The following is a 144179-nucleotide window of genomic DNA, read 5'->3' on the forward strand; positions in this document are numbered from 1 at the left end:
AAAGGACTATTGTATATGTCAGTTTAAAGGAATATTCCAGTCAAATGCACATAGATTAATTACATCTTTGAACAGAAACATATTTGCAATATGCATGCATTAGCAAAAATGCTTCTAGTAAAAGTTATCACTGTTGTAGTGTTAACATTTTTATCTGCACGTGCATGTGAAACATAGTTAGATATTCTCAGTGCACCAGCATTATAAATAATGCAGCTGTTCATAGCACCAGTGGGGCTTGTATTATGTCTGCAATTAAGAAATTGAGTCATTACCAGTTGGTACAAACACTTAGGCTCTCTAAGCAAGTGTTGTGTTTAAAATACTGGTGCACGGTACATACTTAAATACACTTTTGAAACAGCTATAGCTTTTATTATAAGCATTTTTGCTAATACAGTACATGTATATTACAGAAATGCTTCTATAGAAAACTGAAATGCATCCATGTGGATTACAATTTTGGCTGGAATGTCCCTATAACACATGAAAGGGCCTTTTTGAGAACTTTTCTAGTGAAAACATATTTGCGGATATGGGCTTTTAGTGCACGCCACAGACACATTTGCATTGTGATAACTCGAAGAACATGCAGACCAATTCAGCTGGAAAGCAAATAGCCATGTTGGAAGGGAATAGTCAATAGATTGTGATTGATCCCATTATGTTAACTCATTCCTTTACTAGATTACAATTACCTCCAAATCAGCAACTATGATATTTAGAGGTAAGAACATTTGGAGATGGAATATAGAGTGAATATTAAAAAAAAGAGCTTTCTTAACCCGCGCTATGTAAAAGAGCACCACACTTAACCTAAGCCTTTAAGGTTTAATTTTGTAATAAGGCAATGGGAAATAACTTATGGTAGTATGATGCCTCTTAATAAATTATTGTAAATAGAAAACATGCCACAATAGGGATATCTTAAGTAAACCAAAAGGATGGACTGTTTGGAAATTCAAGATATTATAGATATGGGATTCAAACTTATGAATATCAAGTAAACCCTTCAATATTATAGTAGAGATTTGCATTTGGGTTGCTGATTTGTCAAAACTTTTGATACATGAACAGACAAATACATTATTTGATGAAATGGGCGGAAAACAAATGATTGCTTGACAAAATTGATTTGTTTATTTATTCATGCCACTTTGCACCAAAAAAGGGCAGGAAAGGTAGGAGTTATATTGTCTGGTTAATCAGCTCCTTTGTTTGTAATGATGTAAGGGGGTCTGACCATTCATTGTGCATCATTCCCTGTCCAATCCTGCTATAATATTACTAATGACTGAACTTAGGGACAGCAAGTCAGGCAATAAATGTTAGATTTTAATCTTACTGGATTGTAATTATTGACTACTATTTAATCAGAGAGTTGTATGTTCAATTAACACTGAAAGATGGGTTCTTTTAATTGTTTGAATCCTATAGTGTAATATTTTTGTTAATATTAGTTGTCTATATTTGTTGTTCACATTGAAATTAACAGCAACAAATCTAAATATAATATTCATCCTAAATGAATGCCCACATGGACAAACTTCGGTCGATCTGAATGTTGGAAAAAATCCAAAACAAATCTTTTGAGCAAAACAAACTTGCACAGGTTTATATTAAAGTAAAACTACATTAAATAACATAGTATAACAAACAGACTGAGTAAATAGTGAGTTAATCCGCTACAACTTAATTTCTTTATAAAGCTCCTCACTAACTAGCGCACTCCTAAAAAGAAACAACAATAGTATAAAACCATATACCAGCACCTAATGAGACTGAAATACTATATGACAATAGGTGCCGTTTTTATAAAATCAACTGTTAGATAACGTGTAATACAATATTTCAAATACCATATACTAATTCACTGACTAAAATTGTAAATGCCTGTAGTCACAAAGTTCAAAATCTTTTTGTTAAAAATCAGTTGAAAATGCGGCTTACATTTGGTGAGCAAAAAGTCTCATAAATCACACAAATTGCTGATAGTTCTCAGTATTATCTGATCAGTTCCAGATAAAATATTCCAGAGCCCAGCTGCTCTTATGCTGCCTGACGGCCAAATCAGGTAGATGAATCTGAAGAAATACAAAAGAAAAAAAGAGCGCACAACGGAACTCTAAGGGGGGTAGTTATCAACGTGTCTATTTTACCTGTCTTCGCCGGGCCAATACGCCCGCCTAAGCTCGCCTCACATCGCCGCCGCGGACCTGCAAAAATTCGCCTAAGTTATCAAAAAAGCTGTCAAAAAGCCGCGCACCAAGTACGGGGCGATGAGCAGCGGACTGTGATAGTTATCACTCATCCGATCTCGCTGCTCTTTGGCTTTTTTACAGCTTTCTTGCTAGCCTGTCACTAAGCACTCACACTAAACTACACTGTTCTACCCCCTATACCGGCGCCCCCGGAGCCCCCGCAACTAAATAAAGTTACTAACCCCTAAACCGCCACTACTAGACCCCGCCGCAACTCTTATAAATGTATTAACCCCTAAACCGCCGCTCCTAGACCCCGCCGCAACTCTTATAAATGTATTAACCCCTAAACCGCCGCTCCCGGACACCGCTGCCACCTACATTATACCTAGTAACCCCTATCTTGCCCCCCCTATCCCGTCGCCCTCTATAATAAAGTTATTAACCCCTATCCTGCTGATCCCGCACCTCGCCGCAACTAAATAAATAGTTTAACCCCTAAACCGCCGCTCCCTGACCCCGCCACAACCTATATTGAATTTATTAACCCCTATCCTGCCCCCCACTACACCGCTGCCACTGTAATAAAATTATTAACCCCTAAACCTAAGTCTAACACTAACCCTAACACCCCCCTAACTTAAATATTAATTAAATAAATCTAAATAATATTTCTATTATGAACTAAATTAATCCTATTTAAAACTAAATACTTACCTTTAAAATAAACCCTAATATAGCTACAATATAAATAATAATTATATTGTAGCTATCTTAGGATTTATTTTTATTTTACAGGCATCTTTCAATTTATTTTAACTAGGTACAATAGCTATTAAATAGTTATTAACTATTTAATAGCTTACCTAGCTAAAATAAAGAGAAATTTACTTGTAAAATAAAAACTAACCTAAGTTACAATTACACCTAACACTACACTATACTTTAATAAATTATTCCTATTTAAAATGAAATACCTGTAAAATAAACCCTAAGATAGCTACAATGTAATTAATAATTACATTGTAGCTATTTTAGGAATTATATTTATTTTACAGGTAACTTTGTATTTATTTTAGCTAGTTAGAATAGTTATTAAATAGTTATTAACTATTTAATAACTACCTAGCTAAAAGAAATACAAAATTACCTGTAAAATAAATCCTAACCTAAGTTACAATTAAACCTAACACTACACTATCATTAAATAAATTAAATAAATTAACTACAAATAACTACAATTAAATACAATTACATAAACTAGCTAAAGTACAAAAAAAAAGCTAAGTTACAAAAAATAAAAAAAATAGGTTACAAACATTTAAAAAATATTACAACAATTTTAAGATACTTACACCTAATCTAAGCCCCTAATAAAATAACGAACCCCCCCAAAATAAAAAAATGCCCTACCCTATTCTAAATTAAAAAAGTTCAAAGCTCTTTTACCTTATCAGCCCTTAAAAGGGCCTTTTGCGGGGCATGCCCCAAAGAATTCAGCTCTTTTGCCTGTAAAAGAAAAATACAACCCCCCAACATTAAAACCCACCACCCACATACCCCTAATCTAACCCAAACCCCCCTTAAAATAACCTAACACTAATCCCCTGAAGATCATCCTACTTTGAGTCGTCTTCACTCAGCCGAGCAGCGATGGAACCGAAGAGGAGACCCGGAGCGACAGAAGTTATCCTCCAAGCGGCGCTGAAGAAATCTTCCATCCGATGAAGTGATCCTCCAGTCGGCGCTGAAGAAGTCTTCCATCCGGGCGATGTCATCTTCCAAGAGGCGCTGAAGAAGTCTTCTATCCGGGCGATGTCATCTTCCAAGCGGGGTCTTCAATCTTCATCCCGCCGACGCGGAACATCCTTCTTTACCGACGGACTACCGATGAATGAAGGCTCCTTTAAGGGACGTCATCCAAGATGGTGTCCCTTCAATTCCTATTGGCTGATAGGATTCTATCAGCCAATCGGAATTAAGGTAGGAAAAATCTGATTGGCTGATTGAATCAGCCAATCAGATTCAAGTTCAATCCGATTGGCTGATCCAATCAGCCAATCAGATTGAGCTTGCATTCTATTGGCTGTTCCGATCCGATCTTTCGTCTCTCACGATTCTCACCGGTAAGTTGGTCCCAGACAAACACACACTCTAGGTCTCCGTAACCACACAGCAGTGTCAATGACGTAAAGGGGGGCATGCCTGATGCATTTCAAGGAAGTAACTATGCTGCATCATAGGCTATCCACACCTCACGCTTCATGCAATATTTGTATTATATACACAGTGGTAAGTCCGCCTACCCTTCACGTCATTGTATCAGAAAGAATGCCTCTCTCTCTAATTGCATTAAACCACTTCTGTTTACATAGACATATTTCAATACAACAATTCACATAACAATTAATTTCAATAAATTATTCTGTTAAAACTCACTCCTAAAATTACTTAGTAAAAAATCATCATTTGTTATAAATACTCATATTAATAGATAAAAACATAATTTTCTGATAGGTAAAAACACACAATTTGAATTGAAAAAAGGAGAAAATAAATTCCTGCTTACTTGTCGTGATATTTAAAATTACACATTAAATAACATACACCTAAATTACGAGTTTTAATTGCTATAGGGAAAGTAAAGAATGCCACAAAAGTTGTGTTATTTAATTCCCTATAGCGCTGCCATTACAAGTTAAAAAAACCCGGCTTCTGCAGGCGATATGGCTGCGTTGAGCTCCATACCGCACACAAAAGCAGCAGTGTTTTAATGTGCTCGTGCACGCTTTCCCCATAGACATTAATGGGGAGAGCCGGCAAAAAAAAAGTCTAACACCTGCGATCGCGGAAACAAAAGCTCCGTAACACAGTTCCATTGATGTCTATGGGGAAAAAGAAAATACAGTTTAAACCTAACACCCTAACATAAACCCTACGTCTAAACACCACTAATCTACAGCCCCTGACATCTCTGACGCCTGCCTACAGTTATTAATGCCTAATCTGCCACTCCCAATATCGACGTCACCTAAATAAAATTATTAACCCCTAATCTGCCGCTCCCGATATCGCCGCCACTATATTAAAGTTATTAACCCCTATTTCGCCGCTCCTGACATCGCCGCTACCTAAATAAACCTATTAACCCCCAAACCGCCAGCCCCCCACATCGCAACAACCTACATTAAACTATTAACCCCTAACCCTAACATAACCCTAACACCCCCTAACTTTAAAATAATTAAAATAGATCTAAATTAAATTTACAATTATTAACTAAATAATACCTAGTTAAAACTAAATACTTACCTTACTAACTACCTAGCTAAAATAAATACAAACTTACCTGTTAAATAAAACCTAACCTGCCTTACACTAAAACCTAACATTACAAAAATTAAAAAACTACCATTACAAAAAATAAAAAAACTTACCATTACAAAAAAAACACTAAATTATCAAAAAAAAAAAAAGATTATTCCTATTCTAATACCCTTAAAAAAAGCTGCCCAAAATAAAAAATCCAAATCTAGAATAAACTGGCAAGGGCCCTTAAAAGAACCTTTGGGGGGGTGGGGGGGCTTAAAATGGTCTTTTGTAGGGCATTGCCCTGAGTTAAACAGCTCTTTTGCTCCAAAAAAAAATACAAACACCCCCTAACACTATACAAACCCCCACCCCCAAAGTACCAAGAGCCCTTAAAATGGCCTTTTAGGGGACCCTTAAAAGGGCCTTTTGTAGGGCATTGCCCTGAGTTAAACGGCTCTTTTTCCCAAAAAATACAAGCACCCCCTAACACTATACAAACCCCCACTCCCCAAACTACCAAGGGCCCTTAAAATGGCATTTTGGGGAGCCCTTAAAAGGGCCTTTTGTAGGGCATTGCCCTAAGTTAAACAGCTCTTTTGCTACAAAAAAATAAAAACACCCCCTAAAAATATACATTACACAAAATAAAAAATGAAATCCTCCAAAATAAAAAAGAATTACAACTAATCTAACAGCCCTATCAAAATAAAAAGCCCAGCCAAATTAAAAACCCTAGCCTACAATAAACTACCAATGGCCCTTAAAAAGGCTTTTTGTGGGGCATTGCCCCAAAGACATCAGCTCTTTTACCAGTAAAAAAAAACAAAGACCCCCCAACAGTAAAACCCACCATTCAGAGGGGGCAGAGCTAACTAGCAGAGAGAGCAGACGTGTGTGTCTGCAGCTCTGCTACCAAAGTTTAGTATCTTATACTTCTACTGATACAAATATTTTTTTTTTTTTTTTTTTTTTTTTAATTATTGTTTTTTCATCAGCAATACCCAAGGGAATATAAGGTATACCCTTAAATTGCGATATCTTGGGGGCCATTCATTATTCTCCATCCCTGCAAAGCAGACCATATCTAGGAGCTGTGAGTTTTCTTGGAGCAATAACTGGAACAGCTCAGCATTGAGAATAAGGAAAATCTCTCCTCGGCAGATTTTTTCAGCTGCGCTCAGCAATAAGGTAATCAGAGGTGATTGACAGCCTGTTACGCCTGAATCCGGCCATAAGTTACACAAAGACCACTGGAATCTAAAGAAGAATAAGGTACCTTTCTCAGTATATACCCTGAGCGCTCCCTTCAACATACCAGTTGTCCATTACACCTTCAGCCCATCCGGATGGTCAAGCTCCGATTTCACACTTAGCAGGGGGAATCCATATTGAATCCCTTGCCTGCAGGAAAGAATTTTACTTTTGGCGCGAGTCGCCATTTTGCCCAGTATTGAAAGTGCGCAACTCCTCTGGCTCAAGTTAGTATAGCACCTGTACTTGAACTTTATTGGGCTTATTACACAATACAGCATAGGGGTGAGTTGAGAGGGCTACGATCCTCAGTGGAGTAATTAGAGAGAGGGAATCCCAGAGGCGTAAGTAGCGATCATTTTGCCTGCATCCTACCTACTTGATAGTGGTGAGTGTTTATACACAATCATAGGAATTCTGTATACCTCACTCCTGTGCAGAATGCTCAGAACACACTATAGACATCAGTCTCTAGCTCCCATTTATAATACCACTCATTATCTCAGTAACGTCATCACATATAGTCCTGCACACCAGAATAATTGACACTGTGAATACAGCCTAGCATGCATTAACCCTTTCTACCTAAGAGACGCTTAATTTAAGATATGCCCTAAAAGATACACTTGTAAGGAGCAGTCAACACTGAGATCTCTTATCCCAATACCACCCCTAGCTGGGAACTTATATTCATTGTGCTTGCAATAAAGGACTACAAGTGAAGCTAGCACAACTAAGCTGATACTTCCTTTCTACAGTTAAGGACCCCAAAGACGCCCTGAGTGTACTTAAGATATAACAGTTTTATTAGAAGTGAACTAGTATCATTACTACAGGAGACCTGGACTGAGCTATAGAAAAAGGGGGGGGGGGGATAAAGATCAGCACTTTCTGTGGTTCTGTGCTAAGAAGCCTGCATTCATTACTCTCAGAATTTAACCTATACATATGTAAAGCACCCCTGCATAATTTTACACTACCCGCCTGATTCAGCTCCTGAAATAACTGAGACAAATAAGGAGGTTTACGCACACCACTATCATCGGCTTTTGCAATAAAATGTATATTTAAAGCAACAGTTATTTATTTTTAATAAGAGGACACTTTCTTCATCTCCTCGTAGGTTGCAATGAACTACAAACTTCTCCTTTTCTTTTCTATTTTTGCCCTCACCCCAAAATGAGGGGGTAAACTGTAAAGCTAGGAGTAGGAAAGCACCCCAACTCAAGCATTCTATAGAAGCACAAGATAACAGGTTCTTTATATTACCACCCTGCCTGCTGTGGAAGTTATAAGCTGCAGAAATGTCTCATTCTAATAGGAAAAAAAATATCAATAAGCATTTGGAAGGCCCAAAAAGGACCGTAGCAGACCATTTTCACAGTAAATTTTTACCTGAGAGAGACCTATCTGATGAAGATTCTAGAGACTCTCCTTCTGGACAGGGTGAATATATAGTACATACCTTATGTAAACACACCCTTGATAACTCTGAAGATACTACCCTTAAAGCACTCATTAACTCTCGCTCTGCTAAAATGGACTCTCACCACTCATCCTTAAAACAGGAAATCAAAACCTCAGTTGCAGAACTGAAAATAGATATCTCTTCCCTTGGAGAAAGGACGGATAATCTTGAACGTAACATGAAGATCTAGCAACGGACTATTCTAATCTCCTGTCATACACCCAATCACTAGCAGAGATGATCTCAGACCTAGAGACGAAGCTAGCTGACCTAGAAGATAGGTTGAGGCGCACCTATGTACATATACGGGGCATACCTGAAAGTATCTCTTCTACTGAGCTCCTTACATACCTTACTGAGCTATTTGTAGTTCTACTTGACTCTCCACAGAATTCTGAGTCTAAGATTGACAGACCTTACAGAGCACTCAGAGCTAGAAACTCCAATCAAGCACAACCAAAATATGTCATTATAAGACTCCATTACTACACTTACAAGGAAAAAATTCTGAAAGCTGCCTTCCTGAATAAAAGCTTACCGGATCCCTATAAGGAGATAAAGTTTTTTCCTGACCTGTCGTCTCATACTCTATCAAAATGGAGATCCTTTCATCCAGTAACCCAGTGTCTTCATAGACACTCGATCAGATACAGATGGGGGTTCCCTGTGAAGATATTTTTTTCAGCATAATGGACTCTCTCACACCATAACTAACCTAAAGCAAGGAATGGATATTCTGAACAACCTGAATTTGCTTCAGAGCCCCCTAACTATCCCCCCAACACAATGGGAGCCTCTCCCTCTGCAGCAGGAAGCCTTTGTCCATGATCCCCCACAGCTGAACTCTTCTCTTCTTTGTGCAGCAGCTTCTGAATGGGGTCCCAAGCCAAGGCGGACGTCTCCAGCATCCAAGAGACGGAACACCACTCAGCAAGAACTTTAATGCAACACTACATGGGAAGAACTTCTCTATCCTTCGTAACTCATTTACAGGACTGGTTGTCTAAGAGCTGTTTCAGCAGTAGCAGGACCTACATATCCTTTTCTGTGATCTTTGTTTATGTTTTGCGATCTTTATTCTATTCCTTATACAGGTTAAAAACTGATCCGCAGACCCTTAAGCTAATTTGGATGTGACTAACACTTATTATTTGATTCTAGATAAGCTTAAATCAATGTGACCATTGTTACTATTAATCAGAGACTATTGTCAGCTGGGGACCAACTCACCTGACTCTCAAATCACTACAATCCACACACCCGCATTTGGACTGCTCTCAATATTGTCTTTAAATATCAAACAATTGAGCTTATCTACTTAAGGGAACAGACGATAAGATAGATTATAAATATCATTCTATTAGACAAATTAGTCTATAATTGTAACCCCTAGGCATAACTATGGCCAACAAGCATAATAATAGACCCAATCTCTGTACTACCTACAACTTTCCTATAGTTATCAAATACCCGAAAGGCTAATTAAATATTTACCCTATAACTGGTTGCACTAGGATGTCATAACACAAAAATAACGTGCTAGTTAGCAGCAAGACCCTTATGTAAGTCTAGCAATAACCATATAGCTTCTCATTACAAGTAGAAGCGCATCCATATAGAAACATCATCTATCCTCTCATCTGCTGCTAGTATATGAGCTATATATATGTCCTTAAAGCCGATCCCAACTCCTAAAAATTTAAGCTTGGTGACCCTGGAAAATAGCTACATTTAATTTAGTAGGAGTAATTATTTTCCAATAATATACAAGGCATTAGTCTGCACTTAGCAATATGCCTAATTAGGTGAGGGATCAAAGAGGAAGAATAAGGTGACTGAAAATAAAGTAGCAAAGGTTGCTGACCTTAGGCAATTTTCTGTATGTATATATTAAATGTTTCTCTTTTTTTTACATGTTAGTCATACAGTTAAATGTTACCAGGCTGTAGGTTCTAGAACAGCTTCTTTATGGTTTTATTAACGTTATTCATTTCGGAATTGGGGATAATCCTGTCTCCTGCTTATTTATCGTAAGGTTATTTTTGCTTACAATCTTGTTTAATTGTACTATTGTGTTCTTATTTCCCCTTCTACCTCTGTCCACACCCCCTCCCACTAATATTTTTAACTATCGTCCCTCTTTATATTTATAATTTTTTCTCTCTCTTTTTCTCTTCTTCTCTTTTTTTTACTTATTGGTTATCCGCCCCCCATACGACGACCAATACTTTATCCTTTGATCTTATATTATAAATATTTAATAAACCCACACTCTTAGCGGTGCTTACCCGCTGAATAACCCCCCTATTCCCCCTTTTACTACTTTGTTATTCTTAAACTACATTATATATCTATATCGCACGCAATAAGTTTTCAGACCCACCAAAAGTCCTAGGCTTTCAGATACCTAGATTACTCATCTGGATCACACGCCCAGTATAATTGTCACTTATACTTTACTGGCCTCCTCCCTCTTTTACTCCCCCCCCCTTTTTTTTCTCCTCCTCCAACGATGGACCTACGAGTAATCACTCATAATGTTCAGGGCCTTAAATCTCCAACCAAAAGGAGCCTCCTTGCTTCTAGTCTTAGACGCTCCAAAGCTAACGTTGTCTTTTTGCAGGAGACCCATTGGGCTAGGGCCTCAGGCATCCCTTACTTGCTTTTCCACCAAATTGGAAGCCTCCCATTCTTCTAAATCAAAGGGTGTTGCCATTCTAATTAAAGATGAACTCAAAGTAGAGATCTTACATGTTGAATCAGACCCAGAAGCCAGATATGTTATAACTATATGTAAATTAAATGAATGTAAATATACGCTAGCAAATTTATATGCCCCAAACACCCGCCAATTACCCTTTCTAAAGAAAACACTCACACTTATAGCTAAGATCAAACAGGGAACTTTGATTATAGGAGGTGACTTTAACCTTGTTTGGGACCCCCTCGTAGATAAAAAAAGGAGTTAAAAAATCCAGCTCTGATCGCTCAACCAGCTCCCTAGCATATGCTTTTAGATCTCTGATGTCTCAGTACGGATTGTATGATGTATGGAGAGCAATGCACACCTCAGATAGTGACTTTACATTTTATTTGAATACACATAAAATATTCTCAAGGATTGGTTATGTATTTGTAGAGTCCTGGACATTGAATGAAATTCATTGTTCTAAGATAGAATTAATACCTTGGTCTGCTCATGACCCCGTAGTTGTCTCCTTTCTACCCCCCAGTTAACTCCTAAAGGTAAATGGAGATATGATGACTGGATTCGGACAAATCATAGCACTTTATGGGAACTTAAAATTGAACAACTGGAGTTTATACAGTTTAATGAGAAAGAGCAAACTGATGTACAGTATGTATGGGCCTTTCTTAAAGCATACATCATAGGCTTCTTAATTAAGAAAACTGCTCACATTAAAAGTAAACAAGGCAACAAAACAGTTAGAGACCATCAAAACTGAACTAAATAGACTTGAACTAGTTAAAGTCCAAAAAACCCTTAGCAAATTTAAGCAAATCTTCTATCACCATAGCAATAAGGCTAATACCCTATTAGCATCTAAGCTCAGACTTCAGCAGGCACAGCGTACCATATCCTCAATCTTATACTAGAATAAAGTAGCAATTTCACCTGGAGATATAGGTGAGTCATTTAGGACTTTTTATACTAAGCTTTATAGTTTGAGCGAAGAAGATCCTGCTAATATTTCCTCTGTTGAGGAGATACTGGGTCTCCTGGAAATAGATGAAGGAGCAGTAGAATTATTACGTTCACAAATTTCTATGACAGAACTAAAGGAAGCTATTGCTCAACTAAAGAGTAATAAAGCCCCAGGCCCTGGTGGGTATACAGGACAATTCTATAAAACCTTTAGTGAGATTTTGTGCCCCATATTGCTAAGAACTTTTAACACCTTTATGAATACTGGATACTGTCTCAGAGAATTCCTCGAGGCATATATTACCACCAAATAGAAACCTGGTAAAGACCCTCATCTATGCCAGAGTTATAGGCCCATCTCGCTAATTTATTTAGATATAAAATTATATTCCAAAATCCTAGCTAATCGACTTTCTGTAGTCTTAAATAAAATCATCCATCCCGATCAAATCGGGTTTATTCTAGGTAGAGAAGTACCTGACAACAGACGCAGACTCTTCTCTATTTTATATGAGGCAAATAGGAAGAAGATCCCCCTCCTGGCCCTTTCCTTAGATGCTGAGAAGGCGTTCGACAGGGTCAGGTGGGACTATCTTTGGAAAGTTCTGGAGATATTTGGTATCCCCCCAATTTATTAGAGCAACTAAGGCCTTGTATTCAAGCCCCTCAGCAAGAGTTAGTGGAGTTGGTTTCAAGTCGACACCCTTTGACAACTTAAATGGCACCAGACAGGGCTGCCCCTGTCCCCGCTGCTCTTTGCAATGTCTATTGAGCCTCTGGCTCAACTAATTAGACTTGATCCCGACATTTTAGGTATAAATCTTGATGGTTCACATCAAAAGATCGCCTTATTCGCTAACGATGTGACACTACTACTTACATTACCTACTAGCTCTATGCCAGCGTTTTTTAAATGCTTAGATCTGTTTGCATGTTGTAGTTTCTATAAGTTAAACTACAGAAAAACGGAAGTACTACATATGAATATCCCAACACATGACCTACAAATATTGCAAAGAAAATATAATTTCCATTGGTCTCCTACTTCTATTAAGCATTTGGGCATTCACCTGAGCCCAGACTCTAACTTAATGATTATGAGAAACTTTTCTGACCATATTCCAGAGTTCAAAAAGCTCCTGGAGAGCTGGAAATTTAGAGAATTCTCATGGACAGGCAGAATTGCTGCTTCCAAAACTCACGTATCTTTTCAGATGCATAACCCTTTCAGTCCCAAGACCGATATTAAATAAACTTCAAAGCATTATATCAAGGTATATTTGGAAGGGTAAGAGACCTATGATTGCTACTACGGTAATCCAACAGCCCATACATCGTGGTGGACTGGCATACCCAAGTATTTTACTTTACCATGATGCGGCTAGGTTAGCCCATATTATGGGGTGGAGTATGAAAGACTCAAGATTTCATTGGCAAGACGTAGAGCAGTCATTTCTCCCCAAAGGTATATTTCTCTCCGATCTACCTTGGATACCTATACATGTACATAAGACCCTAAAAATAGAGCACCCGTTTATTATGGATGCATTGAGACACTGGGATAGCAAAAAGCATATAGAGACAATCTCTCCTCACCCCTCACCTCTCTACAAAATTTGTAATGTATTAGTTTCAATGTGTGAAACGCATGTAGGTACTTGGTCAGTCGCTGCCAATCTGCCTATATCTTCCCTTTACAATGATGGTTCTCTTCTTTGAAGAAGTAAGAAACAAACTTTCTCTGCCTCCCTCACTTCGCTTTGAATTTATTCGGCTAGCCAGTATCCTTAAATCCTGGGGACTAGCAGGGCAATCTACATGATCACCCACTAAATGCGAACAAAGATGGGATGCAGGTAAATCACTCAAAGGCTCTCTTTCATTCCACTGCAATCTAATGATCCCCCCCCCTCATCCAGCTAAACATAGTCAATATAGAGCTTGGGAGAGGGATCTTAATGTAGACTCTGAGATATCGACATGGCTCGGGGAGCTGACTAGAGCTAAAAAAATACTGCATAGCGCAACCCTATGGGAATTATATTATAAAATAACAACTCGTTTGCATTTTGTACCGATCACTCTACACAAATTCTATCAAACAGCTTTCCCCTTGTGCTGGCAAGATTGTGGTGGTCTGGGAACGCATGTACATATATGGTGGGAGTGTCCCAAGATCAAGGGTCTCTGGAGATCTATCTTTAGAATTTTGAGCATGTTAGGCATTCCAGTGCAGCTCTGCCCGGCATTGGGTCTCCTGCATCATGACTTTCCAGAAATGACTGAGGTGGAGAGAACTCTTGCCTCCTACATACTTATGGCCACTAAATTAGCAATTGCTAGAGACTGGAGGCAGTCTTCCCCCCATCTCTTAAAAAAAAATAAATATTATTGAATATATAAGAACCATGGAGGAATATTCCTTCTGAAGCTTAAACAAACTTGAGTTGTATCACAAGATCTGGTCTAAGTGGAGTGAGTTTAATACACCATTTAAATTAGGGTTGACTTGTACTTATGTTATAAAATAGGAACCAATTTAAAGTCTTCTCCCCTGAAATGTTTTTTTTTTCCTCTTTCTCTTCTTCCCTTATTGTATTCCCCCCCCCCCCCCTTAGAGGCCTGAAGTTTCTTACTATTACTTGTAAATTTGAATTAATGTAATCCCGTTCTGAGAATATTTAGTGAGAGCTGAATATGTATTATAGTCTACATGCTATGGGCCGCTTTGTAGCCACAGAGTTTTCTCTAAAAGTTCATCTGATCTGTTCCGATCATCCTAATAGCTACTTATATTTAACTATATAAATAACTTAAAAAATGAGGACTTCATACAGCTGAGTGTTACTATGTCTAAAGTAACAATGTTTTTTTTTTTCTTTCTTTTTCTCAATTTTTTTTTTCTTTTTTTCTTCATTGTCAACTGTGTCACTATAATGTGACGTAATGTCATTGTGGTTTGTTATATTTGCATATGGTTACTTTGCAATTTTGACATGAAACTCCTTGTATTTGTTATATTTCTAACTTTCCTCAATAAAATATAAAAAAAAAAACCCACAGCATTCAACCAACCCCCCCAAATATAAAAACCTAAGCTAACCATTGCCCTGAAAAGGGCATTTGTATGGGCTTTGCCCCTTAAAAGGGCATTTAGCTCTTTTACATTGCCCAAACCCGAATCTAAAGAAAACCCACCCTAAAAACCCTTAAAAAAACCTAACACTAACCACCGACGATCCACTTACAGTTGTTGAAGTCCCGCTTGAAGGATCCATCTAGCCGGTGAAGTCCTCATCCATGCAGCAAGAAATCTTCATCCAGGCGGCGAAGTCCTCATCCATGCGGCAAGAAGTATTTATCCAGGCGGCCTCTTCGGTCTTCAGCTGGTGCGGAGTGGGTCCATCTTGAAGACATCCGGCACGGAGCATCCTCTTCATACGGTCGCCGCCGTATACTGATTCTTCAATGCAAGTGATGCAATCCATGATGGCGTCCCTTGCATTCCTATTGGCTGAAAGATTTCAAACAGCCAACAGGAATTAGAGCTGCTAAAATCCTATTGGCTGTTCCAATCAGCCAATAGGATTGAGCTCTCATTCTATTGGCTGATTGGAACAGCCAATAGAATGAGAGCTCAATCCTATTGGCTGATTGGAACAGCCAATAGAATGAGAGCTCAAACCTATTGGTTGATTGGAACAGCCAATAGAATGAGAGCTCAATCCTATTGGCTGATTGGAACAGCCAATAGAACGAGAGCTCAATCCTATTGGCTAATTGGAACAGCCAATAGGATTTTAGAAACTCTAATTCCTATTGGCTGATTGAAATCTTTCAGCCAATAGGAATGCAAGGAAAGCCATCTTGGATTGCATCACTTGCATTAAAGAATCAGTATACGGTGGCGACCATATGTCTTCAGGATGGACCCGCTTTGCGCCGGCTGGATGAAGATCGAAGAGGCTGCCTGGATGAAGACTTCTTGCCACATGGATGATGACTTCGCTGGCTGGATGGATGCTTCAAGCGGGACTTTAACAACTGTAAGTGGATCGTTGGGGGTTAGTGTTGTTTTTTTTAAGGGTTTTTTGGGTGTTTTTTTTTTTTACATTATGGTTTGGGCAATGTAAAATAGCTAAATGCCCTTTAGGGCAATGGCCATACAAATGCCCTATAACAATGGTTAGCTTAGGTTATTTTAGATATTTTTTTTATTTGGGGGGTTGGTTGGGTGGTGGGTTTTACTGTTGGGGTGGTGTTTGTATTTTTTTTACAGGGAAAAGAGCTGATATCTTTGGGGCAATGCCCCACAAAAGGCCCTTTTAAGGGCAATTGGTAGTTTATTGTAGGGTAGGTTTTTTTTATTGGGGAGGGCTATTTTATTTTGATAGCTCTAGATTAGGTGTAATTCTTTTTTATTTTTAATATTTTTTTTATTTTTCGTAATTTAGTGTTTGTTTTTTGTAATTTAGTTATTTTTCGTGATTAGATACTTTTTGTATTTTTTAGAGTAGTGTTATGATTTTTTAATGTGTAGTTTAATTTTATTTAATTGGTAGCTAGTTTAATTTTAGTTTAATAATTATAATAGTTTGTTAGTTTAAAATTAATTTTTTAAATTTCACAGGTAAGTTTTAATTTAATATAGGGAAATTGTAATTTTAATATAAAGTTAGGGGGTCATTAGGTTTAAGGGTTAATAGCTTATTTTAGTTTATTTTGTTGTGGGGGTCTTGTGGTTTAGGAGTTAATAGGTTTATTATAGTGGTGGTGTTGGCGGACGGCACATTAGGGGTTAATAATATTTAAATAGTGTTTGCGATGCAAGAGGGTGGTGGTTTAGGAGTTAATAGGTTTATAATAGTGGTGATGATGTCTGGGAGTGGCGGAATAGGGGTTAATACATTCTATTAGTGGTAGCGATGTCAGGAGCAGCAGATTAGGGTTTAATGAGTTTATTATAGTGTTTGCGATGCGGGAGGGCCTCAGTTTAGGGGTTAATAGGTAGTTTTTGGGTGTTAGTGTACTTTTTAACACTTTAGTTCGAAGTTTTATGCTACAGCTTTGTAGTGTAAAACTCATAACTGCTGACTTTAGATGGCGGTATGGATCTTGTCGTTATAGGGTGTAACACTCACTTTTTAGACTCAAGTCAAAACTCAAAATACCAGCGCTATGGGAGTCCAATGAAAAAACATAATTTTTACGAGTGCGGTACAGATGTTGCATTACAGGCTAAAAGGTGTGCGGTACACCTATACCGACAAGACTTGTAATGGCTGCGGTGCTGTTTTAATGCTATAAATGCCATATTTTCAGTGTTAACAGCCGCAACACAAAACTCTTAGGCCTAGATTTGGAGTTCGGCGGTAGCCGTCAAAACCAGCGTTAGAGGCTCCTAACGCTGGTTTTGGCCGCCCGCTGGTATTTGGAGTCAGTGATTAAAGGGTCTAACGCTCACTTTTCAGCCGCGACTTTTCCATACCGCAGATCCCCCTACGCCATTTGCGTAGCCTATATTTTCAATGGGATCTTTCTAACGCTGGTATTTAGAGTCGTTTCTGAAGTGAGCGTTAGAGCTCTAACGACAAGATTCCAGCCGCCTGAAAATAGCAGGAGTTAAGAGCTTTCTGGCTAACGCCGGTTTATAAAGCTCTTAACTACTGTACCCTAAAGTACACTAACACCCATAAACTACCTATGTACCCCTAAACCGAGGTCCCCCCACACCGCCGCCACTCGATTAAAATTTTTAACCCCTAATCTGCCGACCGCCACCTACGTTATATTTATGTACCCCTAATCTGCTGCCCCTAACCCCGCCGACCCCTGTATTACATTTATTAACCCCTAACTTGCCCCCCACAACGTCGCCGCCAGCTACTTAAAATAATTAACCCCTAATCTTCCGACCGCAAATCGCCGCCACCTACGTTATCCCTATGTACCCCTAATCTGCTGCCCTAACATCGCCGACCCCTATATTATATTTATTAACCCCTAATCTGCCCCCCTCAACGTCGCCAACACCTGCCTACACTTATTAACCCCTAATCTGCCGAGCGGACCTGAGCGCTACTATAATAAATGTATTAACCCCTAATCCGCCTCACTAACCCTATCATAAATAGTATTAACCCCTAATCTGCCCTCCCTAACATCGCCGACACCTAACTTCAATTATTAACCCCTAATCTGCTGACCGGAGCTCACCGCTATTCTAATAAATGTATTAACCCCTAAAGCTAAGTCTAACCCTAACACTAACACCCCCCTAAGTTAAATATAATTTTTATCTAACAAAATAAATTAACTCTTATTAAATAAATTATTCCTATTTAAAGCTAAATACTTACCTGTAAAATAAATCATAATATAGCTACAATATAAATTATAATTATATTATAGCTATTTTAGGATTAATATTTATTTTACAGGCAACTTTGTAATTATTTTAACCAGGTACAATAGCTATTAAATAGTTAAGAACTATTTAATAGTTACCTAGTTAAAATAATAACAAATTTACCTGTAAAATAAATCCTAACCTAAGTTATAATTAAACCTAACACTACCCTATCAATAAAATAATTAAATAAACTACCTACAATTACCTACAATTAACCTAACACTACACTATCAATAAATTAATTAAACACAATTCCTACAAATAAATACAATTAAATAAACTAGCTAAAGTACAAAAAATAAAAAAGAACTAAGTTACAGAAAATAAAAAAATATTTACAAACATAAGAAAAATATTACAACAATTTTAAACTAATTACACCTACTCTAAGCCCCCTAATAAAATAACAAAGCCCCCCAAAATAAAAAATTCCCTACCCTATTCTAAATTAAAAAAGTTACAAGCTCGTTTACCTTACCAGCCCTGAACAGGGCCCTTTGCGGGGCATGCCCCAAGAATTTCAGCTCTTTTGCCTGTAAAAAAAAACATACAATACCCCCCCCCCAACATTACAACCCACCACCCACATACCCCTAATCTAACCCAAACCCCCCTTAAATAAACCTAACACTTAGCCCCTGAAGATCTTCCTACCTTGTCTTCACCATCCAGGTATCACCGATCCGTCCTGGCTCCAAGATCTTCATCCAACCCAAGCGGGGGTTGGCGATCCATAATCCGGTCCAGAAGAGGCTCCAAAGTCTTCCTCCTATCCGGCAAGAAGAGGACATCCGGACCGGCAAACATCTTCTCCAAGCGGCATCTTCGATCTTCTTCCATCCGGAGCGAAGCGGCAGGATCCTGAAGACCTCCAGCGCGGAACATCCATCCGGACCGACGACTGAATGACGAATGACTGTTCCTTTAAGGGACGTCATCCAAGATGGCGTCCCTCGAATTCCGATTGGCTGATAGGATTCTATCAGCCAATCGGAATTAAGGTATGAATTTTCTGATTGGCTGATGGAATCAGCCAATCAGAATCTAGTTCAATCCGATTGGCCGATCCAATCAGCCAATCAGATTGAGCTCGCATTCTATTGGCTGATCGGAACAGCCAATAGACTGCGAGCTCAATCTGATTGGCTGATTGGATCAGCCAATCGGATTGAACTTGATTCTGATTGGCTGATTCCATCAGCCAATCAGAAAATTCCTACCTTAATTCCGATTGGCTGATAGAATCCTATCAGCCAATCGGAATTCGAGGGACGCCATCTTGGATGACGTCCCTTAAAGGAACAGTCATTCGTCGTTCAGTCGTCGGTCCGGATGGATGTTCCGCGCTGGAGGTCTTCAGGATCCTGCCGCTTCGCTCCGGATGGAAGAAGATCGAAGATGCCGCTTGGAGAAGATGTTTGCCGGTCCGGATGTCCTCTTCTTGCCGGATAGGAGGAAGACTTTGGAGCCTCTTCTAGACCGGATTATGGATCGCCAACCCATGCTTGGGTTGGATGAAGATCTTGGAGCCAGGACGGATCGGTGATACCTGGATGGTGAAGACAAGGTAGGAAGATCTTCAGGGGCTTAGTGTTAGCTTTATTTAAGGGGGGTTTGGGTTAGATTAGGGGTATGTGGGTGGTGGGTTGTAATGTTGGGGGGGGGTATTGTATGTTTTTTTTTACAGGCAAAAGAGCTGAAATTCTTGGGGCATGCCCCGCAAAGGGCCCTGTTCAGGGCTGGTAAGGTAAAAGAGCTTGTAACTTTTTTAATTTAGAATAGGGTAGGGAATTTTTTATTTTGGGGGGCTTTGTTATTTTATTAGGGGGCTTAGAGTAGGTGTAATTAGTTTAAAATTGTTGTAATATTTTTCTTATGTTTGTAAATATTTTTTTATTTTCTGTAACTTAGTTCTTTTTTATTTTTTGTACTTTAGCTAGTTTATTTAATTGTATTTATTTGTAGGAATTGTGTTTAATTAATTTATTGATAGTGTAGTGTTAGGTTAATTGTAGGTAATTGTAGGTAGTTTATTTAATTATTTTATTGATAGGGTAGTGTTAGGTTTAATTATAACTTAGGTTAGGATTTATTTTACAGGTAAATTTGTTATTATTTTAACTAGGTAACTATTAAATAGTTCTTAACTATTTAATAGCTATTGTACCTGGTTAAAATAATTACAAAGTTGCCTGTAAAATAAATATTAATCCTAAAATAGCTATAATATAATTATAATTTATATTGTAGCTATATTAGGATTTATTTTACAGGTAAGTATTTAGCTTTAAATAGGAATAAGTTATTTAATAAGAGTTAATTTATTTCGTTAGATAAATATTATATTTAACTTAGGGGGGTGTTAGTGTTAGGGTTAGACTTAGCTTTAGGGGTTAATCCATTTATTAGAATAGCGGTGAGCTCCGATCGGAAGATTAGGGGTTAATAATTGAAGTTAGGTGTCGGCGATGTTAGGGAGGGCAGATTAGGGGTTAATACTATTTATGATAGGGTTAGTGAGGCGGATTAGGGGTTAATAACTTTATTATAGTAGCGCTCAGGTCCGCTCGGCAGATTAGGGGTTAATAAGTGTAGGCAGGTGTCGGCGACGTTGTGGGGGGCCGGTTAGGGGTTAATAAATATAATATAGGGGTCGGCGGTGTTAGGGGTAGCAGATTAGGGGTACATAGGGATAACGTAGGTGGCGTCGGTTTACGGAGCGGCAGATTAGGGGTTTAAAAAAATATGCAGGGGTCAGCGATAGCGGGGGCGGCAGATTAGGGGTTAATAAATGTAAGGCTAGGGGTGTTTAGACTCGGGGTACATGTTAGAGTGTTAGGTGCAGACGTAGGAAGTGTTTCCCCATAGCAAACAATGGGGCTGCGTTAGGAGCTGAACGCTGCTTTTTTGCAGGTGTTAGGTTTTTTTTCAGCTCAAACAGCCCCATTGTTTCCTATGGGGGAATCGTGCACGAGCACGTTTTTGAGGCCGGCCGCGTCCGTAAGCAACTCTGGTATCGAGAGTTGCTTTTGCGGTAAAAATGCTCTACGCTCCTTTTTTGGAGCCTAACGCAGCATTTGTTTGAACTCTCGATACCAGAGTTAATTTTATGGTGCGGCAAGAAAAAAGCCCGCGGAGCGTTAACAGCCCTTTTACCGCCGAACTCCAAATCTAGGCCTTAATCTAGGTGATAATGCAGTGTTAAAGCTTTGTACATAAATTATATTTTATAACAGGAAATGTGAAGAGCGCCAGAACACTCCACTATAGTAATAAAGATAGGAATTTCCAGCAGTGTATATTGATCAGCTGATTTAATGGTACTCAGAGTTTTTGGAGAGTATGTTTGTTGTACACTTCCGGTATACTAGATCTCAGAAGGAAATCTGCAGATGCGACTACTCTGAGTAGTGTCGGTACCTCTGCTCCATGCAGTGACGATCTCCTATATTGGGGTGGGCATGTGCTCTGTCAAACCGGCTCCGGAAAGGCTTCCATATATCACAAGATGAGGTGCTCTTTTTAGCACCAAAAATGTAACAAATTAAGTAGAAAGCTCAAATAAGTCTTGCAGTTGGAAAAATATATTTATTGAACAAAGCCAACAATATACATGTGAGGTTAACAAACATTCTGCTAGATTACGAGTTCTGCATTAGCCTTAAAAAGCAGCGTTAAGGGGTCCTAACACTGCTTTTTAACGCCCGCTGGTATTATGAGTATGGCAGGTACAGGTGTACCGCTCACTTTTCTTCCGCGACTTTTCCATACCGCAAATCCCCTTACGTCAATTGCGTATCCTATATTTTTAATGGGATTTGCCTAACGCTGGTATTACAAGTCATGGAGAAAGTGAGCGATACAGCCTCAGTAGTCAATTCTATTGGCTGATCCAATCAGCCAATCGGATTGAACTTCAATCCGATTGGCTGATTAAATCAGCCAATCGGATTTTTCCTACCTTAATTCCGATTGGCTGATAGAATCCTATCAGCCAATTGGAATTTGAGGGATGCCATCTTGATGTCATTTAAAAGAACCTTCATTCGTCGTTAGTCCATCGGCCGAGGAGGATGTTCCGCATCGGAGGTCTTGAAGATGGAGCCGCGGATGGATGAAGACTTCTGCCGGATAGAGGACCTCTTCTGCCCCGCTTGGATGAAGACTTCTGCTGGATGGAGGGCCACATCTGCTGGATTGGATGAAGAATTTGGCCCGGCTGCGTGAACACGGCTCAAGGTAGGGTGATCTTCAGGGGGTTAGTGTTAGGTTTTTTTAAGGGGGGATCGGTTGGGTTTTAGAGTAGGGGTGTGTGGGTGGTGGGTTTTAATGTTGGGGGCGTCTTGTATTTTATTTTTACAGGTAAAAGAGCTTATTACTTTGGGGCAATGCAACGCAAAACGCCCTTTTAAGGGCTGGTAAAAGAGCTGATTACTTTTGTAATTTAGTATAGGGTAGGGAATTTTATTATTTTGGGTTTTTTTTTATTTTATTAGGGGGCTTAGATTAGGTGTAATTAGATTAAAATTCTTGTAATATTTTTTTATTTTTTTAAATTTAGTGTTTGGTTTTTTTATACTATAGTTTAGTTTATTTAATTGTATTTTAGTTTAGATAATTGTAGTTAATTTATTTAATTAATTTATTGATAGTGTAGTGTTAGGTGTATTTGTAACTTAGGTTAGGATTTATTTTACAGGTAATTTTGTAATTATTTTAACTAGGTAGCTATTAAATAGTTATTAACTATTTAATAGTTATTGTACCTAGTTAAAATAAATCCAAAGTTGCCTGTAAAATAAATATAAATCCTAAAATAGCTACAATGTAACTATTAGTTGTATTGTAGCTATATTAGAGTTTATTTTATAGGTAAATATTTAGTTTTAAATAGGATTAATTTATTTAATTATAGTAATTTTATTTTGTTCTATTTAAATTATATTTAAGTTAGGGGGGTGATAGGGTTAGGGTTAGACTTAGGTTTAGGGGTTAATAAATTTATTATAGTAGCGGCGACGTTGGGGGCGGGAGATTAGGGGTTAATAATTGTAGGTAGGTGGCGGCGACGTTGGGGGGGCAGATTAGGGGTTAATAAATTTATTATAGTGTTTGCGAGGCTGGTATACGGCGGTTTAGGGGTTAATACATTATTATAGTGGCGGCGATGTCCGGTCGGCAGATTAGGGGTTAATAAGTGTAGGTAGGTGGCGGCGACGTTGGGGGCGGAAGATTAGGGGTTAATAAATATAATATAGGTGTCGGTGATGTTAGGGGCAGCAGATTAGGGGTTCATAGGTATAATGTAGGTGGCGGTGGTGTCCGGAGTGGCAGATTAGGGGTTAATAATATAATGCAGGTGGCAACGATGTTGGGGGCGGCAGATTAGAGGTTAATAAGTGTAAGGTTACTGGTGTTTAGACTCGGGGTTCATGTTAGGGTGTTAGGTGTAGACTTAGAAAGTGTTTCCCCATAGGAAACAATGGGGCTGCGTTAGGAGCTGAACGCTGCTTTTTTGCAGGTGTTAGGTTTTTTTCAGCCAGCTAAGCCCCATTGTATCCTATGGGGAAATCATGCACGAGCAAGTTTTAGCCAGCTTAATGAGGCTAACACAGCCATTCAGAAAACTTGTAATACCAGCATTGTTTAAAGTAAGCGCTGGAAAAAAAAGGCTTGTTAGCCCCACAAGTTTTTACAGACAAAACTTGTAATCTAGGCGAGAGTAACCTGACGTATTGCACACACACACATTCAGTTCATCAGTGGTTAATGATTCAAATGATCATAGAGAAATTTAAATACCAAACAGGCCAATACAAACATTTAGATCTTAGCCAATAGATAGTACATGCTTGCAATTAAAACGACAATCCATTTAAACTTGACTACAGCACATCAACATTATTTGCAATTGCAAAAAAATTAGGGCATGAATTAATGCATCTAAATACATACATTATATTAAAGGAACATGTTATTTTTATGCTGAATCTCTTAAAATGAATGCTCATATATGTAAAAGCAGAATAAAGAACATCAGATGAACATTTCTATGTAAACTAGGAAGATATCTTACTTTGAAATGTGCCCTGTAACCAATCTCCACTGTAGGAGGATTTAAAGAATCCAAATTGCATGCATGTTCTGGGAATAGCAAGGGAGCATGCTACTGGCATAGTCACTTTAATTTCCAATGAAGAGTAAGCAATTTTAATTTAAAATATTGAGAAATTGTGGTTAAATTAAATTAAAAGAGATTATTGTGAAATCCCATAAAATTAAAGCAATGCTATGTGTTAGCTGATCTTAATAAGTAAATCTCTGGCATACATATGATAAACACAAGTATACTTTTTTTCTCAAAATTGCAACATGGATAACAGAGTATGGGGGGTAGTTATCAAGCCGTCAACCTCAAATACGCTGGAATTCCGCAGCGTATTTGTGGCGAGGCTGATTCGCCTTAGTTATCAAAGGCTACAGACCGGCAAAAGTAGAATTTTGTGACGTAAAATTCGATCCGCCGGACTCCGTCTGACACAGATCGATTCTTACGTCACTGCAGATGTTCCGCACACAAGTACGGCACAATCTGACTACTTTTGCTAGTTATCAAAAAACTAGCAGGTACGCTCGGCACTTTTACGGCCCAGCGTACCTGGTTTTCAAACCACCACCATGGACGCGGCGGATCCCATAGGAATCAATGGGAGTCTGACCATAGCGAAAGTACAAGTTCGCTGCTGCCAGACATCCCATTGATTTCTATGGGAGCTGTCTACACCTAACACCCTAACATGTACCCCGAGTCTAAACACCACTAATCTGCACCCCTACACCGCCGCAACTAAATAAAGTTATTACCCCCTAAACCACCGCTCCCGGAGCCCATCGCAAGCTACTCTATACCTATTAACCCCTAAACCACCGCTCCAAGACCCTGCCGCAACCTATATTAAATTTATTAACCCCTATCCTGCCCCCCACTACACCGCCGCCACTGTAATAAAATTAACCCCTAAACCTAAGTCTAACACTAACCCTAACACCCCCCTAACTTAAACATTAATAAATAAATCTAAATAATATTTCTATTATTAACTAAGTTAATCCTATTTAAAACTAAATACTTACCTATAAAATAAACCCTAATGTAGCTACAATATAAATAATAATTATATTGTAGCTATCTTAGGATTTATTTTTATTTTACAGGCACCTTTCAATTTATTTTAACTAGGTACAATAGCTATTAAATAGTTATTAACTATTTAATAGCTACCTAGCTAAAATAAAGAGAAATTTACCTGTAAAATAAAAACTAACTAAAGTTACAATTACACCTAACACTACACTACACTTAAATAAATTATTCCTATTTAAAACTAAATACTTACCTGTAAAATAAACCCTAAGATAGCTACAGTATAATTAATAATTACATTGTAGATATCCTAGGAATTATATTTATTTTACAGGTAACTTTGTATTTATTTTAGCTAGTTAGAATAGCTATTAAATAGTTATTAACTATTTAATAACTACCTAGCTAAAAGAAATACAAAATTACCCGTAAAATAAATCCTAACCTAAGTTACAATTAAACCTAACACTACACTATCATTACATTAATTAAATAAATTAAATACAAATAACTACAATTAAATACAATTACATAAACTAACTAAAGTACAAAAAATAAAAAAAGCTAAGTTACAAAAAATAAAAAAAATAAGTTACAAACATTTAAAAAAAATATTACAACAATTTTAAGCTACTTACACCTAATCTAAGCCCCCTAATAAAATAACCCCCCCCAAAATAAAAAAATGCCCTACCCTATTCTACATTAATAAAGTTCAAAGCTCTTTTTACCTTACCAGCCCTTAAAAGGGCCTTTTGTGGGGGCATGCCCCAAAGAGTTCAGCTCTTGTGCCTGTAAAAGAACAATACAACCCCCCCAGCATTAAAACCCACCACCCACATACCCCTAATCTAACCCAAACCCCCTTAAAATAACCTAACACTAATCCCCTGAAGATCATCCTACCTTTAGTTGTCTTCACTCAGCCGAGCCACCGATGGAACTGAAGAGGACATCCGGACCGGCAGAAGTGATAAATCAAGGGGCGCTAAAGAAATCTTCCATCCAATGAAGTGATCCTCCAAGCGGCACTGAAGAAATCTTCCATCCGGGCGAGGTCATCTTCCAAGAGGCGCTGAAGAAGTCTTCTATCCGGGCGAGGTCATCTTCGAAGCCGGGTCTTGAATCTTCATCCCGCCGACGCGGAACATCCTTCTTTCCCGACGGACTACCGACGAATGAAGGCTCCTTTAAGGGACGTCATCCAAGATGGCGTCCCTTCAATTCCGATTGGCTGATAGGATTCTATCAGCCAATCGGAATTAAGGTAGGAAAAATCCAATCAGCCAATCAGATTGAGTTCGCATTCTATTGGCTGTTCCGATCAGGGTTTGTATTTTTCTTTTACAGGCAAAAGAGCTGAACTCTTTGGGGCATGCCCCCACAAAAGGCCCTTTTAAGGGCTGGTAAGGTAAAAGAGCTTTGAACTTTTTTAATGCAGAATAGGGTAGGGCATTTTTTTTATTTTGGGGGGGTTTGTTATTTTATTAGGGGGCTTAGATTAGGTGTAAGTAGCTTAAAATTGTTGTAATATTTTTTTAAATGTTTGTAACTTATTTTTTTTATTTTTTGTAAATTAGCTTTTTTATTTTTTGTACTTTACTTAGTTTATGTAATTGTATTTAATTGTAGTTATTTGTAGGTAGTTTATTTAATTTATTTAATGATAGTGTAGTGTTAGGTTTAATTGTAACTTAGGTTAGGATTTATTTTACAGGTAATTTTGTATTTCTTTTAGCTAGGTAGTTATTAAATAGTTAATAACTATTTAATAACTATTCTAACTAGCTAAAATAAATACAAAGTTACCTGTAAAATAAATATAAATGAGAATAGTGTATCCAGGCGCCAACAAATGGAGGCTAAGGTTAAGGTTTATCAATATTTATTCAAGATAATTCTTCTCTTATATACAGTTTAGTAGTTAAAAACTTGTAAAGACAATTTAAAACAATAATATGGTGATTAAAATCTATCAGAGACGCATGGATCCACGCTAAAAGAATTAAATTAAAAAACAATAATCTATAATCTTAAACTTAAACTTTAAGCAGGGTATAGATTTTAACAATGTGTGTTATTTAAACAATGTGTGTTATTTAAACAATTAGGTGTGATGGTGTGTGTGAGCATCTGCTCTACACTGTGATTGTGATGCGAAGTCAATTAGTGAACATTGTGTCTTAAAAGACAATAACAAAAAATAAATAACAAAAAATCAATAACAAAAAATCAATCTTGTGAAAAAAACAATCAGCAAACAGTCCTGTGAGCAAAAAATAGTCCTGTGAACAAAAAATAATAATAGTAGTATATGGGCAGTCCTGTGAGCAAAAGAATAATAATAATCCTGTGCAGTTGTAAAAATAAAAATGGAAATCAATTCAGTTGAAAACAAAAACTCGCTCCTGTGCGAGAGAAAAAAACACTTCTGTGTGGCAAATATCCAAAAAAACGTGATGTGTGTATCAAAAGAAAAATGTTGGAAAAACGATGCAAGGAATGAAATGATAAAAAACAGTGCTCTGTGGAGACTGAGCTCCAAGTTCAAAGTAAAAACAATTTGCTAGAAGTAACAAACAAATATGCCGATCGATAAAAACCTGTGGGGAAAAAAATAGATACAATGTGTAGATAATTTTTCAATCGTACCCTCCTAGTGGAATATAGCTTACCAGGTCTACGCGTTTCGGCCTTGTCTAGGCCTTTATCAAGACTAATGGTAAGCTGGTAGTTTGGGCCTTATATAGAGAACTCCAATCCGTGACCGGAAGTGCCAATTATCTGTGACTTCCGGTTTTTCGTTGTGATAGTTGTCTCTATATATATATATACTTATTTTATGTAAGTGATGTCTTATATATCTAGTGGTATATCATCTTATATAATGCCACAAGGGGTTTGTTTGGGGCACCTTTGGGGTGTTTTATTATTTCTTAACCTCCGTTTGTTTGATTACGTCACTTCCGGTTGGGGATAACTGGCCAAATCGTGCCTAAATTTCACTGTTAGAGACCAAAATTCTGGTCGAACCTTTATTATTATTTGTAATTATTTTGTTATATAATCATGATTGATCAGGATCCATTTATTTCGATCTCTAATATCTATTAGTTTTAGTTCCGATTTCCGGAAGACCCCATTGGATGTGACGTCACCACTGGCATACATTGATGATTGGTTTAACTAGTATGGCCCTATCAGCAAAGAGTGTAGTTTGTGTAAGAAGAGGGGAAGTTCAACTGGTATCTCTAATTCTGCCTATTGGGAATAGATACTTGCTGACATTATTCCTAACAGATTACGATAACTGGCGGAGATTGAAATTCTAAAATTGTATAAGTTACGAAAGTTAATAGAACACTTTTTACGTTTTCGTATACGTTTCTCATAAATTTCAGAGTGGGGTTAGATATTGTCAGTATTACCTTGTATTCATCAAATAAAGACCTTATATAATTTGCCTATGTCTGCGTAATTTTTTCTTTCTATTGTGTATGTGAAATTTCTCCTATAGTGAATCGTTAGTTAATTTAACAATATAGTCTATATTGATGTGTTCCTTTATGTTGTATATGTGAACATTCATCCATAGCTAATTGCTATTATGATAGTTCAACGGTTTTAATCCACTTGTTCTATAAGTATGCCTTTTTGGGTTAAAAACTATGAAAGATATTCTTTACCTACATATTGCGTTACTATAGTTGCTATTCATAGTTGCTCCAATTGTTAAGTGGATACACGCTAAGATTAAAAGGTCGTGTCTTAACTTGTGTGCTTTAACTTTTAGATATGTGTGCTTTAATTTTTAAATAGATGGGTGAATGGGGGTTTGTAGTCATGAGAGAAAAATGATGTTTATATAATATCTGGACGAGTTTTGACCATAATTATTTTATCAATTAATAGATTTGATAATGTGTTTGTACAGTGTGAATTCGAAAGTTGGTCTAAAACTTTCCCTTGATATTTAGACTCTAAATTAGGAGTTGATACATTTTAATTCTTTTTGGGGTTGAGGGTAACTACGAAGTAGGGATGAGATGGTTGTCTATTTTTACTTTGCTTTTGAAGCTTAGACTGCAAAGAGACTGCGATTTCTAGAGGATATTCTAGAGGAATTTTTGAATTTTTATTAAGTTTTTAGAGGGACGGCTAGAGTATCCTTGGCTGAAATGTATCTTTAGATACATAAATGTGAAACTGCCGTAATTTATTAAACTCAGGAAGGGGAAATGGGAAGGAGTCACGTACATATAGATCGAGTATGTTAAAGGAACCGTCCTATATATGTTCTAGATCTTTTTGCTAGCCTCTAATTCTTTTATATAGAGGCTGCTTGCTCTTATAGATGTAATTTATTTCATCAATGCTTACTGATGTATTTCTTCAATAAAGACTTATACCCAGAGGGGAGATAATCATAATTTTGATTTTAATCTTAATTTTCATTGGGCCCAATTAGAGGAGAGGGAAATACATACATATATATATATATATATATATATATTCATATATATTCTCGGTATGAACTTAATTAGATCAGATGAGACAAGTCTTCCTTATTGTTCAATCCTTTTGGGTGGAGACAGTCTAGATTAAAGATCCACTTTGATTCTGCGGATAACAGTTTTTTTGTGTAGTTTCCACCTCTCCAATCTTTTCCAATTTTCTGGATGCCCATATAGGTTAATTCTTTGATGTTTCCCTTATGTTTGATTGAAAAATGTCTGTACAGGGCTGTGTCCATATTCAACTTCTCTATTAGTAGTATGTGTTCGCGTATCCGGTCTTTTAGGATTCTTGACGTCTGGCCCACGTATTGAAGACCACATGAACACTGTAGCATGTATATCACTCCACTGTCTTGACATCTAATTAACTCTTTCACTTTGTGTTCTTCTTTAGTTGTGAAGCTGAAAAACGTGTTGGATTTCTTGCCACATTTGCAAGCCTTACATAGTAGACATGGAAAGAATCCTTTCACTTCTTTTCCAAATATGTCCGTTACCCCTTTCTTCTTCTTCTTCTCTATGGTTGGGGCTAGTCGACTCTTCAAATTCTTGGTTTTTCGGTATACGAACTTTGGTTTCTGTGGTAGTTTGTCACCAATTAGATCATCATCTCTTAGGAGTGACCAATGCTTCTGGAATATTTTTTCGATAATGTCCTTATTTTCGCTGTATTCCATGATCATGGCTACATTGATACAGTCATTTTCCACCGGAGATGTTCTCCTTTTGTATTTCAAAAGTTCCTTCCTTTCTGTATTATCGATTTCTTGAATTTTTTGGTCCAGCATACTCTCATCATATCCCCTTTCCAGAAATTTTCTTTTGATGACTTTGGCCTGCTCTTCCCATTTATCTTCTGTAGAACAGTTCTTCTTAATCCTTACCAATTGACCCTTGGGGATGTTGTTTTTCCAGCTCTTGTGGTGGCAACTCATACTATGTATATAGTTGTTACTATCGACATTTTTAAAATGTGTAGATGTTTCAATTTTACCCTCTTTTATTTCGATTTTAAGATCCAGGAAGATGAGTTCAGTGGTACTCCAGGTGTGAGTAAACCTTAGATTGTCTGTGCTGTTATTCATAACTTTAATGGTGTAGTCCAAATCTTCCTGAGTGCCTCTCCAGATGATGATGATGTCATCTATGTAGCGACGGTATAGGACCAGGTCCGCGTCCGCTGGGCATGACTCCCAGAAGATGTTTTCCCACTTGCCCATGTACAAGTTCGCATAGCTGGGCGCGAACCTGGTCCCCATGGCCGTGCCACAAATTTGTTGGTAGTATTTTCCTTCGTCATGGAAGTAGTTATGAGTCAATATATATTGGATTCCATCTAAGATAAATGTTTTTTGGTCATCCGGGATTTCAGGATCTTTATCCAGAAAGAATTTAACTGCTTCCAGCCCATCCTTGTGTGGGATGCATGTATATAATGACATCACATCACATGTCGCTAGGATATAGCCGTCCTCCCATGGTGTTTCTTCCAAAAGGTTCAGAACCTGAGTTGAGTCCTTGAGATATGAGGGTAACTGTTTTACATATCTCTGGAGGTTGAGATCTATGTATTCAGAAAGATTACTACTCAGGGAACCAATTCCCGAAATAATCGGTCTTCCTGGTGGCTTCTGTAGAGATTTATGAATCTTAGGTAGATGATAGATGACCGGTGTTATTGGATGATCTATATTGATGTAGTCGTATTCTTTTTTGTTTAGTATTCCCTGTTCTTTAGCTTTGTCCAAAATCAGTAGTAATTCCTTCTTATAAGCCCCTATCGGATTCGAGGGCAGCTGGCGATAAGTTCCTTGGTCGCTTAGTATCCTAGCGCATTCAAGCCTGTAGTCAGTTCGATCCATCACGACAATTCCTCCCCCTTTGTCTGCTGGTTTGATAATTAATTCATGGTTATCTTCCAGTGTTTTGATCGTCTTTATTTGTTGACGGGATAGATTCTGTGTCCTCAGTTTTAATTTTTTAGCTTGTAGCTCCTTAATTTCTTTGCAGACTATAGTTTCAAATGCCTCTATAGAGGCCCCCTTACTGCTTAAGGGAAAGAAGGATGATTTCGGTCTCAGACTTGTATGTCTATAGTCATCATTATGTTCCTGTGGTGTCCATGTTGTCCTTTCCAATGCTGATTTGACAAAAAACCTTTTCAATGTCAGTTTCCGAATAAATTCTTTCGTGTTAATGAAAGTTTGAAATTTGTTCAGGCTCCTAGTAGGAGCAAATGAGAGGCCGTATTTGAGCACGGAGTTTTCTTCTTTTGTCAAAGTGTGCGAACTTAGATTGAATATACCTTCGGTGTTATCCGTGGTTAATCCTTCATCTTTTTTATTGATGTTTTTGTTTACTTTGGCCCCTCCTCTCCTTCCTCGGTGTGTCTTCTTCTTGAAGAAGTTGTTGGTCTGTCCGGGCCTGTCTCTCTCTGAGGCCTCAGGGGTCTGTTTTTCTCCCTGTTTATATTTGTAAACAGGGAGAAAAACAGACCCCTGAGGCCTCAGAGAGAGACAGGCCCGGACAGACCAACAACTTCTTCAAGAAGAAGACACACCGAGGAAGGAGAGGAGGGGCCAAAGTAAACAAAAACATCAATAAAAAAGATAAAGGATTAACCACGGATAACACCGAAGGTATATTCAATCTAAGTTCGCACACTTTGACAAAAGAAGAAAACTCCGTGCTCAAATACGGCCTCTCATTTGCTCCTACTAGGAGCCTGAACAAATTTCAAACTTTCATTAACACGAAAGAATTTATTCGGAAACTGACATTGAAAAGGTTTTTTGTCAAATCAGCATTGGAAAGGACAACATGGACACCACAGGAACATAATGATGACTATAGACATACAAGTCTGAGACCGAAATCATCCTTCTTTCCCTTAAGCAGTAAGGGGGCCTCTATAGAGGCATTTGAAACTATAGTCTGCAAAGAAATTAAGGAGCTACAAGCTAAAAAATTAAAACTGAGGACACAGAATCTATCCCGTCAACAAATAAAGACGATCAAAACACTGGAAGATAACCATGAATTAATTATCAAACCAGCAGACAAAGGGGGAGGAATTGTCGTGATGGATTGAACTGACTACAGGCTTGAATGCGCTAGGATACTAAGCGACCAAGGAACTTATCGCCAGCTGCCCTCGAATCCGATAGGGGCTTATAAGAAGGAATTACTACTGATTTTGGACAAAGCTAAAGAACAGGGAATACTAAACAAAAAAGAATACGACTACATCAATATAGATCATCCAATAACACCGGTCATCTATCATCTACCTAAGATTCATAAATCTCTACAGAAGCCACCAGGAAGACCGATTATTTCGGGAATTGGTTCCCTGAGTAGTAATCTTTCTGAATACATAGATCTCAACCTCCAGAGATATGTAAAACAGTTACCCTCATATCTCAAGGACTCAACTCAGGTTCTGAACCTTTTGGAAGAAACACCATGGGAGGACGGCTATATCCTAGCGACATGTGATGTGATGTCATTATATACATGCATCCCACACAAGGATGGGCTGGAAGCAGTTAAATTCTTTCTGGATAAAGATCCTGAAATCCCGGATGACCAAAAAACATTTATCTTAGATGGAATCCAATATATATTGACTCATAACTACTTCCATGACGAAGGAAAATACTACCAACAAATTTGTGGCACGGCCATGGGGACCAGGTTCGCGCCCAGCTATGCGAACTTGTACATGGGCAAGTGGGAAAACATCTTCTGGGAGTCATGCCCAGCGGACGCGGACCTGGTCCTATACCGTCGCTACATAGATGACATCATCATCATCTGGAGAGGCACTCAGGAAGATTTGGACTACACCATTAAAGTTATGAATAACAGCACAGACAATCTAAGGTTTACTCACACCTGGAGTACCACTGAACTCATCTTCCTGGATCTTAAAATCGAAATAAAAGAGGGTAAAATTGAAACATCTACACATTTTAAAAATGTCGATAGTAACAACTATATACATAGTATGAGTTGCCACCACAAGAGCTGGAAAAACAACATCCCCAAGGGTCAATTGGTAAGGATTAAGAAGAACTGTTCTACAGAAGATAAATGGGAAGAGCAGGCCAAAGTCATCAAAAGAAAATTTCTGGAAAGGGGATATGATGAGAGTATGCTGGACCAAAAAATTCAAGAAATCGATAATACAGAAAGGAAGGAACTTTTGAAATACAAAAGGAGAACATCTCCGGTGGAAAATGACTGTATCAATGTAGCCATGATCACGGAATACAGCGAAAATAAGGACATTATCGAAAAAATATTCCAGAAGCATTGGTCACTCCTAAGAGATGATGATCTAATTGGTGACAAACTACCACAGAAACCAAAGTTCGTATACCGAAAAACCAAGAATTTGAAGAGTCGACTAGCCCCAACCATAGAGAAGAAGAAGAAGAAAGGGGTAACGGACATATTTGGAAAAGAAGTGAAAGGATTCTTTCCATGTCTACTATGTAAGGCTTGCAAATGTGGCAAGAAATCCAACACGTTTTTCAGCTTCACAACTAAAGAAGAACACAAAGTGAAAGAGTTAATTAGATGTCAAGACAGTGGAGTGATATACATGCTACAGTGTTCATGTGGTCTTCAATACGTGGGCCAGACGTCAAGAATCCTAAAAGACCGGATACGCGAACACATACTACTAATAGAGAAGTTGAATATGGACACAGCCCTGTACAGACATTTTTCAATCAAACATAAGGGAAACATCAAAGAATTAACCTATATGGGCATCCAGAAAATTGGAAAAGATTGGAGAGGTGGAAACTACACAAAAAAACTGTTATCCGCAGAATCAAAGTGGATCTTTAATCTAGACTGTCTCCACCCAAAAGGATTGAACAATAAGGAAGACTTGTCTCATCTGATCTAATTAAGTTCATACCGAGAATATATATGAATATATATATATATATATATATATATGTATGAATTTCCCTCTCCTCTAATTGGGCCCAATGAAAATTAAGATTAAAATCAAAATTATGATTATCTCCCCTCTGGGTATAAGTCTTTATTGAAGAAATACATCAGTAAGCATTGATGAAATAAATTACATCTATTAGAGCAAGCAGCCTCTATATAAAAGAATTAGAGGCTAGCAAAAAGATCTAGAACATATATAGGACGGTTCCTTTAACATACTCGATCTATATGTACGTGACTCCTTCCCATTTCCCCTTCCTGAGTTTAATAAATTACGGCAGTTTCACATTTATGTATCTAAAGATACATTTCAGCCAAGGATACTCTAGCCGTCCCTCTAAAAACTTAATAAAAATTCAAAAATTCCTCTAGAATATCCTCTAGAAATCGCAGTCTCTTTGCAGTCTAAGCTTCAAAAGCAAAGTAAAAATAGACAACCATCTCATCCCTACTTCGTAGTTACCCTCAACCCCAAAAAGAATTAAAATGTATCAACTCCTAATTTAGAGTCTAAATATCAAGGGAAAGTTTTAGACCAACTTTCGAATTCACACTGTACAAACACATTATCAAATCTATTAATTGATAAAATAATTATGGTCAAAACTCGTCCAGATATTATATAAACATCATTTTTCTCTCATGACTACAAACCCCCATTCACCCATCTATTTAAAAATTAAAGCACACATATCTAAAAGTTAAAGCACACAAGTTAAGACACGACCTTTTAATCTTAGCGTGTATCCACTTAACAATTGGAGCAACTATGAATAGCAACTATAGTAACGCAATATGTAGGTAAAGAATATCTTTCATAGTTTTTAACCCAAAAAGGCATACTTATAGAACAAGTGGATTAAAACCGTTGAACTATCATAATAGCAATTAGCTATGGATGAATGTTCACATATACAACATAAAGGAACACATCAATATAGACTATATTGTTAAATTAACTAACGATTCACTATAGGAGAAATTTCACATACACAATAGAAAGAAAAAATTACGCAGACATAGGCAAATTATATAAGGTCTTTATTTGATGAATACAAGGTAATACTGACAATATCTAACCCCACTCTGAAATTTATGAGAAACGTATACGAAAACGTAAAAAGTGTTCTATTAACTTTCGTAACTTATACAATTTTAGAATTTCAATCTCCGCCAGTTATCGTAATCTGTTAGGAATAATGTCAGCAAGTATCTATTCCCAATAGGCAGAATTAGAGATACCAGTTGAACTTCCCCTCTTCTTACACAAACTACATTCTTTGCTGATAGGGCCATACTAGTTAAACCAATCATCAATGTATACCAGTGGTGACGTCACATCCAATGGGGTCTTCCGGAAATCGGAACTAAAACTAATAGATGTCAGCCGCTCAGGAATCAATCCGGGATGTAACCCAACTGCTAGCGTGAATTGAAAGCACACGCTAGCACACTGAGAAATATCCAGGACGTGACCCACTCAGGAAGCAGATTAGAAGATAACAAAAATGAATATTGTTCCAGAATGCAGGAAAGCCACAAAGGATAAAACGTCCCTTTAAGTAGTTCAAAGAACAAAAAGGAAATGCTCTTACTTGAAGCTTCTGAAAAAGGTCCTCTTTAGCAGGCTTGTAAAACAAAGGAAAAGTTCTCTTTTGCAGCTTGTAAAAGTATAATGTCCCTTTAAGCAGGTTTATAACAAACAGAAAGGCAAAGTTCTCTTTTGCAGCTTGTAAAAGTAAATGTCCCTTTTAAGCAGGTGTATAACAAACAGAAAGGCAAAATTCTCTTTTGCAGCTTGTAAAAGTAAATGTCCCTTTTAAGCAGGTGTATAACAAACAGAAAGGCAAAGTTCTCTTTTGCAGCTTGTAAAAGTAAATGTCCCTTTTAAGCAGGTGTATAACAAACAGAAAGGCAAAGTTCTCTTTTGCAGCTTGTAAAAGTAAATGTCCCTTTAAGCAGGTGTATAACAAACAGAAAGGCAAAGTTCTCTTTTGCAGCTTGTAAAAGTAAATGTCCCTTTTAAGCAGGTGTATAAAAAACAGAAAGGCAAAGTTCTCTTTTGCAGCTTGTAAAAGTAAATGTCCCTTTTAAGCAGGTGTTGTTTAACAAAGAATAGGTTTAAAGGTAAAGGCCAAAGCAAGGTCAGGCAGGCAGAAGTCGGCATCCAAATATCAGCAAAAGGTATTGGCAAAAGACAGGGTCAGGCAAGCAGAAGTCGGCATCAAAGTATCAGCAAAAGGGTAATAGCTACAGGCAAGGTCAGGCAGGCAGAAGTCAATGTCCAAATATCAGCAAGTAGGGATTAGGCAAGAGGCTTGGTCAGGCAGGCAGAAGTCGGTACACAGAAGAACAAAACTGATATGGTACTCACAATCCAGGGAAACAACAAACGGGCCCAGATTCAGATCTCCCGCCGAGATTTAAAGGGCAGAGCGTAACCGTCATCAGAGGGGTGTGAGAGAAAGCGTCATGTTGCTAAGCAACATGACGTCAGAGACACAGAGGAGTTCCGGGAGCCGCGGCGACACGGCGATGAACGGAAGCGCTCATGACAGCACCCCCTCCTCAAGGACCCCTCCGGGGGACAGGACCAGGTCTATCAGGATGAGTCTTGTGGAAGGACTTGACCAATATAGGAGCATTTACTTGATGAGCAGGTTCCCAAGAACGTTCCGTGACTGGATAACCCTTCCAATGAATGAGATAATACAATTTCTTGCCCCGCAATTTGGAATCTAAAATATGGCTGATCTCAAACTCAGGATGTCCATGCACCAATAACGGTGGAGGTTTAGAAAAAGGCTTAGAATACCTGTTAAACATCACAGGTTTTAAAAGAGAAACATGAAATACTGGATGGACTTTGAGAGACTTGGGTAAAGCTACCCGATAAGCAGTGGAACATACCTGACCCAGTATTCGGAAAGGACCCACATATCGTGGTCCCAATTTGTTAGAAGGTTGTTTCAGGCGAAGAAATCGAGAGGAAATCCAAACTTTATCAACAGGGCGATATTTGAGAGACTTTTTCCGTCGAAGATCCGAAAAGAACTTGTAACGTCTAGAAGTTACAGAAAGAATACGATGTATCTTCTGCCAATGTCGAGTTAATCTTCGGGCTGTAAGATCAGAAGCAGGATTCACTGTGGAGGAAGTATGCAAAGGGAATGTCCTAGGCTGATATCCGTAAGCTGCATGAAAAGGAGAAGTCTGAAGGGAGGAATTGTACCGGGCATTATGGGCCAATTCAGCCAAAGGAAGGTAAGAAGTCCAGTTTGAATGATAATGATCCACATAATGTCTAAGATAAGTTTCAAGACACTGGTTTACTCTTTCAGTCTGACCATTCGATTGTGGGTGGTGAGAAGTAGAGAGAGATATAGTAGTACCAAAATGTTTACAAAGTGACCTCCAAAATCGAGAAACGAATTGTACCCCTCTATCTGAAACAATATCTAGAGGAAATCCATGGATTCTTACAATATGTAGAATAAAAAGTTCAGAGAGTCTTTTGGCAGATGGTAATCCTGGCAAGGGTACAAAATGAGCCATCTTAGTGAACCTGTCGACCACCACCCAGATAGTATTGTTCCCAGTGGACAAGGGAAGATCGGTAATAAAGTCCATGGATACATGAGTCCAAGGCTGGTGAGGTATAGGCAATGGTTGGAGTAATCCTGAAGGAAGTTGGCGTGGAGTTTTGTTCATGGCACATTGTGTGCATACTGAGACGTAATCCTTCACATCTTGAGAGAGTGTAGGCCACCAGACATGTTGTTTGAGGTTTCGAGTGGTAATACTGATGCCAGGATGTCCAGAAAGGGGACTATCATGAGCCCAAAATAAAATCTTGGAACGAAGGCGTTCAGGAACAAAGAGTAAACCATTGGGAGGTTTACAGGACAAAGGAAGATGCTCTTGAGCGGACTGTAATTCTTGTAACCAAGAAGTTGTTAACTGGGCAATGACTTCATGAGGTTGGAGAATGGTACCAGACTCAGGAACTGGGGTATCTTGAAATTGTCTGGAAAGTGCGTCTGCTTTAATATTTTTTGATCCAGGTATGTAAGACAAATTATAGTGAAACCGAGAGAAGAATAAGGACCAGCGTGCTTGCCTGGAATTTAGTCGTTTGGCTGTTTGGAGATACAGAAGGTTCTTATGATCAGTAAGTATAGTAAACGGCAAAGAAGTACCTTCCAGCCAATGTCTCCATTCATCCAATGCCATCTTGATGGCAAGCAACTCTTTATTCCCTACGTCATAGTTAAATTCGGAAGGAGTGAATTTTTTAGAGAAAAAAGCAACAGGATGAATCCTTCCAGTCTCTGGTATTCTTTGAGACAGAACCGCTCCAGCAGCAACAGAGGAAGCATCCACCTCCAGAATAAATTGAAACTCAGGATTTGGATGACGAAGGATAGGAGCTGAGGAAAAAGCTTCTTTGAGAGATTCAAAAGCTTCTATAGCCTCAGACGGCCATACTTTACAGTTTTGTCCTTTTCTTGTGAGAGAAGTAAGAGGAGAAGTAATAGTAGCAAAATTCTTGATGAACTTTCTGTAATAATTGGCGAAGCCTAGGAAACGTTGTAAAGCCTTCAAAGAATCAGGTCTAGGCCAATCCAAAATGGCAGAAAGTTTAGTAGGGTCCATTTCGAATCCAGATGCCGATATTACATAACCCAGAAAGGGTATGGATTTTTGATGGAAAGAACATTTCTCCAGTTTAGCAAACAGATGGAATTCTCTTAGACGTTGAAGTACTTTCTTGACGTGGTGCACATGATCTTGGTGGTTCTGAGAAAAAATTAAGATGTCGTCCAGATATATGATAACAAAAATATTCAAAAAATCACGAAAGATCTCATTTACAAAATGCTGGAAAACCGCCGGAGCATTGCATAGCCCGAAGGGCATGACCAGATATTCATAATGCCCAAATCGAGTGTTAAAGGCAGTCTTCCACTCATCTCCTTTGCGTATACGGATCAAGTTGTATGCACCACGTAGGTCGAGTTTGGTGAAAATGGTGGCTCCCTGAAGATAAGTAAAAAGTTCAGGAATAAGGGGCAGAGGATAACTGTTCTTGATGGTAATCTGATTCAATCCACGATAATCAATACAGGGTCTTAATCCGCCATCCTTTTTTCCCACAAAAAAGAAACCAGCCCCTACAGGGGAAGAGGAGGGTCGAATAAATCATCTAGCCAGATTGTCTTTTATATATTCTTCCAGAGCCATGTTTTCTGGTTTAGAAAGTGGATATGTCTTGCCTCGAGGATAGGCAGCCCCAGGAAGGAGGTCAATGGGACAATCAAAAGGGCGATGAGGAGGAAGACATTCCGCTTCTTTTTTGGAGAAGACATCCACAAAGTCATGGTAATGCATAGGTAAGGATTCCGGAGTTTCAACTGTGAGAGCAATAGTGAGTGGTAACTTAGTAATCTTTTGAAGACATTTAGTCTGGCATGTAGATCCCCAGGAAGTGAGTTCACCGAAAGTCCAAGAAAAAATGGGATTGTGAATCTGGAGCCAGGGTAGTCCCAAGATAATGGGAATTGCGGAGTGGGAATGACATCGAAACAAATTGTCTCAGAATGAAGTATTCCTACGGTGAGGATTAAGGGTTGAGTAGAAAACTGAATGTATCCAGAACCCAAAGGATCTCCACTGACCGTAGAGACTGAAATGGAATACTCCTTCTTTAGTAAGGGTATAGAATGAGTAGAAACAAATGTAGAGTCAATGAACACACCTCCAGCACCAGAATCAATTAGAGCTTGGGTATAGATCTTCTTATGTCCAATTAGAAGAGTTACTGGAACAAAGAGTTTCTTGTATAGGGAATGACCACTATTTTGGCTTAACTCAGTTCCCTGGACTAGAGTTAAGCCCTGGCTTTTACTGGCCTAGTAGGACAATCCCTTAATAAATGTCCTTTAAGGCCACAGTACAGACATAAGCCAAGAGTCCGTCTTCTTAAGCGTTCAGTCTCAGTTAATTTTATACTTCCTACTTCCATGGGTTCAGCCTGATCAGTAGTAGGAGAGGCTGGAGTGACTGGATTAGAAAAACGAGGAGCTAAACGAAAAGGAGTTCGAGTGGAAGTCCTCTGTGTTCTATCCTTTTCTTGTTGGCGTTCACGAAACCTGGCGTCGAGACTGATACAGAGATTTATTAAGGCTTCTAAGGACTCTGGAAGTTCACGATACACCAATTCATCCTTGAGACGCTCAGAAAGTCCTTTACGGAAAGCGGCTCTGAGTGCTCCCTGATTCCAAGTGGTTTCAGAAGCAAGGGTGCGGAACTCAATTGCATATTGAGAGACTGGTTGATTTCCTTGACGTAAATCCAGGAGAGTTGCTTCAGCAGCGGATGACCTTCCAGGTTTATCGAATACGTTTGAGAATGTAGATAGAAATGTATCAACATCCAACAGTATAGGATCATTCTTTTCTAGCAAAGGTGACACCCAAGCCAAGGCTTTTCCTTTCATTAAGGAAATAAGAAACGTGATTCTAGAAGAGGCAGTAGCAAAGAGAGTAGGGCTATTTCGGAAATGAAGACGGCATTGATTCAAAAAGCCTCTACATTCTTCAGGATTCCCATCATATTTATCCGGAAGAGGAATCCTGGGACTTAGTTGTACCTGAGACTGATTGTTAGGAATCGGAGGAGGTAATGCCTCAATCGGATTTGGATTGGGATTAGGATTGGGAGGTGCGGTAGCAACCAAATTTTGTAATAGAGCAGTAATTTGATCAAGTTTAGTGTCCAGAGACTGCAAGTGAGTGGCATGAGAACCCAAGAGCTGTCCCTGGTGAGCCACGGCCATAGATAATTCAGTGGGGTCCATTTTTATGGCCCGTTTGTAATGTCAGCCGCTCAGGAATCAATCCGGGATGTAACCCAACTGCTAGCGTGAATTGAAAGCACACGCTAGCACACTGAGAAATATCCAGGACGTGACCCACTCAGGAAGCAGATTAGAAGATAACAAAAATGAATATTGTTCCAGAATGCAGGAAAGCACAAAGGATAAAACGTCCCTTTAAGTAGTTCAAAGAACAAAAAGGAAATGCTCTTACTTGAAGCTTCTGAAAAAGGTCCTCTTTAGCAGGCTTGTAAAACAAAGGAAAAGTTCTCTTTTGCAGCTTGTAAAAGTATAATGTCCCTTTAAGCAGGTTTATAACAAACAGAAAGGCAAAGTTCTCTTTTGCAGCTTGTAAAAGTAAATGTCCCTTTTAAGCAGGTGTATAACAAACAGAAAGGCAAAATTCTCTTTTGCAGCTTGTAAAAGTAAATGTCCCTTTTAAGCAGGTGTATAACAAACAGAAAGGCAAAGTTCTCTTTTGCAGCTTGTAAAAGTAAATGTCCCTTTTAAGCAGGTGTATAACAAACAGAAAGGCAAAGTTCTCTTTTGCAGCTTGTAAAAGTAAATGTCCCTTTAAGCAGGTGTATAACAAACAGAAAGGCAAAGTTCTCTTTTGCAGCTTGTAAAAGTAAATGTCCCTTTTAAGCAGGTGTATAAAAAACAGAAAGGCAAAGTTCTCTTTTGCAGCTTGTAAAAGTAAATGTCCCTTTTAAGCAGGTGTTGTTTAACAAAGAATAGGTTTAAAGGTAAAGGCCAAAGCAAGGTCAGGCAGGCAGAAGTCGGCATCCAAATATCAGCAAAAGGTATTGGCAAAAGACAGGGTCAGGCAAGCAGAAGTCGGCATCAAAGTATCAGCAAAAGGGTAATAGCTACAGGCAAGGTCAGGCAGGCAGAAGTCAATGTCCAAATATCAGCAAGTAGGGATTAGGCAAGAGGCTTGGTCAGGCAGGCAGAAGTCGGTACACAGAAGAACAAAACTGATATGGTACTCACAATCCAGGGAAACAACAAACGGGCCCAGATTCAGATCTCCCGCCGAGATTTAAAGGGCAGAGCGTAACCGTCATCAGAGGGGTGTGAGAGAAAGCGTCATGTTGCTAAGCAACATGACGTCAGAGACACAGAGGAGTTCCGGGAGCCGCGGCGACACGGCGATGAACGGAAGCGCTCATGACAATAGATATTAGAGATCGAAATAAATGGATCCTGATCAATCATGATTATATAACAAAATAATTACAAATAATAATAAAGGTTCGACCAGAATTTTGGTCTCTAACAGTGAAATTTAGGCACGATTTGGCCAGTTATCCCCAACCGGAAGTGACGTAATCAAACAAACGGAGGTTAAGAAATAATAAAACACCCCAAAGGTGCCCCAAACAAACCCCTTGTGGCATTATATAAGATGATATACCACTAGATATATAAGACATTACTTACATAAAATAAGTATATATATATATATAGAGACAACTATCACAACGAAAAACCGGAAGTCACAGATAATTGGCACTTCCGGTCACGGATTGGAGTTCTCTATATAAGGCCCAAACTACCAGCTTACCATTAGTCTTGATAAAGGCCTAGACAAGGCCGAAACGCGTAGACCTGGTAAGCTATATTCCACTAGGAGGGTACGATTGAAAAATTATCTACACATTGTATCTATTTTTTTCCCCACAGGTTTTTATCGATCGGCATATTTGTTTGTTACTTCTAGCAAATTGTTTTTACTTTAAACTTGGAGCTCAGTCTCCACAGAGCACTGTTTTTTATCATTTCATTCCTTGCATCGTTTTTCCAACATTTTTCTTTTGATACACACATCACGTTTTTTTGGATATTTGCCACACAGAAGTGTTTTTTTCTCTCGCACAGGAGCGAGTTTTTGTTTTCAACTGAATTGATTTCCATTTTTATTTTTACAACTGCACAGGATTATTATTATTCTTTTGCTCACAGGACTGCCCATATACTACTATTATTATTTTTTGTTCACAGGACTATTTTTTGCTCACAGGACTGTTTGCTGATTGTTTTTTTCACAAGATTGATTTTTTGTTATTGATTTTTTGTTATTTATTTTTTGTTATTGTCTTTTAAGACACAATGTTCACTAATTGACTTCGCATCACAATCACAGTGTAGAGCAGATGCTCACACACACCATCACACCTAATTGTTTAAATAACACACATTGTTTAAATAACACACATTGTTAAAATCTATACCCTGCTTAAAGTTTAAGTTTAAGATTATAGATTATTGTTTTTTAATTTAATTCTTTTAGCGTGGATCCATGCGTCTCTGATAGATTTTAATCACCATATTATTGTTTTAAATTGTCTTTAACTACTAAACTGTATATAAGAGAAGAATTATCTTGAATAAATATTGATAAACCTTAACCTTAGCCTCCATTTGTTGGTGCCTGGATACACTATTCTCATTTGATTATATCTAGGTGGCAGCTAGGTACCACCATCATCCGGGCACACAAGGTATAGTTGGCGCTGAGATATACGTACACTTAAATAAATATAAATCCTAGGATAGCTACAATGTAATTATTATTTATATTGTAGCTATCTTAGGGTTTATTTTACAGGTAAGTATTTTGTTTTAAATAGGAATAATTTATTAAAGTATAGTGTAGTGTTAGGTGTAATTGTAACTTAGGTTAGTTTTTATTTTACAGGTAAATTTCTCTTTATTTTAGCTAGGTAGCTATTAAATAGTTAATAACTATTTAATAGCTATTGTACCTAGTTAAAAAAAATTGAAAGGTGCCTGTAAAATAAAAATAAATCCTAAGATAGCTACAATATAATTATTATTTATATTGTAGCTATATTAGGGTTTATTTTAAAGGTAAGTATTTAGTTTTAAATAGGATTAATTTAGTTAATAAGAGAAATATTATTTAGATTTATTTAATTAATGTTTAAGTTAGGGGGGTGTTAGGGTTAGTGTTAGACTTAGGTTTAGGGGTTAATAATTTTATTACAGTGGCGGCGGTGTAGTGGGGGGCAGGATAGGGGTTAATAAATTTATTATAGGTGGCGACGGTGTAGAGGGGGCAGGATAGGGGTTAATAAATTTAATATAGGTTGCAGCGGGGTCAGGGAGCGGCGGTTTAGGGGTTAAACTATTTATTTAGTTGCGGCGAGGTGCGGGATCAGCAGGATAGGGGTTAATAACTTTATTATAGAGGGCGACGGTGTAGGGGGGGCAGGATAGGGGTTACTAGGTATAATGTAGGTGGCAGCGGTGTCCGGGAGCGGCGGTTTAGGGGTTAATACATTTATAAGACTTGCGGCGGGGTCTAGGAGCGGCAGTTTAGGGGTTAATACATTTATAAGACTTGCGGCAGGGTCTAGGAGCGGCGGTTTAGGGGTTAGTAACTTTATTTCGTTGCGGGGGGCTCCGGGGGCGCTGGTATAGGGGGTAGAACAGTGTAGTTTAGTGTGAGTGCTTAGTGACAGGCTAGCAAGAAAGCTGTCAAACAGCCGAAGAGCAGCGAGATTGGATGAGTGATAACTCTCACAGTCCGCTGCTCATTGCCCCGCAGCTTTTTGAGAGCTTTATTTGATAACTTAGGCGTATTTTTTCAGGTCCGCGGCGGCGAAGGTAGGCGAGCTTAGGCGGGCGTATTGGGCCAGCGAAGGCAGGAAAGTTGACACGTTGATAACTACCCCCATTGTATGCAGAATAACATGTCATTTTAAACATAATGAAAAAAAATCAAGAACTGCAAATTCAATCCAAAGAGTATATTCTAATATTTCTGACAATAAGTTTATCTTTTAAAAATATTACATTCTATAAATATGACCTTTTGAAATGACTACATATTTTAAAATCTGATTGGCTGATTCAATCAGCCAATCAGATTTTTCTACCTTAATTCCGATTGGCTGATAGAATCCTATCAGCCAATCGGAATTCGATGGACACCATCTTGGATGACGTCATTTAAAGGAACATCATTCGTCGTTCAGTCGTCGTGCCGGATGGATGCTCCGCAGCGGAGGAGCGAAGAAAGAAGATTGAAGATGCCGCTTTGCTTGAAGACATCACCGGATGGAAGAAGACTCTCTGCCGCTTGCTTGAAGACATCGCCGGATGGAAGAAGACTCTCTGCCGCTTGCTTGAAGACATCACCCGGATGGAAGAAGACTTCTTTGCCGCTTGATTGAAGACATCGCCCGGATCGGATGAAGAGTTCTGCCCGGCTGGGTGAATACAAGGTAGGGAGATCTTCAGGGGGTAGTGTTAGGTTTATTTAAGGGGGTTTGGGTTAGAGTAGGGGTATGTGGGTGGTGGGTTGTAATGTTGTGGGGTGGTATTGTGTTTTTTTTTCAGGCAAAAGAGCAGTTTTCTTTGGGGCATGCCCCTCAAAAGGCCCTTTTAAGGGCTGGTAAGGTAAAAGAGCTAACTTTTTTAAATTAGAATATTGTAGGAATTTTTTTTTATTTTGGGGGGCTTTATTATTTTATTAGGGGGCTTAGAATAGGTGTAATTAGCTTAAAAATCTTGTAATCTTTTTTTATTTTTTGTAATTTAGTGTTTTTTTTTTTTGTAATTTAGTTTAGTTTATTTAATTGTATTTTAGTTTAGATATTTGTATTTATTGACAGTTTAGGTGTATTTGTAACTTAGGTTAGGATTTATTTTACAGGTAATTGGTAATTATTTTAACTAGGTAGCTATTAACTATTTAATAGCTATTGTACCTAGTTAAAATAAATACCAAGTTACCTGTAAAATAAATATAAACCCTAAAATAGCTACAATGTAATTATTAATTATATTGTAGCTATCTTAGGGTTTATTTTATAGGTAAGTATTTAGATTTAAATAGGAATATTTTAATTAATAATATTAATATTAGATTTATTTTAATAAGAGTTTAGTTAGGGATGTTAGAGTTAGATAGGGTTATTATACTTAATATATATATAATATAATAACAATATTAACTATATTAACTCTAATATAATTAGGGTTAATATAGTTAATATATATAATATAATAACTATATTAACTATATTAACCCTAATATAATTAGGGTTAATATAGTTAATATAGCTGGCGGCGGTGTAGGGGGATTAGATTAGGGGTTAATGTGTTTTATATAGGTGGCGGCGGTGTAGGGGGATTAGATTAGGGGTTAATGTGTTTAATATAGGTGGCGGCGGTGCAGGGGGATTAGATTATGGGTTAATAAATTTATTATAGGTGGCGGCGGGGTAGGGGGATTTAGATTCGATGCAAAAGAGCTGTTTACTTTGTGACAAAGCCCCACCAAAAGCCCTTTTAAGGGCTGGTAAAAGAGCTGAATTCTTTGGGGCATGCCCCGCAAAAAGCCCTTTTAAGGGCTGGCAATAGAGCAGTTTACTTTGGGGTAATGCCACGCAAAAAGCCCTTTTCAGAGCTATTTGTAGGGTTATACTTAGGTTTAGTGGTAGGGATAGTTTAGTATTTTAGGGGTTAAATAGTTTATTATAGCTGGCGGCGGGGTAGGGGGATTAGATTAGGGGTTAATAAATTTAATATAGGTGGCGGTGGGGTAGGGGGATTAGATTAGGTCTTAAATAATTTAATATAGGTGGCGGCGGGGTAGGGGGATTAAATTAGGGGTTAATTAATTTAATATAGGTGGTGGCGGGGTAGGGGGATTAGATTAGGGGTTAAATAATTTAATATAGGTTGCGGCGGGGTAGGGGGATTAGATTAGGTGTTAAATAATTTAATATATGTGGCGGCGGTGTAGGGGGATTAAATTAGGGGTTAATAATTTAAAAATAGATGGCGGCGGGGTAGGGGCTCACTTTAGGGGGTAGGTAAGGTAGATGGCGGCGGGGTAGGGGCTCACATTAGGGGGTTATATATTTAATATAGCTGGCGGCGGGGTCCGGCAGCAGCGGTTTAGGGGTTAATAACTTTATTAGGTGGCGGCGGGGTCCAGGAGCGGCGGTTTAGGGGTTAATACATTTTTTATTGTTAGGATAGTGAGGGAGGGATAGCGGATAGAGGGTAAGACGTGTCGGGGTATGTTAGGGAGGCGTGTTAGACAGTATGGGAGATTTATTAATTTAGTAAGGTTTTGTAGGCGCCGGCAGTTTCTAAAGTGCTGTAAGTCACTGGCGACTCCAGAAATTTGTACTTACGCAGATTTCTGGACATCGCTGGTTTGTGAGACTTACGGCACTTTAGCATCTGACGGCGCCGTATATAGGATAGCTCGAGTTGCGAGCTGAAACTGTGGGCGGTGAGGGTTCCCTCGCTTGCGCCGCAAACTACGCTGCATATTGGATCGTGCCCCAGAAGTTTTTACTCTAGAACTGTTTTCTTTAAGAATAAAATCCAGCCAAGGTTTTTTCATGGCACCAGATTTATGAACAGATGAGAAGGATAATGACAAGAATAAGTGCAGCAACTAAATAACGCCTAGATTACGAGTTTTGTCGGTAAGGCTGTGCGGTGCTAACGAGCAGTTTCCCTCACTGCTCACCTACAGACAACGCTGGTATTACAGGTTTTTACAAACCCGGCGTTAGCCTCAAAAAAGTGAGCGTAGAGCAAAATTTAGCTCCACATCTCACCTCAATACCTTACGTTAGCAGTGAGCTGGCAAAACTTGCTCATGCACGATTTCCCCATAGGAATCAATGGGGCATAGCCGGCTGAAAAAAAACCTAACACCTGCAAAAAAGCAGCGTAAAGCTCCTAACGCAGCCCCATTGATTCCTATGGGGAAATAATTTTTATATCTACACCTAACACCCTAACATGAACCCAGAGTCTAAACACCCCTAATCTTACACTTATTAACCCATAATCCGCTGCCCCCAACATCTCCGACACCTGCATAATATTATTAACCCCTAATCTGCCGCTCAGGACACCGCCGCCACCTACATTATAGTTATGAACCCCTAATCTGCTGCCCCCAACATCGCCAAATCTACATTATATTTATTAACCTCTAATCTGCCGCCCCCAATGTCGCCGCAACCTACCTACACTTATTAACCCCTAATCTGCTGCCCCAATTTCACCACCACTATATTAAAGTTATTAACCCCTAAACCTAAAGTCTAACCCTAACCCTAACTTACATATAATTTTATTAAATCTAAATAAAATAACTATCATTAACTAAATTATTCCTGTTTAAAACGAAATACTTACCTATAAAATAAACCCTAAGCTAGCTACAATATAACTAATAGTTAAATTGTAGCTAGCTTAGGGTTTATTTTTAATTTACAGGCAACTTTGTACTTATTTTAACTAGGTACAATAGTTATTAAATAGTTATTAACTATTTAATAGCTACCTAGTTAAAATAAATTCAAATTTACCTGTAAAATAAATTCTAACCTAAGTTACAATTACACCTAACACTACACTATAATTAAATTAATTACCTAAACTAAATACAATTAAATACAATTGAACAAAATTATCTAAAGTACGGAAACCCCCCCCCACTAAATTACAGAAAATAATAAAATAATTACGTTTTTTAAACTAATTACACCTAATCTAACCCCCCTAATAAAATAAAAAAGTCCCCCAAAATAATAAAAAGCCCTACCCTACACTAAATTACAAATAGCCCTTAAAAGGGCCTTTTTTGCGGGGCATTGCCCCAAAGTAATCAGCTCTATTACCTGTAAAAAAAGTACAATACCCCCCAACATTAAAACCCACCACCCACACAACTAACCCTACTCTAAAAACCACCCAATCCCCCCTTAATAAAACCTAACACTAACCCCTTGAAGATCACCCTACCTTGAGAAGTCTTCACCCAGCCGGGCCAAAGTCCTCAAAGAAGCCGGGCGAAGTGGTCCTCCAGACATGCAGAAGTCTTTATTGAAGCCGGGAAGAAGAGGTCCTCCAGACGGGCAGAATTCTTCATCCAGGCGGCATCTTCTATCTTCATCCATCTGGAGTGGAGCGGCTCCATCTTTAAGACATCCGATGCGGAGCATCCTCTTCCAACGAAGTCCAACTGAAGAATGAAGTTTCCTTTAAATTACGTCATCCAAGATGGCGTCCCTTGAATTCCGATTGGCTGATAGAATTCTATCAGCCAATCGGAATTAAGGTAGAAAAATTCCTATTGGCTGATGCAATCAGCCAATAGGATTGAGCTCGCATTCTATTGACTGATCCAATCAGCCAATAATGCCAGCTCAATCCTATTGGCTGATTGGATCAGCCAATAGGATTGAACTTCAATTCTATTGGCTGATTGCATCAGCCAATAGGATTTTTTCTACCTTAATTCCGATTGGCTGATAGAATTCTATCAGCCAATCGGAATTCAAGGGACGCCATCTTGGATGATGTCATTTAAAGGAACCTTTATTCTTCAGTTGGACTTAGTTGGAAGAGGATGCTCTGCGTTGGATGTCTTGAAGATGGAGCCGCTACGCGTCGGATGGATGAAGATAGAAGATGCTGCCTGGATGAAGACTTCTGCCCGTCTGGAGGACCTCTTCTTCCTGGCTTCAATGAAGACTTCTGCCCGTCTGGAGGACGACTTAGCCTGGCTTCGTTGAGGACTTCGGCCTGGCTCTTCAGTGGTAGCAAAATCTGTTTCATATGTCTCACTTTCTTTTATTTCATTCTCTGAATCATTAAAGGTAACTTTCTTGCTTTTATTTTTATTCTTATTTTTATTATCTTTACCTTTATGTTTCCATCTCTGTTTTTTTTTTTTTTTCAACTTAGACATTTTAATACTAGTCAGGTGTAATATATCTATATCCTAACATGATTAATATCTATAGTAAAGCCTATTAAATAATGTCTTTTTATCTCCCACTCTGTTAAGCAATCTGTAATAGATATCTAAAAATACAGAGTAGATATTCTCCTCCTCCTATTTGTGTTATAATAATATATGTTAACACATACAGCCTAAAAAATGATTAATATTTGATGTAGTAGCTAAAAAAGCTATTGTGTAAATGTCTTAAAATGGAAACCTAAGCTGCACAATGTGACTAACTAAAATTTCTTCTTACTAGGTTTATATAATTTCTCTAATAAGGTTTACAATAGAGTACAATATATGGTAAGTAAATATGTACTAAATGTATATCAACTGTAAGAAGTATTGATAGGTGAAAATATCTGAGTAAAAGGAAAGCAAGAGGGAGGGCATAAGCATGTTGTTATAAGCTTCAGGTGTATGAGGTTCAGGTATGGTCTATGATTAAGGCATAAGTTTACCGCCAAAACGCGTAAGACCGAACCTGCATACACCATTGGATTGTGTGTGTTCTCCTTATTTTAAGAACTATTGAATAATAAAGTCTACAACAGATTTTATCTACTGGACCAGATATATGTTTTCTTGATCTTTTTAAAATACCTTTATTTTCTAAGGCAGGGTCCATAAAAGTATGACAAACAAAATTTCAAACCTGCAATAAGTTCTTAGTCATGTCATGATGACATGACTAAGAACCTATTGCAGGTTTGAAACGTTGATTATTTGTTATACTCATGGACCCTGCCTAAGAAAATAAAGGTCTTTTAAAAAAGATACTCGGTGGATGGAAATTGTGATTGTTTGCAGTTCAGTGGAGACCTGGCTAGTCTCTTTCCTTGTCCCACTCTGGAGAGTGTGCTGTCTTCCCCCAGTGGATAAAGATTAATTTAGGGCAATGCCTTACAAAAGGCCCTTTTAAGGGCTATTGGTAGATTGTTGTTAGATTAGGGGGTGTTTTTATTTTGGGGTGTTTTTTTATAGGGGTATTAGATTAGCTTAAATTTTTATTATTTTGGATCATTTTGTTTAGCAATTCAGGTTAGATAGCAATAGTGTAACATCATCTGTTCACATCTCTTAAGTGAACATTTAAAAGTTAGACATTAACAATTGGGCAAAATAATTACCCAAGATTTATACTCAATTCTCGCCACACTGTAGCTTATTAGCTAACGTACTGCCTATTGACATCTGCTAAGGAAAGCTAAGCTAACCTACTCTCTCTCTTCTGCTTTCAGGTATGTGAATTGTGTTCCTGCATCCATCTGCTGCCAAAATCTCTGTTTTCTGTGTTAATTGTACTCAAAGTCTCTCTTTGGTATGTGAATTGTGTCCCTGCATTTATCTGCTGCCAAAATCTATGTTTTCTGTGTTAATTCTACTAAAAGTCTCTCTTTGGTAAGTGAATTGTGTCCCTGCATTTATCTGCTGCCAAAAATCTATGTTTTCTGTGTTAATTGTACTCAAAGTCTCTCTTTGGTATGTGAATTGTGTCCCTGCATTTATCTGCTGCTAAAATCTTTGTTTTCTGTGTTAATTGTTCTCAAAGTCTCTCTTTGGTATGTGATTTGTTTTTCCTGCATTCATCTGCTTCCAAAATCTCTGTTTTCTGTGTTAATTGTACTCAAAGTCTCTCTTTTGGTTTGTGTCTGTAGTCTGTGTAATATGTTATGAATTTATTCTGCTGATATCTTGTCTTTATCTATGTGACATTCAAACCTTGTCAATACTTGTAATTTTTATTATTTTGGATCATTTTGTTTAGCAATTCAGGTTAGATAGCAATAGTGTAACATCATCTGTTCACATCTCTTAAGTGAGACATTAACAATTGGGCAAAAAAATTACACAAGATTTACACTCAATACTCACCACACTGTAGCTTATTAGCTAATGTACTGCCTATTGACATCTGCTAAGGAAAGTTAAGCTAACCTACTCTCTCTCTTCTGCTTTCAGGTATATAAATTGTGTCCCTGCATTCATCTGCTGCCAAAATCTCTGTTTTCTGTGTTTATTGTACTCAAAGTCTCTCTTTGGTATGTGAATTGTGTACCTGCATTCATCAGCTGCCAAAATCTCTGTTTTCTATGTTAATTATACTCAAAGTCTCTCTTTGGTATGTGGATTGTGTCCCTGCATTTATCTGCTGCCAAACTCTATGTTTTCTGTGTTAATTGTACTCAAAGTCTCTCTTTGGTATGTGAATTGTGTCCCTGCATTCATCTGCTGCCAAAATTTTTGTTTTCTGTGTTAATTGTTCTCAGAGTCTCTCTTTGGTATGTGATTTGTGTCCCTGCATTCATCTGCTGCCAACATCTCTGTTTTCTGTGTTAATTGTACTCAAAGTTTCTCTTTTGTATGTGAATTGTGTCCCTGCATTCATCTGCTTCCAAAATCTCTGTTTTCTGTGTTAATTGTTCTCAAAGTCTCTCTTTTAGTTTGTGTCTGTAGTCTGTGTAATATGTTATGAATTTATTCTGCTGCTATCTCGTCTTTATCTATGTGATGTTCAAACCTTGTCAATAGTTGTTATAATTCCTCAATTTGTTATTTCACTAATGGTATAACCCCAGCTTCCCCCAAATTATATTGTCTGCTTCTTTTCTTATCTCACCCTGAATCAAGCCTTCCCAATTGGCCTTTTGACTGTCATTACCTACTTTATTGCAATCAGCTGAATGTTGTGGCCTATAAATTTAACACCGCTATGTGGATAGCAATGCAAGGGGTTAGCAGTGCAGAAAAGAGTACGAGGAGCACAGGCTAGGGTGTACTGCAAGTAAAAATATATATTTATTTAGTAACAAGTCGCGCCTAGACGCGAATGAGTGAAAATACACACAAAGTTAGTCCAGTGACTAACCAAAACAAACGCAGTGTGAGGGGGGAAAATACAACCACCCCGGGGTTAGAACTGTACAAAAAATCTACCTTGGCAGACTGTGGACAAACAGGTATACGCGTTTCAGCAGATTGCCTTACTCATTACCTGATTAAAACATCTGTGAGTGCTCTTTAAAAACTGACAGCCTGCGTTCCCATAGGTTTACAGGGACCCACCCCTTTGAAAACTACCAATGGGGTATATATACATGATTTAAATTAGCAACTTCAGTGATGTTCCAGTTTACAATATTATCTTCTAATGCACATATAACGTTACAATAAATTCACTATATATACACAGTAAACCATTAAACCAGTTGTGATATAGCAAACAAAAGTTGATGACAGGCATTCTCTAGCAGAATGGATAATGAAGAATACTCAATTCACTCATTCCCATGCAGCTTAAAATAGGCGTCCGCTTCCACACTCTCTGAAACATAATATGATATAACATTCTATGAGAGTTGTGATACAAGTGGAGCAAGCCAAAATTTACAAAATATATTGTGTAGATAGAAATGCTCAGCATGAAATCTTTTTTTGCATTAATGATAACGCTTAAGTTAATATTCAGATTAATGGAATAGAGACCAAAATAACACAAACTTAGGTGTAAAAAGAAATATTTTGTGGAATGTACATATTGGTTACTATAGCAGAAATAATTAGAAATCTAGAGATGTATTCCGTGTGACTAGCGGCAACGAACTGGATGCTGCCAAGGCATATATATACAATGCTACAAATTGAACTATAAATAGATAGAAATCTACATGTGTAGAACCATATGAGTATATATGGAATATATATGAATTAGCGCCCCTTATCGTGGCTGTTAAGCTGTACTAACTGCACATCCAATAATAATAATAATGCTACAGTGAGTGGCCCGCTTCTAGGACCCATTTTGTTAGCAATGCAGGTTAGATAGTAATAGTGTAACATCATCTGTTCACCTCTCTTAAGTGAACATTAACAACTGCAGTGGGCAAAAGAATTACACAAGAATTAATTAAGGATTGGACAAGGGATAAGGCAAGTCCTGTTGTAACACTGTGTTTTATTCACTGTTTGCTTACCGCTAGATTTGGAGTTTTGTCGGTAACGACCCGAAAAACTAACGCCGGCTTTTTTCTGGCCGCACCATAAAAATAACTCTGGTATTGAGAGTCCACAGAATGGCTGCGTTAGGCTCCAAAAAAGGAGCGTAGAGCATATTTAACGCAGCTTCAACTCTCGATACCAGAGTTGCTTACGCCAGCCTCAAAAACGTGCTTGTGCAGGATTCCCCCATAGAAAACAATGGGGCTGTTTGAGCTGAAAAAAAACCAAACACCTGCAAAAAAGCCGCGTTCAGCTCCTAACGCAGCCCCATTTTTTGCTATGTGGTAACCCTTCCTACGTCTGCACTTAACACTCTAACATGTACCCCGAGTCTAAACACCCCTAACCTTACACTTATTAACCCCTAATCTGCCGCCCCTGCTATCGCTGACCCCTGCATATTATTATTAACCCCTAATCTGCCGCTCCGTAAACCGCCGCTACTTACATTATCCCTATGTACCCCTAATCTGCTTCCCTAACATCGCCGACCCCTATATTATATTTATTAACCCCTAATCTGCCCCCCACAACGTCGCCTCCACCTGCCTACACTTATTAACCTCTGATCTGCCGAGCGGACCTGAGCGCTACTATAATAAAGTTATTAACCCCTAATCCGCCTCACTAACCCTATAATAAATAGTATTAACCCCTAATCTGCCCTCCCTAACATCGCCGACACCTAACTTAAATTATTAACCCCTAATCTGCCGACTGGAGCTCACCGCTACTCTAATAAATGTATTAACCCCTAAAGCTAAGTCTAACCCTAACACTAACACCCCCCTAAGTTAAATATAATTTACATCTAACGAAATTAATTAACTCTTATTAAATAAATTATTCCTATTTAAAGATAAATACTTACCTGTAAAATAAATCCTAATATAGCTACAATATAAATTATAATTATATTATAGCTATTTTAGGATTTATATTTATTTTACAGGTAACTTTGTATTTATTTTAACCAGGTACAATAGCTATTAAATAGTTAAGAACTATTTAATAGCTAAAATAGTTAAAATAATTACAAAATTACCTGTAAAATAAATCCTAACCTAAGTTACAATTAAACCTAACACTACACTATCAATAAATTAATTAAATAAACTACCTATAATTACCTACAATTAACCTAACACTACACTATCAATAAATTAATTAAATGCAATTCCTACAAATAAATACAATTAAATAAACTAGCTAAAGTACAAAAAATAAAAAAGAACTAAGTTACAAAAAATAAAAAAATATTTACAAACATAAGAAAAATATTACAACAATTTTAAACTAATTACACCTACTCTAAGCCCCCTAATAAAATAACAAAGCCCCCCAAAATAAAAAAATGCCCTACCCTATTCTAAATTACTAAAGTTGAAAGCTCTTTAACCTTACCATCCCTGAACAGGGCCCTTTGCGGGGCATGCCCCAAGAAGTTCAGCTCTTTTGCCTGTAAAAAAAAACATACAATACCCCCCCCAACATTATAACCCACCACCCACATACCCCTAATCTAACCCAAACCCCCCTTAAATAAACCTAACACTAAGCCCCTGAAGATCTTCCTACCTTATCTTCACCCTGCCAGGTTCACCAATCCGTCCTGAAGAGCTCCTCCGATGTCCTGATCCAAGCCCAAGCGGGGGGCTGAAGAGGTCCATGATCCGGCTGAAGTCTTCATCCAAGCGGGAGCTGAAGAGGTCCATGATCCGGATGAAGTCTTCATCCAAGCGGGAGCTGAATAGGTCCATGATCCGGATGAAGTCTTCTATCAACTGCATCTTCAATCTTCTTTCTTCCGGATCCATCTTGCAGACCTCCGACGCGGAACATCCTCTTCTCCCGACGCCTACTAGCCGAATGACTGTTCCTTTAAGGGACGTCATCCAAGATGGCGTCCCTCGAATTCCGATTGCCTGATAGGATTCTATCAGCCAATCGGAATTAAGGTAGGAATATTCTGATTGGCTGATGGAATCAGCTAATCAGAATCAAGTTCAATCCGATTGGCTGATCCAATCAGCCAATCAGATTGAGCTCGCATTCTATTAGCTGTTCCGATCAGCCAATAGAATGCGAGCTCAATCTGATTGGTTGATTGGATCAGCCAATCGGATTGAACTTGATTCTGATTGGCTGATTCCATCAGCCAATCAGAATATTCCTACCTTAATTCCGATTGGCTGATAGAATCCTATCAGCCAATCGGAATTCGAGGGACGCCATCTTGGATGACGTCCCTTAAAGGAACCGTCATTCGGCTAGTAGGCGTCGGGGAGAAGAGGATGTTCCGCGTCGGAGGTCTGCAAGATGGATCCGGAAGAAAGAAGATTGAAGATGCAGTTGATAGAAGACTTCATCCGGATCATGGACCTCTTCAGCTCCCGCTTGGATGAAGACTTCATCCGGATCATGGACCTCTTCAGCTCCCGCTTGGATGAAGACTTCAGCCGGATCATGGACCTCTTCAGCCCCCCGCTTGGGCTTGGATCAGGACATCGGAGGAGCTCTTCAGGACGGATCGGTGAACCTGGCAGGGTGAAGATAAGGTAGGAAGATCTTCAGGGGCTTAGTGTTAGGTTTATTTAAGGGGGGTTTGGGTTAGATTAGGGGTATGTGGGTGGTGGGTTGTAATGTTGGGGGGGGGGTATTGTATGTTTTTTTTTACAGGCAAAAGAGCTGAACTTGTTGGGGCATGCCCCGCAAAGGGCCCTGTTCAGGGCTGGTAAGGTTAAAGAGCTTTGAACTTTAGTAATTTAGAATAGGGTAGGGCATTTTTTTATTTTGGGGGGCTTTGTTATTTTATTAGGGGGCTTAGAGTAAGTGTAATTAGTTTAAAATTGTTGTAATATTTTTCTTATGTTTGTAAATATTTTTTTATTTTTGTAACTTAGTTCTTTTTTATTTTTTGTACTTTAGCTAGTTTATTTAATTGTATTTATTTGTAGGAATTGTATTTAATTAATTTATTGATAGTGTAGTGTTAGGTTTAATTGTAACTTAGGTTAGTATTTATTTTACAGGTAATTTTGTAATTATTTTAACTATTTTAGCTATTAAATAGTTGTTAACTATTTAATAGCTATTGTACCTGGTTAAAATAAATACAAAGTTACCTGTAAAATAAATATAAATCCTAAAATAGCTATAATATAATTATAATTTATATTGTAGCTATATTAGGATTTATTTTACAGGTAAGTATTTATCTTTAAATAGGAATAATTTATTTAATAAGAGTTAATTTCGTTAGATGTAAATTATATTTAACTTAGGGGGGTGTTAGTGTTAGGGTTAGACTTAGCTTTAGGGGTTAATACATTTATTAGAGTAGCGGTGAGCTCCAGTCGGCAGATTAGGGGTTAATAATTGAAGTTAGGTGTCGGCGATGTTAGGGAGGGCAGATTAGGGGTTAATACTATTTATTATAGGGTTAGTGAGGCGGATTAGGGGTTAATAACTTTATTATAGTAGCACTCAGGTCCGCTCGGCAGATTAGGGGTTAATAAGTGTAGGCAGGTGGATGCGACATTGAGGGGGGCGGATTAGGGGTTAATAAATATAATATAGGGGTCGGCGGTGTTAGGGGCAGCAGATTAGGGGTACATAAGGATAACGTAGGTGGCGGCGTTTTGCGGTCGGCAGATTAGGGGTTAATAAGTGTAGGCAGATGGAGGCAACGTTGAGGGGGGCAGATTAGGGGTTAATAAATATAATACAGGGGTCGGCGGTGTTAGGGGGAGCAGATTAGGGGTACATAAGGATAACGTAGGTGGCGGTCGGCAGATTAGGGGTCAAAAAAATGTATTCGAGTGTCGGCGATGTGGGGGGACCTCGGTTTAGGGGTACATAGGTAGTTTATGGGTGTTAGTGTACTTTAGAGCACAGTAGTTAAGAGCTTTATAAACCGGCGTTAGCCCAGAAAGCTCTTAACTACTGACTTTTTTCCTGCGGCTGGAGTTTTGTCGTTAGATGTCTAATGCTCACTTCAGAAACGACTCTAAATACCGGAGTTAGAAAAATCCCATTGAAAAGATAGGATACGCAATTGACGTAAGGGGATCTGCGGTATGGAAAAGTCTGGGCTGAAAAGTGAGCGTTAGACCCTATTTTGAGTGACTCCAAATACCGGCGGTAGCCTAAAACCAGCGTTAGGAGCCTCTAACGCTGGTTTTCACGGCTAACGCCAAACTCCAAATCTAGGTCTTAGTTTGTAATAATGCTCACTATATTCACATTCCTTTTTGCTACCTCTTGTCTCTATGATAAACTACTTTATTCTATTGCTCCTTCTTCCTCACCACCTACACTGTTCATCAGCCCATTTCTCTTAACCTCACATTACTTTTGTATTCATGAACTTCACAACATTCCTAAAGACTCTCTCTCCCCCTTGCACTTCAGCCCCAAAACAGTCTCAATACTGAAAATCTGCATCTCACCTCATTTCACTCTCCCTCTTGCTCATACTAGCTGCTGGCGACATCTCCCCTAATCCTGGGCCCACACAACTTCCTAGCCTTGCACATCCACGCATGCCTTTCAATAGACTTCAAAAACAAAACTTTGGTAACATTAATCTCATTCCTCTTGCATCTAAAACCACCACCCCCTTCACTTGTGCACTCTGGAACTCTCGCTCTGCTTGCAACAAGCTCACTTCTCTCCATGATTTCTTTATCTCCCACTCTCTTAACCTTCTGGCTCTTACAGAAACCTGTCTCTGTGCTTCAGACACAGCATCCACTGCTGCACTGTCACATGAGGGTCTCCATTTCAGCCACACTCCTAGGTCTGGCAATAGACAAGGAGGTGGTGTTGGTATTTTACTTTCCTCTCATTGCACCTTTCAACAAATACAGCCATTCTCTTCCCTCACATTTTCTTCATTTCAAGCACACGTGATTTGTTTATTTTCTCCCCTCTCTATATGTGTTGCAGTCATATACCACCCCCTGGCTCAATTTTACATCACTTTGCTGCCTGGCTTCCTTATTTCCTTTCCTCGGACACCCCTACCTCATTTTTGGTGACTTCAACATCCCTCTTGACCACTGCCTCCTATGCAAAACAACTTTTGCAACTCATTTCCTATTTCGGCCTGTCACAATGGACTGACTCTCCCACTCATAAAGATGGTCACTCCCTTGATCTCATTTTCAGCTATCAATGCACTCTCAAATTTCACAAACTCCCCTTTTCCTCTTTCTGACCATCATCTCCTAACTTGCAACATCACTTCCCTCCCTACAACCCCCCCTGCCTCTACTCCTTACACCAAACTTCATAGAAGCACTAAGTCATTAGATCAGCAACACCTCCTTTTCCTGCCCTGACCAATCTATCTGCAACTATAACTCCACCCTTACATCATTGATACCCTGTCCCCTCCTACTATAGCTCAGAAACCACACTCTCATCCTCAGCCTTGGCATAGTCTTCTGATACTGTACCTACGCAGATGTTCCCATGCTGAGCGAGACTGGAGGAAATCTCAGAGTTCAGCTGACTTTCTTCACTACAAGTTCATCCTGAACTCCTACTATTTTGCCCTTAATCTTTATAAACAACAATACTTCTCTAATCTAATTTCTACTCTTTCCTCTAACCCAAAACATCTGTTTTCAATGTTCAATACTCCTCCGCCCACCCCCACTTCCTAATACAACATCTCTCAGCTCAAAATTTTGCCAGCCACTTCAATAAGAAATGAAATCTCCTCTCAACTTACTACCAATCTCCAACCCCCTCAAAAGCTCACAATCATTCAAAACCCAAATACCCTTAAATTTAGCTCTTTTGCCCGGTTACTGAGGAAGAATTTTCTGCCCTTATACTGTCCACCCACTTCAATGCCTGTCCCCTTGACCCTATCCCCTCACAGCTACTCCCCTCCCTCTCTTCTACCCTCACCCCCATACTCACACACATTTTCAACCTCTCCCTCAGCACTGGTATTTTTCCCTCATCTCTAAAACATGCACTGGTCACACCTATACTCAAAAAACCTTCCCTCGATCCAACCTCCCCATCTAACTACCGTCCTATTTCCCTACTCCCTCTTGCCTCAAAGCTCCTTGAAAAGCTAGTATATGCACGTCTTTCCCATTTCTTTACACTATACTCTCTTCTTGACCCACTGCAATCCGGATTTCGTCCCCATCATTCCACAGAGACAGCAATTGCCAAGGTTACCAATGACCTACTTACAGCTGAGCTACACATTTAGTACTAAACATGGCAGTTATGGTGCAAAGATGGGAAAAGTCAGTGCTGGAAACACTCCGATATCACTTGCAGGCACTAGAACAGGAAATGACTTTCATTTTGATCGATGCCTATTATAACTACCCACTGGGCCAGATCCACAGTACCTCAACCTGGGAGACCACCAAAAGCCATTACTTTACTGTCCCGCCAGAGGAATCTAAGACCCATCACAGCATAGAAATGACCAGTACAGATGACCACGCTGCCCTGTCTTCAAACTCACCCACTGCGACTCCGCTGGGAGATGGGACTCTTGGTCAGGAGTCTAAAACGCCTTATGAAGCCTGAGGAAGCTGCGGCACTTGTCGGAGACTCACTTGTAGAGCCACTGATGCAGATAAGATATGACACAGAAAAGAGAACACCTCTGCTGGATATGCCTTTTTTCAGTGTACCTTTGTCGCTAGCTTCTTGGTTACGGACAGACTCGATCAGCTTACTGAATGACGGACTAGTGCCCACAGGGATAACGGGGCCGACATTAAATTCTACTGTGTCTACCATTCTGCAATTGAAAGGTAACCAGTGCACATATGTAGGGGATCTGACATTAATTCTGATCACACTTCACCCTAGAAGCACCATACAAAGGGGCCCTTATATCTGGACAATTGCCCTGTGGAGATTTACTCTGCAATATCGATTTGCTCCTACTTTTCTTTACTTCTGCTCCTTATACCCTGACACCCAGGTATATTTTTTGAGAATTGGAGTGGGTTGAGGCTGTGCTGTGGGTAGTTTATGGTGCACAAGGGACTGAAGATAATTAAGAGTCCCTGACAGGATCGAGCTGCTTCGCTCCTCATGATTGGAATTTACTCATTCTGTCATCGTTTTTGGCAGTCCTAGCTGGACACATTATGAACATTATACAGTTGAAATATGCAGTTCTCCACCACTGCTGTGTTTTGAGTATATAACTTGTAATATTTAGGATGTTCTAAGAAGCTCAAAATATGAAGTCTTAGGTTCTTTATCTTTCACTGTTCAAAGCTAGTTTTTGAACTTTATGTATGTGATTTTTAGTAGCCTACTGTTACTTCCTACTAGTACACTATAGAAGCCTCTTAGCCATTGAGGAGTAAGGCATATATCTGTGCTGCAATGGATATGTGTTTATGTGAATGCAGATAAGGTCTTGTTTTTGCTCATCCCAGTAATCTGTCCATTTTCACCAATATGACAAGTGTTGTCCTTTTTTTTTGCACTGAAGGGTCTTGTACTGGTTCCCCCTTTTTTTTTATTTATTCTTTTTTTTATCTCTAAATTTAGACAAAATGTATTAGTATTTAGGTTATATTCTCCTTAATGGGCATATTATTATACAAACTGTTTCTTCCCTTAACTATAACTGTTATCAAACACAAGAGAATTAGAGAATTAAACTATGTTTCCATGCACCTCCCCTCTGAGTGATTTAATCTTTGCTATATAACAGGGTATATCCTTGTTTCAGCATAATACTCTACCTATTTGGACAGCTGTCTATTGTCAAAGTCCACTGGCTCTCTATATTCCCACCACTGGTAGAGCCCTTAACATTCAGGTAGAAACATATTTATTTCCCCCATATGTTCTTTATGCTGCGTAATCCAACTTCACCCATAGTCTCCCTACTCCACTCATGTCATCTCACTACTATTTGAGTTTGTTCCCAGCATCTCCCATGTCCCACCAGTGGACCACTGTGTTCCATTATATTCTCCAGAAGCATAGGTCCACTCTGATTATTATTTTTAATTGTCCATATTTCCAAAACCTTTATACTGTACCAGTCTAGTTTTATACTTAATTACATAAATACTACTGCTTTCAATGTAAAATCACTGACACTTGACCCGTGTATTTGTAAAGTTTATTTACATTGTATGTTCCTTTACACTAGTTGTATTTTGTTAATATTTGTTTATATATATTGTTTTAGTTATATGTCCATGATATATAAAAAAAAAATCCAAAGGCCACTTCTCTTTGTTTATCCTCCTTGATCTGTCTGCAACCTTTGACACTGTTGACCACCCTCTTTTGCTCCACACCTTCCAATCCTTCAGCATCTGTGACACAGCTCTCTTGTGGTTCTCTTCCTATCTATCTAACCGTACCTTTAGTGTAGATTTCTCCGGAGCATCATCTGCCCTGTTACCTCTTTCTGTTGGGGTACCTCAAGACTCTGTCCTCGGTCCCCTTCTCTTTTCAATCTATACATCATCATTAGGTTCCTTAATAGAGTCCCACAAGTTTCAATATCATTTGTATGCCGATGACACCCAAATCTACCTCTCTTTCACTTCCACCTTAAAAACAACTCTAAAATTAGACATTTCCTTACACAAGACACAACTAAGATTTTTATCCACTCTCTCATCCTTTCCTGTCTCGACTACTGCAACTCCATCCTCTCTGGTCTACTGAGCTGCTGGCTAGCTCCTTTACAATCCATAATGAATGCCTCTGCCAGGCTCATCTTCCTTACATGTCGCTCTTCATCTGCTGCACCTCTCTGCCAATCCCTTCACTGGCTTCCGTTTGCCTCCAGGAAAAAACACAAAACCCTCACGTTGACACACAAAGCCCTCAACTGCACTGCTCCCCACTACATTTCAGACCTTGTCTCCAGATAATCTCCCTCTCATCCCCTTCACTCTGCTCATGATTTCCTACTCTCCTCTTCTCTTGTTACTTCCTCACATTCCCGTTTACAGGACTTCTCCAGACTGGCCCCCATCCTGTTGAATTCCCTGCCTCGCTCCACAAGACTCTCACCTAGTTTCAACAGCTTCAAGCTCTCCCTAAAGACTCTACTATTCAGAAATACATACAATCAACACTAACCTATCCTAACTCCATTGCTTTCCCCTTGAACCCTTAAAATGTAAGCCTATGAGCCCAGCTGTTTGTAGATCGCCTTCATAAGAGCCGACTACAAAAGTGCAACTCTCGGCAGGGCCCTCTGCTCATTTGATCCCTATAAATGTTATCCTGTATACCAACTATGTTTATAGCACTGCAGAATCTGTTGGCGCTCTACAAATACCTGTTGATAATAATAATAATAATCTTATAACCAGATTACGAGTTTTGCGTTATAAGGGGTGCGGTACTAACTTGCACATTATTGTCACAGCTCACTTACCTACAGCGCTGGTATTACAGGTTTTTCTAAACCTGGCGTTAAAATGCAAGAAGTGAGCGTAGAGCAAAATTGTGCTCCATACAGCACTCCAATACCAGTGCTGCTTAAGTCAGCGGTGAGCTGGTTGTACATGCTCGTGCAAGATTTCCCCATAGACATCAATGGGGAGAGCTGGCTGAGAAAAAGTCTAACACCTGCCAAAAAGCAGCATAAATCTCAGTAATGCAGCCCCATTGATTCCTATGGGGAAACACATTTTATGTTTACACCTAACACCCTAACATAAACCCTGAGTCTAAACTCCCTTAATCTTATACTTATTAACCCCTAATCTGCCGTCCCTGACATTGCCGACACCTGCATTATACTTATTAACCCTTAATCTGCCGCTTTGGACATTGCCTCCACTTACATTATACTTATGAACCCCTAATCTGCTGCCCCCAACATCGCCGACACCTACATAATGTTATTAACCCCTAATCTGCCTCCCCCAACGTCGCCGCCACTATAATAAGCATATTAACCACTAAACCATGGTCTCCCGCATTGCAAACACTAGTTAAATATTATTAACCAAAACCAAACACTAAATTACAGAAAATAAAAAACAAATTACAAGATTTTTAAACTAATTACACCTAATCTAATAGCCCTATCAAAATAAAAAAAGCCCACCCAAAATAAAAAAGCCCACCCAAAATAAAAAAAGCCCACCCAAAATAAAAAAAAAACCCTATAGACTATACGCAATTTGCGTAAATTGATTTGCGGGAAAGGCCAAAAAAGTGTGCGATGCCCCTAAATCTGCAAGACTCGTAAAACACTGCTTTTTTTACTTATAACGCAAGACTCGTAATCTAGCGGTTATCTTTTTTTAATTTTTTTGTAATTTTAGTGGGGGTTTTTTGTAATCTTAGATTTTTTAATTTTGTAACCTAGGTTTTTTTATATTTTTGTTTATTTTTGTTTTTTAAAATATTAATGTAAGGTTAATTTATAGTTTACATTTTTTTTTTTAATTTCACAAGTTTTTATTTATTTTAAGGTAGTTAGTATATTGTAATGTTAATTTAAAGTTAGAGGGTCTTAGGTTTAGGGGTTAATAGTTTAATTTAGTGTGTTGTGATGTGGGGGGCCGGCATTTTAGAGGTTAATAGGTTTATTATAGTAGTTGCGATGTGGGGGGGGGGGCGGCGGTTTAGGGGTTATAGGTTAATTATAGTAGTTGCAATAGGGGGGTGGCGGTATAGGGGTTAATAGGTTTATTATAATTGTTGCAATGTGGGGGGCGGCATTTTAAGGGTTAATAGGGTTATTATAGTAGTTGCGATGTGGGGGCCGGAGATTTAGAGGTTAATAGGTTTATTTAGTGTTGGTGATGTGGGGGTCCACAGTTTATGGGTTAATACTTTATTTTAGTGTTAGCTATGTGGGTTGGCAGTGGATTAGGGGTTAATAAGTTTAATAAAGTCTTTGCGATGCGACGCGATGGTGGTTTAGGGGTTAATAATGTAGTTTATGGATGTTAGTGTACTTTAACTACTGTTACTACTGTACTTTAACATTTTTGTTTTGAAAATCCGTAACTACTGGTCTCTGATTGCGGAATGGATTGCGGCGGTATAAGCTATAATGCTAGCATTATAGCCGGACCCCACAACCTGTAATGCAGGTGAGCTGAAAATTCCACACTCAAAAGCGATTTTATGAGCGGGAATGGAGAGTTTCGGTATAGGCTAAAACGCTTGCGGTATAGCTGTACCGCCACAATTTGTAGTATGGGAGAGCTGCCATTCCGCATTTTTATTTATTTTAAGGTAGTTAGTATATTGTAATGTTAATTTAAAGTTAGGGGGTTTAGGTTTAGGGGTTAATAGTTTAATTTAGTGTATTGCGATGTGGGGATTCCGGTAGTTTAGGGGTTAATAGGTTTATTATAGTAGTTGCGATGTGGGGGGCCGTCGGTTTAGGGGTTATAGGTTAATTATAGTAGTTGCGATGGGGGGGCGACGGGTTAGGGGTTAATAGTTTTATTATAATTGTTGCGATGTGGGGGGCCGGCATTTTAAGGGTTAATAGGTTTATTATAGCAGTTGGGATGTGGGGGCCGGAGATTTAGGGGTTAATAGGTTTATTTAGTGTTGTCAATGTGGGGGTCCACAGTTTATGGGTTAATACTTTATTTTAGTGTTGGCTATGTGGGTTGGCAGTGGATTAGGGGTTAATAAGTTTAATAAAGTATTTGCGATGCGGCAGGATGGTGGTTTAGGAGTTAATAATGTAGTTTATGGATGTTAGTGTACTTTGTAACATTTTTGTCCATAACTACTGGTCTCTGATTGCGGAATGGATTGCGGCAGTATAAGCTATAACGTTAGCGTTATAGCCGGACCCCACAACCTATATTACAGGTGAGCTGAAAATTCCACACTCAAAAGTGATTTTATGAGCGTGGAATGGAGAGTTGCGGTATAGGCTAAAATGCTTGCGGTATAGCTGTACCGCCGCAACTTGTAATACGGGAGAACTGCCATTCCGCACGCAAAGGCCAATTTTTCAACAGTAAAGCCGTACCACAAACCTTGTAACTTGTAATTTGGCCCACTGTTATTTAAGTACTGTAAAATTGTATTCTAATATTAAATTAATATCCTGATGATTATGATATATTTAATTTGAGAAATAATTTAACCAAAAAAGTATACAACCCTCAGACTAGACCCAAATGGTTTTTCAAAGGTACATACAGTAGATGTTAAATTTGAAAAAACAGAAAGACAAGGAGCATGCTGGTAAAGAAATGTTTTTAGATGCAGTTGAACTGTCCCCATAAAAGTTAAATTATGTTATGAAGCCACAGATACATTTGAAAAGTTTGTGATAAGTGAGTTATCAATGGGTTATCCAATGGATTAAGATGTGAAAACTCTGGGAAATACCATACAAGATACTTCACACATGGATTGTTAATGATTCTTAATGATTGGTATAATAAGGCCTAAAAAGCAACATTTGTAGTATGCTTAGAAAAACAAAGGAAACTTATAATACTTTAAAACACTCCCTCCTTCACTTAAAACTATGCAGCTTATGTTCTGACTTTATTCGCTTTATATATGGTACAAAAAAGTATACAATTTTTATTTCCATTGACTTCTTGTTCTTTCCTTCCATGTTGGCATCAAATAAACCATCAAAAACTCCAGTTACATATTTTATGCATTTACCTAATCCAGTTGAAGAAAATCCAGATGTTTTGGTACTTATCACTACCATAACTTGTGCAGCCTAAAGTATTCAAATGCATGAATCTGCATAAATTAGAATACAGACTTTAATGATAACAAAAATAAGTTAAGGAGGAATATCTGATATTCAAGTGCAATTGCTAACATATGTAAATGTGCTCCTGAGATTTTAAAATAAATGTGAATTGTATTTTAATTTGTGGATATTATATAAATATATAAATGTAGTCCCTGTGTCCCTTTGCATTTAATATGGAAGTAATTGTTAATTTTTTTTTTAAAAAAACCTGTATCTGTGATATTTCTTATAAGGTAAAATGTATAATAAGCATTCTAAATAGAATTGTTGTTTTCTGTATAGTTTCTTATATGGCTCAAAAAAAGACTTGTCAAATGAAATTTAAAGTTATGATTAATTGTTAATGTTAGTTTAGATAGTAATATAAAGCTTAACAATATTTTTTTTAGAAACGATTAAAGACACTTAACTTATTCAATAATATTTTAACTGCATGAATTGACATTCACAGACAAATCCAATAATATTTCATATAAGGCAAGAAAAGAAATTTACACAAAATATTAGTTTAAATCAGAGGGACACCATTTTCAAATATTTAACCACAATGCCCTTTATTCATTGTTTTGGAGAAAAAAATCTAAGCAAGTTAAATAAAATATATATGTCTGTGTAAACACATTTTATGTGAACAATGTTTTAGCAAAATTCTGAAATACTAAAGTACCACAAAACTACTTATACACATAGACTCTGAACACACATACCTGGGAAATTCTTCAGAATAACAGGAACTTGACCTTTGCACATAATAGAAGCAGGCTTTTATCCAGCTTTAGTTGCTAGATGTATGGATGATCCATGTGGATATATACCCATGAATGTTCCGTATAATCAATCTCAAGCTCATGTCAAATTTTAACAAACATGCTCTTTTTTCCAGTTTTATTAAACATTCAAACATTGCATAATGAGTGACACGTTTCTGGACTCTTTACCAACTAACAAATAGCTAAAGTAATAGCTAAAGTATAAATATTTTGCTTTGTGTTCTACACTGATTTGAAATCCAAAGTGTAGTTATAGTTAATGAAACTAAAATAGAAAATTAACTTTAATAAACATAATCAAAGCACATTGGATTAAAATGTGGTAAATTTCAAAAGTCAACACATAAATCAGAAGTACAATACATCAAGAAATCAGGGATTCCTTTAAGTACTAGCATGTGGACCTCCTATCTTATCTTTCATATGTTATTATACTTTTTAGCATTGAGCTACAAGCTAGTCTCTAATGTCTCATCATAATGACTCCCTAGGTTACCACCACAAGTCTATGACTCTATTCTAGTCTTTAAGAATTCCCATGCAAAGTACATTAAAGGGATTTTTCAAGGATTTTGAAATTGAAATCCATTGCAATCTATTTGGAAACCTAAGCACATTAATCTTACATTTTTCAATTGACCAAGAGTCATTTTACCATACATCTCAGTGGGTGGCGATGCTGTAATGTTTTCCAAACAGCCACCTATATTGAAGATGTAATGTAAAGGATCCCTTTTACAGAATCACACATATATTTTGCCAATTTTCTGCATTCGGCACACAACCAAATAACACTATTAAATCCTTAAGAAACCTAACGCATCTACACTATTAACCCCTTAAGCACAATAACATCCAATGCAACCTAATCCCACTACAAACTAAAGAACAAAACCACCAATTACAGAAAATAACACAACCATTAAAACAAACAACTAAATAAACCGTTACACAAAATAACACTACCATTAAAAACAAGAACAACATAACTGCTTACACAAAATAATAAATCCATTAAAATAAACAACTACAACTAAATAAACCCTTACACAAAATAAGAAAACCATTAAAATAAACAACAAAATAGACCCTTACACAAAATAACACAACTATTAAAAGCAACAACAACATAACCGCTTACACAAAATAACAACTACTAAAATAAACAACATAAACCCTTATACAAAATAACAGAACCTTTAAAATAAACAACAAAATAAACCCTTACACAAAATAACACAACCATTAAAAACAAGAACAACATAACCGCCTACACAAAATAACACAACTATTAAAACAAACAACAACAAAATGAAGACTTACACACAAAAACACAACAAATAAAATGTCTACAACTAAATAAACCCTAGCAAAAAATAACCATTAAAAAGAAACAACAAAGACATTAAAAAAAAATACCACAACAAACAAGCACAATAAACAACAGCAGTAAACAACAAATATATTTTACTCACCTACGGCTAGATTTGGAGTTTGGCGGTAGATGGGTTGCTAACGCCACGCGTGTTTTATGTCTAACGCACGGCATTGTTTGACTCTGGTATTTAGAGTTAAAAAAAAACCATCTAACGATGCTCCTAACGCGTTTATGTCACACGCGGAATCCTGCCCGCGTTAGACAGTCTCCCATAGAGATCAATGGAAAAGCAAAAAAATAGCTTTTTTTCACCTAACAATCGATCTCGCGAGAAATACGCACGGCTCGGTCATATGACGCATACCACATCATGCACAACAATAACACGCCACAAATGTCACAACAACAATCAATCAACAAAGCACACAAGCATTACACATTCACAAGCGGGGGGATTTTTAATAAAATTTAATACGGGGAATACGCATATACTTTAAGATGCGGTAATTCGTAAAATAACAACAAGGAATAAAAAATGTATACATACACTAGCAAAATAATCGCATTCAATATCACTATATATTAGGACAAACATACATACATACATATACAACACTTCACTAATAACACACCATCGCTAATTCACATTTAAACAGAATACTATTGGACAATGTTAGAGAAAACGAGCACTATGACATCATCGCATTCTACACATTCCACAAATACTAACTCCAAATGAGCATGCGCAAATTCACACAACTAATACACATTGCACTAATATTAATTGCTAATAAAGCACACCTGAACACAATTTACAACGGAAATTGGTACATCATTAAACATTTACACAGGGTATATAAGCACCACACAAGCAGGGCTTCTTTGACTGTGTTGCTGGTGGGTCTTTGGAGATTGGAGGTTTAAGATTAGAGAGTTTGTGCATTATTGTGAGTGAGTTAGTGTTAGCGTGAGAGAGTCAGTTGTTAGTGTTATCGTGAGTGAGTTAGTGGGAGTTAGTGGGAGTGGGAGAGAGTCTGTTAGTGGGAGCGTGAGTGAGTTAGTGGTAGTGGGAGTTGTAAGTGAGAGTTGTTAGTGAGAGTTAGTGCTAGTGGGAGCGTGAGTTAGTGGTAGTGGGAGTCAGTGAGAATTAGTAGTAGTGTGAGTTAGCGAGCGAGTGATTTTTCTGTACACTTAACACATTTACACGCAAACACATTCAATACATACATACACTTATCAATAACACTACATACACTCCATACCCCATACCCCCTCATAATACACACCATACCCCATTCCCTGTAGTCCCATTCCCTTTCATCCCATTTACTCTTATCCCATACCCCATACCCATCCCATACCCATCCCCTAGTTACATTTAGTTTACATATCCTCCTTTTAGTCTTCTTCTTCTTTTGGTTTATTTAAATACTCCTTACCCTCTTTGTTTTTTTAGATCCCTCTCACACTTTCAGCACTTTTTTTGTCTTTTTAGTTCTTTATTTTGACCCCCTTTCATTTCATCACACTCACGTTTTGTTTGATTATTTGGGGTTTAGTTTAGGGAACAGATGGAGGGCAGGCAGGGGAGAGGTAGAGGGGGGAGGAGAGGGAGGGGGAGAGGAACAGGGCAGGAAGGGGGGCAGGAAGGGGGGCAGGAAGCGGGGGTGGAAGCGGTGGGTGGACCCAGCCACTTGGTTCAAGATGAACAAGTGGCTGGGCCCAGTGGCGGACAGAGTAGGGCTTCACAGTCCGGGAAACAGAGGGCATTGTCACAGGGGAAGGCCAAGGCGACTAGGGAGGCGAGGTTTTCGATGGAGGAGAAGGAGGCCCTCATAGAGGCCTATATGGCCAGGTATAGGAGGCTGCAGCACCAGAAGACTACCCCGACTGACAAGAGGAGGCTCTGGAATGAGATAAGGAATGCAGTCAATGCAGTGGGTGGCCGGAACAGAGATATGGACTCTATAAAACATTGCTACCGGGACTGTAAGATGGATCTCAAGAAAAAGTTAAGCCTGGAGGCCAGACATTCCGCAGGAACCGGTGGTGGACCTGCCCTGGAAATCGAGTACTGCCGATGGGAGGAAATGTTGTGGCCCAACATCTCCGAGGTCGATGTAGTCGATATCGGAGGAATTGATACCGGGAACCTGCCATTCTCATCTGACGGTAAGCTCATTGAAGAATAAATTCACATACGAATGTATTTCAAGGGACACTATACGCAAACCTTTACTTTCATGATTGAGGTAGCGAATACAATTTGACAAAACATTCAAATGTACTTATATTACCTAATTTGAATCATTCTTGAGATATATTTTAATGAAGAAATAGCCATGCACACGGTGAAACAATCACAGGAGGCAGCTATATTCAGCTAACAATCAGCATCTTCTAAGCATATTTAGATATGCTTTTCAGCAAAGAATATCCAGAGAATGAAGCTAATTAGATAAGAAAAGTACATTAGAAAGTTGATTATAAATGTATGCTTCTAAATCATGAAAGATAAAACATTGGGTTTCATGTCCCTTTAAGGATCAGATTAATGCTATAACGTTCTTTACACGCATTCACAATTACTTTGCGGTTACATCAGTATCTAGGCTATAGGTTAGGTGTGCATTTAAACAGACTGAAAACAAACGCTAAAACATTCAGATTGACCAGAGATATCACAAACACGGTTTAGAAAATGCGGAAATCGTATTGATTGTTAGATTTCAAAGTGGATTAATGATTCTGCATTTGTAATTGTATCATAAGCTAAGTCATTTAAAGCTTGATTAGCAATTATGCTAATATATAAAAAAAAATTTTTCTAATATACAGAGTCTGGGGAGGAGGCAGCACATCAAATACAGCCTCCTCCATCTCCCCGGGATGAGAGTGGTGGGGAGGAATTTCCACTTCGGAGGGAAGAGGCCCCCCGTGACGAAGAGGGCACGGAAGCAGATGAAGAGGCCCCGGAAGCAGAGGAGGAGGCCGCGGAACCAGAGGCCCCTCAAGGACCCGCACCCCGCCGTGCACGGGTACCCCGCCAAGCACAACAAGAGGAAATAGCGGAGGTGCGGGTTCTACTGGACTACATAGACCAGATGCGTAACTCCCGGATACAAAATATCGAAGGCCGAACTCGAATTCTTGATGGACAAAACCAAATAATTGAAGGCCAAAACCAAATAATAAACATACTTAATAGAATCGAACAAGGGCAAAACAGAATCATTAATCTACACCAAGAGATGTTCAATTTTTTCGGGAGGCGCATGCTGGTCTGCCTCCTGGTCCGCCTCCTGCTGCTAGGCCTCCTGCTGCTGGGCCTCCTGCTGCTGGGCCTCCTGCTGCTGGGCCTCCTGCTGCTGGCCCATCTCCTCCTGCCGGCCCATCTCCTCCTGCCGGCCCATCTCCTCCTCTTCAGCCATCTCCTCCTCTTCAGCCATATTCTCCTCCTCAGCCATCTTCTCCTCCTCAGCCATCTTCTCCTCCTCAGCCATCTTCTCCTCCTCACCTTGGTCGTCCCAGTACTCTTCCTTCCACTCTTCCCACAACATCTCCAAGGAGAACTCTTCGGAGTCGGCAGTTGCCCCTCCCAGAGCCTCAGCCCCTTGGGAAGAGGGGAAGGAAGAGGAAGTAAGTATTTTTTTTCATGTTTAATGTTTTTTTTCTTTAATGTATAATGGATAGGTATGTGATGATGTGGTTTTCATACACTTGTGGACCACACTCTGTATATAATCTACTTCTATGGGACCGGGTCCATGGAGGAAGATTGTTTGCAGAGTGTGGGTTATAAGTGTGTGAAAACCACATCATCACATACCTATGCTTGTTCATGATATTGATTGGTTTCTGTGATGTGATGTCCAAACTGTTTCCCGAATCGCCAAAAAAATTACCATTACAATTATCCATGATGGCATATTACTGTTTGAATGCCAATAACACAGCTTAAAGGGACAGTCAGAAAATTATTGATTACAAAGAAAACACTGTATTACGCATTATCAAGTTGGAAACAACAAAACATGGAGAAATAAGTGTGACTTATGTGCTTACCCTTGTATCTATGACTATGAAAAATGACCACTTATTTGTTGTTCGGACATAACAACATTTTAGATATCAATGATCAATACATGGTAAATAATATGCTGTATGAGCACAAGGTTTTACATATACAAATGCTATCCAAATGCCCTCTAGTGGTCAAATTGCATAATGATTACATGCACTCTTCAAGCTCAAAGAAATGAGCACACGAACCTCATAGGTTTAGCTAGCAAATTAAAATAAACACAGACAAATGATTAATTGGTGAGAAACATTTGATATCATTGATATTACAAAATTGACTTTTAGAATAATGCAAAACATTATTTGTTTTCTAAACTGTCCCTTTAACAAAATTACATATGCTAACATGTATTTGAAGATTGTTGGTATATCTACATGTACTTGTTCAAACAATAATTTTTTAAATCAGATTTATATTGACGTGTTAAATAAAGTCTATTTTCTTAAAGAGACATTATTGTGTTAATTTATTTTTAGAAAGACATTTGTTTTAACAATGAATATGGTTTAAAGTCCTTTTAGGAGTGGGGGGTGAAAATATGCTAACAATAATATATTTGGAGATTAACCAATGTGGAACTCATACATGATACAAAAATCAACATTTGCATTAAAGGGACAGTATACTATATTTTTAACAGAACTGTATGTAATAGACACTACTAGAAACAACAAGATTAACATATACTGATATCAATATTACAAAGCATTAAACACTTTCAAAGAAAATCGGGTTAGCTCTATTGAAAATATAGATGAACCCCCATTACAACCGTAAAACAAGACAATACACCATCATACACAAAACAGGAGAAAGCTGGAGATGGTACTCACATGAAACTTAGAGGCTTGGCGAGGAGTCTGAAAATTACTTACATTTTATTTGAACAGAAGCAAAATGAAACGTGTATTTGTTAAACAATGGACTATCTAACTAGAGAACAAATTAAAAGATTTGATTTATAATGTGAGTGTCTAATGAACCTTTAATAAAATAGACAACGAAATTACATTTAGAAGAAGTCGGCATCATATATTTAGCATATGATAAAGATAAATGCATATTGATTACTTTATTCCAACACAATAGCGCATATTTATGAATTAGATATCTTTAACATTAAACACAACAGTCATTTTTCAGAAAAAGGAACATATTGTTGACAAACATATTAAAAAGCATGGACTAACGTGCACAAACAAATATTGCGGGACTACGTAATACAATCAGACGTTTTTTTACCTTTGCATGTGACGTCTTAATTAACATGGCGCTTCCTTGATCACGTAAGAACGCCATCCAATAAAAGGCACATTCTTGATCACGTAAGAACGCAAACCAAAAAAAGGCGCATCCTTGATTGCGTCAAAACGCAATCCAATAAAAGGCACATTCTTGATCACGTAAGAACGTCAGTCAATACAAGGAATCATTGGACAGCCTGGCAGATGACGTCTTAAGCAACATGGCACATCCGAGATCGCTGAAAAACCGCAGCCAATACAAGGACTCAGTTGACAGCTTGGCATATCAATAAGAAACGTATTTATATTTTAGTAACTAGTATGTGTGTAGATTGCTATCTAGGAATGTCACGAAATCATGAATCATCTTTTCGGACTTGACTGTCCCTTTAACTATAGCTATGGTGTATATCTTTAACATTTAAAAGATACACATGAGAAATACATATGCCATTGATGTTTTAAGATATGTTTATATTGTTTTGGAATAACAATAATGACACATGTATTGATTAAACGTGTCATTTATTCAAGTTGAAATATGGTCAGCCTACCTATAGCCATATATGGGAGGAGAAGTATTTTGTTAACATATTTGTTAAAAAATATTCATCATCTAAAATATGCGCATAACACACAGATATTTATTTGGTTACACTTTTACAATAAGATAGAATTGAAAATGAAATACATGTGCTGTCAACATTACAATAAGATTGTTTATTAATAGGATTATATGTCCTTGTTCATGTAAAAAGGACAAAAACGCTTTAGAAATGGAAATACATTCATTAACAATTGTGCTCACCATCACTTAAAGGGACATTATTTTGTTTTTAAAAGGAGGATACACATAGACAATACTATTTCAATAAAATGAACACTTTACAGGGATTATATCATTGTATCAATCTATAAACTTACATTCTTGCATTTAAAATATAGCTCGAGAATTCAAACATTTAAAGAATACGAGTAAATTAATAATTATATTTAATGTCATGCTCTATCTGAATCAGTAACTAAAATATTTAGGTTTACTGTCCCTTTAATTTGATATCACTACATATACCAATCACCACTATTTGGATCCAAAAATTTATGTACAAATGTTCATACATTATCTCTTGTATAACCCAGTGGGAATGTAATTTCTTCTGGTTGCTATGTTTACACAGCTTGTCCTCAACGCCAAAATGTTTAAGGATAGGTGTGCCTACCACAGTATAACTAAAATCTTAAAATTGCTAATGTAAGTACAATGAAAATCCTTTAACAAGATTTTAGACACTCAAGCTGTAAAAGTGGATCATCAAAAACCAATTAAAGGGGACAACATGTTGGATTAAAATGTCCATTTAATGGTTTAGGTCTGTCTGAATAACATATTTCATGTGTAAATAATCAATGTCAACAAATTAATGTAAAGAATTATTTGTCTTTATGATGACAATGTATCTTTGCTTTTTATTTTGTCTGTTGTGTAATTATCATTAATATTTGATTTTTTCTTTATTTTAGGCTGTGACTCAACATGGCTCACGCTCGAAGGTCTAGCACGCATAGAGCAGGCCGTGTTGAGGAACGCAGCTGTCCTGAGAGGGATGGCCGACACCATGCAGGCCCAGCTACAGGTTCAGCATATGACTCTATGTCAGATGAGGCGCTGGAACTCAATGCTTGAATCTGTAGCTGGACATGCACAGGACGATGAAGGGGATGACCAGTAAGTGGAGGATCTGGAGATGCTCCAAGGGAGCAGATAAGAATCCTCCGTCCACATGTTGATGTTTTTTTTATGGTTGCCATTTGGCCTTTTTTTCTGTTTATTGTTGTGCCTGTTGCACTCTTTTACCTTGTCATATGTCTCCAATGGGGCTATGCTGGCCCTTGGCAACTCTCTTCATGGACTGTGATGCACTCTGTTACCTTGTCATATGTCTCCAATGGGGCAATGCTGGCCCTTGGCAACTCTCTTCATGGACTGTGATGCACTCTGTTACCTTGTCATATGGCTCCAATGGGTCTATGCTGGCCCTTGGCAACTCTCTTCATGGACTGTGATGCACTCTGTTACCTTGTCATATGGCTCCAATGGGGCTATGCTGGCCCTTGGCAACTCTCTTCATGGACTGTGATGCACTCTGTTACCTTGTCATATGTCTCCAATGGGGCTATGCTGGCCCTTGGCAACTCTCTTCATGGACGGTGATGCACTCTGTTACCTTGTCATATGGCTCCAATGGGGCTATGCTGGCCCTTGGCAACTCTCTTCATGGACTGTGATGCACTCTGTTACCTTGTCATATGGCTCCAATGGGGCTATGCTGGCCCTTGGCAACTCTCTTCATGGACTGTGATGCACTCTGTTACCTTGTCATATGTCTCCAATGGGGCTATGCTGGCCCTTGGCAACTCTCTTCATGGACTGTGATGCACTCTGTTACCTTGTCATATGGCTCCAATGGGGCTATGCTGGCCCTTGGCAACTCTCTTCATGGACTGTGATGCACTCTGTTACCTTGTCATATGTCTCCAATGGGGCTATGCTGGCCCTTGGCAACTCTCTTCATGGACTGTGATGCACTCTGTTACCTTGTCATATGGCTCCAATGGGGCTATGCTGGCCCTTGGCAACTCTCTTCATGGACTGTGATGCACTCTGTTACCTTGTCATATGGCTCCAATTTTCCTGATCTTTACCAGATTATTTATAAACGTTGTTGATGTTTTCTGACATACTAATAAAAGACATGTCATTGCACGATTCTTTGTCCTCCTTATTCATGTCATTGATTGAAATCTCTAGTTTATCTGGTTGATCCTTAAAGGGACCTACCAAAAATAATGGTGTTTCCTGAATCATATATGTAATACAATTGTAAATGACTTTAAGATTAACATCTCCAATGTAATTTTATTATTTGTCTTTATATATTTTTCTAAAAGCTTTATCATTGCATGATTATGATTAGCATAGTAATTCTTTTATATATGTATATATAGATTGTTATTTGTGTATATATATGTATATTTCAAATTTCACATCCATGTGTGTATTTATAAACTCTGCATGAATTGATGCACCTTTAACAAATGATCTGAGGATTGATACAATGATATAATCCCTGTAAAGTGTTCATTTTATTGAAATAGTATTGTCTATGTGTATCCTCTTTTTAAAAATAAAAATCATGTCCCTTTAAGTGATGGTGAGCACAATTGTTAATGAATGGATTTCCATTTCTAAAGCGTTTTTTGTCCTTTTTACATGAACAAGGACATATAATCTTATTAATAAACAATCTTATTGTAATGTTGACAGCACATGTATTTAATTTTCTATTCTATCTTATTGTAAAAGTGTAACCAAATCAATCTCTGTGTGTAATGCGCATATTTTAGATGAGGAATATGTTTGTAAAAATATTTTAAACAAATACTTCTCCTCCCATATATGGCTATAGGTAGGCTGACCATATTTCAACTTGAATAAATGACACGTTTGATCAATACATGTGTCATTATTGTTATTACAAAACAATCTAAACATATCTTAAAACATCAATGGCATATGTATTTATCATGTGTATCTTTTAAATGTTAAAGATATACACCATAGCTATAGTTAAAGGGACAGTCAAGAACGAAAAGATGATTCATGATTTCGTGACATTCCGAGATAGCAATCTAGACACATACTAGTTACTAAAATATAAATACGTTTCTTATTGATATGCCAAGCTGTCAACTGAGTCCTTGTATTGGCTGCAGTTTTTCAGCGATCTCAGATGCGCCATGTTGCTTAAGACGTCACCTGCCAGGCTGTCCAATGATTCCTTGTATTGACTGACGTTTTTACGCGATCAAGGATGCGCCTTTTTTTGGTTTGCGTTCTTACGTGATCAAGAATGCGCCTTTTATTGGATTGCGTTCTTACGTGATCAAGGAAGCGCCATGTTAATTAAGACGTCACATGCAAAGGTAAAAAAAACGTCTGATTGTATTACGTAGTCCCGCAATATTTGTTTGTGCACGTTAAACACGTTTGTGAATGAGAAGACAAGTTTAAAAATATGGCAAATATGGATTGTTTGCATCATGTTACATTGTTGACCCATAGCTGATAAAGACCACCACATTCTCTTTTGCTGGATGTCTGGTTGAATAAACGAACTAAAGCAAAATGTTTTCATGCATAAGATATTTTGAGGCAAGTGCAAATCTCTATAGTCCATGTTGTTTAATATGTTTGTCAACAATATGTTCCTTTTTATGAAAAATGACTGTTGTGTTTAATGTTAAAGATATCTAATTCATAAATATGCACTATTGTGTTAGAATAAAGTAATCAATATGCATTTATCTTTATCATATGCTAAATATATGATGCCGACCTCTTCTAAATGTAATGTTGTCGTATATTTTATTAAAGGTTCATTAGACACTCACATTAAAAACCAAAATATTTTATTTGGTCTCTAGTTATATAGTCCATTGTTTAACAAATACACGTCTCATATTTCCCCCCCCCCACTCCTAAAAGTACTTTAAACCATATTCATTGTTAAAACAAATGTCTTTCTAAAAATAAATTAACACAATTATGTCTCTTTAAGAATATAGACTTTATTTAACACGTCAATATAAATCTGTTTTCAATATTTATTGTTTGAACAAGTACATGTAGATATACCAACAATCTGCAAATATTATATGTTAGCATATGTAATTTTGTTAAAGGGACAGTTTAGAAAACAAATAATGTTTTAATTGCATTATTAAAAAAGTCAATTTTGTAATATCAATGATATCAAAGGTTTCTCAAAACGTGGTTTAGAAAGGAGCGCCAAATCTTGGCGAGGTCTGGTGCGGTATAGGTGTGAAAATATGGTATTCTGTCTGAGAGATTGTATAGCGCTATAGCTCAGCTACAATTATGGTAGTTGTGCTGTATAGATGTGTAGGTTTTGATATCTAGATATAAGATCTAAGAGTGGCACAGTTGATACATAAAAGCATTTAATACATATTAAACATATAAAACAAGGGTGTCGTTTAAAATATATTTTAACAGAACGGCAAGAAATAATGTGTAAAAACACATAAACACATAAATATCTATAAAAACACGCGTGTTTTGCTTTTTAGCTGTATGTATAATGTCTCATAAAATTCGTCTCATATATAGTTGTGTTGGCATAAATCTGAAAATAATAAACAATAAAAAATAATAAAAAACAATGAAAAGTAAATAATGTCCAATAATCCCTTCTCAAAGTTAAGAGATATATAAAAAAAGGTTAAGTAGTGTCCAAAAATCCCTTCTCAAAGTTAAGAGATATAAATAGATTTTCACATGTGTATCCAAAAAATAAACTGTCCAAATTTAAGTGTTGTCCAAAAACGTGGTATAAATGAATAGTGCAAATCCAGCAGATTCAAAAGTTCTATTAAAAAAGCTTTGCAAAAAACATTTCAAAGAGACATTTAAAAAACATCAAAATGAAGGTAGAAAAAAAGGTCTATCAAAATATGGTGACAAAGAATAATCCGTGAAGTCAATCCAAAATAGTGATAAAAATAAGTCCAAAAAAGATGTAAAATATCCAAAAGATAAAAAACAAAAAATAAATGATTAGTATGTGCACAAACTAGTGAGAGTGATCCCAAAAAGGGGGCTTATGTGGAGGGGTTATGTTTCCATGTAGAAAAATTATTTGCTGTATAAAAATAAAAAATAAAAAATAAAAATAAGCAAAAATACAAAAATATAAATAAAAATAATCCTAGGGAATCTTCAAACCCTGAAAATAAAAGATAATAACAATAGTGTAATACTGTATTATAATTCAACAATCAAGGAATAAATAGCTCACCATAGCTCTGTCAACGCGTTTCGGCCCTCAAGAGAGGCCTTTATCAAGACTATAGTATGGTGTGGGTGAGCTGAAGACTTTATACCTTTCTCTAACCAATCAAATTGCATTGAAATTGCGCCAAATTTTTGCGCCAAAATTTCGCGCCAAAAATGTGGTACCGGAAGTGTTGAGCCGGAAGTGCTCATCTGTATAAAAAAAAAAAAAAAAAAAAAAAAAAATATAAAAAATATAAAAAAAATATGAAAATAAAATAAAAAAAAGTTCACATTTGTCTCTGTATCATTTAGATAAGGCTTTTATTTAGAGTTTGTCTATGTCTATGTTTATTAAACATTGTCTATGTTGTTCCTAATGTGTTTATTCGTGTTATGTGCCTTAGTAGTTAGCTGTGGGGTCAAATGTTATGGTTTGCCGGTGTTTTTTTTAACCGGAAATGGCCGCTGAGATGTAAACATCCGGTTAAGCTATATCGGATGTTATGGGTGAGGCGGAAGTGGTATTTACTCTGTACCAATCAGATCTGGAGGGGCAGAAATCAGTTTTCCCACATGTAGAGCCAGTTTTACAACTTGGCATGAAATATATGACAAAATACCGGTACGTTTCTGAACCGGAAGTAGCCGGAAAAAGTAAGATACTTTAACATCCGGTAAGATTGAGCCGGATGTTGCACCTTACCGGTCATGGTTAAACCGGAAGTGGTGTGTATCCTAGCCTATTCAAATTCAAAGGGACAAAAAGTGTTAACCTTGGTATTTGTCTAGTGAACAAAATCAATGTAGGGATCACGGTACAGAGAGTGTATATTGTAAAATACACAGTTTATATATATTGGAAAATATATATATATCGAAAAATACATAATCTAATAAATAGAGATCTAAAAACCTTAAAGGAACTTTTGGAAACTTTCTAAAAAACTTTTTAGGATAAAAATATAAAAGATATGTAGTATAAAGAAAAAGGTTTCTCACCAATTAATCATTTGTCTGTGTTTATTTTAATTTGCTAGCTAAACCTATGAGGTTTGTGTGCTCATTTCTTAGAGCTTGAAGAGTGCATGTAATCATTATGCAATTTGACCACTAGAGGGCATTTGGATAGCATTTGTATATCTAAAACCTTGAGCTCATACAGCATATTTACCATGTATTGATCATTGATGTATAAAATGTTGTTATGTCAGAACAACAAATAAGTGGTCATTTTTCATAGGCATAGATACAAGGGTAAGCACATAAGTCACACGTATTTCTCCATGTTTTGTTGTTTCCAACTTGATAATGCGTAATACAGTGTTTTCTTTGTAATCAATAATTCTGACTGTCCCTTTAAGCTGTGTTATTGGCATTCAAACAGTAATATGCCATCATGGATAATTGTAATGGTAATTTTGTTTGCGATTCGGGAAACAGTTTGGACATCACATCACAGAAACCAATCAATATCATGAACAAGGATAGGTATGTGATGTGGTTTTCACACACTTATAACCCACACTCTGCAAACAAACTGCCTCCATGGACCCGTCCCATAGAAGTAGATTATATACAGAGTGTGGTCCACAAGTGTATGAAAACCACATCATCACATACCTATCCATTACACATTAAATAAAAAAAAATTAAACATGAAAACAAATACTTACTTCCTCTTCCTTCCCCTCTTCCCACGGGGCTGAGGCTCTGGGAGGGTCAACTGCCAACTCCGACGAGTTCTCATTGGAGATGTTGTGGGAAGAGTGGAAGGAAGAGTACTGGGACGACCAAGGTGAGGAGGAGGAGATGGGCCGGCAGGAGGAGATGACCCGGCAGGAGAAGATGGGCCAGCAGGAGAAGATGGGCCGGCAGGAGAAGATGGGCCAGCAGGAGAAGATGGGCCAGCAGGAGAAGATGGCCCGGCAGGAGAAGATGCCCCGGCAAGAGAAGATGGCCCGGCAGGAGAAGATGGCCCAGCAGGAGAAGATGGCCCGGCAGGAGAAGATGGCCCGGCAGCAGGAGGCCCAGCAGCAGGAGGCCCAGCAGCAGGAGGCACAGGAGCAGGAGGCCCAGCAGATGGCGGCCCAGGAGCAGGAGGCCCAGCAGATGGTGGCCCAGGAGCAGGAGGCCCAGCAGATGGTGGCCCAGGAGCAGGAGGCCCAGCAGATGGCGGCCCAGTAGCAGGAGGCCCAGGAGCAGGAGGCAGACCAGCAGGCAGACCAGCAGGAGGCAGACCAGCATGCGCCTCCCGTAAGAAATTAAACATCTCTTTTTGGAGTCTAAAGGTTTTAGCCTTCTTCTATTCGAGTAAGGAGGTGTATGATTTGGGTTTGACCTTCAATGATTTTGTTTTGTCCTTCAAGAATTCTAGTTCTGCCTTCTATATTTTGTATCCGGGAGTTACGCATCTGGTCAATGTAGTCTAGTAGAACCCGCACCTCCACTATTTCCTCTTGTTGTGCATGGCGGGGTGCCCGTGCACGGCGGCCTGCTGGTGCACGGTGGCCTGCTGGTCCTTGAGGGGCCTCTGCTTCCGCGGCATCTTCCTCTGCTTCCGGGGCCTCTTCGTCAAGGGGGGCCTCTTCCCTCCGAGGTGGAGATTCATCCCCACCACTCTCATCCCGGGGAAAAGGAGGAGCCGGTAGTTTTTGTGCTGCCTCCTCTCCAGACTCTGTATATTTGAAAAAGAAATAAATGTATATATTAGCATATTTCAAAATAAAGGTTTAAATTACTTAGCTTACGATACAATTACAAATGCAGCCTCATTAATCCACTTTGAAATCTAACAATCAATACGATTTCCGCATTTTCTAAACCGTGTTTGTGATATCTCTGGTCAATCTGAATGTTTTAGCGTTTGTTTTCAGTCTGTTTAAATGCACACCTAACCTATAGCCTAGATACTAATGTAACCGCAAAGTAATTGTGAATGCGTGTAAACAACGTAATAGCATTAATCTGATCCTTAAAGGGACATGAAACCCAATGTTTTATCTTTCATGATTTCGAAGCATACAATTATAATCAACTTTCTAATGTACTTTTCTTATCTAATTTGCTTCATTCTCTGGATATTCTTTGCTGAAAAGCATATCTAGATATGCTTAGAAGCTGCTGATTGGTAGCTGAATATAGCTGCCTCCTGTGATTGGTTCACCGTGTGCATGGCTATTTCTTCATTAAAGTATATCTAAAGAATGAATCAAAATAGGTAATATAAGTAAATTGGAATGTTGTTTAAAATTGTATTCTCTACCTTAATCATGAAAGTAAAGGTTTGCGTATAGTGTCCCTTGAAATACATTTGTATGTTAATTCATTCTTAAATGAGCTTACCGTCAGATGAGAATGGCAGGTTCCCGGTATCAATTCCTCCGATACCGACTATATCCACCTCGGAGATGCTGGGACGCAACATTTCCTCCCATCGGCAGTAATCGATTTCCAGTGCAGGGCCGCCACCGGTTCCTGCGGCATGTCGGGCCTAAAGGCTTAACGTTTTCTTAAGATCCATCTTGCAGTCCCGGTATCGATGTTTAATAGAGTCCATATCTCTGTTCCGGCCACCCACTGCATTGACTGCATTCCTTATCTCATGCCAGAGCTTCCTCTTCTCAGTCGGGGTTGTCTTCTGATGCTGCAGCCTCCTATACCTGGCCATATAGGCTTCTACGAGGGCCTCCTTCTCCTCCATCGAAAACCTCGCCTCCCTAGTCGCCTTGGCCTTCCCCTGTGACGATGCCCTCTGTTTCCCGGACTGTGAAGCCCTACTCTGTACGCCACTGGGCCCAGCCACTTGTTCATCTTGAACCAAGTGGCTGGGTCCACCCACCGCTTCCACCCCCACTTCCTGCCCCCCTTCCTGCCCCCCTTCATGTCCTGTTGCTCTCCCCCTCCCTCTCCTCCCCCCTCTACCTCTCCCCTGCCTGCCCTCCATCTCTTCCCTAAACTAAACCCCAACTAAGCAAACAAAAAGTGAGTGTGATCAAATGAAAGGGGGTCAAAATAAAGAACTAAAAAGACCAAAATAAGTGCTGAAAGTGTGAAAGGGATATAAATAAAAGAGGGTAAGGAGTATTTAAATGAACAAAATGAAGAAGAAGACTAAAAGGAGGATATGTAAACTAAATGTAACTAGGGGATGGTGATGGGATGGGGATGGGGTATGGGATAAGAGTAAATGGAATGAAAGGGAATGGGACTACAGGGAATGGGGTATGGAGTGTAGTATGAGAGGGTATGGGGTATGGAGTGTATGTAGTGTTATTGATAAGTGTATGTATGTATGTATTGAATGTGTTTGCATGTAAATGTGTTAAGTGTACAGAAAAAGCACTCGCACACTCACCCAAACCAACTGTCGTTCACTAACTCACACTAGCACTAACTCTCTAACTCACACTAGCACCAACTCTCTAACTCACACTACCACTAACTCTCTAACTCACACTAGCACTAACTCTCTAACTCACCCTAGCACTAACTCTCTAACTCACACTAGCACTAACTCTCTAACTCACACTAGCACTAACTCTCTAACTCCCACTACCACTAACTCTAACTCCCACTACCACTACCTCTCTAACTCCCACTACCACTAACTCTCTAACTCAAACTACCACTAACTCTCTAACTCGCACTACCACTAACTCTCACTACCACTAACTGACTCACAATAATGCACAAAATCTCTAAGCTCCAATCTCCAAAAACCCACCAGCAACACAGTGAAAGAAGCCATGCTTGTGTGGTGCTTATATACCCTGTGTAAATGTTTAATGATGTACCGGTTTGCGTTGTAAATTGTGTTCAGGTGTGCTTTATTAGTAATTATTATTTGTGCAATGTGTATTAGGTGTGTGAATTTGCGCATGCTCATTTGGAGTTAGTATTTGTGGAATGTGTAGAATGCGATGATGTCATAGTGCTCGTTTTCTATAACATTGTCCAATAGTATTATGTTTAAATGTTAATTTGCGATGGTGTGGTATTAGTGAAGTGTTGTATATGTATGTTTGTCCTAATATATATTAATATTGAATGCGATTATTTTGCTAGTGTATGTTTTTGTATTTTTTCCTTGTTGTTATTTTCCGTATTTCCGCATCTTAAAGTATATGCGTATTCCCAGTATTTTATTTAAATAAAATTCCCCCCGCTTCTGAATGTGTAATGCTTATGTGTTTTGTTTAGTGATTGTTGTTGTGACATTTGCGGCGTGTTATTGTTATGCATGATGTGGTATGCGTCATATGACCGAGCTGTGCGTATTTCTCGCGAGATCGAGTGTTAGATGAAAAAAGCGTGTTTGTTTTCATTTCCATTGATCTCTATGGGAGACTGTCTAACGCGGGCAGGATTCCGCGTGTGAAATACACGTGTTAGGAGTATCGTTAGAAGTTTTTTTTTTAAATCTAAATACCGGCGTTAAACAATGCCGTGCGTTAGACATAAACCACGCGTAGCGTTAGCACCCCATCTACCGCCAAACTCCAAATCAAGCCTTATATGAACCTTTATCAGACCTTATGGATACCTATCTACAACCCTTAGTCAACAAATTGCCCAGCTATATTAGAGACAATACTGACCTATTGTTAAAATTAAACAACATAGAATGGAAACCAAGTTACAGATTCTTGGTAGCAGATGTGACATCCCTATATACCTCTATAACTCACGAACAAGGCCTTAAAGCGATAGAGTATGTGTTGGAGAGTCAAAGCAATTATGATGATAATACCAAACAATTTATTATGTATTCAATTGAATACTTACTGACACACAATTTTTTCATGTTTGAGGGGAGTTTCTATCTCCAGAGGCGTAGAACCGCTATGGGGGCAAAATTTGCCCCCTGTTACGCCAATCTCTTGGTGGGAGCGGTTCCACATCTTTGGGGATGGCAACCCCCTCAAACAAAATATCATACTCTACGCTAGGTTCATAGATGACCTGATCTTCATCATTGACAGTAATGAACATGAAGTAGAGAATTTTTGTAACTACCTAAATATGAATCAATGTGATATAAAATTTGTAGGGGAACAAAATGCAACTCAAATATGTTTTTTAGACATAAATGTCTTTGTGAATTCAGGTTCAATCGAAACTAATCTATTTAGGAAACAAACATCAGGCAATACTATCCTTGAATTTAATTCCAGCCATCCACGTCATACAATACATGGCATACCAAAAGGACAATACATTCGAGCTAAACGTAATTGCTCGAGTCCTGAAGACTATAATAAACAGGCAGACATTATAACAGAAAGATTAATGAGTAGAGGCTATGATAGTAATATACTCAGAAAGGCACGTAGTGAGGTCGATGTAATACCACGAGACACTTTATTGATGTATAAAGATAAACAACATAGCATCAATAAAAAATGTAAGCCAAAGTTTATTACAACATATAGCATGGACTACTCAGAAATATGTAAAATTATAAGACGTAATATTCCAATATTACAAACAGATCCAGGACTAAAAGATATTGTAAGAGAGGGTTGTGACTGTGTCTCGAGGAAGGGAAAAACAATTGGAAATTATGTGTCACCATCTGATTGCTCAAAAAAGTCAGGCAATGCGTGTTGGTTAAAACAACGAAAAGGCTTTTTTAAATGTAGGAAGAAAATATGTAAGACCTGTGATTATGTAATAGAGGGTGACACGTTCATTTCAACTACTACATATAAAACACATAAAATAAATTTCTACATTAATTGCACTACAACTCATGTAGTATTGGAAAAACCAAAAGATCCTTAAAGGATAGATTTTTGGCACATGTAAGATCCATTGAAGATCCAGAATCTGATACTCCAATTGCACGGCACTTTAGAGATAATCCCAACTCTGACACTAACTTACTATCTGTTCAAGCAATAGACCATGTTCCACAGTGGAGGAGAGGGGGAAATAGAGAGGAAAAATTAGACCTAAGAGAGGTCTTTTGGATTTTTACAGCAAGTACCTCTATCCCCTATGGATTGAATTTTAGGAGAGATATTGATCTGTGTGTTTAGTTATAGATATATCTCCTTAAATCTTTTGAATGAATCCCCTCCTTTCTAATTTAGGTATTTCTAAATAATTTAGGTATTTCTAAATGATCCTCATTTCCTAAAGATAGGCACACATTAAAGATGTGAAAAATTGTATATACTAGGCTGTGAATAATTATTATAAAATTAAATATATGGTAACAATATTGAGGGAAATAGCAGTTCTTTTTTAAGCATAAAATAACGTATTATGCAAGATTGTTATAAAAGTATGTATCAGGATAATATGCTTGGCATAAACAAGTAAAATTTGGTAACCGAGTTCATATAGAATTGTTGACAACAATAAGAATGTTTATAATAGAGTACATGTACCTTTAAGAAATTCTCTATTTAAGCCTAGAGGAGTCTGGGTATCCTGTAAGCAGTGAACAAGTGCTATCCTAGCACGAAACATGTCTGCAGCAGGAACCCAGCAGTCCTTATTCTCTGTATAATTAGTTGTTAAAGCTGTGTCAGTATGGACTATGCTTTAGTCTGTTTTTACCTCTTGGATTAATAAAGCTCTTTTTTTTATATAACTTTCTGGGAAGTGCCTGAGTTATCTTCTTGTACTTTTTTATATATATATAGGAATATTTTTTTATAAATACTTAGAAAATATAATGCTATGTGCAGAACATTGGAATGTGAAATATTTGGCGTAAATACATAGTTACAACCTTTAAGTATGAATATTACATAAATATGCATTTTCATGATTTCATCTACTTGACAGCAAAGGGCTCCAATGCACTTTTATGTATGTCTATATATGTTTACATATGTATTTATTTGTTTATATGTGTATATATGTCTGTAAATACATATATACAGTATATATATATATATATATATATATATATATATATATATATATATATATATATATATATATACATATCCATCTTTAGACATGTATATATATTTATGTCTACATTAAAGCCCTTTGCCTGCCTTTTTTTCGAACACCTGAGATCTCATATCTTTGAGCCCTTTTTTCTGCAATATTTTTTTTGAATATTTTTATTAGATGGTATTATTATGATTGTAACTGTACTGTGTAATGTACTTGTAATGTGTTTTGTGACACTTTTTAGTTTTGCGAGCTCAATATCAATCGTGCGCAAACGATGTCTGGCAACTAGTAATCTGGCTCTTAATCAGTTGGACATTTGTGTATAATTAATCCTTAGTGTTAATATATGGTTACAATTTATTTTCAGATCATTCACACACAAAAAAATGAATCTTGAATGAATATGCTAATATTTAATGTAATTTAGCTCTGTAAATTGTGTAGTTTCTAATTATTAGAGCATTAAATACTCCCTGACTTCTCAAGGCTAACCTTGCTACACACCTGTCCCTACTTGGCTTTATTATATACAACTGCTAAATAATGTAGTAAATTCATGACAATGGCTAGCCTTGTTGTCTGTGGACTAAAACCAAGATTGGCTCCTCCATATAGGGCAAATGGTTGGTGAAGATTGGCTATTGAAAATAATTACAATTAAAATGATGTTATTTTGTTTTAAAGACATTGAAATGTGGCTGATATGTTGTTCTAGTGCAACAAAACATAAATGTGTTGTAATTAAAGGTTTTTATTCTCAGTTTATTTATTTTCTCTTTTTATCTATGATGGATGTTGTAGCGTAAAAAAGGAACTAGAGCTCTCCTATTTTGAACTTGTCTCAGACTACTAGTTCATTCCATGTAATGTTTTCTGATACACTCCTAAATTCATTGATATATTCTTCTATAGTTCTACATCATTGTCTGGGGGGTTATAAACTCAAAAAGGGGAAACCAGGTAGGAAACCAGGTAACCTTATGAAGATCATTATACATATTTATCAATAACTTTAAAAAAAGGGTCTTATGTTTCATACACCTGTCTTTTTCCCAATGTAAATGAAGGTTATAGTATAAAATAGATCTAAATAGGGGAATAAGAAAATACCAAAGTCACAAAAGAAAATGACAGTTGTGAGGGCTGTGGCTTAAGTTTATAGGGTTTCATAACTGTTATCAAGGCATACTTGATTTAGTTCTAGCTCTTGAAATGTTTGTGTAAAAGCTGTCGGCTGCTTAGTTATTGGCATGACAGGCTCTGTCAACTCTGTGTGGCCCATAATGGTTTAATTATGAGATAAACACTTAATAGAGTTTATTTGTCTTAAACTCTGTAAACAAAGCTAATGTTGTGTAGCATTTTGCATGATCTTAGTGAATCTATTCATAATTTTCATGTTTCCTCTTAAGCCTCTTTGATGACAACACCTATTTTCTTTTAAACTAATCGTATACAAGTAACATAGAGTGAAATTAAATATCTGTATTTAAACTATGTATTTGCACAGACTATGATGATACAATAAGCTGTTTGGGCTAGGATACCTGTGGAATGAAAAAATGTTAGCGCTATTTGCATTAACAAGTACAATCCATACCGCTTGAATTGTGCACTCACATTACAAGTTCAAAGTGATTTCTCATATCTCAAGCAATAGTCTAGTGTGTGCTTACATCTAGGGTGGAGCTGGTGCAATAATTTCTTCACACAATAGACTACTGTATGCCTTATATTCTTCCATATTTTTTAAAAAAAATTATAAACCTTTGCTTCCTAATTATTAAAGGGACACTAAACCCCCATTTTTTCTTTCATGCTTCAGATAGAGCATGCAATTTTAAGCAACTTTCTAATTTACTCCTACTATCAATATTTCTTTGTTCACTTGCTATCTTTATTTAAAAAGCAGGAATTTAAAGCTTAGGAGCCAGCCCATTTTAGGTTTAGCACCCAGAATAGTGATTCCTTATTGGTATCTACATTTAGCAAACCAATAAGCAAGCATAACCCAGGTTCTCAACAAAAAAATGGACCGGTTCTTAAGCTTTACATTCCTGTTTTTTAAATAAAGATAGCAAGAGAACAAAGAAAAATTGATAATAGAAGTAAATTAGGAAGTTGCTTAAAATTGCATGCTCTATCTGAATCATTAAAGAAAAAATGTGGGTTTAGTGTCCCTTTAAGTCTAAATGTAACTTAAATTCTATATTTCCATACTTATTTCAAGTGTTTTGTTATGCAAGCTGGCAAGTGATAGAAGTTTACTTCAGGTCTAAAAACGCACTTAACTTTGAAGAGGTATTTTGGATTGTGCTCAAGCAGATTGTGCATTATTCTTTGCTTGTGACTCAGAGCAAGATAATACACTCTGTGCTATCAATTGTGCTCTACTGGTAAACTAGTCATATGTTTCAATGTGTTTCAATGTCATGCTTCCCTTTTTACCCAGCGGATGCAGGGTAAGGGTGCTCTGTGAATAGGGGTACATTTGTTATTCTGAAATTATACATCAGGCATCTGTATGATTCTGGAGTTCCCCAGAAGGTAATTTATGTTATATTAGTGACTTACTACATTTGCATCCTGGCACAGAACAAACAGCTTTAATTTACTGTCCCATTTTCTATGAATGCTCCAAAGGCAAGATAGGAAAGCTAGACAGGTTAGAAGATTTTATGGGCAGTCATTTTCACGACTAAGTGATACAGTTTTTACATAACATTAAAACCATGCATGTATGATACAAATACAAGCGTCCAATTGATTTTTTAAAAAGGAAGAATTGTATTTTTATGTTAAAAAATAATTTATTTTTAAATATTCAATACATGATCAATTAATTTAAACAAATGTTTGCAATTAAGTTATATATTTATCCATATATATATATGCAAATCAGAGGTTATTAACATAGATTCACTTGCAAATAAACAAAACATTTTTAAATGCTGCAAAAAATTGTCTGTAAAATCACCTGTTTTTATATAAATATTGGGATCTTAGTCACACAATTTGGTCATATTCTGCTTAGCCAGTTACCAACTTACAAGGTGTCCAAATGGGAAGAATAATTTTCCTTTATGGGAAGAATCATTCCTGCTCCTCTCTTTAAAATACAATGAAATTCCTTGGCCTTACAAAGAATTCCAATACAGTCGTGAACATACCTGAACTTGGGTGGGGTGCTTTAATTAATGGAAGGTGGTCAATCTTCCTTTTAAAAAACCCCCCAAATACACAAAGTTTGGTTTAGCACACATAAAAAAGTTTAAATATATCTTTGGGAGTGCTGCCAAAGATACCAAATAGTTACACATAACACTGGGTGTTGGCGCACATTCGCTTGGAAATAAACAAAACATTTTTAACTGCTGCAAAAATTACTTGTCCTTTTATTTTATTTTAAAAGTTTTATTTATTGAGGTAAAATGGTTACAACATATATTTGAGGAAAATAGTACATGAAACATCTTGTAAGTATATATGAGAACAGAGAACTGTAGAAGAACATGGATAAAGACTAATACATCCATCATCTATGCATTTTCCTATTAATTAAATGGAATCAAAAACCTCAGTTAACATTTTGTCATTTTTAGAGACTGGGTAGGGGAATATCTGTCCAAAATTAAAGATGATTCAATGTTGGCGAAGTGTAGTTAATACCGACTATACTAGGTGAAGTATATGCCGTAGAGGCGTATCCATTAGCTATCTAGTGCTTTATGCTTCTCATCATCAGGGTCAATTCAGAGCCACATACAGGTCTGGGCTCCAGACATAGGGCAAGAAGAGAGAAAAAAAAAAAAAAGCAAGTAGGGGGTACAGATACAAGATAGGAGGAGGAGGAAGGGAGGTGAGGGTATTCAAGTTATAATTGAATCCAGTCAGTCCAGACCATCCAGTAGAGGTTCATGGAGTCCTGGAGTCTATGTAGATGTCTGTCCATATTAGCAAAATAATTTATTAACTCACGTACTGTCATGATTGAAGGGGGCTCGAGTTGTTTCCAGGCTCTGGCTATGCATAATTTAACAGCTGCCATTACATAAACTACCATTTTCTTTGTTGGGACAGAAAGATGTTCCTCAAGCATATGGAATAGGGCTATCTGAGGGGAGAGTGTTATGTGAATATTTATAGACTGTAATAGGGATTCTATCTCTTTCCACAGCAGTGTTAGCTTCGGGCATGACCACCAAATGTGAATATCTGTGCCTTGTTGTACACATTGTCTCCAACACTGCGGGGAAATGGAACTGAACATTCTAGAGAGTCTTATAGTTACAGTGTAGTGTTTTTTTGGTGAGCACAAGTGCCCTAAAGATATCCCTTTCGGGTATTATAATATCTAGTTCCTGTGACCATGCTTTAATCTGCCAAGGGACACCTGTAGAATGTTCATTTAATAGTGCTTTATAATGCAGCGAAAGGGGCCATCTCATTCCCCTGTCCACTAACCCAACGTTCCTCCCATTTAGTAAGGTCTCTCAGGCCACACTTTGGGAATTTCCATGACTTAAGTAGGCTAATGATTCTATCTGCCTCGAACTGAAGCCAAGGGGGACAGTTTTCTTGGACTTGGGAAATTTGAGTCGCTGTAAGTAGCCTGTTATTCACATATAAGTTTTGCAACTGAGTAATATTAATTCCCTTCCAGTAATCTATGGGCTCCATGTACTAAGCAGTCAGCGAGCTACCCGCAACAAATCTCGCGTCAAAACTCGCAAACTGATATGTACAAAGTCGTCAACTATGTTCAAACTTGCATCTTTAAAATTGCGAGCATACTTATCCGCCAAACCTCGCTACCTCTCCATTTTTCAGTGTAATTAGACACATTTGACCACCAACTCGCCAAAAACGAATGTACTAAAAAATCTATTTGTCCGCTTGCGACAATTTCCGCTCCCACCTCGTTATTTTTGCCTCGCCACCTTTTAGGTGGCGGGCAAGGTACAAAACAATGGGAAAGTCACTCTAGACGCCAGTTTAGACATATATAAAAGGCAGTAATATCAGCATTGTACTTACAGCATAACTGGCGTCTAATTTGTCTCTCATTTCCATGTACATAAATTGCGCCCAATTTGTCGACTGTAATTAAAGAGTAATCTATATTTTAAATTTGTATTGTATAGTTGTCAATCTTTCTAATTATTTTTATATTAATATTTATATTTATTATATCTTCTATTAGGAGATGGAGGCTACTCATGTACAGAATGTCTGTTGACTCCCTATAACAACCCACAGTCAAGTACTTTTCAATGAAGCTCACCGAACTACCAGGGGGATAATTGCTGATGCGAAAAGTGAGGATTCTTGGATTTTGAAGTGGTTTCAGATCAAGATGAATCCATATCCAAATTGTAAATAAATATTACAAAAATAACGCTCTGTAATCACTCTTCAAAAAATTTTGAACAATAATAAAGTTGTTTAGATAAGTTGAACTTTTATAGGAGCAAAATTCTATTCCCGCGACTACTATGATGTTCGTGACACCTTGCATGTCACGTGTTAATAATTGGCCAGACAATTCAACTGAAAGTTAAGTACATCAGCTTAGTCATGGCGAGAGAGGCGTCAAATTTATCAATATTCCGCCACTGCTCGCGGCGGGCTAGATGTGTCTATTTATTGGGGGATTATTAGTACATAGCGACAGCGGACACCATTTCGCCCGCGGCAAGTAACGGCGAGTTTATCCGCGTCTACAATGACGGATGAATTGACGGCTTAGTACATGGAGCCCTATATGTATGTTTGGAAAACCCCACAATAGGGCATTTAGATGTTGAACTGGGGAAGGATGGGACGCAATTTCGCTGTGGTGTCTGAGATCGTGCCATATATCTATGTTTTGTTGAACTATAGGGTTGTCATTTAGCTTGGCCAGGGATTTATGTTTAGGGACCCATATGACCTAATCTAAAGCTAGGCCATCCGGCACAGCTAGTTCTTCTAGTCTATACCAGCCTGGTCTTTCTTCCCTCTGACCCCAGCCTGCTATATAAGTCAGTCTGGCTGCCTCGTAGTACAGAAACTCATTAGGGAAAGAAGCCCCCCCTTTGTAGTATGTCTCTGAAGGATCTTATGTGCTACCCTCTGAGTTTTCCCATTCCACACATATCTCAGAAATAATAGATAAATCGCTTGCAAAGTTTTATGTGGCCATTCAAATGGAGACACCTAAAGAGATACAAAACTTTAGGTAACAGGGACATTTTGATGTTCGCTATTCTACCCAGCCATGAGAACTCCTTATAATCTTATTTTGCTATAATAGACTTAATCTTGCCAATAAGTGCGTCAAAGTTAAGTTTGATAGTGGTCTCATGATCTTTTCTTAATTTAATCCCAAGGTGTGTCATGTAATCCTGAGACCAGCTAAATTTATAATGTTCTTGCAACTCCCTGTATTGGGTTGGGTCGGAATTAATTATATAAACCTCGGTTTTGGAAGGATTGACTTTGTAATAGCTGTATCTGACAAATTAATTATTATTTCAATACCTCCCAGTTGTAGTCCCATTGGACCCTGGTGACAGCTTTTTCAGCATCCAACGACAGGACCACGACGGGTGTCCCTCCTGTTCTAGCACCTGAGAAGACTGATAGAAGTCACCTGGTATTGTCAGGTCCCTGACGTCCCTTAGTGAAGCCCACCTGATCAATGTTGATCAGGGAGGGCACTATGTGTGCTAATCTGTCCACGATCAGTTTTGAGTACAGTTTGGTATCGATGTTAATCAACGAGATTGGTCTGTAATTGCCACAAAGCGACGGATCCTTATCCAGCTTTCGGAATGGCTATGATAGAGGCCTTCAAATTTTCCCTTAAAATATGTCCTTCTGACTTAATTTCATTGAACATCTGGTAAAGGGTTTATGAGAGATCGCTGTCTAGTTTCTTATAAAAAGAACATGGGAACCCGCATTGTGCGGTAGCTATTGTCGGATCTCGTTGATAAATGTGGACACCAAACTTTACTCTAAGCTTCTCGCGGATAGACTGGTCTCCCTCCTACCTTCTCTTATACATATGGACCAGGTAGGGTTCACCAAGGGACGACAAGGCCCCAACAATACTAGGAGACTTTTGTTGGTCCTATCGGATGCTAACAGGAACGCTACCTCAATGGTGACCCTGTCGTTGGATGCTGAAAAGGCCTTCAACAGGGTCAGATGGGAATTCCTGTGGGAGGTGCTTAAGATATTCAGATTTCCACATCAGACAATCTTAGCAATTCAAACGCTATACTCGGCACCGCATGCTAGGGTAAGGGGCCCTGGGTTCTGCTCTCCTGAACTCAATATTTCAAACAGCACGAGACAGGGGTGCCCCATGTCACCCCATCTCTTCTCTCTGGTTATGGAACCATTTGCCCAAGCGGTCAGAAACTCCCCACAGATATCGGGGATCAGATACCCCTGCATGAAGAAAAGATCTTACTATTTGCGGACAATGTCACACTGCTATTGACTAAACCAGAGACATCTATCCCGGCGGTTTTCCACCTGATAGACCAATTTATGAACTCAGCTATTATAAATCTAATAAGATGAAAACAGAAGCATACGCACTTAATCTCCCGTCTGATCGGTTGGCCGCTCTTCAGAAAGCGTTTGACTTTCAATGGTCTGACTCTCACCTGACACACTTAGGAATATATCTAAGTGCTAATCTAGACTCTGTGGTGAACATGAATTTTGAGAAACTCTTAGGAGAACTGAAATCTCTGACAATAAAGTGGGACTTTCAGGAGATCTCGTGGTTTGGCAGAGTGATGACAGTTAAGATGTCACTCCTGCCAAAGGTCCTTTATCTATTCAGATGTCTCCCAATCAACATCCCATATGGATATTTACAACAAATCCATAGACTGTTTCTACACTATGTCTGGAAGAACAAGACACCTAGAGTGGCATACAGAATCTTACAAAGACCATTCTCTAGTGGTGGAATCGCGTTTCCTAACATATATCTCTACTATGAAGCGTCAAGACTATCCCATGCCTCAGCATGGGGACTCCTCAAGGAGCAGGAAGGTTGGTACAGACTGGAAGAACAGTCTTTGCCTCTGGGACTCTCCCTTAGAGATATATTATGGATCCCTAAGCACATGAATTTGTGCAAAGAAATAACTAATCCCCTCGTCCGTCAAACCTACTTAATCTGGCATGATTTATGTCAGTGTACGTCAATTTCTCCACACCCATCCCCTGTTCATGGTATTGGCGGTTTGCTATGTAATTTCCCAAATATACACTTGGATTTCTGGCTAAGTGAGGGAAAACACACAATTTCAGACTTCTACCCTTCAGGAGAGCTGTCACTCGCTTCAGAGGTATGTGCACCCACAGAGACTGGACCCCAGTGGCCCAGATATGAAGGCATGAGAGTCATGAGCCTCATCAGATCTAGAGGCTTTTCCAAGTCAGCTATGAGGGAAAAAACCAAGTGGGAAGAGAGGTGGATACAGGGCAAAACTATGCCCAGACCATTGTCCTTTCACTATGCAGCCCTCACCAAAAATCAAGCCACAGACACCCCTTGGCAACTGAAAGCGTGGGGTAGAGACCTTGGGATACAGATTTCGATGGAAGACCTCTCTAGGGCAATCCTCCTCACGAAAAAGACCCTTCATTGTGTGACTGTGATGGAGACATACATCAAAGTACTACTCAAGTGGCATGGGACGCCAGTGAGGCTATCCCTGATGTACAAAACGTGCAGCCCACTCTGCTGGAAAAACTGCCAGCAGATGGGGTCAGATGTTCACATCTGGTTGTCCTGCCCTAAAATTGCAGCACTCTGGAGGGATATTGGACTTCTCCTCAGAACACTCTATATTGATGTGTACCTCACCCCACAAATCGCACTTTTCCACATCTTTCCCAGCTCTATTTCCACCCCTATCAAGAGAATGTTAATATATTTCCTAGCAGCTACAAAGCTATGAATTGCTAGATCGTGGAAACAAATAGAGCCCCCAACTCTAGCTGAAGTATGCGATTTGGTCACCCACTTTGCTTCAATGGAAAGATATGTGGCTGGTGAGACCAACACGTTAGAGTCATATTGGGAGACCTGGCAGGAATGGCATGAGTGCCAGTAACCTCTGACGGATGAAACTTTCTGTGCCCCTCTGCTTCCCCCCCTTGTTATGCTCTCTTTTTCTTTTTCTTTTTTTTTTTATCTCCCTTCCTAACCCCATGACCCCTACTAAGTGAACCCTCCCCTCCTCGCCCCCCCCCACCTGTATGTGAAATGGGCAGATTAGACAACCTTAATAAACTCACTGTACACCAGGGCTTGATTTAATATAATTACCACCCATGGCATGACCCTGGGCTGCCCGATCTCAACATCTGCAAATTGTATGCCCAGCACCTCGGCTGGACTTATATATATATACATATAATCTTAACTCTAGATTGTGATTCAAGTGATAGGTTAACCAACACTTTAGACTCGGACCTTGGACACAACCCAATCCCTACTATTAGTTTCAAAGTCCTAAGCTTAACGATGGGTTGACAACCCGTGGCACTTTCAGTAGCCATAATTTTAATATATTTTCTTAATTTAAAGATCTCTGAGGTTCTGGTCTTAAGCTATAATATCTTGATGCTGGTATATTTCTCTGTATTGTTACTTTATATAGTTTCTTTTTTCCTAACTGTTTGTAATATGCTATTTATATTTGAATAAAACCTTAGAAAGAAAAAAAAAAAGAACATGGGAAGCCGCCGGGTCCTGGGGCTTTATTATTTTGTAGTTGTTTTATCACCTCTGTGATGTCATTTGGGGTGAACGGGGCTAGTAGCCTATTTTTAGCTTCCTCAGTTAGAGAAGGTAATCCCAGATTCCGCAGAAAATCTGCTATCTCGGGGACTTGGGCCTCAGTGGGACGCTAATGCTGAGCGATATTATATAATTTGTCATAAAAGTCCAAAAAGGCCTTGCCTATGTCAGACGGTGCTACGGCTCTCTGTCCGTTAAGATCAATGTAGGAGATGCGCGATTGCGCAGTCCGGTCCCGAAGTTTCTTTCCTAAAAGCGAGTCTGCTTTATTGCTTTTTTAGTACATGATGTCACGCTCGGCCGCTGGGAAGCTCTGGCAGTACTCTCTGTGTGCTTGATTGACAGGTAGTCTGAGATGCCTCTTCTTGATGATGTCATGATCAGGCTTTTTATTCCGGGCTTCCTGTTACTTCAGTGCCCGTTTGTTTGTTCCTCTTTGTGGCTTCTGTGAGGAATTTGCAGTGGAAACTCTCTAACTGCTGATTTTCTGTTGCCAATCTCTTCAAGGACTGTCTATGCTGGGTTAACCTTCAAACTTCCTGATTACCTGTTTCCAATCAATGTACTGTTTATTCTGTGAAACTCTTTAACTGCATGTTAACCTGCTGCCAAACTCTGCAAATACTGTTTATTCAGTGTAAACCTTCAAACTGCTTGATATCTTGTTGCCAAACACTGCTTGTACTGTTTATTCTGTGAAACTCTCAAACTGCATTTTTTAACCTGCTGCCAAACTCTGCAAATACTGTTTATTCTGTGAAACTCTCAAACTGCATTTAACCTACTGCCAAACGCAGCAAGTACTGATTAATCTGTGTTAACCTTCAAACTACCTGATATACTGTTGCCAGACTCTGCAAGTACTGAATATTCTGTGTTAACCCTCAAACTGCATGATAACCTGTTGCAAACTCTGCAAGTTCTGACTATTCAGTGTTAACCCTCAAACTGCCTGATAACCTGTTGCAAACTCTGCAAGGACTGACTACTCAGTGTTAACCCTCAAACTGCCTGATAACCTGTTGCAAACTCTGCAAGGACTACACTACACAGTGTTAACCCTCAAACTGCCTGATAACAAATTACCTACACCTGCATTAACTTTTTCTTGTTTTACGCTTCTTCTGTCTGAGTATAAGTGGACTATCCCTGCTCTCCTGATTCTGTGGAAGACATTTCCTGAAACCAGTTCCTTATTCAGAAGTCTATCTGGCTGTTATCTTGAATTACTTTGGACACAGGCTAACCCTGCTCCATTTCGTGAGTACATTGTTTTTTGGAGGTTGTCGTAGGGTCACATCCTGGATTAAACTCAGAGTTCAAGGGTGTTGTTTAAATTCGCCCTAGCATTTGGGTCTTCTTCTGGATATTTCCTAACCTGACAGTACAAACGTGCCATAATATGGACCCTGATGAGTTATCCAGGGCTGTGGCTCTACAAGGGCAACTTCTGGAAAATCATTCTGCTCATTTGCAAACTTTGGATTCCAAGCTTGACCAAATTACTGCTCTGCTACATAACCTCTCCGCTTCATTGATTCAAACTTTGCTGACTCTCTCAGGATTCCTCTTCAAGCCAAGAAACAGTTAATTAAGGTAACTACTGTTAGTGGACAGCCTCTAGGTTCTGGTATCATACAACATTCTACCATTCCTCTTCTTTGTCTGTGGGCATACTCCATTCTGAAATTATTCGTTTTGATGTCATCTCTTCTCCCCACATACCATTGATTCTGGGGTTACCTTGGTTGAAGCTTCATGATCCAGTTTTCTCATGGTCTAAAGGAGAACTTATTTCCTGGGCAACTACCTGTTTCAAACATTGCCTGCAAAATCCATCTAAACCATCTTGTCCTGTCGTAGCTATGGTGGAAATTCCTGATTTATTGCCTAATTACTATCAACCCTTTAGTGATGTGTTTTCTAAAAAGGAGGCTGAGACGTTACCTCCACACCGGATATTTGACTGTCCTATCGAATTCTAATCAGGGGCTCCTCTACCTAAGGGAAGGACCTATCCCCTCTCTCGTCAAGAAAATGTCTCTCTTGAGGAATACATAAAGGACAACTTAGCCAGAGGATTTATTCATCCTTTCTCATCACCTGTGGGTGCGGGTTTTTTCTTTATTGTGAAAAAAGATGGAGGTCTTCGTCCCTGTATTGATTATTGGGCCTTAAATCAGATTACTGTCAAAAACAGCTATCCTCTGCTGCTCATTTCTGAGTTATTTGATCGTCTTCAAGGTGCTTCTATTTTTTCCAAGTTATATCTCCGTGGGGCCTACAATTTGGTCAGAATCTGTAAAGGAGACGAATGGAAGACGGCATTTAACACTAGATTTTGTCACTATGAGTATCTAGTAATGCCATTCCGATTGTGCAATGCACCAGCAGTATTTTAGCACTTTGTTAACGAAATCTTCAGAGATTATCTAAATCAATTTGTTATCATTTATCTCGATGACATTCTGATCTATTTGAAAACATTACAGGAACATGTACATCATGTAAGACTGGTACTTCAGAGGTTACGAGACAATTCCCTGTTCGCTAAATTGGAGAAATGCTCTTTTCATCAGAGTTCCATTCCCTTTTTGGGGTATATCATTTCTGAATCAGGTTTTGAGATGGATCCTGCTAAACTTTCGGCTATCAAGGACTGGCCCAGACCAACTACTCTCAAATCCCTGCAGAGGTTTCTTGGCTTTGCCAATTACTATAGAAAGTTTATAAAGAACTTTGCTGACATCACGTCTCCGCTCACTTCTCTTACTAAGAAAAGGCAAAATTGTAAGAACTGGTCCTCTTCGGCAGTACAGGCTTTTGAAATGCTAAAATCAGCATTTTCTTCTGCACCTCTTCTCAGTCATCCAATTCCTGATCTCCAGTTTATTTTGGAGGTTGACGCTTCCTCTATAGCAGCTGGAGCTGTTCTCTCCCAATGTGATCCGACTACCAGCAAGATACATCCTGTGGCGTTCTTTTTGAAAAAATTAAATCCTGTCTAGTTAAATTATGATGTGGGTAATAAGGAGCTTTTGGCTATAAAATTAGCTTTGGAAGAATGGAGGCATTGGTTAGAGGATACCAGTCAACCTTTTTTCATTCTGACAGATCACAATAATCTTTTATACCTCCAAACAGCTACACGTCTCAATCCTCGCCAGGCTCGGTGGGCCTTGTTCTTCTCCAGGTTTAATTTTGTACTTTCCTATGTTCCTGGTTCAAAAAATTCCAAAGCAGATGCTTTATCTAGGCAGTTCCAATCTTCTGAACCTTCTCCATTGGATTCTGAACCTATACTACGTCCAGTCAAAGTTTTGGCTCAAGTATCTTCTTTTCCAGTACAGGCTTTACATGCTGCTCAATTCCAGGTACCATCTTCTTGCAAACTACCTTCTGGAATCCTGTATGTACCCAAAGGATTATGTCTTAAGCTTCTACATTGGGCTCACGACAACATTTCAGCAGGTCATCCTGGAGTAACCAATACTTTGTGGAAACTGAAGCAGCATGTTTGGTGGTCCACTATGAGGAGGGATGTTAAGGATTATATTGCTGCTTGTAGTTCTTGTGCTTCGAACAAACAATCTTCTCATTGACCATTTGGTCTATTACACCCTCTTCCGATTCCTCATTACCCTTGGTCTCACTTATCCATGGACTTTGTTACAGATCTTCCTGTTTCTGCTGGAAATACGACCATTTGGGTAGTGGTGGATTGGTTTTCCAAGTCTGCTCACTTCATACCTCTTCCAGGCTTGCCTTCAGCTCAAAGACTTTCTGAACTCTTTGTTCTACATATATCTCGTTTACATGGTTTACCCACTGACATAGTCTCAGATCGTGGAGTCCAATTTGTTTCCAAATTTTGGAGGTCTTTTTGTAAGCACTTCGGAATCAACATATCTCTTTCTACTGCACATCATCCTCAATCCAATGGACAGACTGAGCTTTTAAATCAAGCCTTGGAATCTTTTCTTAGACATTATGTAGACCATCACCACTCCAACTGGTCTCAGCTATTGCCTTTGGCGGAATTAGCTCACAACTCACATTATAACGCCTCATTACAGACCTCTCCCTTTAAGGCAGCTTATGGTTTTGAACCTAGAACTTTTCCTATGATTACCAGTTCTACTGAAGTCCCCGAAGCAGATCGTATAGTGAAAAATCTCAGTAACCACTGGCAACTCATTCATCAAAATCTACTTTCTTCTTCCTTAAGACATAAGAAATATGCTGATCGCAGAAGGTGCAAGGCTCCTTTACTTCGTACTGGAGACAGAGTATTTTTATCCACCAGATTCATACGTCTAAAACAACCTTGTACTAAGTTGGGTCCTAAGTACATTGGACCTTTTTGAATTGTTTCCAAAGTTTGTTCTTCTGCATGCCGCCTGGCCTTACCCAAGACTCTCAAGATCCATCCAGTGTTTCATGTCTCCATACTCAAGCCAGTCATCTACAATCGGTACTCTATCAGGAGAAAACCACCTCCTCCATTTTCCATAGAGGGAATTTCTGAGTTTGAAGTCAGCCAGATTCTGGATTCCAAGCTACGGGGCAATTGGCTGTACTACCTGGTCCATTGGAAGGGTTATCCTATCTCTGAACGATCTTGGGAACCGGCCTCTCATGTTCATGCTCCAGCTCTTGTCAAGTTTTTTCACAAGAAATACCCTGCCAGGCCCGGTCGGGTCCCCTGGAGGGGTCCTTGAGGAGGGGGCACTGTCATGCTTGGCCGCTGGGAAGCTCTGGCAGTCGTCTCTGTGTGCTGAGCCACCCCTTCCTGATGATGTCATGACCAGGCTTTTTATTCCGGGCTTCCTGTTTCTTCAGTGCCCGTTTGTTTGTTCCTCTTTGTGGCTTCTGTGAGGAATTCGCTGTGGAAACTCTCTAACTGCTGATTTTCTGTTGCCAATCTCTTCAAGGCCTGACTATGCTGGGTTAACCTTCAAACTTCCTGATTACCTGTTTCCAATCAATGCAAGTACTGTTTATTCTGTGAAACTCTCTAACTGCATGTTAACCTGCTGCCAAACTCTGCAAATACTGTTTATTCAGTGTAAACCTTCAAACTGCTTGATATCTTGTTGCCAAACACTGCTGGTACTGTTTATTCTGTGAAACTCTCAAACTGCATTTTTAAACCTGCTGCCAAACTCTGCAAATACTGTTTATTCTGTGAAACTCTCAAACTGCATTTTAACCTACTGCCAAACTCAGCAAGTACTGATTAATCTGTGTTAACCTTCAAACTACCTGATATACTGTTGCCAGACTCTGCAAGTACTGAATATTCTGTGTTAACTCTCAAACTGCCTGATAACCTGTTGCAAACTCTGCAAGTTCTGACTATTCAGTGTTAACTCTCAAACTACCTGATAACCTGTTGCAAACTCTGCAAGGACTGACTATTCAGTGTTAACCCTCAAATTGCCTGATAACCTGTTGCAAACTCTGCAAAGACTGACTACACAGTGTTAACCCTCAAACTGCCTGATAACAAATTACCTACTCCTGCATTATTAATTGTTTCTTGTTTTACCCTTCTTCTGTCTGAGTATAAGTGGACTATCCCTGCTCTCCTGATTCTGTGGAAGACATTTCCTGAAACCAGTTCCTTATTCAGAAGTCTATCTGGCTGTTATCTTGAATTACTTTGGACACAGGCTAACCCTGCTCCATTTCGTGAGTACATTGTTTTTTGGAGGTTGTCGTAGGGTCACATCCTGGATTAAACTCAGAGTTCAAGGGTGTTGTTTAAATTCGCCCTAGCATTTGGGTCTTCTTCTGGATATTTCCTAACCTGACAGTACAAACGTGCCATAATATGGACCCTGATGAGTTATCCAGGGCTGTGGCTCTACAAGGGCAACTTCTGGAAAATCATTCTGCTCATTTGCAAACTTTGGATTCCAAGCTTGACCAAATTACTGCTCTGCTACATAACCTCTCCGCTTCATTGATTCAAACTTTGCTGACTCTCTCAGGATTCCTCTTCAAGCCAAGAAACAGTTAATTAAGGTAACTACTGTTAGTGGACAGCCTCTAGGTTCTGGTATCATACAACATTCTACCATTCCTCTTCTTTGTCTGTGGGCATACTCCATTCTGAAATTATTCGTTTTGATGTCATCTCTTCTCCCCACATACCATTGATTCTGGGGTTACCTTGGTTGAAGCTTCATGATCCAGTTTTCTCATGGTCTAAAGGAGAACTTATTTCCTGGGCAACTACCTGTTTCAAACATTGCCTGCAAAATCCATCTAAACCATCTTGTCCTGTCGTAGCTATGGTGGAAATTCCTGATTTATTGCCTAATTACTATCAACCCTTTAGTGATGTGTTTTCTAAAAAGGAGGCTGAGACGTTACCTCCACACCGGATATTTGACTGTCCTATCGAATTCTAATCAGGGGCTCCTCTACCTAAGGGAAGGACCTATCCCCTCTCTCGTCAAGAAAATGTCTCTCTTGAGGAATACATAAAGGACAACTTAGCCAGAGGATTTATTCATCCTTTCTCATCACCTGTGGGTGCGGGTTTTTTCTTTATTGTGAAAAAAGATGGAGGTCTTCGTCCCTGTATTGATTATTGGGCCTTAAATCAGATTACTGTCAAAAACAGCTATCCTCTGCTGCTCATTTCTGAGTTATTTGATCGTCTTCAAGGTGCTTCTATTTTTTCCAAGTTATATCTCCGTGGGGCCTACAATTTGGTCAGAATCTGTAAAGGAGACGAATGGAAGACGGCATTTAACACTAGATTTTGTCACTATGAGTATCTAGTAATGCCATTCCGATTGTGCAATGCACCAGCAGTATTTTAGCACTTTGTTAACGAAATCTTCAGAGATTATCTAAATCAATTTGTTATCATTTATCTCGATGACATTCTGATCTATTTGAAAACATTACAGGAACATGTACATCATGTAAGACTGGTACTTCAGAGGTTACGAGACAATTCCCTGTTCGCTAAATTGGAGAAATGCTCTTTTCATCAGAGTTCCATTCCCTTTTTGGGGTATATCATTTCTGAATCAGGTTTTGAGATGGATCCTGCTAAACTTTCGGCTATCAAGGACTGGCCCAGACCAACTACTCTCAAATCCCTGCAGAGGTTTCTTGGCTTTGCCAATTACTATAGAAAGTTTATAAAGAACTTTGCTGACATCACGTCTCCGCTCACTTCTCTTACTAAGAAAAGGCAAAATTGTAAGAACTGGTCCTCTTCGGCAGTACAGGCTTTTGAAATGCTAAAATCAGCATTTTCTTCTGCACCTCTTCTCAGTCATCCAATTCCTGATCTCCAGTTTATTTTGGAGGTTGACGCTTCCTCTATAGCAGCTGGAGCTGTTCTCTCCCAATGTGATCCGACTACCAGCAAGATACATCCTGTGGCGTTCTTTTTGAAAAAATTAAATCCTGTCTAGTTAAATTATGATGTGGGTAATAAGGAGCTTTTGGCTATAAAATTAGCTTTGGAAGAATGGAGGCATTGGTTAGAGGATACCAGTCAACCTTTTTTCATTCTGACAGATCACAATAATCTTTTATACCTCCAAACAGCTACACGTCTCAATCCTCGCCAGGCTCGGTGGGCCTTGTTCTTCTCCAGGTTTAATTTTGTACTTTCCTATGTTCCTGGTTCAAAAAATTCCAAAGCAGATGCTTTATCTAGGCAGTTCCAATCTTCTGAACCTTCTCCATTGGATTCTGAACCTATACTACGTCCAGTCAAAGTTTTGGCTCAAGTATCTTCTTTTCCAGTACAGGCTTTACATGCTGCTCAATTCCGGGTACCATCTTCTTGCAAACTACCTTCTGGAATCCTGTATGTACCCAAAGGATTATGTCTTAAGCTTCTACATTGGGCTCACGACAACATTTCAGCAGGTCATCCTGGAGTAACCAATACTTTGTGGAAACTGAAGCAGCATGTTTGGTGGTCCACTATGAGGAGGGATGTTAAGGATTATATTGCTGCTTGTAGTTCTTGTGCTTCGAACAAACAATCTTCTCATTGACCATTTGGTCTATTACACCCTCTTCCGATTCCTCATTACCCTTGGTCTCACTTATCCATGGACTTTGTTACAGATCTTCCTGTTTCTGCTGGAAATACGACCATTTGGGTAGTGGTGGATTGGTTTTCCAAGTCTGCTCACTTCATACCTCTTCCAGGCTTGCCTTCAGCTCAAAGACTTTCTGAACTCTTTGTTCTACATATATCTCGTTTACATGGTTTACCCACTGACATAGTCTCAGATCGTGGAGTCCAATTTGTTTCCAAATTTTGGAGGTCTTTTTGTAAGCACTTCGGAATCAACATATCTCTTTCTACTGCACATCATCCTCAATCCAATGGACAGACTGAGCTTTTAAATCAAGCCTTGGAATCTTTTCTTAGACATTATGTAGACCATCACCACTCCAACTGGTCTCAGCTATTGCCTTTGGCGGAATTAGCTCACAACTCACATTATAACGCCTCATTACAGACCTCTCCCTTTAAGGCAGCTTATGGTTTTGAACCTAGAACTTTTCCTATGATTACCAGTTCTACTGAAGTCCCCGAAGCAGATCGTATAGTGAAAAATCTCAGTAACCACTGGCAACTCATTCATCAAAATCTACTTTCTTCTTCCTTAAGACATAAGAAATATGCTGATCGCAGAAGGTGCAAGGCTCCTTTACTTCGTACTGGAGACAGAGTATTTTTATCCACCAGATTCATACGTCTAAAACAACCTTGTACTAAGTTGGGTCCTAAGTACATTGGACCTTTTTGAATTGTTTCCAAAGTTTGTTCTTCTGCATGCCGCCTGGCCTTACCCAAGACTCTCAAGATCCATCCAGTGTTTCATGTCTCCATACTCAAGCCAGTCATCTACAATCGGTACTCTATCAGGAGAAAACCACCTCCTCCATTTTCCATAGAGGGAATTTCTGAGTTTGAAGTCAGCCAGATTCTGGATTCCAAGCTACGGGGCAATTGGCTGTACTACCTGGTCCATTGGAAGGGTTATCCTATCTCTGAACGATCTTGGGAACCGGCCTCTCATGTTCATGCTCCAGCTCTTGTCAAGTTTTTTCACAAGAAATACCCTGCCAGGCCCGGTCGGGTCCCCTGGAGGGGTCCTTGAGGAGGGGGCACTGTCATGCTTGGCCGCTGGGAAGCTCTGGCAGTCGTCTCTGTGTGCTGAGCCACCCCTTCCTGATGATGTCATGACCAGGCTTTTTATTCCGGGCTTCCTGTTTCTTCAGTGCCCGTTTGTTTGTTCCTCTTTGTGGCTTCTGTGAGGAATTCGCTGTGGAAACTCTCTAACTGCTGATTTTCTGTTGCCAATCTCTTCAAGGCCTGACTATGCTGGGTTAACCTTCAAACTTCCTGATTACCTGTTTCCAATCAATGCAAGTACTGTTTATTCTGTGAAACTCTCTAACTGCATGTTAACCTGCTGCCAAACTCTGCAAATACTGTTTATTCAGTGTAAACCTTCAAACTGCTTGATATCTTGTTGCCAAACACTGCTGGTACTGTTTATTCTGTGAAACTCTCAAACTGCATTTTTAAACCTGCTGCCAAACTCTGCAAATACTGTTTATTCTGTGAAACTCTCAAACTGCATTTTAACCTACTGCCAAACTCAGCAAGTACTGATTAATCTGTGTTAACCTTCAAACTACCTGATATACTGTTGCCAGACTCTGCAAGTACTGAATATTCTGTGTTAACTCTCAAACTGCCTGATAACCTGTTGCAAACTCTGCAAGTTCTGACTATTCAGTGTTAACTCTCAAACTACCTGATAACCTGTTGCAAACTCTGCAAGGACTGACTATTCAGTGTTAACCCTCAAATTGCCTGATAACCTGTTGCAAACTCTGCAAAGACTGACTACACAGTGTTAACCCTCAAACTGCCTGATAACAAATTACCTACTCCTGCATTATTAATTGTTTCTTGTTTTACCCTTCTTCTGTCTGAGTATAAGTGGACTATCCCTGCTCTCCTGATTCTGTGGAAGACATTTCCTGAAACCAGTTCCTTATTCAGAAGTCTATCTGGCTGTTATCTTGAATTACTTTGGACACAGGCTAACCCTGCTCCATATTGTGAGTACATTGTTTTTTGGAGGTTGTTGTAGGGTCACGTCCTGGATTAAACTCAGAGTGCAAGGGTGATGTTAAAGTTCGCCCTAGCATTTGGGTCTTCTTCTGGACATTTCCTAACCTGACACATAAGCTGTTTGAACTTAGCTAGAGCAGACTGGATTCTCTGGACTTCAAGTTCCCTAATTCGACACTCGGAGCTGGGCTATCTCCTCAGATAGGATCTGTGTGGGAGATAGCTTGTTAAGCTTCTCTTTGGACCTGAGTTTGCAAGTTAATCTCCATAGTGGGTCGCCTCTAGCTTTCTGCCAAGCAGCCATCCTGCTTATGCAGTAGCCTCTCAAAAAGGATTTCATGGCAGCCCATCTGATTTGATGAGAGGTGTGTCCCGTTTGATTGTTTAGAAGGAATTCAGTGATTTTATCTACAATATCAATGAAAGTTTGGGCCTCCCACAAACAAGTTGGGAGTTTCCAGGTTGGTCTCACCGAAGGGGTGTCTCCCCCTTCAAGGGAGAACGTGACCGCATCATGGTCAGACTAGGCACACATAGATATTTTGGCGGATGAAACTCTATTAAGAGTCCAAGAGTCTACAAAAAACATATCCACTCTCGAATAGGACCTGTGTGGTGGAGAAAAATATGAGAAAATATGAGAAATCCCTAGTATCCGGATGGCATGACCTCCACACATCATACAGAGAATATTGGTTAATCAATTTTTTAAATTTGGGGGCTGTGGCCAAGGAGAAATAATCCAAGTTTTTACCTGGAGGAAGTTTTTTGTCCATCTGTGGTCCCAAACTAGGTTGAAATTGCCTCCAATCACTACCGTACCCAGTCTGAGGCGGTCTATTAAATTAAATATTTTCCAAAAGGAATGGCATCTGACCCTGATTTGGTGCATAAATATTCACAAGTGTGTAGAGAAGGTTGTTTAACTTGCAGATTAAGAAACGTCCCTCCGGGTCCATCTCTAGGTGTATTGAGTGAAACTCCAACTGCCTATTAACTTGTATAGAGATGCCTCTTCTCTTTTCATCAAACGAGGAACTGTAGATTACCGAAAAATGTGGGAATTTCAATGTGGGGGTGTTGTCAGTGATCCAGTGAGTTTCTTGGATAAAGGCTACATCCGTGTGTAAATATTTTAGGTAATTTTGGAGTAAGATCCATTTAGTCGGGGAGTTTAGCCCCTTAGTATTTAGTGTTGTGAAATTTAGAGCAGCCATCTGGGATATCCAAGTGGTAGGATTTAGGAGGTGGGGGAAAGATAAGGAAATGCGAGGAAAAAAAAGGGGTTCTGTTGTTTACTGAGTAAACTGTGATATCAGGGGGGAGAAGAGAGGGTGGATAGAGATAAATCAGATAATCTTCAAGCTAGCTTTCACTTTCTAATCTATAACCTCCTCCCTCTCTATAGTTTCATGAATGTGAGAAATGTAGCGGGACCGCAAACAAAAATGGAAGAGTAGAGTGTATAGTAAAACTGCAGACTGTTAATGGATAATATACTATTCAGACAGCCAGTAGCATGGGGAGGAGAACAGTGAGAGCAGGAAGTGGATGAGCTTGTAGTCTCTAGGTGGATGTGAGGTGGGTCAAATCGCTAAAGGTAGGTATCTAGGTTAAGTCCTTCAGTCTATGTGTTTTGTGTCATTGTAAGATCCCATAGTATAGTGTCATCTAGATACTGGATAATCTTTGTGTGAATTGAACGGCATTATCTGGTCCTTTAGTCAGGTTCTGTCAAGGGAATGTTTATCGTACTCCTATGGTCATGTCCTAAAAGGGAACAGGGTCTATGATATGTAGCAGGTTGCAGGAAATAGTAAGACAATCTGTAACCATTGATGAAAAGATGAATTCAGAGACTCATAATAAAGAAGAACAATGTGTAACAGCATATCAATGAAACAAAACCCATATAGGTCAGCGGTAACAGAGTCCGGCAGGTACCCTGGTGGGACCAATTAAAACTGGTAACAATAAAACTAGGAAACATGAAAATAATTATCTGCCTCTAATGAATAGTAACCTAAACCTGTGCCACTGCTTGTAGAATAATATTAGATTACTCACAAGTCCCTTAATCCAAAGTAACTATGGGACTATCCTATCGCAAAACTTCCCTATGCTTGCATTAATTGATGGCTCCTTAACATTCATATGTACAAGAAAGTGGCGTATTAGATTGGGCATGGTAGGAGCTCTAGTTATAGATTATGTTCACTGTAGCATAGGGTCCATCATTGCTCGCCTTTAGTTATGTCACTGGGGTTAGCTCTGTTTAACAAATAACTTACACCTAGATTTAGAGTTTTGTTGGTAAAGACCTGCGGTGCTAACGCTGCTTTTTTTTCCAGTGCACCCTTAAGACAACGCTGGTATTTAGAGTTGTCAGAATGGCTGTGTTAGCCTCAGAAAAGGGAGCGTTGAGCATAATTTAGCTCCACTTCAACTCTCAATACCAGCGTTGCCTACGGTAGCGGTAAGCTGGAAAAATGTGCTCGTGCACAATATCCCCATAGGAAACAATGGGGCTTAGCTGGCTGAAAAAAAACCCTAACACCTGCAAAAAAGCAGCGTTCAGCTCCTAACGCAGCCCCATTGTTTCCTATGGGGAAACACTCTCTAAGTCTACACCTAACAACCTAACATGAACCCCGAGTCTAAACACCCCTAAACTTACGCTTATTAACCCCTAATCTGCTGCCCCCGCTATCGCTGACACCTGCATTTTATTATTAACCCCTAATCTGCAGCTCCGGACACCGCCGCCACCTACATTATAGCTATGAACCCCTAATCTACTGCCCCTAACATCGCCGACACCTATATTATATTTATTAGCCCCTAATCTGCCCCCCCCAATGTCTCCGCCACCTACCTACACTTATTAACCCCTAATCTGCCGACCGGACTTTGCCACCACTATAATAAATGTATTAACCCTTAAACCGCCGTACTCCCGCCTCGCAAACACTGTAATAAATTGTATTAACCCCTAATCTGCCCTCCCTAACATCGCCGCCACCTACCTACAATTATTAACCACTAATCTGCCGCCCCCAACGTCGCCGCTACTATAATTAATGTATTAACCCCTAAACCTAACCCTAACACCCCCTAACTTAAATATCATTTAAATGAATCTAAATAAATGTACTATAATTAAAGAAATTATTCCTATTTAAAACTAAATACTTACCTATAAAATAAACCCTAATATAGCTATAATATAACTAATAGTTACATTGTAGCTATGTTAGGATTTATATTTATTTTACAGGCAACTTTGTATTTATTTTAACTAGGTACAATAGCTATTAAATAGTTAACAACTATTTAATAGCTACCTAGTTAAAATAATTACAAAATTACCTGTAAAACAAATCCTAACCTAAGTTACAAATACACCGAACACTACACTATCAATAAATTAATTAAATAAATTAACTACAATTAGCTAAACTAAAATACAATTAAATAAACTAATATATAATACAAAAAAAACAAACACTAAATTACAGAAAATAAAAAAAAAATGACAAGAAGTTTAAACTAATTACACCTAATCTACCCTAATAAAATAAAAAAGCCCCCAAAATAATAAAATGCCCTACCCTATTCTAAATTACAAAGTAATCAGCTCTTTTACCAGCCCTTAAAGGGGCTTTTTGCGGGGCATTGCCCCAAAGTAATCAGCTCTTTTACCTGTAAAAAAAATGCAACCCCCCAACATTAAAACCCACCACCCACATACCCCTACTCTAACCCACCCAAACCCCCCCTTAAAAAAAACTAACACTAACCCCCTGAAGATCTCCCTACCTTGAGTCGTCTTCACCCAGCCGAGCCGAATTCTTCATCCAAGCGGAGCAAGAAGATGTCATCCATCCGGTAGAAGTCTTCATCCAAGCGATGCAAGAAGAGGTCCTCCATCCGGTAGAAGTCTTCATCCAAGTGGCGTCTTCTATCTTCATCCATCCGGAGCGGAGCCATCCTATCAGCCAATCGGATTTCAAGGGACGCCATCTTGGATGACGTCCCTTAAAGGAACCTTCATTCGTCGTTAGTCCGTCGGTTGAAGAGGATGGTTCCATGTCGGCTGGATGGAAGATGGCTCCGCTCTGGATGGATGAAGATAGAAGACGCCGCTTGGATGAAGACTTCTTCCGGATGGAGGACCTTTTCTTGCACCGCTTGGATGAAGACTTCTACTGGATGGATGACATCTTCTTGCTCTGCTTGGATGAAGAATTCGGCTCGGCTGGGTAAAGACGACTCAAGGTAGGGAGATCTTCAGGGGGTTAGTGTTAGGTTTTTTAAGGGGGGTTTGGGTGGGTTAGAGTAGGGGTATGTGGGTGGTGGGTTTTAATGTTGGGGGGGTTGTATTTTTTTTTACACGTAAAAGAGCTGATTATTTTGGGGCAATGCCCCGCAAAAAGTCCTTTAAAGGGCTGGTAAAAGAGCTGATTACTTTGTAATTTAGAATAGGGTAGGGCATTTTATTATTTTGGGGTGCTTTTTTATTTTATTAGGGGGCTTAGATTAGGTGTAATTAGTTTAAACTTCTTGTAATTTTTTTTTATTTTCTGTAATTTAGTGTTTTTTTTTTTTTTTGTATTATAGATTAGTTTATTTAATTGTATTTAGTTTAGCTAATTGTAGTTCATTTATTTAATTAATTTATTGATAGTGTAGTGCTAGGTGTATTTGTAACTTAAGTTAGGATTTATTTTCCAGGTAATTTTGTACTTATTTTAACTAGGTAGCTATTAAATAGTTATTAACTATTTAATAACTATTGTACCTAGTTAAAATAAATACAAAGTTGCCTGTAAAATACCCCTACTCTAACCCACCCAAACCCCCCTTAAAAAACCTAACACTAACCACCTGAAGATCTCCCTACCTTGAGTCGTCTTCACCCAGCCGAGCCGAATTCTTCATCCAAGCGGAGCAAGAAGATGTCATCCATCCGGTAGAAGTCTTCATCCAAGTGGCGTCTTCTATCTTCATCCATCCGGAGTGGAGCCATCTTTCATCCAGCCAACGCGGAGCCATCCTCTTCAACCGACAGACTAACGATGAATGAAGGTTCCTTTAAGGGACGTCATCCAAGATGGCGGCCCTTGAATTCCGATTGGCTGATAGGATTCTATCAGCCAATCGGAATTAAGGTAAGAAAAATCTGATTGGCTGATTCAATCAGCCAATCAGATTGAGGTTCAATCCGATTGGCTGATCCAATCAGCCAATAAGATTGACCTCGCATTCTATTGGCTGTTCAGATCAGCCAATAGAATGCAAGGTCAATCCGATTGGCTGATTGGATCAGCCAATCGGATTGAACTTCAATCTGATTGGCTGATTGAATCAGCCAATCAGATTTTTCTTACCTTAATTCCGATTGGCTGATAGAATCCTATCAGCCAATCAGAATTCAAGGGACGCCATTTTGGATGACGTCCCTTAAAGGAACCTTCATTCGTCATTAGTCTGTCGGTTGAAGAGGATTGCTCTGCGTCGGCTGGATGGAAGATGGCTCCGCTCCGGATGGATGAAGATAGAAGACGCCGCTTGGATGAAGACTTCTACCGGATGGAGGACCTCTTCTTGCACCGCTTGGATGAAGACTTTTACCGGATGGATGACATCTTCTTGCTCCGCTTAGCTGAAGAATTCGGCTTGGCTGGGTGAAGATGACTCAAGGTAGGGAGATCTTCAGGGGGTTAGTGCTAGGTTTTTTAAGGGGGGGTTGGGTGGGTTAGATTAGGGGTATGTGGGTGGTGGGTTTTAATGTTGGGGGGGTTGTATTTTATTTACAGGTAAAAGAGCTGATTACTTTGGGGCAATGCCCCGCAAAAAGTCCTTTTAAGGGCTGGTAAAAGAGCTGATTACTTTGTAATTTAGAATAGGGTAGGGCATTTTATTATTTTGTTGTTTTTTTATTTCATTAGGGGGCTTAGATTAGGTGTAATTAGTTTAAACTTCTTGTAATTTTTTTATTTTCTGTAATTTATTGTTTTTTGTATTATAAATTAGTTTTTTTAATTGTATTTTAGTTTAGCTAATTGTAGTTAATTTATTTAATTAATTTAGTGATAGTGTAGTGTTAGGTGTATTTGTAACTTAGGTTAGGATTTATTTTACAGGTAATTTTGTACTTATTTTAACTAGGTAGCTATTAAATAGTTATTAACTATTTAATAGCTATTGTACCTAGTTAAAATAAATACAAAGTTGCCTGTAAAATAAATATAAATCCTAACATAGCTACAATGTAACTATTAGTTATATTGTAGCTATATTAGGGTTTATTTTATAGGTAAGTATTTAGTTTTAAATAGGAATAATTTCTTTAATTATAGTACATTTATTTAGGTAGGTGGCGGCGATGTTAGAGAGGGCAGATTAGGAGTTAATACAATTTATTATAGTGTTTGCGAGGCGGGAGTACGGTGGTTTAGAGGTTAATAGATTTATTATAGTGGCGGCGAGGTCCGGTCGGCAGATTAGGGGTTAATAAGTGTAGGTAGGTGGCGGCAACGTGGAGGGGTCAGATTAGGGGGTAATAAATATAATATAGCTGTTGGCGATGTTAGGGGCAGAAGATTAGGGGTTAAAAATTTTTATTATAGGGTTGGGGATGTGGGGGGACCTTGGTTTAGGGGTTCATAGGTAGTTTATGGGTGTTAGTGTACTATATAGCACAGTAGTTAAGAGCTTTATGTTCCGGTGTTAGCCCATAAAGCTCTTAACTACTGACTTTTTTTGGCGGTAGGAGGCTCTACCGCTCACTTCTTCCAAGACTCGAAATACCAGCGTTAGGCAAATCCCATTGAAAAGATAGGATACGCAATTGACGTAAGGGGATCTGCGGTAGCCTCGAGTCGCGGAAAGAAAGTGAGCAGTATACCCTTTCCTGGCTGACTCTAAATACCAGCGGGCGGTAAAAAGCAGCGTTAGGATCCCTTAACGCTGCTTTTGACGGCTAATGCCAAACTCTAAATCTAGCCGTTAGTTTTTAGGTATTTGGGCCAAGCTGCATTACTATTTATTTTTGTTATTACAACCGAGCCCTGGGACCTAATGGGCTAGTCTAAGAGCCCCTAATGCAAACACAGGCCCTACCTGGGTAATTATTATGTGTCTACTTCCTCATTAGGGTAGGCTCCTACTTATAGATACTCTGTATGCTTCTTCATGTTCCCAGGTCAAATAGTTGGTGCCCAAAATATGTTACAGTAAGGACATTAAAATAGGAAAAATTAATGTGAGAGTACATTCCATATGTTTTTGGAGCCCCCAGGTGGAAGCCTAAGTTATTGAGAAAATCCTACCTACGCCACTGGGAGTAATCCGGCCTAGAAAATAGCCCTAGCCCTAATAGGATGGCCTGGTACAACTCAAAGATTGACATTTTAAATATTATAGGTAATACCCTTGAACCTGTGAAGCAAAAATTTGAAACTGTAGCATTTCAATAAAAAAAGTTCTAACATCAGAGCAATGCTAAAGGGACGTAGACCCTAAATTAACATAGAAGGTTCAGTCCTGAAGTCCAAGTCCACAGAGCCCCCTCATAATGGAGCGGGGCACTTCTTTTTAGAGAACCGTGGGAAGTTTCCAGCTATAAAGTAACAGTAATGACTAAGATAAGAGAAAGGGTACTTATCAGTCTTCAGGAAACAAGCTTCTTTCCATTGAATCTTTCCTGAAAGGGTCAGGCTCAAAGTTGTGTTGTTTAGCTGAGGAAAGTCTCTGTGGCAGCGGCCTCCACTCATTAGCCAGTGGCCGCAAATCAGAGGGAGTAGAACTCGAGTGGGCCTCCTCAGAGGGATTGAAGTTTGCCCGCCGCAGCAGGGAGCTGTTGTCGACCATCCAGTCCTTCAGTAGTTGTTGACCTTTGGAAGGGGTGTCCGCTATGTAGAGATGTCTATCCTTATGAATCAAGAGCTTGGTCGGATATCCCCATCTGTATTTCAGGCCAAGCTGCCTGAGATGTTTTGTTACATCTCGGTAGGTGCTTCTTTTTTGTATGGTAAATTGGGACAAGTCCGGTAAGATCTGGACAATGAGGAATTTATCTGGGAGAGAGGGGTTTAGAAACATGGCCTTCAGGATCTGCTCTTTGTATGTGAAGAAGTGGAATCTAGCGATAACATCCCTATGTTTCTCTAAAGGGGCATTCCTCCCCTTAGGGAGTCTATGAACCCTGTCGATTAAAGCTTAATTTGGGTACTTAGGTGCTTTGAGTTGCTCGCAAAGGTGAGGGCTGATAAAGTTTATCCTGGAGGCAGCCACTGTCCATTTTCCACCTTGTCAGGGGTATGACAAGTCGGATGGGTGATGTAGGAGTTATTTGTGCCCCGTTTTGGGGTTGTAGCAATAGTTTAATTTTATTTTAATGGAGGAGCTCCTACTAAATGCGTCCTCTCTCATTGCTGGCAAGTTCCGCCCCCCTACTTGTCCTTTCATATTAAAATTTGGATCTTAGTCACATAATATAGCAATATTCTGCTTGGCCAGCTAAAAAGAACAAATTCCTTATCCAAGTAATTCCCAGAAATGCAAAAGACTGGCTGGTGCCTCAGAAACTGTGAAAATTAGAAGACTCTGCACACTTAGATAATGGAAGTGAATTATAAAGTTATTTTTTTAATTGTATGATCTAATTGAACCATTAAAGTTTAATTTTAGCATTACAGTCCCTTTAATTATTTTCTTAGAGAGTCGCTTAAAAACGTTATTGAATAATTAGAAACAGATGTCTGAAACATATGAGATGCATGTTGAACTAATAAAAATTTGAAAAATAACAGAGATAACAACCTGTCTTTCCATTGACCTAATATACCAATTTAACACGTACAGATACCATTTTGTAGTATTTACAATGTTCTACATATTCAGCGTTTACCATATATTAAGATGTATGTAATGTTTTGCATCAATTCCCTTTTGAAAGTGCTAAATACATATTAACATACAGAGATATGCAAATAACAGCTATTACCTTGCCAAGAAAGTCAAATTGCACATATCCACTGAAACTGTAACTACTGCAAATGAATGATCTCAGAGGGGCCATATCTTATATTTAAATTTCAAATAAACATAAAACACTTTGACTATTGTGCATCAAGATCTATAACTTAAATTTAGGGGAAAAAGTATATATATATATATATATATATATATATATATATATATACACAGTATATATATATATATATATATATATATATATAAAACAAGAGAATGCACTCTCAGGACTTTTTAAAAAAAAAAAACAATTTAATGGAACGTTTTCGGGGTTCACAACCCCTTCATCAGCATACAAAACAAACAAAATTCAACTCATTTATAGTGTTACATATCAATTACATCACATCAACCTGAGTGTCTCTCCAAAGGAAAAGTGCGCCAATTTTTTGAGTTTGGAACGCATCTTGCGTTCCACAGTGCTATCCGAAACTGGAAGTTGTGTTACCTCACTTCCGGTTTGCGGATTCAATAAACAAACATAAAATTAATGATGAAGTTATGCACTCTACAATTTTAAACGTATTAGGGTGACATACTAATGTAGAGGACTTCTTATAGCAAAAATGTGCCACATTATCATAAGTGCCTGAAAAATTTGTGATAAATATACGTTGTCAAATGTTACTGCATACAGTCGGCATGGAGACAGTAACCATGGTGATCATATACAATCCGGATTACCCAGAAGTGCCATAACTTATGTGAAATTTATAATGATGTGCCAACTGAATGGGACCACAATTTTCTCAGTGTCAGAAATAGCGTACAATCAAGCTGTATACGATCATATCGCATATTTAAAAATAATCATTAAAAAGATAATAAAAATAGAAGTTGGACCATATAACAGTATATGTGATTTGAATGGCAAGTTGTAAATGAGAAGCAAATATAATGTTGCAGATATGGGTGCTGTGACTTACAATGTATCGCCAGTGTATTAAAACAGAATGACGTTTAGCATGTGTGCTGCTACAATGTATGTGCAAACAAATAGATATATCGAATGGGAGCAGTATACTGAGAAAGGAATATATGTAGTATTGTAGGGCTGTGCTGTTAGGCTGCTATAATGCTGGGGCACCATTTTCATATGCATTCAATTTGGCCATTAAAGGGTTATAGCTTGCATCGGCCAAATGTGGATGTAAATGACTATGCACAAAGTCATATAAGGAAGGAAACCTTATTTTAAAATTCTATCCTCAAGTATAATTGCAAAACAAACGGGGATCTGCAAAAAGAGGTAGTTATGGTAATGGTCAAAAGGACATGTAGCTCATGTGGATACTATCCACCTCTGGGATTTATCCAAGTGGATGTGGTAATTTTTTATGTCCATTTTTAGGACTGGTGGTGCATATTAAAACAATGGGTAATGGCTCCCAGCGGACCAGGCTTCCACGGAGAAGGTGGAGACAAATGTCCCCCCTAAACCATGCCGTTAGGCGCACAACACCTTCCCCTACAACTAGGGGAGAATGGAATGTGTGCCAAAACGGAGCCACAATGTCCACCTGGCATACCCCAAGTATGTAGCACCCCAGTTGTTGATCACATAATGCTCTTAAAGTCCGGCATGGTGTTCAGGCCACCTGGCTGTATTGTGCCTAATCTGAACATCCACTGGGCTTCTCGTTTCAGGAGTTGCTTGTTCCGGTCGCCCCCCCGATCCAATGGGGGTATGTGGTCTATTAGAATGTAGCGGATGGAAGATACTGAGTGTCCCTTGTTAGTGCAATGTCGTGCCACTGGCTGTTCGGAATCACCGTTTTTAAGTGCTGTCCTTATGGCATGGCGGTGATTGGCCATACGCTCACGGAGTGTACCAGAGGTCTTCCCTATGTAGAAACAGGAACATGGACAAAACAATAAATATATAACGTGAGTGGTGGTACACGTTATGGAGTGTCGAATAGAAAATGTTTGATTGGTGTGTGGGTGATGGAAAACTTTAGTACTCACTAGGCCATTACACGTTGTGCAGCCCAAACAGCGATAGGAACCCTTTATATTCCTTTTCTTCCCAGTCGAATAACATTGTTTGGGATCCGTTTTCACCAGAAGATCTTTGAGATTGGTTCCCCTCTTAAACCCAACCATAGGTCGTAGATTATGAGTAAATGTGAGTTTTGGGTCCGAAGACATAATTGGCCAGTGCTGTCGGAGAATCTGGCCAATGTTTTTTGTCACTGGAGTAAAAGTGGTAGACATAATGAGCTTATCACTAGCGTCCCTTTTGGGTTTGGGTATAATCAATTCCGTCTGTGTTAGCATTGAAACGGATTCCATAGCATCCTGTATTATAGGGATCTTGTAGCCCCTGTTCTGGAACCTCTCGCCCACTCCTTTCAATTGGGAGACCCCAGCTTCAGGATTAGAATTGTTGCGCATTGTTCTTATGCATTGTGATTTTATTATGCCTTTTAGTAGGGCTGGGGGATGGCAACTATCTGCCCTTAGTATAGAGTTGCGGTCGGTGGGTTTATGATATAATGTGGTTCCTAAATTGTTGGAATCCTTGAAAACTGTCAAGTCCAAGAAGTGAATGGATAGGGTATCTACTGTCATCTTAAACTTGACGTTGTTGGTAGTGTTATTAAACACATCAAACCATTTATGGAGTTCCTCCAGGCCCCCTCGCCACACCAAGAAAATGTCATCTATGTATCTGTAATAACAGATGATGGATACATTCAGCGTGTTCCACAGATACATGTTTTCAAATTGTGACATGTAAATGTTGGCGTACGAGGGGGCCATGGAGGAACCCATGGCTGTGCCAGCAGTTTGCAAATAAAAACAATTTTCGAATCGAAAATAGTTTTTAAACAGGTAGAATTCAATGAGGGACAATAGAAATTCTACTGGCGGACCCTCATAGAGGGGGTTACCCGTGAGGTGTTCTTGTATGGCTTTAAGTCCATCAAGATGGGGTATGATGGTATACAGACTGTTGACATCCAGAGTGATGAGTAAATCATCTGGCTGGATATCAACAGTCCGTATTTTACGAATGAAATCATTCGTATCCATAACATAAGACCGTGTTTCCTTCACCACTGGCTGTAAAAGTACATCCACATATTGTGCTACAGGCTGGGTGAGTGACTCCCTAGCTGACACAATAGGACGGCCCGGTGGGTGGTCTAATGTTTTATGAATTTTGGGGATTGAATATAAGATGGGTATCTTAGGGTATGTAGTGATGCAAAAGTCACGAATGTGCTCAGTTATGTACCCATGTTCAAATCCCAATTCAATCAGTTTGTCAAGTTGTGTTTTAAATGATGTAGTAGGGTCAGAAGTTAACAATTTATATGTCTGAGTGTCTGACAATTGTTTCAGGATGTCCTCTCTATAATCACTATAATCTAAAAGAACAATGGCCCCGCCCTTGTCGGCGGGCCTTATGACTATAGAGGAGTCATTCTGGAGGGTTTGAATAGCCTTTAATTCATCTCTTGAGAGATTATGTTTCCATAATGTGTCTTTTCTGGCTGTGTCCAAGTCCTGGGTGATCAACCTCAAAAATGTTTTGGTACTTGGACTGCTGTTACTGGGTTCAAAAGAGCTGGGTACTTTGCATTTAAGTTCAATGTGGGACTTTTGTAAAGGCGAATCCTTGTTTTGAAAAAAATCTTTAATCTTAAGGGATCTATTCAGTTTGTAAAGGTCTAGTTTAAGATCAAATTCAGAGACTGAAGTGCTCGGCACAAAAGATAAACCTTTATTGAGTACTTTGTGTTCACTGTCAGTCAAGGTGTGTGTACTCAAATTAACAATTATGTCCTCTGTCGTGGTCGTCTGGGGGGTCTGTGTCTGATACCCCGCCCGCCTGATATGGGGTCTGTAATGCCTCCCCCTCCCCGAGACCGTGTTGTTACCCCTAAAAAATGACTAGGGGTTGAGTGTGATCTGGGTTCATGTGAGGAGAATTGATCCTGGTGCCTATGTTGACCAGGTGGAGTAAACACAGTGCCAGAGGGGTTCCTATCGGTATCAGTGGAGTCTTCCCCACTCGTATCTACCGTGTCAAAGTGTACCCATCTGGTTCTGTGTCTCCTCCTGGTCTGATTCCCCTGTGTGTTGGTCAGCCATTTGTACACTTTTCCCTGCGTGTAATCACTATTGACAGTATCCAGTTTTTTGTTTTTAAATGTGATTAAATCACTCTGGTATTTGTCAATTTGTAATTTAATTTTTGATAACCAGTTCTCTTGGGTGTCATTGGTGAGTGTGATGCTGTGTAGAGATTCAAACGTTTGTATTTCTGTCCTAACTTTACTTAGGATTACAGTGACCTCCTCTATAACCAATAGTATTAGGTCTAAAGAGCACTTATTTAGAATAAAACACCATTTTTTTCTAAATTCTGGGTTATCACGTCCAATAGTGGGTACATTGTGGACTCTAAAACCACGGGGGATGTGTCCTGTTCTATAATAATCAGACAGATAGCTGCCATGTAACGCTAAATCAACCTCTCTTTTTTTTAATTTGAGTAAAGAGTAATACAAATTGACCAATTGTTTTGGAGATGGGTGCGAATAGAATCCGGTCAGCATCATCAGTAGTATAGGATACAGTGCCTGTCTGTGCTGCCAAGTACCAAAACATTTTTGAGGTTGATCACCCAGGACTTGGACACAGCCAGAAAAGACACATTATGGAAACATAATCTCTCAAGAGATGAATTAAAGGCTATTCAAACCCTCCAGAATGACTCCTCTATAGTCATAAGGCCCGCCGACAAGGGCGGGGCCATTGTTCTTTTAGATTATAGTGATTATAGAGAGGGCATCCTGAAACAATTGTCAGACACTCAGACATATAAATTGTTAACTTCTGACCCTACTACATCATTTAATACACAACTTGACAAACTGATTGAATTGGGATTTGAACATGGGTACATAACTGAGCACATTCGTGACTTTTGCATCACTACATACCCTAAGATACCCATCTTATATTCAATCCCCAAAATTCATAAAACATTAGACCACCCACCGGGCCGTCCTATTGTGTCAGCTAGGGAGTCACTCACCCAGCCTGTAGCACAATATGTGGATGTACTTTTACAGCCAGTGGTGAAGGAAACACGGTCTTATGTTATGGATACGAATGATTTAATTCGTAAAATACGTACTGTTGATATCCAGCCAGACGATTTACTCGTCACTCTGGATGTCAACAGTCTGTATACCATCATACCCCATCTTGATGGACTTAAAGCCATACAAGAACACCTCACGGGTAACCCCCTCTATGAGGGTCCGCCAGTAGAATTTCTATTGTCCCTCATTGAATTCTGCCTGTTTAAAAACTATTTTCGATTCGAAAATAGTTTTTATTTGCAAACTGCTGGCACAGCCATGGGTTCCTCCATGGCCCCCTTGTACGCCAACATTTACATGTCACAATTTGAAAACATGTATCTGTGGAACACGCTGAATGTATCCATCATCTGTTATTACAGATACATAGATGACATTTTCTTGGTGTGGCGAGGGGGCCTGGAGGAACTCCATAAATGGTTTGATGTGTTTAATAACACTACCAACAACGTCAAGTTTAAGATGACAGTGGATACCCTATCCATTCACTTCTTGGACTTGACAGTTTTCAAGGATTCCAACAATTTAGGAACCACATTATATCATAAACCCATCGACCGCAACTCTATACTAAGGGCAGATAGTTGCCATCCCCCAGCCCTACTAAAAGGCATAATAAAATCACAATGCATAAGAACAATGCGCAACAATTCTAATCCTGAAGCTGGGGTCTCCCAATTGAAAGGAGTGGGCGAGAGGTTCCAGAACAGGGGCTACAAGATCCCAATAATACAGGACGCTATGGAATCCGTTTCAATGCTAACACAGACGGAATTGATTATACCCAAACCCAAAAGGGACGCTAGTGATAAGCTCATTATGTCTACCACTTTTACTCCAGTGACAAAAAACATTGGCCAGATTCTCCGACAGCACTGGCCAATTATGTCTTCGGACCCAAAACTCACATTTACTCATAATCTACGACCTATGGTTGGGTTTAAGAGGGGAACCAATCTCAAAGATCTTCTGGTGAAAACGGATCCCAAACAATGTTATTCGACTGGGAAGAAAAGGAATATAAAGGGTTCCTATCGCTGTTTGGGCTGCACAACGTGTAATGGCCTAGTGGGTACTAAAGTTTTCCATCACCCACACACCAATCAAACATTTTCTATTCGACACTCCATAACGTGTACCACCACTCACGTTATATATTTATTGTTTTGTCCATGTTCCTGTTTCTACATAGGGAAGACCTCTGGTACACTCCGTGAGCGTATGGCCAATCACCGCCACGCCATAAGGACAGCACTTAAAAACGGTGATTCCGAACAGCCAGTGGCGCGACATTGCGCTAACAAGGGACACTCAGTGTCTTCCATCCGCTACATTCTAATAGACCACATACCCCCATTGGATCGGGGGGGGCGACCGGAACAAGCAACTCCTGAAACGAGAGGCCCAGTGGATGTTCAGATTAGGCACAATACAGCCAGGTGGCCTGAACACCATGCCGGACTTTAAGAGCATTATGTGATCAACAACTGGGGTGCTACATACTTGGGGTATGCCAGGTGGACATTGTGGCTCCGTTTTGGCACACATTCCATTCTCCCCTAGTTGTAGGGGAAGGTGTTGTGCGCCTAACGGCATGGTTTAGGGGGGACATTTGTCTCCACCTTCTCTGTGGAAGCCTGGTCCGCTGGGAGCCATTACCCATTGTTTTAATATGCACCACCAGTCCTAAAAATGGACATAAAAAATTACCACATCCACTTGGATAAATCCCAGAGGTGGATAGTATCCACATGAGCTACATGTCCTTTTGACCATTACCATAACTACCTCTTTTTGCAGATCCCCGTTTGTTTTGCAATTATACTTGGGGATAGAATTTTAAAATAAGGTTTCCTTCCTTATATGACTTTGTGCATAGTCATTTACATCCACATTTGGCCGATGCAAGCTATAACCCTTTAATGGCCAAATTGAATGCATATGAAAATGGTGCCCCAGCATTATAGCAGCCTAACAGCACAGCCCTACAATACTACATATATTCCTTTCTCAGTATACTGCTCCCATTCGATATATCTATTTGTTTGCACATACATTGTAGCAGCACACATGCTAAACGTCATTCTGTTTTAATACACTGGCGATACATTGTAAGTCACAGCACCCATATCTGCAACATTATATTTGCTTCTCATTTACAACTTGCCATTCCAATCACATGTACTGTTATATGGTCCAACTTCTATTTTTATTATCTTTTTAATGATTATTTTTAAATATTCGATATGATCGTATACAGCTTGATTGTACGCTATTTCTGACACTGAGAAAATTGTGGTCCCATTCAGTTGGCACATCATTATAAATTTCACATAAGTTATGGCACTTCTGGGTAATCCGGATTGTATATGATCACCATGGTTACTGTCTCCATGCCGACTGGATGCAGTAACATTTGACAACGTATATTTATCACAAATTTTTCAGGCACTTATGATAATGTGGCACATTTTTGCTATAAGAAGTCCTCTACATTAGTATGTCACCCTAATACGTTTAAAATTGTAGAGTGCATAACTTCATCATTAATTTTATGTTTGTTTATTGAATCCGCAAACCGGAAGTGAGGTAACACAACTTCCGGTTTCGGATAGCACTGTGGAACGCAAGATGCGTTCCACACTCAAAAAATTGGCGCACTTTTCCTTTGGAGAGACACTCAGGTTGATGTGATGTAATTGATATGTAACACTATAAATAAGTTGAATTTTGTTTGTTTTGTATGCTGATGAAGGGGTTGTGAACCCCGAAAACGTTCCATTAAATTGTTTTTTTTTTAAAAAAGTCCTGAGAGTGCATTCTCTTGTTTTCTATTTCACAATATATCATTGCACCCAGACGAGTTGGCCATTGGTGGGCTGAACTGGAAATTGTTTACTATATATATATATATATATATATATATATATATATATATATATATATATATATATATATACTGTATAAAACTGATGTGAACAAAGACAACTTTAATTTGTTTGAAAGATCATTTAAAATCTATTTCTTTTTATTCAGCATTCTTATTTAGTTTGGCATCCTGTATTTATTCAGATTATTTATTTTTGCATCCTGTATTATTATGATTTATTGTGTAAATATGCATCTGTTTGTGCTAACACACTTTTTTATTTTGTCTTCTACTTTCAAATCTGCTACTAGTAATACTAAAGCCAAAATTAGGCTTTCATGATTCAGATAGACCACACAATTTTAAGCAAATTTCCTATTTATGTCCATTATTAAAATATGTCTAATATTTTTATATGCACACTTTCTGCGGCACTAGGTCCTACTAAGAACTCACAGTATATATGTGTATGCATTTTGTGATTAGCTAATGGATGTCACAAGGTGCATGGGAAAGGAAAACAGAACTAACTTTGAAATTTGTCAGAAAAAAAATCTACTACTCATTTGAAATTCAATGCTTTTACTTATTTTTGTTATGCATCTGTTGATTATGCAATGCTACTGTATTTAATTGGCTTTTCATTTATCGTGGGGATACTACCAAAACAAGGAGGACAATCATACAAGTTATTTTGCAGATTTTTTCTAATTTTTAGCCTTTTAAGTATCAAATTAAGGCCCAGAATACATGCTCTTAAAGAAAATTTTGCTGCACCTCACTGCTGAGGCCCAATGAAGACCGAGTCACCATGTTCCTTGTTCAGTGAGGGATGGCCTGGTATTTTGGAACAGGACTGACCTTGCTTGGCAAGATCAGACTGATATAATCATGAAAGTTCTTTTCATTATTGGGCTAAAAGAGGCTGCTCCCAGATGGTGAATCACCATAGAACAAGTTAATAAGTTATTGAGCTGGTGCTCTTTCCTGTGAGAGCGCTTCTCTTTCTGTATGTATTTGAAATATGACCCTGGGGAAGTCTCCCTAATGGTGATGGGGGAAACCAGATGTGGACTCCTTGCCCAATGTGCTTGTAGAAATATAGCAGCACCTCACTGACGAGGACCAGTGAAGGCCGAAATGATCATCTAGGGTTGTTACATTCCTTATACTTTCATTTTTTTTTATTTGGAAGACCAAGTACTTTTCATTTCAGAAACTCACAAAAATATAAATTAGCTACAATGCAAAAAATGATTATATTAAAATTTTTTAAAGAATTAGTGTCTCTATAGTCTTGTGTTTAGCACTTATGTTCCTAAAAAAAACAAAATGTATGATTCTATACTTATGTTTGGTTCAAAAAATTATAATGGATAATAACATTTAAATGAAAATGGAAATTATTTTGCAATTACATACAGTATCTCACAAAAGTGAGTACACCCCTCACATTTTTGTAAATATTTTATTATATCTTTTCATGTGACAACACTGAAAAAATGACACTTTGCTACAATGTAAAGTAGTGAGTGTACAACCTGTATAACAGTGTAAATTTGCTGTCCCCCCAAAATAACTCAACACACAGCCATTAATGTCTAAACCATTGGCAACAACAGTGAGTAAACCCCTAAGTGGAAATGTCCAAATTGGGCCCAAAGTGTCAATATTTGGTGTGGCCACCATTATTTTCTTGCACTGCCTTAACCTTCTTGGGCATGGAGTTCACCAGAGCTTCACAGGTTGCCACTGGAGTTCTCTTCCACTCCTCCATGACGACATCACAGATCTGGTGGATTTTTTTGAGATACATTGCGCTCCCCCACCTTCCATTTAAGTATGCCCCACAGATGCTCAATAGGGTTTAGGTCTGGAGACATTCTTGGCCAGTCCATCACCTTTACCCTCAGCTTCTTTAGCAAGGCAGTGGTCATCTTGGAGGTGTGTTTGGGGTTGTTATCATGTTGGAATACTGCCCTGTGGCCCAGTCTCTGAAGGGAGGGGATCATGCTCTGCTTCAGAATGTCACATTACATGTTGGCATTCATGGTTCCCTCAATGAACTGTAGCTCACCAGTGCCGGCAGCACTTATGCAGGCCCAAACCATGACACTCCCACCACCATGCTTGACTGTAGGCAAGACACACTTGTCTTTGTACTCCTCACCTGGTTGCCGCAACACACGCTTGACACCATCTGAACCAAATAAGTTTATCTTCCAGTAATCCATGTCCCTATTCTGCTTGTCTCCAGCAAACTGTTTGTTGTGCAGCATCTTTAGAAGATGCTTCCTTCTGGGACGACAGCCATGCAGACCAATTTGATGCAGTGTGCGGTGTATGGTCTAAGCACGGACAGGCTGACCCCCACCCATTCAACCTCTGCAACCATGCTGGCAGCACTCATATATCAATTTCCCAAAGATAATCTCTGGATATGACGCTAAGCACATGCACTCAACTTCTTTGGTCGACCATGGCGAGGCCTGTTCTGAGTGGAACCTGTCCTGTGAAACTGCTGTATGGTCTTGCCCACTGTGCTGCAGCTCAGTTTCAGGGTCTTGGCAATCTTCCTATAGCCTAGGCCATCTTTATATAGAGCAACAATTCTTTTTTTTAGATCCTTAGAGAGTTCTTTTCCATGAAGTGCCATTTTGAGGGGACAGAAAATTTACGCTGTTATACAGGCTGTACACTAACTACTTTACATTGTAGCAAAGTGTCATTTCTTCAGTGTTGTCACATGAAAAGATATAATACAATATTTACAAAAATGTGAGGGGTGTACTCACTTTTGTGAGATACTGTATATCTTAATCCTTTAGAAAAGCTTAACAATATAAGTTTCCATTTAAAATGCACCAATAATGTGCATGGAAATTTTTGTAGGTTCATGACTTGAAAGGAGTGTCCAATAACGTAATTCGGTAAACAATCTGAGGTCAGAGCAGGCAGCTATGGGTCATATATGGTTAATCATGCATAAGCTTAGAGTAGGCAGCTATGTTTCATATAAGGTTAATCAGACAGAAGGTCAGGGCAGGCAGCTTTGGTTCAGAATGGTTAAATAGGGGCAGGTTTAATACAAGCAGAGAAGGTTAAACTATGACTGCACACTAAAGATAGCCCTTAACAACTGAGTGAGCACTGAGCTCTCTGAGCTGCATTGCTTTATAGGCAGCTGGTATAAATGACAACCACATCCTCTGAACAGAACCACGTGAAACCACTAGGATGCCACACACACGCCGAAGGAGAACTCCTCTGGGCCTTCATGAGGGAGACAGGCCATTCGCATCGGAGCTCAAGTTCCTGCAGTGGTCTCACGGCAGAGACCACAGAACTTCTGCTAAATGAGGGAGTGTGAAGTGAAAACAAACTGAGAGGCAGGGACTTATTGTATGTTTTTGAGCCTTAAGTCAATGAACTGAGAGGGACCTTAATGGATTGCAATTGGATAGTGTGTTTTCCCACTAGTGTGTTAACCAGGTAACAAATGAGCAAAATAACTTTTTTTCTGTGCTACCACCATCCATTAATTAATTAACATTTTGGCTGCTAAGCCATTTTCCACCTGGGTGCTAAGCAGGCTTTGAGCTTTTTTATTTTTACTTTTTTAAAATATATTTATTTTTTTAACTTTTTAAGTTTTTTCCCAGATCCCCAAGACTTATACAATTGGAAAGGTTAGGCAATTACCTCTCCAACTGTGGGTATTGGGGGTCTGTAGATACTTAGATGCCTGAGATACAGGCTTCTAAGCAGCATGCCCCCATCTCCCTATACTATAAAGTTGCGCTGTGACGTCATCACGTCATTGCGCGTGATGTCACCACGCCAAACGTGAAGCCCCGGTGATGCCTGTCACTATACAGACCAGATCGCTGGGGTGGGAGTCAGTGGGAGACCCCAGATTGCCCTCAACATGGGTGAGTGCTAGCAACGACTCTGAGCCGTTGTCAGCACCTGACTGGGACAATTTGCAACGGCTCAAAGCCGTTGTTAGCACTGAAAGGGTTAATTCATTCATTGTTTCATTCATTATCATTAAATGAGCTTCTCTTTTTGTGTTTTCGGATTAATGTAAATAATACAGCAAAATTAGTGAGAGGGGTTTTTCACTTTTGTTTATATCTGAATAGCATGTGTTTCTTAGTTACAGCTAAGAATACCCATACAATAAATTAGTATGAGCGCCATTTTTGCTAATAGGTAGAGAAGAATTCAATCACACATCCCTTTAATGAAGAAAAGGCAACTTATAGATATCTGGGATTTCCTTTTAGGTTAATATAAAGAGAAAAAATCTGTAAATTTGAGTGGAAAGGTGTTAGGAATAGGAATCTTTTGACACCAATTTGTTAGTTCAGTTAACCCTCCAAAGAATATTAAGATTGAGTGGTAGATGCCCTGTAAGATTGGCAAGATAATGGTTTAGCATAAAATTGAGAAAATTATTTTTGCTGCTGTTTATGTTATATTCTTGAGGTCTCTGTCTCTTTCAGTTCATTTATCAAATACACCTAATATACAGCTAGATTATGAGTTATGCGCGCTATAGGGAAATTAATGAATGCAACAAAAATTGCGTTATTTAACCCCCTATAGCGCTGCCATTACAAGTTTTCAAACAGCCGGCTTGTGCGTTCGATATGGTGGTTTTAAGCACCATACCGCAGAAAATAAAAGCGTTGTTTTGACGTGCTCGTGCACACTTTACCTATAGACACCAATGGGGAGAACGGCTCAGAAAAAAGCCTAACACCTGTAATCGCGGAATGAAAAGCTCCGTAACGCAGCCCCATTGATGTCTATGGGGAAAATAAACGTTACGTTTAAACCTAACACCCTGACATAAACCCCATGTCTAAACACCCCTAATCTGCCGCCTCCAAGATCGCTGCCACCCACCTACAGTTATTAACCCCTAATCTGCCGCTACCGATATCGCCGCCATCTAAATAAAGTTATTAAACCCTAATCTGCTGTTCCCGATATTGCCGCCACTATATTAAAGTTATTAACCCCTATTCCGCTGCACCCCAACATCACCGCCACTATATTAAAGTTAATAACCCCTATTCCACCACTCCCCGACATCGCCGCTACTAAATTTCATTCCTGCTTTTGAAATAAAGATACCAATAGAACTAATAATTAGTGTTAATAGGAGTAAATTATCAATTGTATCTAAATTGCTGCTCTGTCTAAAGTAATTCAAAAATAAAATTGTGTTTATTATCTCTTTAAGTGTTACATATGTGTATATATATTCTAATGTTATTTTGGTTACAGTACATTTTGAAAGTTACAAATTCAATTTTTTTTTTAAATATTTTAATAAACAAATATTTTTTGCATTATTTGTTGTCAAATGTTTTGGTTTTCTTTATTTACAATTTGTAGCACAACAATGGTCACTATTTGCTTCCTCCAAACAGCTAATTGGATTCATGTTACATAAACTACATGTACAATGACAAAGTTTGATCTAGTTTCATGAGCTACAAGATGAGCCACAAGAACTTCACAAACTATTGAAGGGAAAGTTAATAAATAATAAGTGATAAGAGTAAGCCCTCAAGGATTTAGGAATTTGAATATGGCCATACCTAGGAGCTGTTGCAACTTTAAATTACACTAAAATAAAGACAATTACCTTGTTAAAAGTCTTTAGAAATTTGGTTTAAATTACATGTCCTATCTGAATCCAGAAATTTTAATTTTGAATACACTATCAATTTAAATCTCCAATTCAATGAGACAGTTAAATTGATTAACACCATCTATTGAGGGATTAAATAAAGCAAATAACATTATGTAAAAGAGTTATAGAAGCTATAGACAGTACTGTTATGTCACAAAGACAATATGTTGTCAAGAAAGAATTGTTTTTATGACTTTTATTATAAAAATGATATAAAATTACTATTTTAAACCATTTATAATTGAATATCAACAACTTTATATAGTTATATGTTTATCAATAGTCCTTTTTAATACCCTTAAAGGGACATGAAACCCATTTTTTTTCTTTGGTGATTTAGAAAGAGCATGTCATTTTAAACAACTTTCTAATTTACTTCTAATTTGCTTAATTATCTTGATATCACTTGCTAAAAAGCATATCTAGATATGCTCAGTAGCTGCTAATTGGTTGCTACACATAGAGGTCTTGTGTGATTGGCTCACACATGTGCATTGCTATTTTTCAACAAAGGATATCTAAAGAATTGAGCAAATTAGATAATAGAAGTAAATTAGAAAGTTGTTTAAAATTGCATGTCCTATCTGAATCATGAAAATTTAATTTTTACTAGACTGTCCCTTTAACTATAAATCTCATTTGAAATATTTTGGGTTAGTTGTTGGATACCAATATTTGTTACCAATTTTTTTGTCTGTTGATGAGAACCATAATATTTTTTTTGTCTTTTATATGTTCTTTTACATCATTTTATATTAAAAAAAAAAACACAGTCGATGAATATTTAATATATAAAAAAATGATTGTTTTTATTAATCAACTTATGACATAAAATGTAATCATCAAAATATTTTTCTTACACCATGTCCCTTGTTGCCATACCACATCTATTGGGTTGTTCTCTACATAATTCTTCGGCCCAATCTTCAGCAGGTATGGTGTTTTTGTCCTCTAATGGGCAGCCTCTTTTTTTTTTTTTTTTTTAAATAGTTTTTATTGAGGTAGCAATGACATACATAACATACTCATATAGTTGTCATGGCAACACGCCTAACAACATACATCACTTCTCAAATATCCAATACATAAGGCATGTCTTAGAGTCCATAAACAGTATTATATCCCTGATAGTAGGAATATATAAAGCCATGTGCTGCACCTATTTTTTAGATATATACATTTTCATTTGGACAGCAAAAAATAAAGTAACAAGTGGTAGTCATACGGCGTGACTTTCATACAAAGATTTTAGGTAACAAGAAGTAGGCCGTTATGTGTCCATAACATTCACATCAGAACATATAACACTTTATAACATTATATCAACAAGTCCCCCATAAAAATTAGAAATAAAGTATACCCCGCCTAAGAGTTTGCGGTCGCTTTTGGACCCCGGGTGTTAGATATAGGTAAGGGGTGAAGATTGGGAGAATGTTAACAGGGCCACTCATGGACCCAATGCTAAGGCAAGATATTTGAATAAAATAAGATAATCCCCTAGAATACACAAAAAAGTATAAGTTAAACATACCCCAACTAAGAATTTGTGACCACTCATGGGCCACGGATTTATAGTAGAAACCAGGGGTGAAGATTGGGGTAAACATTGGCAGGTCCACTCTTGGACCCATTCTAAATAAAGTAATATAATAAAAAATATATAGGCCACTTTTGGGCCTCTATGTATTGTTCAAAACAGCATAAATTTATATTATTATTCATGGCATATATATGAATACACATGCATACATGTACATACATCATTACCATTGAATAACTAACCCCCCAGGATACATATATGAATTAGACACATCCCAACTAAGATTCATGGCCACTCTTGGACCCGAAATTCTGAGTACAATAAGGGGTAGGGATCGGGGGAAGTATTAACAGGACCACTCTTGAACCCAATCTAGCAAAGTTACATATTAGAAGGTATATAGGCCCCTTTTGAGCCTCTGTATATGGTTCTGTGCAGCATACATTTTAAGTACTAGTCATGATGAATCCACACATACACGTGCAACTTTTGAGTCCTGTGCAAAGATAATGTGCTAATGGGAAACAAGTATCCCTTTACCATATACTGGGGTTAGAGTAAAAACGTGCCCTTATTAAAGAAATTAAAAATAATTGGCCGCTCTTGGGCCACAGATAGATGTTTAAGACCAACAAATTAGTGAGGCTCTATAGAAAGAAAACAGCAGCTCAATAGAGAATGAACTGCTCAGCTTGCACATGTTTAGTTCTAGTTCTGAAACTCTAGGGATTTAAGGTGGTAATATTATATGAGTAGCATTCTACATCAGTATACAGGGGGGAAGTATGCTTGCAAATATAGCTCTCTTTACTTCCTAGGAAAATATAATTAGTCTCAGCAGGTCACCCCATCCCGGCCGCTGACAGAGCAAAACCATCTGCTTACTATTGGATTATAGGTTGAATGGAAGTTTACACCTATTATATGTGCTGTTAAGCTTTCCCCCCCTCAACCAGGACACCAACCCTGTGCTCCGTATTGCAACTAGAGGGGGTATGACTCTGAAACAATAAGAGGAGTCTGCACTTATAATAAAGAGTACCTATTTAAATAGATAGCTCGCAATGGAGCCCCTGAGGGCAAATTATTTAGACAACACTGCCAAAATATACCTATAGTGGGTGTAAAGGTATGGTTATCCCATGAGAAGCTCAACTATATATGTGTAACCCAAGTTGGAAACAGCATTAATAACAGTGTGTCTGTACAGATAATGATCTAATAGGCCGTACATATACAAATAAGAAAGGACATGTATGAGTCTCAAAAAAAATAATTAGTATTAGCAAGGCCCATATTCAGTTTTTTTTTTTTTTAAAAAAAACACTGTAGTCTTCATAGGCATTACCTGCCATTAGATATAGTACTGTAGGGTGAGAGTCACAAAATGTCCCAGCGAAAAGCTTCTCATACCCCCAAAATCCGGTCTGATCTTCAGCCGACACCTACTTTGCACGCCTGCACCGGGGCCTGTATGACCCATTCAGCTGAAAGAGATCCCGGAAAAGCCTGCAGAGTCTCTATCCAAAGAGGTGCACGTAACCAGGGCTTTAAAGGGTCAGTCTCCACCCTCCGGATAACACTCAGGCCTCCAGGAGCGACCACCGAGGAGGGCACTGTCTCATTAGCCACCAAAAAGCACTCCTGCTCTTCTGTTGCGCCGTCGAGTCTTGCAGCATATAGGGGCCGGATCGCCCCCCGCACTGAGAGATGCCAGAGGTAAGAGGTAATATTGGCTTGCTCCTCCAGAACAACTCATGTATGACTATCATGGGTTATGGCTGAGCTGTGCGGCGGAGGAGTCCGGTCTTCCTTCTTAGTAGTAGGAGAAGTGAGGAATTTATCGATGCAGCGATCCAACCATGCGTTCACCATGCTGAAGTGCTCCTCCAGGAGTGCCAACACCTTTTCCTCTGACACTGGCTCCACACATGCCATTGGGGATAGGTAAGGGCAAAACGATCTACCTTGAGAAAAGCAGCATATATCCGATGCTGCGATACGACAGGGACTCGTATGGTCCTGCCGGGGGTAATTATTGAGGCCTCAACCTCAAATGATGACTCCGGTATATGAGGGCTGCTGAAATCCGCAGTACTGGGTTCAATCCACTCAGGGTCCTTTCACAAACCCCAATATCCAAGTTATGTTATTATAAGGTTACATATAACCCAGATTATAGGCAAAAGGATTTGTAGACTGGAGCAGCACCAAATATTGCGGCTGAAGATGGCCACTGCCCGGAAGTTCCCCCTGGGCAGCCTCTTTTAATTGCTATATTATATAGTATGCAGCAAACCAATATAATTCTAGTGACTTTCTCAGGTGCATACTGCATTGCTCAAGACAGCCAAATCTAATTTTCAAAAGACCGAAAGTCCTCTCAATTATCCCCCTGGTAGATTGATGTGCTGCATTGAAACAAACTTGATTTCTGGTGTGTGGGTTGTTATAGGTAATCAACAGTCATTCTGTACATGAGTACCCTCCATCTCCTAATAGGAAATACAAAATATAAATATTGATATTAAAATAGTAAAAATGATTGATAACTAATACGATAGTAATGAGAAATATACAACACATTACAGTTTAATTACAGAAGACAATTGGCGCAATTTATGTACATGGAAATTAAAAAAGACAAATTAGACGCCACTTATGCTTACCTAGAAGCCATCCTTCGGGCATATCTCCGTTCCCAAACTTACAATATAAGCCAGTCTGCCTTAAGATGTAAGAATCATGACATGAGCCTGGGTATTTTGAACGGACACTGATTATCCTTATGTTGAAGTCACAGACCATCTGAACATTCAAGGAATGGAAATGATTTCTATTCCTATAGATCTCCTCACAAGCTTGAAGTGGTCTTACTGCAACATGGGTTCAGTAGATGGCCGCCATCTTATGGAAATTTGATTTTATAGATTGCTATTCTTCTGGGGTAGATGGCAAGCAAACATAGCGAGGAAAAATAATCATCATAGCATCTATGACTTTTGTTAAGTGACGTGAAAATGCTGATTGACTTATTCTAATAATGACGCTAGAAACCCCCTGAAAGGAGTCTGTTGCCCTAAAAGGCAATGCTAATAGTTTCAATAGTCCCGGAATAGCTCGTGAACAAGCTGTCATCGGCTCCAAATAATCTTCTATCTCTTGATACAGGTGTAATATGGATTCACGATCAAGCCGGAATCTTTGTACAATCTCTCTGAAAGGCTGTGCAAACCAACCCGTGGAAGGAATACACAGGGGACACAAACTATCCTTCTTATAACTAATCAGTTTGTGACATTTACTTCAGTATTCTGTCTTCTACACCGGATTTGCATCACACGGAGAAGAAACAAATAGAGAAGTGTCTTCATAGGTGCTGAAACACTTTAAGTACATTGATGATATTACTGCCTTTTATATAGGTCTACACTGGCGTCTACATTGACATTCCTATTGTTTTGTACCTTGCCCGCCACCTAAAAGGTGGCGAGCCAAAAATAATGAGGTAAGAACGGAAAATGTAGTGAACGGATAAATAGATTTTTTAGTACATTTGTTTATTGCGAGTTGGTGGTCAAATCTGTCTGGTTACAGTGAAAAATTTAGAGGTAGCGAGATTTGGCGGTTAAGTACGCTCGCAATTTTAAAAATGTGGTTTTGAACATAATTGACGGCTTTGTACATATCAGTGTGCGAGTTTTGATGTGAAAATATTTGCAGGCAGCTCGCTGACTGCTTAGTATATGGAGCCCTAAGACTCTTGAACTCACACATCTATTAATCTACTGAGGTTTAATAAATCTCCCAAATAAATATTATTAAATTTAGTAATGTGCAAAAGTATATTTTAGAGCCTTAAACTGTAAAGAGAGTTATACAATGTACAGTGATATATTTGCAGATTTAAAGGTGACTACAGGCAGGTATTGATATTACTTACTATGGATGATGGATTCTGTACCATTGTTAGCTCAAATGCCCAATACAAACTGAAAACAAAACATTTGCGCGTTTATTATTATAAATACATTTAAAATAATATCCAGGTTATTAAAAATCAGTACAGCTATGTATGTCAGAAAATGCTATATCATATATACTATACTCTGTTGCATGGTGGGAACATCTCACTAAATTAAATCTGTTATGTTTAAATATGTTAACATATGTTAAACAGTAGCACACCTACCTAAATGACTTTCTTGTATAAGATCTCATTTGCATTTTAATAATAGATTCTAAATCACTCATGGTATACGGTTCTATATTCCTCTTTGTCTTAACAACATTTATATTTACATATTTTTAGTATTCAATGACTAGAGTACTACACCAACATTAAACACAATAAGCCCATGGGATATAATTCCATTTTCTCATATTTTCATTCAGATTCTGTAGTTTTTGATATATGATAAATTATGAAGGAAAATGTGGCCTTCAAGGACCTATTCTACTGATTATTTTGTGAGGTCTCTATTACAATAAGCCTAAGTTGTCATTGTCATAATATATAATCTTGGTATTTTAGTACTATTCCACCATTTTCTTCACCTTTCGTCTATAATTGGAAAAAAGTCTTATGAAATGAATGCAATGATAATGTGATGTGATGAATTATGCAAGGACGAAAGAATTCCCTGGTTTATTTGGCTCAGCCTTGCAAGTTATGGATTAATCTAAAAGGATTGTTCCTGTTCAAGCATCAGCTTTATATCGACATTACATTAAATGTGAAAGGAATGACAAACAGGGTACCTAAGATGAGAATATATGTTAATAAAACAATGTCTAAGAAACATGTGCATTGTAGTATTTATTGCTGGTAGTTTGTTTTCATGGAAAGCACACGGTTACAGATGTTTATTTTATCAATATATGCTTGTATGAGTATTAATTATTTTCTGTATCTATGTGTGTATATGTATGTGTGTGTGTATGTATGTGTGTATGTGTATGTATGTATGTATATATATGTGTATGTATGTGTATATATGTGTGTATTTGTGTGTGTGTATGTATGTATGTGTATGTATGTGTGTGTATGTGTGTGTATGTATGTGTGTATCTATAGGTATGTATATGTGTGTGTATATGTGTATGTGTATATATGTGTGTGAATGTGTGTGTGTCTGTGTATAAAAAAAATATATTTATACAATGCTCAAATTCTATTACTAAATATCAGCTAGATTAAGAGTTATGCGCAATATAGGGAAATTAACGAAGCAAGAAAAGTTGCGTTATTTAACCCCCTATAGCGCAGCCATTACAATTTTTTTAACTACCTTGCTTGTGTGTGCAATATGGGGTATTTAAGCTCCATACCGCACACAAAGCAAGCGCTATTTTGACGTGCTTGTGCACGCTTTCCCTATATACATTAATGGGGAGAGCGGGTCAGAAAAAAGTCTAACACCTGCGATCGCGGTAAGAAAAGCTCTGTAACGCAGCCCCATTGAAGTCTATGAGGAAAAGAAAAGTTACGTTTAAACCTAACACCTAACATAAGCCCTAAGTCTAAACACCCCTAATCTGCTGCCCCCGACATCGTCGGCACCTACATAATGTTACTAACCCCTAATCTTCCACTCCCGATATCGCCGCCACCTAAATAAAGTTATTAATCCCTATTCTGTCGCACCCCAACATCACCACCACTATATTAAAGTTATTAACCCCTTTTCCGCCGTACCCCAGCATCGCCACCACTATATTAAAGTTATAAACACCATATTCCGCTGCTTCCCAACATCGCCGCAACTAAGTAAAGTTATTAATCCCTAAACCTCTGGCCTCCCACATTACTACCACTAAATAAACCTATTAACCCCTAAACTGCCAGCCCCCCACATTGCAACAACCTAAATTTTACAATTAACCCCTACACCTACCCCTAAACCTAACCCTAACACCCCCTAACTTTAACATAATTAAAATAGATCTAAATTAAATTTACAATTATTAACTAAATAATACCTATTTAAAACTAAATATAAACTTACCTGTGAAATAAAACCGCCTTACACTAAAACCTAACATTACAAAAAATAAAAAACACTAAAATCACAACAAAAAACCTACCATTACAAAAAAAAACCAACAAAATTATCCAATAAAAAATATTCCTATTCTAAAGCCCTTTTAAAAAAAAACACCCCAAAATAAAAAAGCCTAATCTAGAATAAACTATCAAGGGCCCTTAAAAGGGCCTTTTGAGGTCCTTAAAAGGGCCCTTTGTAGGGCATTGCCCTAAGTTAAACAGCTCTTTTGCTAAAAAAAAAACAAACACCCACAAACAGCATACAAACCCCCACCCCCCCCAAACTACCAAGGGCCATTAAAAGGGCCTTTTGTAGGGCATTGCCCTAAGTTAAGTTTTGCTACAAAAAAACCAAACACCCACTAAAAAAATACATTACACAAATAAAAAAATAAATAATAAAAATTATTCCTATTCTAATACCCATTAAAAAAACTGCCCAAAATAAAAAAATAGAAAATAGAATCAACTATCAATGGCCCATAAAAGGGCCTTTTGTAGGACATTTCCCTAAAGATATCAACTCTTTTTGTGAAAAAAAAAAATACAAATACCTACTAACATTACAAATCCCCACAAACCCTCAAATAAAACAAAACTATCTAAAAAACCTAAGCTACCGACTGCCCTGAAAGGGGCATTTGAATGGGCATTGCCCTTAAAAGGGCATTTAGCTCTTTTACATGCCCAAACTCTAAACTAAAAAAAAAAACACCCAAAAAAACTCTTAAAAAAAATCACTAACCCCCGATGATCCACTTACAGTTTTTAAATCTTCATCCCGGCGGCGAAGTCCTCATCCAAGCATCGGGAAGTCTTCATCCAGGTGGCCTCTTCAATCTTCAATCTTCATCCAGATGGCATCTTCTATCTTGATCCCGGCAGCACGGAATGGGTCCATCCTGAAGACATCCGGCATGGAGCATCCTCTTCATACGGTCGCCGCCGTACACTAAATCTTCAATGCGTCCCTTGCATTCCTATTGGCTGAAAAATTTGAATCAGCCAATAGGAATTAGAGCTGCTGAAATCCTATTGGCTGTTCAAATCAGCCAATACGATTTAAGCAGCTCTCATTCTCTTGGATTATGCATCATTCAATAGAATGAGAGTTGCTTAAATCCTTTTGTAGGCTAGGGTTTTTTTTTATTTTGGGTGTTTTTATTTTTATTTTGATAGGGCTATCAGATTAGGTGTAATTCTTTTTTATTTTTGACTAGTCCTAAAGCCCGTTCACATGGGCTATTTTTTGCAGTATAGCGCCCCCCCTTGCGCTCTCTCCTTCCCCCTCTCTTTTGCTCTCTCTCCCCCCCTCTCTTTTGCTCTCTCTTTCCCCCTCTCTTTTGAGCACTCTCTCCCCCCTCTTTTTTGAGCTCTCTCTCTCCCCTCTCTTTTGCTCTCTAACTCTCCCCCACTCTTTTGCGCTCTCTCTCCCCCTCTCTTTTGTGCTGTCTCTCTCCCCCTCTCTTTTGTGCTGTCTCTCTCCCCATCTCTTTTGCGCTCTCTCTCCCCCATCTCTTTTACGCTGTTCAAATCAGCCAATACGATTTAAGCAGCTCTCATTCTAGGTTTTTTTTTATTTTGGGTGTTTTTTTTTAATTTTGATAGGGCTATCAGATTAGGTGTAATTCTTTTTTATTTTTGACTAGTCCTAAAGCCCGTTTACACGGGCCATTTTTTGCAGTATAGCGCCCCCCCCCTTGCGCTCTCTCCGTCCCACTCTCTTTTGCTCTCTCTCTCTCCCCCCTCTCTTTTGCTCTCTCTTGCCCCCTCTCTTTTGAGCACTCTCTCCCCCCTCTCTTTTGAGCTCTCTCTCTCCCCCTCTCTTTTGCGCTCTCATTCTCCCCCACTCTTTTGCACTCTCTCTCCCCCTCTCTCTCTCCCCCCTCTTTCTCTCCCTCCTCTCTCTCTCTCCCCTCCTCTCTCTCTCTCCCCCTCTCCTCTCTCTCTTCCCTCCTCTCTCTCTCTCTCCCCTCCTCTCTCTCCCCCTCTCTCTCCCTTCTCTCTCCCCTCTCTCTCTCTCTATCTCTCTCTCCCCCCTCTTTTGTGCTCTCTCTCTCCCCCCTCTCTTTTGCGCTCTCTCTCTCCCCCTCTCTTTTGCGCTCTCTCTCCCCCTCTCTTTTGTGCTCTCACCCCCCTCTCTTTTGATCTCTCTCTCCCCCTCTCTTTTGTGCTCTCTCTCTTTCCCCCCCCTCTTTTGTGCTCTCTCTCCCACCTCTTTTGCGCTCTCTCTCTCCCCCCTCTCTTTTGTGCTCTCTCCCCCTCCCTTTTGCGCTCTCTCTCCCCCCATCTCTTTTGCTCTCTCTCTCTCCCCCTCTCTTTTGCACTCTCTCCCCCCTCTCTTTGGGCTCTCCCCCCTCTCTTTTGCTCTCGCTCTCTCTCCCCATCTCTTTTGCGCTCTCTCTCCCCCTCTCTTTTGAGCTCTCTCCCCCTCTCTCTCCCCCTCTCTCTCTCCCCTCTCCTCTTTCCCCCCCCTCTTCTCTCTCTCTCCCCCCTCTTCTCTCTCTCTCCCCCCTCTCTTCTCTTTCTCCCCCCTCTCCTCTCTTTCTCCCCCCTCTCCTCTCTCTCTCCCCCTCTCCTCTCTCTCCCCCCCTCTCCTCTCTCTCGACCCCCCTCTCCTCTCTCCCCCCTCTCTTTTGCGCTCTCTCTCCCCTCTCTTTTGTGCTCTCTCTCTCCCCCTCTCTTTTGAGCTCTCTCTCCCCCCCCCTCTCTCTCTCTCTCCCCCCCCTCTCCTCTTTCTCCCCCCTCCTCTCTCTCCCCCCCTCTTCTCTCTCTCTCCCCCCTCTCCTCTCTCTCTCCCCCCTCTCCTCCCTCTCCCCTCCTCTCCTCTCTCTCTCCCCCATCTCTCTCCCCCTCTCTTTTGCGCTCTCTCTCTGCCCCCTCTCTTTTGCGCTTTCTCCCCCTCTCTTTTGTGCTCTCTCTCTCCCCCTCTCTTTTGCGCTCTCTCTCTCCCCCTCTCTTTTGTGCTCTGTCTCTCCCCCATCTCTTTTGCGCTCTCTCTCTCACCAATCTCTTTTACGCTCTCACTCTCCCCCATCTCTTTTGCGGTCTCTCCCCCTTCTCTCTCCCCCCTCTCTTTTGAGCTCTCTTTCTCCCCCACTCTTTTGCACTCTCTCCCCCTCTCTTTTGCGTTCTCTCCCCCCTCTCTTCACGCTGTCTGGCCCCTCTCTTTTGCCCTCTATCCCCCATCTCTTTTGCACTCTCTCCCCCTCTCTTTTGAGCTCTCTCTCCCATCTCTTTTGCGCTCTCTCTCCCCCTCTCTTTTGAGCTCTCTTTCCCCCTTTCTCTCTCCCCCCTCTCTCTCTCCCTCCCCTCCTCTCTCTCTCCCCCCTCTCCTCTCTCTCTCCCCTCCTCTCTCTCTCTCCCCTCCACTCTCTCCCCTCTCTCTCTCCCCTCTCTCTCTCTCTCTCTCTCTCTCCCCCCTATTTTGTGCTCTCTCTCCCCTTTCTTTTGCCCTCTCTCTCTCTCTCCTCCTCTCTTTTGTGCTCTCTCCCCCCTCTCTTTTGCTCTCTCTCCCCCCTCTCTTTTGCGCTCTCTCTCTTTCCCCCCTCTTTTGTGCTCTCTCTCTCCCCTCTTTTGCTCTCTCTCCCCCCTCTCTTCGTGCTGTCTCCCCCCTCTCTTTTGCCCTCTCTCCCCCATCTCTTTTGCACTCTCTCTCCCCCTCTCTTTTGAGCTCTCTCTCTCCCCCATCTCTTTTGCGCTCTCTCTCCCCCTCTCTTTTGAGCTCTCTCTTCCCCTTTCTCTCTCCCCCCTCTCTCTCTGCCTCCCCTCTCTCTCTCCCCCTCCTATATCTCTCTCCCCTCCTCTCTCTCTCTCCCCTCCTCTCTATCCCCTCTCTCTCTCCCCTCTCTCTCTCTCCCCCTTTTTTGTGCTCTCTCTCCCCCTCTCTTTTGTGCTCTCTCTCTCCCCCTCTCTTTTGCGCTCTCTCCCCCCTTCTCTTTTGCTCTCTCTCCCCCTCTCTCTTTTGTGCTATCTCTTTTTCCCCCCTCTTTTGTGCTCTCTCTCCCCCCTCTTTTGCTCTCTCTCTCTCTCCCCCCTCTCTTTTGCACTCTCTTCCCCTCTCTTTTGCGCTCTCTCTCTCCCCCTCTCTTTTGTGCTCTCTTTCTTCCCCTCTCTTTTGTGCTCTCTCACCCCTCTCTTTGGGCTCTCTCCCCCCTCTCTTTTGCTCTCTCTCCCCATTTTTTTGCACTCTCTCTCTCCCCCTCTCTTTTGAGCTCTCTCTCTCCCCATCACTTTTGCGCTCTCTCTCCCCCTCTCTTTTGAGCTCTCTCTCCCCCCTCTCTCTATCCTTCCTCTCTCTCTCCCTACCCTCTCTTTTGAGCTCTCTCTCTCCCCATCACTTTTGCGCTCTCTCTCCCCCTCTCTTTTGAGCTCTCTTTCTCCCCCCTCTCTATCTCTCTCTCTCCCCCCTCTCTCTCTTGCCCCTCTCTCTCTCCCCCCTCTCTCTCTTCCCCCTCTCTCTCTCCCCCCCTTTCTCCCCCTCTCCTCTCTATCTCTCCCCCTCTCCTCTCTCTCTCCCCCCTCTCCTCTCTCTCTCCCCCCTTTCCTCTGTCTCTCCCCCCTCTCCTCTCTCTCTCCCCCCTCTCCTCTCTATCTCCCCCCATCCTGTCACTCCCCCCCTCCTCTCTCTCTCCCCTCCTCTCTCTCTCTCTCTCTCTCCCCCTCTCCTCTCTCTCCCCCATCTACTCTCTCTCTACCCCCTCTCCTCTCACTCCCCTCCTCTCCTCTCTCCCTCCCCCCTCTCCTCTCTCTCTCCCCCCTCTCCTCTCTCTCTCCCCCCCTCTCCTCTATCTCTCCCCCCTTCTCCTCTCACCCCCTCTCCTCTCTCTCTCCCCCCTCTCCTCTCTCTTTCTCCCCCCTCTCCTCTCTCTCTCTCCCCCCTCTCCTCTCTCTCTCCCCCCCTCTCCTCTCTCTCTCCCCCCCTTGCTTCTCTCTCTCCCCGGCCTCAGCTCTCTCTCTCTCCCCTCCTCTCTCTATCTCTCCCCCCTCTCTATCTATCTCCCCTCTCTTTCTCGCAATGGCACCTGACCATGCCCCTTCACACCTGACCATGCCCCCTTCACAGCCATTCATGTCCGGCCACGCCCCCCACTCATGCCCGGCCATGCCCACTTCTGCCGCAGATCAGCTAGGGAGTAGGACTCAAAGGCCAGGTGTGTTTGTCCTTGTGCTGTCTCTACTGCGCATGACAGCTTTGGACAAACACACTTGGCCTTTTATATTATAGGATAATTTCATTTGTTATTTTTCATACTTTAATGTTTGTTATTTTTTGTAATTTAG

The 144179-nt window shown here is 39.1% G+C and overlaps 1 long non-coding RNA gene across 1 annotated transcript; it reads left to right on the forward strand.

Moving 5' to 3' along the window:
- The first annotated feature begins 52598 nt into the window (after nucleotides 1–52598).
- On the forward strand, nucleotides 52599–94070 carry LOC128655500 (uncharacterized). The gene is made up of 2 exons (XR_008401827.1): nucleotides 52599–52662; nucleotides 93815–94070. It is a non-coding gene; the product is annotated as an uncharacterized LOC128655500 (long non-coding RNA).
- Nucleotides 94071–144179: the final 50109 nt, after the last annotated feature.

The sequence above is a fragment of the Bombina bombina genome, chromosome 4 (assembly GCF_027579735.1).
Source record: "Bombina bombina isolate aBomBom1 chromosome 4, aBomBom1.pri, whole genome shotgun sequence".
In the NCBI taxonomy this organism is placed as follows: domain Eukaryota; kingdom Metazoa; phylum Chordata; class Amphibia; order Anura; family Bombinatoridae; genus Bombina; species Bombina bombina.